Source organism: Acanthopagrus latus, chromosome 9 (assembly GCF_904848185.1).
Source record: "Acanthopagrus latus isolate v.2019 chromosome 9, fAcaLat1.1, whole genome shotgun sequence".
NCBI classification, from domain to species: domain Eukaryota; kingdom Metazoa; phylum Chordata; class Actinopteri; order Spariformes; family Sparidae; genus Acanthopagrus; species Acanthopagrus latus.
In genome coordinates, this window is record NC_051047.1 from 1,183,053 (window position 1) to 1,304,948 (window position 121,896).

Genomic DNA, 121,896 nt, shown 5'->3' on the forward strand with positions numbered 1-121,896 from the left:
CCAGTCAAAAAATGCGCAAATTATTAACAAACAAATTTCTGGAGCTAGCTATAAAAATGTAAACTGTTTGATATCTCGGTCAAACTAAATGCTATTAACACCAAATTTGAGATCCTTGGTTGCCATGACACTGGGAAGGGATGAGCCAGATTTGGCCACTAGGGGGCGCTAAAATATGGGAAGTTTATGTCTCTTGAATGGCTGCACCGATTTTTACAAATTTGGTCGGTATGATGTAGGGCCAGTCCTGAGGCCATATCTTGAAGGTGGTCATGACTGGTCAATGTGGGCGTGGCTTATTACAAGATAAACAACATTAATTTCAGCCAAACTGTTATGCTGAGAGCTTTGAAATTTATATGGTACATATAAAATAGGACTCAGTTCTTCCATACCATAAATTGCACATCTACTTCACTAGGTGGCGCTATAATGCTATAATCATGTTTTCTTCACTTCTGTGGCACATTTTGTTCACTAAATCGCCACATACAAAACCTACTTTTTCGAACTCCTCCTACAATTTAAGCCCCATCTGCCTGAACCTTTGCACATAGAATCTCCAGATGTTTCTGATGAAAAGTTGTCAAAAGAATTTTGGCACTCCAAAAAATCTGCTAGTTATAACCAAACAACCTTTTTGCTAGCTATAAAACACATATTGTTCCATATTTCGGTCAAACTAAATGCTTTCAACATCAAACTTCAACTGTTCCTGAAGTCATCCAGAGGCTCTGTGCTAAATTTGGTTCAAATTGGCCTATAATGGATGTAAATGTGTTTTTGCCTTTAACTTCCACATTTTAAAGAACACATTCATAACCATTATATTCATGTATTTATCAAATAGAGCTAGGTTTTCTGACATAGCCCTCACCCACTTCTGCTACACTTTTCCTTTGTTAAGTCACCACACACTAATCAACATAAATGCATTTTTGTCAATTTGTCATTTTTTTGCAATAATAGAAATGTAATGAAACAGTACTGATGTGGGGTCACTCTGGAGGCCAGCCATATAGTTAAGTAACAATTGGTCAAAGTGGGCATGATTTAGTACAACAAATCCACATCGGCACACATTCAGGCTTTTGCACTTCCGGTGCACTGCCCATTACAGCGAATACCATGGCTCAGACGTTGGCCAGTGTCCTCACTTTTGCCCCGAGCCCCAAGCCATGATCACATTCACACCTATTCACATCTTTAAACATTATGAAACATTACAGTCCATTTAGGAAAGGCTAAAATGACAGGGCATTATGAGCAGAATCAATTTGTAGCCTACATTATATAGGTGACTTACTTGTCTTGGATGCAGAATCATGATGCCGCGCAAAAGTGAAGATGTTGCATCGGCCATGTTTCAGTTCCTTTTCAGTTTTGAATATTGTAATGGACTGCCTCTTTCATTTGGAACCAGTGCTTTCTCAAAGTGATACTACCCCCAAAAGATACAGTCCAACACAGAGCTAGTTTAAATATGTGAGCACAACATACAGACAAGACTAACCATTCATATTTTGTGGGTTATAGTGAGCTAAATGTGCTATAATTCAGTATCTTTTTGTTATGTTTGTCTCATCTCATTGTCTCATCTCATCATCTCATTATCTGCTGCTTTATCCGTGAGGGTCGTAGGGATGTCACCACTTTATCACCCTTTTTCAAGGGTCGCGAGGGTTACTGGAGACAATCCCATTTGGTAAAGTTGCAAAGGCACGGTACACCCTGAACGAGTCACCAGCTCATCGCAGTTCCCTTACTGATGGCAGAGGCTGCCACGCAAGGTGCCAGCTGCACATCAGGAGCAATTTTGGGGTTCAGTATCTTGCTCAATGATACTTCGACATGCAGCTCAGCTCCGCCCCTCGGGAGCCGTGATTTGAACCAGTGACCTTCCGATCAAGTCAGTTGACTTTCTCTACCTGCTGAGCTACAGCCACCCCTGTTTGTTTGTTTGTTTCTCTTTTATTTTGACACCATGCCCTTCTGTGTCTCTTCCAGCTTTTCAGTGTCTCCTGCATGTTTCCCTTCTCAGTCAGTGCGTTTACATGCACAGCTTAGTCGGATTACAGCCATAGTTCCACTCTGCCACTCAATCAGACAACTGCAATTACAGTATATATGCCGGTGAGAAAATCAGATTATTGGGCATGTCATACTGGTATGCTAGATGGAGCTGTACCCATTTCAACTAGTGGTAACAGAAACACCTCCACCTGACCTCTTTACGTCACCAGCTGCCTCAGCATTCAAGGAAGATGGCATAGGAAGAGCGAGACGAACTTCGTATATGGTGTACATGATAATTACACAGACTAGATGCACAATGGTGCTCTTTCTTGTGGTGATTTCGGAGGAAAGACGCTGCCACCGCCGTCCGAAAAATCTTGCACCTGTGCAGAACGCAAAATCCGATCCGATCCGTTGGAACATATACATTCAAGAGTAATGCGACTATCAATTGAATAATCTGGGTGCTTTAATTCGACTATGAGAAATCCAATCTGGTCCGATTTTAGTCAGACTAAGGTGTATACATGCATCTTAAAGATCAGATCATAGTCGAACTAACCCAGTAATTCGGTTTTCTTAAGTGTCATGTAAACGCACTGAGTGTTTTTCTCTTCATTACCTCACCTGTCCTTTTCCCTCCTCACTCACTTAAGATGTTCTCGTCAGTGTACCTGTGTATATAGTCTTTGTTCTCCCTCATGTGTTTGTCAGTTTGTTTGGTGATGTTTGTCATCTGTCTGTTTTGTTCAGTGTTACCCTGTCTTGATCCATTGTTCCTCCCTTGCTTCCCTTGGTTTTTCTATTCATTCAGCTTTTTTTTATAATAAAGCTTGCTTTTTGTTTCCCTATTTCCTGCCTGCTGTGTGTGAATCTGTATTTGGGTCCTCCCCTTACTAAAACCGTGACACAACAAAATGCCAAAATTGCCAGCTAATTGCCTAATTAATGCATGTAGATAATTAAATAGACTTTGTAAACCCAAGAGGATGGGCTTAAAAAAAAACAATTATTAACAAAAATGATTCAATGTAATGAAGTACAATACCAGCAACTGTAGGTATTGTTTTCCTTCCTTGATACTGTCTCACCGTGGTGAGGGTTGTCTCGTTCTGGGTTTTTGCGTTGTGACTTCCTGTTTTATTTTGAAAAGTAACTCTCCTCTTGCTTCAGGTCACTTGCCCTTCCTCATGTGTCACTGGTTTGATTGTCTTCCCTGATTCCTGATCTTGTCCACCTGTTCCCCATTACCCTTGTGTGTTTTAGAGTGTGCATCTCCCCTTGTCCTGTACCAGAGTGTTTCTTTTCAGCCGTGCACCCAAGCTAGTCAAAAATTCTGATTTAGTCTTAGTCTTTCGAATAACACACCATTTAGTTTTAATCTCATAAGAGTTTTAGTCTTAGTCTAGTCTTAAGTCTTGTAGTCTTAGTCTAGCTTTGCTACACCGAATATTAGCAGATTTTAGTCGACTAAATGTTTCTCCAGAATTTCTGGTCATTAGACGTATCCATCAGTCTGTTATGGAATGGTATTAAGGTTTGAATATGCAATACAGACACAGATTTAATGATTGTAATACAAAGCATGTATTTTATTTTATTCTTAATGTCAAAAACATGACCGTGACTTTTTCGCAAAAGATAATCTCACATAAAATAAGCATAAGGCCTGCTCTCTCTGCAAAATATACATGCTCCTTGAAAAAGATATGCATTCTCCCTGAATGATATGCAAAGCATGACATTACTTCAAGATGAAGAACAATATTATTAAAATAGATAACCACCTAACTCTGAACTTACCGTCTTCTTTTTTTAAAACTTTTTTTTTTTGGCCTTTTATTAGCTTTATTTATAGAACAACTGAAGATGGGATAGGAAACAGGATGAGAGAGAGGGGGAGTGACATGCGGCAAGGAGGCGTAATATTCCTCCTTTTCCAAAAGCTGCCACTGAGGTATGCATAAACATGTGACATGTCCTGAAGCATGAAGTTGGGCAGTGAACAGTGACAACGAATTTGTCTTCAAAATAAGAGCTTTACATTGCACCCCATGGGAGTTTAGAACTGGGTTCTTAGCGGGGGCTTTTATTTTGAAAGTAGCGACCATTAGTAGCTTGCCGCTACAACAACAAGCGGACACAACCAAACAGCTACAGAGACCGAGGAGACGCTGCATCTCCTGGATCTCAGCGGCTGTCCAGTTGCTCATCTTGATGTCCGCGGATGAAGTGATGGACTGACTGCTGTGATCAGCTGTTTCCTGGTTTTAAAAATCCCAGGCTGTGGGTCGCACAATAGTGCAGGTCACCGACACCTCTGCCCATCTCACGCAATTGCTGGCACACTCGCACCCTTTGTCCAGTCATAATAGCACACATTTCATTCAATTTGAGGACACTGAACATTTATACTCATATTAATTCAGCAAGACAATTGTCTAATCAATACAGTTCAGAGGTGGTTTCCTTAAGCTACTATTTTATTCCAAGTTTAGCGTAAAAAAAAAGTTGGTTTATCTGATAAAATAACCTTATCGTGTATGATTCCCTTCACATGTATTTCTGGATAAGTCATCTATAGATGTTGCTTCAAGTTGGTGGTGTTTTTCCCAGCTATTTTTGTTGTCATATGTTAAGTGTGACCAGATGTCAATTCTTCATTTTCATTCAGGGTTAGGATCATTGGGTTATGGTTCATTGACGAATATTTTTTGTCATAGTCTTCGTCAACGAAATTAACACTGCTGTGGAGTGAAATTTTTTTTAGTCTTTTGCTCATAGTCTTGAGGTTTTTTTTCCCCCTTCGTGTTTGGAGTGTGTTTTTTGTTCTCAGTAGTATTTCTTTTGTCTAGATTAGATATTAGGTATTTTCTAAAGCCTATTATTTTGTCACTCTGTCTGAGAGGTTCTAGAATTTCAGAATAAAAGCCTGCCTTCACTGTCTCTACTGTGCATCTGAGTCCTCTTTAAAAGTCCAGGACTGACAGACACATGGCTGCTTATGGAGTTAAAAAAAAATATGAAGATGCAGGGATGTTGTCTGGTGATGTGCAGGGGACAACTTGGCTTAGGAATAAGCAAAATCAGGATATCCCATAAAATGTTATCTCTTACAACACACCCATCTAGCCAGTAGGGCAGTGTGTGTGTGTGTGTGTGTGTGTGTGTGTGTGTGTGTGTGTGTGTGTTTCAACTAGATATTCTCAGCTCCCTATCCTTTATTTTACCCCCTCACACTGCTACTCTTCTTCAACACGGATAATGGAGCACATTGCCCTTAATGGCCTTGTTGGTTGGCCACTTAAGTGGTGCTAAGTCCGATGCTAGGTCCGATGCATGAAACTTGTGTGTGTACACACAGAATGAAACATGCATGTACATCTCTTTACATGCCTATGTTCTTTTAAAGCTCAAGTTTGTTGTGCAGTGCTTCTATTATAAATTTGAAGTCAAAAGATCAAGTCAATATGAAAACCTTGATGACATAATCCTTACAGACTTTAGAAAAGTCTGCCAAAGCTGCAGATGACATTATACAGTTATTTTCTTATATTTCTTATCTTCCAGGCAGCACGAACACCAAAGTGCAAGGGGCCTGTTTTATTCTGTTTCTTGTATGTACTATACTGTACAAATATGAATTTACTATAACATTTACATTCTTTTTCTTTTTTTTTGCCTTGAACCTGCCTCTGGACAGAAGTTGGATCAACTGCCAAAAACACTGAAGGGACCAGGATGTGGGGCCAAGGGACTGCACAAGTCAGGGGGACGACTGGAAAGGGGCAGCTCCAATGAGCAGTAGGCCTGCAGCAAAACTAGAGGACCTTTTGACAAGTTCAATAAGTCCATCTACATTCCACGATATAAATCTAATTGGGCATATATTATCTGCATTTGTGTTTTTGTTGGTAGCCATAATAACTACCTGAGGGGAAATTTGCCAACACTCTGCCTGTAGACCTCTCTACACTTAAAGGGGACAGCAAGTGACAGTGATAACGGCACAGGAGAGCAAATGATCAACAAAAAACATGTAAACAAAGGCAAACAAACAGAAAAACACATATATTTAGAATATAAAAAAGAGCAACAGCCAGCCCACCCACCCATCCACTCAATGTCTGTTCCCTACAGGACAGACTGCAGGTAACATTATCCACTTTAACTTCCAGAGGAACACAACCAACAAACTCACCCATCTCAGCCTATTGTGGAGAGGGCTACCTATTGTCGTCAAGACTGGATCCTGCGGATGTTGTAGAGGGCAAATCTGCAGGATCGGGCCACAGCAGTGATGTTGGGGGGTGAAGGACAGTCTGTCGTCGAGGATTACACTCAGATGCGTGGGGCAGTCTGTCCTCGGGATGAAGAGGAGTTCACTTTTACTAAGGCTGAGTTTGAGGTGATGTGCAGATGTCCAAGCAGCGATGTCTGCCAAACATTCCAACATGCCCTTTTCAATGTGGCTGTTGGAGGAGGATGGGGGAAAAGACAGGAACAGATGATACAATACATATGTTTAAAGGCCATTTCTCAAAATGAGTTTTTTCTCATACTCTGAGACAAAAATCTCCACTTCAGTAGCACTTATATACACCAATCTTTCCAGTTTTATTCCTATCTATATTCTGAAGGTTTTAACAGAGGGGTTTGTTCACATATAATTCATAGCCTGGTTTATGTAAGATTTTATTCCTAAAAACAGGGTGAAAATAGTTTTTTTTTTTTTATGGCTGTTGGAAGTATTTTCTAATTTATGGAGTGTTAAAAAGAGATATCTAAAATTCCCTTTGTAAAAACCTTTGGCTATAATATGTCAACAGAATGAAACAGGAATTTTGAACCTGGCTTTATCCAATGTTTAGATTTATGTTCTGGAAATGTATTGAAATTAGCACATATTTAATTAGATAATGCCTCATTTGCATATTTAAACATACAATTCCAGAAAACTTAATATAAAAATAATTGTCTAAATGGAAGTAATTAAATGGGGAAGTTTCATGGTGATATACATTAGTTAAAAAAATCCCTATTCTTCACCTGTAGTGTCACCCCTTAATTAGTTAATAATGCTAATTACGCAAATTGCTCAACATGCAACTTTTAGCAACCAAGTTGAATTTCATCCACTAGGCCTATAGATTATGTTTCAATCTGGGTCATTTCTGTGTCAAAGAAATTTCCAGTAGACTATTTGCTGGGTTGCCATGGAGTGTTGCCTACGGAGGGCGCTCTGCTGCCGCAGAGGGACATAGAGGATTCTCGCTGCGAGCATTTTGTTTTTGCAGACTAACCTCGTCTCATAACGAGGCCATGACTCTTATTTGCTCGGAGCTATGTGTGCAAGTCCAGGTTTACATGATGCTGATAATGATGCCATTGACTTTTACGGTTTTCTCCTTCCTTGTTTAATGTCACTGTGACTTAAGTTTTTTTATTCATACCACTCTCATTTAATTGTTTTCCAGCCGCCTGTAAGACATTACGAGACAGTACGCAGGAGCTTCAGTTCCAAACAACCAGATCTCGCATCGCAGGTGGAAGCTGTGAATAGTTCAGCTCGGAGTTCAGCTTTGACCGAGAACAAAGAAGGTAAGACGTATTAGATTACATCTGTTTTTGGTCAATGTGACTATTTTTCAGGTGCATTAATAGATGTGTTGTGTTCATACGTAGTGCATCGCGCAGTACTGATTGTCTTTATTGATTGTTTTTACAGCTGCTGGAAGCGAGACAGAGGCCTTGTCCACATGAACCAAAACAATCTTTTTTTCCTCCATTTTCCTTGGCATCGTTTCAAGAATATTTGTGTCCACACGGATCCACTGAAAATGACTCAAAACGCTGCAGTTCACATTACAGGCCTCTAGTTGGCGACAGTATACAGTAGAAGGAGAATCTGAAAAGAAGAAGAAGAAGATGAAAATGGCTTGTGCAAGGAAATCAGAAGCGTTTGTGTAGATCGATAATGAGGTTGAACTGCTGCTGCGACTCACACTCGACTACAAGGCAAGTAAGTTGCAAAAGACACAAACACAAACAGTAGTCCGCTATTGTTGTTGTTGTTATGAGATGTCGCGGGGTTCAGAGGTCGGAGGCTAGAGGTCGAGGGGTGGGGTGATGGCGTCATCGTTTCTGAAAGTATATGGATTTGCCATCCAACAAAATTGGGAGGGCTGCATTTTCAGCTTTTTTCACCCTGAGACCAATTTTCAAAATAGTGCGTTTTCAGTCGCTGCGTTTTCTGACTGTGAAATATAGTAGCCCAAGTGGAAGTCATATTTTATCGTTTGATTGATACAAGCATGGAAGACTGTGAATAGCTACCTTAAGTATGGCAGCCCAAGTGGAAGTCATATTTTGTCGTTATTTTTATATTTTTGTATGTATTTTTTGGTCTCAAAGGTTTCTTGGGGATGGATTAAATATTTTCTATATAAATTAGGCACTCAGGTCTACAGGATATAGGTTGAATGAACTTGGTAAACTTAATACAAGTAATAGCAAACAGAATATGTTATGTGTTAGTGTATGAATATTAATTCATTTTATTTAATGTGAATGACCTGATCAAGCCAATTAAGAGGAGTAAAATGCTTGCACATATGAAGTCCCTAGGAGGAAACATTGTATTTATGCAGGACACACGTCTGTCCAAAATGGAACATGAGAAATTAGCCAAATTGTTTAAAGCCCACGTCTTTCATTCGTCATATCACACATCCAAAAGAGGTGTTATAACAATGATAAGGAACCATCTTCCATTTGAAGTAGAGAATACAGTATGTGATAAAGAGGGCAGATATGCTTTTGTGGTAGGGAAGATAGATGGAGAATATATTACATTATTAAACCTACACAACCCTCCCGAAGAAGGGACAAGTTTAATTGAGAAGATTATTGATTTAATTACAGTGCAAAGTTAAAGGGGGAGACTTTTACTTACTCATGAATGAAAAGATGGATTCACAAAATAGCAGAAAACATAAGGCCCAAAAAGACACTCATTTGGGGCCTGCTGTTCAACACATTTAATCTGGATCAAAATTATCTGGATTTGAACATTTCATTTTTTGCTATTCAGGATCAGGTAATCCGTCTTACTTTTATGCCGGTTTTTCAAAGCAACATTGGATTGGGTTGGAATTTTCTTAACTACTGTATGTCTTTAGAGAATAAAAAAAAAATTGTCAAGCCTTGAGTAATTTCCTGTAACTGGGGATTAATGTGTATAATCCCTTTGAGTTGGATTTAAGGTTCCCCATACATCAAGTAATCCCATGTCCTTGGAGAACTTTATCATAATGGGCCAGTTGTTCAAAGGTAATCTGATTGGATTTTGGTTATCGGATTGGATCAAATCTTGAAAATGGGTTGTTCAAAAGGGAAAGAAGGATTTTGAAATCGGATTAGATCACGGAATCCAATCCTAGTTTTGATCCGGATCAAACCTTCAGTTTGTGTTGTTCAAAACGTTTCAGTAGGATTTGGATAACTTTGATCCAAAAATGATCTTGTATCCATGAAATAATCCCAATCAGATTTTAATAACAAACAAAAATAATATATTAAATTTTTATGTCATTTATCACTGTATATTAATTTCAAAGAAACAATCGTCAGAGATGAACCTGTCAAAAATAATTTCTAACAATTGCATCCCTTACTACATGTCCAGTCAGTCCCTCATTCTGACAGAACGCCAGAGGTTGGTCTGGTTCTTCAACAGGCTCAGGTGCATCATAAACATCATCACAGAGAGGGACATTGCACGTGGTAGCAATGTTGTGCAGGACAATACACACAAGTATTATGTTGCATGCTCCCTGTGGTTCCACTCGCAAAAGGTTAAGGCATGCAAAGCATCTCTTCAGAACTCCATTTAAATGCCTATGGGCCGAACAGCAGTGCAGAGTACCCGGCCTTCTTGGAATCCCTGGGAGGGGTACTGGAGAGTGCTCCAACCGGGGAATCCGTCGTTCTACTGGGGGACTTCAACGCTCATGTGGGCAGTGACAGTGTTACTTGGAGGGGTGTGATTGGGAGGAACGGCCTCCCCGATCTGAAGCAGAGTGATGTTTTGTCACTGGACTTCTGTGCTAGTCACAGTTTGTCCATTACGAACACCATGTTCAAGCATAAGGGTGTCTATATGTGCTTGTGGTACCAGGACTCCCTAGGCCGGAGGTCGATGATCGACTTTGTGGTCATGTCATCTGGTCATGACCTCTGTATGTTTTGGATACTCAGGTGAAGGGAGGAGCTGAGCTGTCAACTGATCATGACCTGGTGGTGAGTTGGATCCGTTGGCAGGGGAGGAAGCTGGACAGACCTGGCAGACCCAAACATATTTTGAGGGTCTGCTGGGAACGTCTGGCAGAACCCTCTGTCAGGGAGGTCTTCAACTCCCACCTCCGGGAGAGCTTGGACCTGATCCCGAGGGAGACTGGGGACATTGAGTCCAAATGGACCATGTTCTCCACTTCTATTGTTGACACGGCTGTCCGGAGCTGTGGCCGTAAGGTCTCCGGTGCCTGTCGTGGCGGCAAACCATCCGGCGCCTCAGGAGGGGGAAGCAGTCCTCCACCAACACTGTTTACAGTGGAGGTGGGGAGCTGTTGACCTCGACTGGGGACATTGTCGGGCGGTGGAAGGAATACTTCGAGGATCTCCTCAATCCCACTGACATGTCTTCCATAGAGGAAGCAGAGGCTGAGGACAGAGGAAAAAGTCACCAGGAGGATGATTTGTTTGTGTGTTATAATAGTCCAACCACTTGCATTTCGTCATAGTTGGAACACACCCTCCAGTCCCCCTTTTTGAATAGAGGGACCACCACCCGGGTCTGCTAGTCCAGAGGCACTGTCCCCGACTGCTGCAGAGACATGTCAGCCAAGACAGCCCCACAACATCCAGAGACTTGAGGTACTCAGGGCGGATTTCATCCACCCCCAGTGCTTTGCCACTGAGGAGCTTCCCAACTACCTCTGTGACTTCGGCTTGGGTGATGAATCCACCTCTGAGTCCCCAGCCCCTGCTTTCTCTATGGAAGGTGTGTCAGTGGGATTAAGGGGATCCTTGAAGTATTCCTTCCACCACCCGACGATATCCCCAGTCAAGGTCAACAGCTCCCCACCTCCACTGTAATCAGTGTTGGTGGAGGGTTGGTGGAGGGCTGGGCTCATCCCTTCTGAACCCTCCTGTCGGTTGTGAACCTACTGGAGGGCAGGCCCACATCACTCTTTTGGGCTGAGCCCGGCCAGGTCCCACGGGCTAAGACTTTAATGTTCCACTTTTCCACCGTTATGACACTTTTCTTGGGCAAACCTGCAGTACTTAGCCAAATGGTTGTCTCCATTACATCTGTAACATGTCCCTGTGTCCTGCTGCGTCTTGGCACGGACATCTTTCACCTTGTGCACCGCCCTTGATGGTCGGGTCCATTTTGCATGCTCTCTGGCTCCCTGCAAATCCTGAATGTCTCTGTTTGCCACCTCCATTGCCTGCGCAAAGTTCAGTGCTTTGTCAAAAGATTACGTGTCCTCTGACAGCAGTCTCCACTGTTTGCCATCATCATTTATGCCGCAAACCAGCCGGTCTCTTTGCATCATCGTCAATGAACCTCCGAAATTACTGCCCTGCGCAAGCTTTCTCACCTCCACCACATAATCACTAACACTTTCATCAGGCTTCCTCTTCCAGGTATTAAATGTCCTCGTGGGTGCGGTCTCCTGGTTTAATCAGACGTAGCAGGTTCCTCATCAGGGCATAGGTCTGTGCTCCTACGTCGCTCAGTAACACAACTCTTTTTTGTTCTGCCTCCTTCATGTCATTTGCCAAAAAATGGTCCAAAACATCACAGTATTCTTCCCACATCTGTGAGTTGCTGTCAAATGGCACCACTGTGCCCACCATAGCAGCCACCATTGTCTTCACTATGTCTTTTTAGCTAGCCCTAGCAACGACTTTGCTTAACGTTACTTGCTAAGCAGAAGTCCAAAAGACTGAAGCCATCCAGCACTCAGTGAAGGAAATTAAGGAAAGAAGAGGAAGAAAGACATGAAGAAGATACAGGTACAGTAACGTCAATGTGATAAAGTGAATGAAATTAATAGTTTAATGCATTATAGTTACTGTTGTTGGAGCAGAGAGTTAGCTTGCTAGCTTACTTTGGACTATAACAGCATTGTTTGATAATCAATAAATAGCTGAGTCGATGTCTGTTTATTAAATTCATCAGGGACATTTGCCCATTGTGAAAATACATTGGTCTGTAGCGGCCATGTTTTTTGACCAATCTGGTTTATTTATAATAGACATTTGTCTTTTCAATGTGCTCTACAAAAAAGCCTCTTGGACCATAAATGTCCACCTGACTGAGATTTTTTGCTAATTTGCATAATGTGAAAAACAGTAAAATGAATAGAACTTTTGAAAGATTGACTCTATCAACACCAAATTTGGTATACAGCTTTGGGGGATGAAAAGATAATTTTCTATCATAAATGAGCCAGCTTGGTCAACAAACATGGCCGCCACGGACCAATGTATTTTTGTAATGGGCGGGGCTTAGAAAATATTGGCCATAACTCCCACACCCTTTGCCCTATCATCACAAACTTGGTTGGTTGGTTCACAATAGGACTGGGAATCTGTCTACCAAATCATGTTGAGCTCAACCTATAGGGGGCGCTATGAATGTTACACATGCATATCTCAAAGACCATTGGACAGAATTTCACCAAATTTGGTATGCATGCTCTAGGGGCAAATATCAGCTAATATTGCGAGTGCCATGTTGACAGGTGAAAGTGGGCGTGGCCTATTAATCATTAACCATCATTGTTTGTGTTTTATTAATTTATGGCGAGCTGGAAGGACCCAGAGACACACAATTTGGTAAGTTGAATACAAATGATGTGCAAATGCTGCTCCAAAAATTTGATCCAAATCCATCAGATGGGAGCACTATAACATAGTGTAACTTCAAAAGGCTCTCCCCACCAAGCCATAAGTGCTATTAACTTTCATACAAGTCCTCATCTACAAAAAGCCTCTTGCACCGTAAAAGCCGCTATTACAGATTTTTCCCAATTTGCATAATTACCTTCGCTTGTATCCCAAAATTATCACGATCATGGAACTGTGATTACTTAAACATTATAATACCTACTGAAACTTTTAAATACACATCAATAGGTAAAATTTGAATGTATGTTTTAATGTTTAAATAAAGTCTCTAAGTGAAAGTATAACACGAATGCCATTAGCATGTAGCTGAGAACCCAATTTGGAGAAATCTGGGGCTCATCATGGGTATGTGTTGCACAGATTTTTGAGGAACACAGCGGCTGATGTCATTAAGCGGGGGGTGAGGCTCAGAGTGGCTGGTTTGGAGCGAAAGAGGTTAGAACTCTAATAAACTGTCACAATTTCAGAAGGGTCCTACCCACTAGGGGTTAGAAACCTAATAATAATAATAATCCGGCACAATTTCAGAAGGGTTCTATCCCTTCGGGTTTAGAACCCTAACTAGCCTATATCACCCAGCTCTGTTTGTATGTACTTTAATGTATACTGTATGTTGATCTACATTATTTCGCAGAGGCTGTTGCTTAGCCACACTCTATGCAACTCCCTGCTCCCTCTCCCTCTCACTCCCCCTCTACCTTGCCTATTGTTCTCTCGCTTCCCCACCTTCCTCACCCCTTTATCTTATTTGCAATGTCTCTTTACCCCCCTCTGTCACCCCCTCTTTCCATTTTTGCTCCTCCATCTGCCTCCCTTATGATTTCTGTCAGTGCCAGCTTAGACCTGACATTTACTTCATGCTGCAAACAGGAGGGCAGATAGAAAGTCAGATAAAGGGAGCAATTTGTAGCACTTAGAAGAGCAAGAAGAGAAATATAGTAGTGCAAGTGATAACAAAGGAAGTGTTAATGAAGGCACAATGTAGAACAAGAGGAATGCATGGATGAATGGAGGGGAAGTCACTAGCAAAAGCCAGGCCAAAAGTAACTGAGGAATGATGAGATGGAAAGTGGGAGGGAGGGAGAAAAGTAGTTTCTATAGTAACCTGTAGTTGTGTAAGTCTGTGATGAGGTAGGAGGAGAAAGAGCGGATGAGAGAGAGAGAGAGAGAGAGAGAGAGAGAGAGAGAGAGAGAGAGAGATGGAGTTGTGTGGTAGTTTAATTACTGTTCTCCAGCCTATTCTCACGTAAACTCTCCAAATCCCTAACAGCCTCCTCTGTCCATGAACAAGGAAAGACTCTACATAAAAAGTCCATCACTGTGCTTAGCCTTTGTCTGAGGAAGGAGTTTATGAAGCATATAAGCATATGAGGTAGACCTAGGTAAACAAACTCCAATGTTCCAGATGTGTTAAAAGGGAAATCTACTGAGTTTACAAATTTACAGGTACCGGGAAGTGGGAGATAACTTGCCATGTGAGATGTCACTTTAGTTAGGGTTAGTTGGAGCTGAAAACTACATGTTGAAAAAAAAAAAAAAAACTCAAAATCAAAATAAAAAATACATTACCTTACTAGACCTCTGTAGCCCACTCCTCATTTATAATGGCTTGACACTGCATTACATGCTACTTGCATATCTCACCTAAATCTACAACTAAGCCCTCCTGTGGCTGTAGTAATTATGAAGTAAATTATAGATAGATTGGCTTCAGTTAGATTCCCATCTGAAATTGACAGAACAACATGGGTTTTTTTGACCAGGACCTCATAATAATCACATTATTAGGGTGTGATTGGGGTCCTGGCAAACAGGAGGGCAGATAGAAAGTCAGATAAAGGAAGCAATTTGTAGCACTTAGAAGAGCAAGAAGAGAAATATAGTAGTGCAAATGATAACAAAGGAAGTGTTAATGAAGGCACAATGTAGAACAAGAGGAATGCATGGTATGTATTGATAACCATGATAACCATCATGGTTATCAAACCATGATGGTGACTAAACCATAGCTAGAAAAATGACCTGAAACCATAAGGTGTCTTTAGCCTTAACCAAGTAGTTTATGTACCCAAACCTAAGACATAATAGTGTCATATGAGAAAACAGTTTTTTTCCTTTTTTTTTTTTTTTACCGTTATGGTTAGTAAAGCACAGACAAATGTTGTTGTCCTGATCATGCTGTCCAGATCAGAGTGTTCCATAACTTTAATAACTTCAAGGCTACAACTTTTGTTCACAGGATTAACTTTATTAAACACATCTCTTGAGTGTCTTGTCAAAGTGCTGTTTCATTCGATGCTCACCATCAGTCACCTTGCTGCTCTGTTAATGCCCTGCTGCTGGTGAAACAATGGCAGGTTGCTGCAGCTGATACAAGGGAAGCCCCTGCATATGCCCTATCATCAATTACTGTTCAATTTTGCAGTTCATCTACAGGGGAAGGCCATCCTCCATGCGTGTCTGGTGGCTGATGCATGGCTGAAGACCTGAAAGGTGACCGGGGCATGGATCACATCTGGGTCCAGGTCCAATGTGGGATTGACAGTGGCTGTAGAGAGCAAGCCTGCCTACATTTTCTCTGCTGGTTGGTGAAGTTGTCCCTTAGTTGTTGATGAAGATTCTCAGTCATCCAGATCATGGTAGGTTTTTAATATATTGAATGACAATAAAATGAACTAAATAAGAGTGACACTACGTATCACCCACCTACAATGCAGGAATGAGTTCACTCCTGTCCTTAACAACTCTGTAAGGAGACTCCCACACAGAGTTTAAAAGCCTGAAACTCCCCTCCAGTTAGTTAGAACTGAAGAAACCTTCTTGAATGAGAGGTGAAACATCTTCAAGAAACTGAAAAAATTCCAGTCGCCTGTGATATAGCACTTAGAATTAGTCCCTTAGTTGTTTGTGCACTGACCCAGTTTAAGGAAGCAGGGCTTTGAAGGCCTGGTGGTCTGTCTGCAATGCAAGACTGTTCAGTGCAGGAACTGGGATAGCATTGCTCTGACAGCTATACTGGAGGCATCACAGGTCAGGTTTGTCAGGCTCGTCAGGTCAGAAGCACAGGAGTCCATGTCTGGGTTGTCCTTTTTCAGAAACTCTCCAAGGTAGGGCGTTGGTTGAGTACTGGGGAGCAAAAGCAGGTAGGAGGCTGTCAGCCCAAGGAACAATGCCAGTTGTATGGATCACTGAGTTACTGCATGGCCTCCACATTAGAGTCAAGTGGGCTGAAGCTGTCAGTGGTCAAGTGGAAACCTAACAAATTCAATTGTGGGCACAGTGGAGATGATCACCTCTGTTTAGTGTGAGGTTGTGGCTGGAGAGGATATTGAGTACTCTAATCAGCTGCTCAGGGTGGAGGGGCATTGTTTCACCATGTACTCCTACGTTGTCTAAGTAGATGACTGCCCCAGCAAAGATGATGGCCATGATTTTCTGAATGTGGGTGTAGCGAAAAACCTGGTGGAATTTGGCAGTTAATTTCTCGGCTGTAGGCACTGAATACTTTTCTGGGATCACAGCCTTGTTCGCTGACTTGACATTGGTGCATGGATGCAGACCTCCTGACTTTTACTCGTCACCATTAAGTGAGAAATCCTATGGGATATGTCAGTCTTATCAGCCTCCAAGAGCTTTTGCAGTCTGACATTTACATCATTGTGCAGGTCTGGGGACAAGGGCGCAGGGGCTGACTGATGTGATGCACCTTAGTTTTTAGGAGTGGCTGGTGGTGAAAGACAGCAAGGGAGATTAAGCCACTGTGCAGAAAAGTGCTTAATTGTTGCCACGGCAAATAACAATCAAGATGGTAGTCCCAAAGTTGTCCAAGAGGGAGAAATCTAGGTCACAAAAATAGGTCCATGCTCATGATTTGGAAGGTAAACTGTCCAGTCGTCGATGGCCACTGTGAGTGTTTCAAATTATTTCCGTCAGAAACTCCATGTGACCGGCTGCCTAATCAGCAGGGAGGTAGATGGATAGGAACAGACACTCCATCCATTCTTGTCTCCAATATCGTGTTAAAAAAACTTGCAGTCCACAGTTTCTGTTCACACGCTCAACTTTACTGTGCGCTTAACATAAAAACTTGAATAGCTCTCCTGACTTTTTCTCAACACTTTTTTTGTAACAAACTGCTATGCCTGCTGCAGCAACTACAGCCAGTAGTATGGCTGTTACACAAAACAGATCATGGAAAGCAAGTGACTTATTTAATCCTTTATTTGGAGGATTTGAAAATGTAACATTTTCACCTTAACACTTCTGGAGCATTTTGCAGTCTACTGCAGAATCTATACTGTTATCAGCTACATGCTTAGAATAACTGACCGAGTGGTGTATTTTTGAGGCTTCATTCTTTCTGCCTCTACATGCATGGACCTTCTAAGCATGTAGTGGCATAAAGAATGCCGTGTCATAAATTTGTATTGGTTAGAAGTTAATGGCATGGAGCCCCTGTGGATTTTCACCCAGGGGGTATGTTAGGCCCAGTGAGCTCCCTTCAGATGTGCTGCACTCTTCATATTTTGGCAGTGGTGTGTGTGTTTATGTGTGCATGTGTGTGTGTATTTGTGTTTGTATGTGGGCGCATGTGTGTATGTGTGTGTGTGGGCGCATGTGTGTTTGTTTGTGTGTGTGCGTACATTAAATGATTGTGTATGAGTCCAGTATGCATGACTGTGTGTGCATGTATGTGTGTTTTTGAGCCTAATTCCCTTCCCTTCAGAGGGGGTAGGAAGTCAGTTGCCAAGACACTCCAGGAGATAAAGCACTCAGAGCCCTCTGAGATGGTTTTACTGTGACACACACCAACAGCACCCTAATCCAATCCTTACTTATTGCTTTCCTCCCCTTTGAAGCTCCTGCTCTGTTTTCACTGGTGACCTAAATCCCCAGTTGTTTATGTTTTCAGCTCTGTGATTGACCAGTATGCAAAATGGCAACTGTTGTGGTGTGCTTTTTTGTGTTTTTTCCGTTGACAAATGACTGTATGTGTACTGAGGATGCAAAAGACACAAAGACCAATTCAACATTTTAATTGTGGATTCATACTCAAAAGATTGAAATTATGTATGACATAAATGTGAAGATTGATACCAGTCTCATGTTTGACTGCTATATGAAACTACAACAAGGACATGTCAGCTCAGATCAGTAGTAAGACTGGTAACAGAGTAAAACAACAAAATCTCCCAACCAACCCCTAAATAACTAGAAAGGCACCCAATATAGCGAGCATACCTCCATCAAGGCTTAAAAGTAACAGCTAATCCAACCAAGTGTGGTCCCATATAGAAACTTGATAATCCTGTATCACTTCTGATCCACTTATGAACCATAATTTAAGATCACCAGATCTAATATCTGCATCAAATGTCCTCACTTGCACCTGCACTTAAATACTCCAATCAGCAGGCTCCCAATAAACACCTCCAGACTGGGGCTCCATTCAAGTAACATTTGTGTTTTTTTCTGGTGGACAGCCCATTGGTAGATTTATTGCTAGAGTAACTGCTCACTGGTTCTGAATGTCACTCCATTTAGCTATTTAGCTTTGTGAACAGTCATATTGCACATTCAGCTCTACAGTGCACCTGCAGCCTGGCAGAAAAAAATCACCATGGTACTATATTTCTGGTTTGATGAAAGGAAAAGAGATGGTGGAGAGTTGTAGGAGACACACCCATTTCCCAGATCACTGGGATGAAAGTGATGAGGTCATCTTAAGCTGCCCCCTTTGGAAGGTGTGCTGCTCAGGCTGTTGAGCTCAAGGTTCCCACTGGGCTAAAATGTGTTATCTCCATGGGCTGATGCTGGGTTTATAAAGATGTCACTGCCAATGAGGATCCTCTCTAGTGTTTATCATGATATACGTATAGGCCACAGACATCTTCCTTAAGGATACAATCAAGGGGCAGCCTATGGAGCTCAGAAATGAAGCTAGTGTAGATGTACAAAAAACTGTTGTTCCTCAAATAGCCACTTAGCACAGCTCAACTACACATAGCTCAACTGAACCACATACACTATTCCCAGACATGTCGATCCCAGAGTACGCCCAGGCTGCCATGACGACGGCTAGAGGAACAAGCTACATCTAACATGAGCTGCTCAAAAACTCTCATTTTAGTAAAATCTGTGTATACAAACAATGTTCTTAATGCTTGTGTTCATGTGTAGAGACCCTGGTGATACTACGAGCAAAGTTTCATGTTGTTCTGAGCCTTCTTAGTGTTTTAAAAAAGCGATGTTGATGCTAGCATAAAATGCCCCATGTACTCCCACTGAAAATGAGTTTGAGCCAAGAGTTGGCGAGTTTCACTTTAAGACTGGATCCAAAAACAATTCAAGACCCCATGTCTAAATGTCCAGCTTTACAGCAGAAATAAACATGTTTATATCTCAATTGTAGGTTTTGGTCACAATTGCTATTTTCCCAGTTAAGCTGTTTCTTTTAGCATAGTTTAGTCCCCTATGCTTCGCTGCAGCCAATTCAATTCGCTGACCTCGACTTCTCTGTCAATTTTGTGTTGTTGGTGCCTTTTGGAGAACTTGTAATGCAATAATCTGACAAATAATATATTTAAGTGCAGTGGACACAGGAAATGAAACAGTTTAAAAACCAGATTAGTGGTATCCAAAGCACGATTAGGTTGAAACGGAGTGAATACTCCATTGGAAGTTAAGTACATCAGACTTCCCTGAGAGAAAAAAAGCAACTTCACTACAGATACAGAATTTGCTTAACAAAGAACAAAAATTCTTGTGGTCTCAGAAGATAAGTAGCAGTTTCTAAACCACTTCTTAGCGAGGGAAACAAGGTCAAACACTTGACTTGACTTTCACAGTGGATGACTGCAACTAATTACTGATTAATATAAATTAAGTATGACATTCATGGCAGTAACAGAAGGATGTTGGAAGGAGACGAACAGGAGAAAGAATAAGACCACAATGTTTCAAACATTGAAACAGGGTAGTGCTTCAGATTATCTTAATAGGGAATTTGCAATTAAATCCGGCTATCAATAATAAGAAATGATTATCAGGGATCATTATTAATCATGATAAATAATAAGATCCAGTTTACATAGATCACCTCAGGGCACCACCCTTAAAGATGGGAAAAGACAGCCAATTCACAAAATCAGTCTCACATAAAGGTACTAAACTGTCAGTTTGTAACTCTGATTAATAATTATGCAATCCACTTTATTTATATAGCACGATTTTAACAAACACATGGTTTCCAAAGTGCTGCACAAAAGGATAAAACAGAGATGAAAATATGCATGTATACACATGAAAACAAATAAAATCACATAAAAACACATAAAATCAACACTCTACATGGTGTCAAATGCCAAAGAAAAGAGGTGGGTTTTAAGAAGAATTTTAAAATGAGACAGAGAGAAGGCCTGTGCAGTGGCAATCCATTCCTAATCTTTGGAGCTGCAACGACAAACGCTTGATCCCCTCTGAGCTTAGGCCTAGCTTTAGGCACTGTCACTTTTTTCCGCTGGTGTCAGAGTTTGTGATCCATAACCGATCACTCGCATTTTCCCACCCTGTTGTTGGTTGAGGATTGCACCAAGTCCTTTCTCCAATACATCGGTGTGTAGGACGAATGGTTCCTCGAAGTTGGGGTACATGAGAATTGGGGGGGTTGGTCAGCATACTGACTAGCCTTTCCAAGGTGCTTTGGTGATCCACCTTCCACTCACTGGGTGTTTTGGATGGGAGTTTGGGACCCTGGGACTTGCAGTGTTGTGGAGGGAGTTGTGGCATGGAGGACTTAACTTGGAGCAGCTCATACAGTGGTTTCGGTATTTTAGCAAAGTCCTGTACGTAGGACCGGTAGTAGCTCAGGAAATCGAGAACCTGATGGAGGTCGCCAACTGTTTGGGGTTTGGTAAGCTTTACCTTGGTCAAGTATGCTGAACATCGAATACCCACCCAGTGTGTCTGTCAAATCCTGTATTTGCAGAAGGGGATGTCTGGTAGTTCCAGTTTTTTGATTTAGGAGGCGATAATTTATACAGAGGTGCAGAGTGCCATCCTTGGGTTCTAGATTTGTAACAAACTTGGGCCTACATCCCACTGTCCAGATGACAGATTGTCTTCATCTGTTTCAAACAGCACTAATTGGGTAGAGGCATCCATGTTTGATGGGAGCCAGCACTTGACCTGCTGGGAATATGGTGTCCTTGGTCCCTGTTCTCACATGTCCCTGCTGCATGACTAACTTTGATGTCTGAATAAAGTTGACAAGAGCTTCAGCTGTTTGACTGGGGACAGATATGGCATTGCTAAGAAGACTAGCAAGTACTGGCATTAGCAAGGGTCTATCCATGGGATAGCTGCTGATGAGGAATGGGACACTAATGGACAGATTGGGGTCCAAATTCCCTGGCAAGTTCACTGTAATAGCTACCCACCCATCATATGGAATGAGACCGCCATTTGCTGCAATGACCCTCAGTTCCTCCACCCCTAAAATCTCAGAAACGGGGTGGATGCTAAGGTCAGGTAGGTATTCATCTTTCCAGGCATGGCTGATTATATTGACTTGTGACCCTGGTTCAAGCAATGAGGTGACCGCTAAGCCATTTAGGTAGCTCTGTACTAGGGCCTTTTTCCCAATCAGGCTAGCAACAGCTCTAGCTTTAGCTACACATGGTGGTTGAGGAGGGGCCTGAGCTTTTTGGGTGTGGCAACTTTGTGTGCTTGTCATTACTGGGGTCGAGGTTGTGAAAGGGCATATTTTGTCAACTTTGGCCTCACTTAACGGTTGGGACTTACTTCCAGACTCGGCCCCCCCGCCTCTTTGGCCACTGTAGACAGCCTGCTGCGCGATGTCCTTCCTTCATCCCCACATATGAAACAAGGTTTACAGTCTTGTCTGTCTTGTTACACACTTCTGGGGCAACCATAGGGTTTTCCATGGTTGGATTGTGTCCTCTTTTGACCATATTGGTGCCCATTGTGAGTTAGCTGTTGTTGGTTTTGTTTTTGCATTGTTGTAACCAGTCTGGTGAGTTCCTCTACTTTGGTCGTGAGGTCTCTCAGGGGAACCCGTTTCGTGTGATTTGAGTTGGACTCTACACTCTCTGACTTAAGGCTGGGTCCCTTTACCCCACCAGGCTCAAGCTGTGCGCTGTGTGCATTTGTTGCTGTTTGTCGGCGGGAGGAGCCAAGTCTTTTCCTTTTCTCATTCTCTTCACTGGTGCTTTTCATCACATGACGAAGGATCATCTCATCGGTGATCTCACTGCTTGACTACAAAGGTTTGAGTTCTCTGCATATATCAGTGTGTTTGTGTCCAAAGCGTTGGTATAGTGTATGCAGAAAAACATCTTGTACTGTAGCTGCAGAGTACTTAATGTCAGTGTCAGTGTGTTTTAAACACACTGACTGACACACTCACCCAGTAGAGAAATTGTTCTAGTGTCTCGTTCTCATCCTGTTTTGTGCACATCAACTCTTGGAATAACTCTGTGCTGTTTTTTTCTCTTAGGTGAGTTTGGAGGAACCCCTTGAGTTCAGTCATCATTATGTCATCTTTGTTGATCAACATCTCTTTGAAGATGCCTGGTCTTATAATTTTGACCACCCCACGAACAATCTCTGAGTCGGAAAATCCCTCCCTGATTCCATCATCAATTTGCTTGCAGACATTCTTGCAACTGATCTTGAACCTGATCACCTTGTACTTTGAACTCACTCCTAGGTAAGTAGTTGAGTTCCCTTAAGGACACCATCCCCTCACAAGCTGACTGAGAAGCAGGCTCACCTGGTGGACTGCTACCCAGCTGACTGGGCACATGTGTCTGTGGCGGTTTAACATGGGCTGGTATACAATGTATGTATGAATTTCTTGCTCAGCTCTTCATAGCTAGCGAGGGCTTTAAGCAAATCAGTGTTCGCTGTGTCAGGTGCATTTAACATTTAGTTTTAACTAAGCCTGAATCTGGTGCAGCAATATTATTAGATAATGCAGTACTGACTGAAATGGGTGTATGGTGACTCTGAATGTGAGTGTCTGTGGATATTTCAGGAGGTGTTTGGATAATGACGACACCATCAGACAAACCAACAAGGTCAACAAGCTTTTCACCACTCTGCACAGTACGCAACTCAGAACCACCCTTAACATTTAACAGTGATATATCATCTTCACGACATTTCACTACATCATCAATTGCGTCTTTTAACATCAGCAACTGGACCATTCCCCTGTCCTCTGTTTCAAGTAACTGCTTACTATACATGAATGAGTTGACGTGGTCGTAATATACCTCCTGATCTCCCTCCATAAGCTCTGACTGGTCCACATCCAACACTGGATCCACCGCTCTGGCAACCCGAAAGAGTTCTTCTGCTGACAAGGTGAGTAGGCCCTTCCTGATGTCCCACACCAGGCTCTTCCTCCCACCCTTCGACATGATGGCTCCTTTTTTCCCTCACAGCTGACAACACAGTTCAGTGATGGCACAGTCACAGACCTCCAAATGTCCACAGTCACAGTCCCCACAGCTGGACAGGGCCGTTGGTTGTTAGATGGATGATCAGCGGTGTCATCGTCATCCCTCAGCTTCCAATCCAATAGATGGCACTGAAGAATCCCGGACGAGCCCAAGCAATGGTATTAACCATTTTTAGATAACATTCACATTAAATGTCTATTTTTCCATATTTTCAAGAAATAAACTCATCAGAATTTGTATTAAACCAAAGATCAGCTTTTTCCCTTTTCATCATGTCACCTGTCTATCATCAATCATGTATACACTTCAGCCTTACACACATCATCTACATCCTCTCATAGAAAGAGTCTTTTCTTTATATAATGGTACATAAAGTATGTTAAGTACATTAAGTGCTCACTTAATATACCAGAATAAATCTCCCTTGCAGTCTAGCTATTTCACATCTACCCAATATGAACACAAACTGAAATAACAAACATGGCTGGCCCATAGCTTGCCGCTTTAACCCGTGAATTTGAACCATAGCATTGTTGACAGTTTATATGTGTACCCTCCACCAAGGCTGCAGCCGTAGCTGATCTTACACTGCACATTAGCATTAACGTCAACATTTCAAGCATTGCACTACACACACAAAACTGATTTCCACACATAACCCACAAATGCCCAGGAGCCGAAATAAATAAATAAAAGGAAACATTTGGTCACAGCACTGGCTGCCATTTTCTCCACAACAATCATCACGTACAGTGACACTTTACTTTATTAACACATTTAACAAGCTTTTAGCTTATGGACCACACATCACCGGGGATTCATATTAGGACTGTTGCTCATTCTCCGTTCATCTGGATTATGAGCCCCGCTTCAGCAATGCACTGCAACGAGTCCCAGTGGTGCTGCCAGTAAATGTTTCCACCCAGTGTCCATTTCATGCAACAGCACGTCGCTGTGTGTTTCTCTGTGTGACTTCTCATTTTGAATTAGACAGACTATAATAAAATAATACAACAGCAATAAACTAAAAAGTGACTCTCAGAGAGAAAATGAAACAATACAAATATCTCAACAAAACACTTATTTTGTGAGTATCACACACACACACACACACACACACACACACACACACACACACACACACATATATATATATATATATATATATATATATATACACACACACCAAGATACCAGGACTGATACATGAGACTACAGAACCCGTTTCCTACACTGTGCTGCTAGGAGATGGAAAGCTGGTCAGATGACATGTGGATCAGCTGTTTAGCAGACAGGAGTCGGAGCCGTCAGTTCTGAGTCTAGATCTGGTGACAGAGGAGGAGTGTGGGGCACCCACACCAATGTCAAAAACAACGGGACAAGATGCAGTTTCTATGGAAGAAGGGGACAGAGTCTTGCCTACGACAGAGCAGGAGAGCAGTGCACCTGTTGGTTCTCCAACAACAAACTTGTTCCATTCTCAAAGAAACAGGAAACCACCAGCATACATGAAGGACTTTGTTAAATGAGTGGATATTGCTAAACACGCAGACATTTAAAAAAAGAGAGTAAAAAGGGAGACTTTTTTTAAAAAAAAAAGAAAATGTATGTTCAGTGTTTGAGTGTTTGTTGAAATTATATGCATGTTATGCATAAAAGTTAAGGGTGGTGCCAGTGTAAACTGAAAATTGGAAAACTGTTGGTTTGGGTTTGTTTAGACCAGATTGTTGCGGTTATTATTGTGAATGTAAAATAGGAATAGTTTCAATTTAAGGGAGGGATGTTAGGGGAGGGATGTTGAGAAGTGACTTCTGGGGTGTCCCCACACCCCACACCAGCAGGGGGCGCAGGTGTGCTGGGGAATGTTGGATGACCCAGAGCGTTTCTATGTACGTGCCATGATAAAGTTGACCTCCGCCTTGACGGGTGGCATGTTACTTGTGCTAGTAGAAAAGTGGTTACTGAGAATAAAGTTTATTACTTTATTATGGTATATGAAGATACCACAACCTTCATTTAACTAAGGAGTCACATTGAGTTTAGAATTTATTTTACAAGGGAGATCTAGCAAAGAAGCCCTGCGATAGACTGGCGACCTGTCCAGGGTGTCCCCTGCCTTCGCCCTAAGTCAGCTGGGATAGGCTCCAGCCCCCCCGCGACCCTGCAGAGGATTAAGCGGCGTACATGTAATGTGTACAGATGATGGATGGATGGATGGATGGATCTAGCAAAGACAAGGTCAAAATAGCAACATGGAGGGCATTACAAGTACAATGCAAATGAATGGGAAGTTTCTTACATTGTCTTACATCTTACATATTGAGCTGTGTTTAGTTAGAACTGTTTACCAGATTAACTGGCATTGTAAAAACATGGTCAGTTAGTTTACACAACTTGGTTTGGGGTTCATATATTGATATTCATCCATATCAATTAATCATGCATGAAGTAGTCCCATACAATGGGAGAAAATGAAGATGGTGAGAAGAATTGGGGATCTGGGAGGGTTGGAGGGAGGCAAAAGACAAGAATATGAGTAGAAATTACATGCCCGAGACCCTTAAAATTATGATTTATTATTAAACAGTTAAGTAAGCAGTGATACATGCTGTTGGCTGATTAGGACAAATAAATAAGAAAGGTAAGCACAATAAATGATTCTCTGTGCAGCACTTTTTGAACGATATGGCGAGCCTCTAAGAAGTTGTGATTTATGATGGCATGCTATGAGCTGCATATGGGCAAAAAAAAACAAAAAAAAACTTTTGTGTCCCCCCAATCCTGACATCGGATCTGCACCCCTGGACCTAGAGAATGTGATACTCAGGGGGAAGAACTGAAATGTTTGCCACAGGCAGGATTTAAATCATTAGAAGCTTTATTGTGTATTTTGGTGGAAGGAGATTTTGACAGAATGTGCTCCTACTCCTGACCAGCTCATCATGGATCCTGGCCAAAAATGTGACTTTCTGATCAGTTTACTGACACTGTTAGCCTAAGCGACCTTTATCGTGCTGCCCCAGCATGCTACAGCAGACAGGGCAGCACTGACCTACGGAATCAGAAAACTTAAAACTTAGTCCAGTCCAGTTCACTATCTATGAAGACTCCTGGATGGAAGCAGGGGTCACTGGTGCCTTGCCTTCCTCAGATCCACAACCAGCGATTTAATCTTAGGACACTGTGTGATAGTTGAATTCTGTGTTGTAAAGGATGAAGCGGGAGACAGGACTTAAAATCCTGTGTTGCACCCTCTCTGACACATAGAGCACTATCTTATGCCCCCCACACACTGCCCAGACTTCCAACTGCCTTATCCGACCACTCTCCGACCACGCTGTTGCCTCTTGTCTGACCCGTTTGGCAGAAATTTTGCATTGAACACACTGCTTCAACGTGCTACCAGCTCCACTCCACAGATGCAGTAAGCGGCTGGCTCAAGTGTTAAAGACACTGGACGAGAGGTTTATGCATGCAACTGTCTTTACTTTACTGTCTTTTACTTTTCCAAACAAAACTTAGCTATTTCAGACAAAAACAGCTGCATACTAAACATGCAGCGAGGCATTACCAAACGAACATAGATTGCTCGTCCTGAATAGACATAATAACAACTAGTCTCGTGCCAGTACTGCAAAACATTGAAAACAAGAAATGACGGAGTGCGAAGAAAAACAAAGTGCACACACTATTCCACTGCTCCCACACACCTTTCATTCCTTCCATCTGCTCAGTTGCATCACTGCAACAGTTGAACTGGGTTTGAGACCTGTAACTGTGACTGCTCCTAGATCCTTAGATATAAAATGATTGCTAGCCTCCCAGCAGTGAGAGAGGGATAATGTTTGTGTGTGTGTTTGTGACTGTGAGAGATACAGTGATATAACAGAGGTTACAGGGCTTTTGGTTTTGGGCTGGTGATGTGGTAGTTCTGAATGCTTAGAGCTAAACCTCTGTTTAGAGACTACAAAGGATAAGTCAAATCAAATCTCATGAAAAGATAACACATTTCCTGTGTATTTTCCTTTGTCCTAAGCCTGATGTAACTTATTCTTTTGCACCATAGATCCCTACTAATGTTGTAAACATCGAGCCACACCATTGCGCAGTGCCACAGACAACACACAGCATGGCATAGCATAGACAAATAAATGGGTTTTTATTTACAATCTAAGTATTCACAAGTTATATCCATGATTAATATTAGTGGAATAAAGAAAATGAGAAGACTGGCTGGCAGGGTTTTGTAAGTTTAGAGGTGGGCTAAATAGATGACAACACATTTTTAATATAGCCATATCTGCCTGCAGGATATCATCGATACTGTCATTATGAGCTGCTGAAAAAACATTCATGTCAGTCTCTTAATTAGAATTGCAAGTCTAAGATTTAGTACATTTCTGACAGTCACAATATCTCCCTCAATTTATCTGGTTTGAGTACAAGGTTAGCACCAGGTTTAACCACCTTGGCAACAAGTTTTTTTTTTTTTTAACTCTTCTTTCCATTCTGCTGACATAGCATGAATGCAGCAATAGTCACTGCAGGTGAGGGGAGTTAGGGCCCTCACACATAGGGCTGACAGTCAGGCATCGGACAATGTTTAGGCCTTCGGTGAATTAATCTGCTAGGGAAACGAGGGAGGCTGTCTCCACTGCATTATCAACATCTGACGGTACAGTATAATTTAACCCGCCTCTCAAGTGTTTGTCCCTTCTGTAGATGCTTAAGGGGGCCAAACCTGCTCTGATGGATGCCGCAGTGGTTTATCTTTGCTGTGTGGGTTCAGACTAATGTAGCAATATAAATGACGTTCTTCATTTTTATTACATTTCTTATGATCTTGAATGCCAGTGGGAGATGAGATGTCCTGTTCAGTATATTTTGGATTATTGTCAATTCTCAAGTGTTTGTCCCTTCTGTAGATGCTTAAGGGGGCCAAACCTGCTCTGATGGATGCCGCAGTGGTTTATCTTTGCTGTGTGGGTTCAGACTAATGTAGCAATATAAATGACGTTCTTCATTTTTATTACATTTCTTATGATCTTGAATGCCAGTGGGAGATGAGATGTCCTGTTCAGTATATTTTGGATTATTGTAATGATTCCTCCCAGAGCATTACTCGGTGATCTTCAAAGTTTATCATCAGTGCTGCTCTTGTTCTGTTATAAACGGATGACTCTTCAGTCAGGGAGTCAGTGTCTCTGAGAGCTGCTATAAACTAGATACTGTATGTGGAAAACATACATTTGTTTATATTCACTCAACTGATTTCTAACACTTAAATTCAATTAACAATGTGATGGATGTATTCACCCTTTCACAGGTTCTGAATTAAAGCTTTGGTTTATAATTGAGTGAAAATTAGTCTGGTGGCCTCAGGAGGCTTCAGACACATCCCCAGGGGGCCTTCATTGTGTGTGTGTGTGTGTGCGTGTGTGTTTGTTTATGTCTGTGCTTGTTTGCTAGTGCATTTCACTTACTATGACACATTATGATTTTTAGACTGTTATTAGTAGCATTGTGAAAGAGTCAGGGTTTGTTTAGGTTTGGGCACAAAAAGTAGTTGGTTAGGTCTAGTAAAGCGTCGAGTAACATAATTACTTAAAAACAAATAATTTTTTGGCACTTTCTCACACACAGGACTCAAACCACATTCCCCTGGGGAGAGTCCTGAGTATGACCCATCCAACAATCATCCAACCGACTTTTCTAGATCTTTATTCTACAACACCACAGGAACAGAAATGCATGTAGAGGGGTAACTACAGCAGGGTAACCAGGCTGCTGTTTTATGTGACATGTGAGAACAATCTGGCTAAACTATGACATTTCCATAAGCCTCAGCTGATGTTTTGAGCGAATTGTGTTAATTAGCTTGAACACTATACTTTGTAATATATTCTGAAGTGAGGCAATGCTAACATTTCTGTTAAAATAAACTACCAAAAACACACCCATTTTCTTTTTTTGCAAAACAAGAAAACAAAAAACAAGCATAATTGTCAGAAACAGAGCTTGCCTCTGTAGTACTCTCAAATGGAGAACATGTAAGGTAAGTAGTATTTTAACTTTGTAGTGTTGTCAAAAATACCATAATATTGATACATACTTGTACTGAAACTTTGAAGGAGTCTCAACACTCATTTTACACAGTGTTGATATACTCATACTAGCTGCACTCTCACTCTCTACCTGTCTTGTAAGTGAGTTGACACACACTGGACTCTCTTCTTTTCTGGAGTTGCCTGCGGTGAGGGGCAGCGAGCTGGTGTGGGCTTGCTTATAGCTCCTCAGCTCAGCCGCCATGTGTTGGAGTTTACCCCAGTAAATGAGAGGGTCGTTTCCCTGCACCTTCGGGTCAGGGACAGGTCTCTCACTGTTGTCTCGGCTTATGAGCCGAACAGCAGCGCAGAGTACCTGGACTTCTTGGAGTCCCTGGGAAGGGTACTGGAGAGTGCTCCAACCGGGGACTCCGTCGTTCTACTGGGGCACTTCAATGCTCACGTGGGCAACGACAGTGTTAGCTGGAGGGGTGTGCTTGGGAGGAATGGCCTCCTCGATCTTAACCAGAGTGGTGTTTTGTTACTGGACTTCTGTGCTAGTCACAGTTTGTCCATAACGAACACCATGTTCAAGCATAAGGGTGTCCATATGTGCACGTGGCACCAGGACGCCCTAGGTGGTCGTGTCATCTGACCTCCGGCCATATGTCTTGGTCACTCGAGTGAAGAGAGGGGCTGAGCTATCAACTGATCACCACCTGGTGGTGAGTCAGATCCACTGGCAGGGGAGGAAGCTGGACAGACCTGGCAGGCCAAACATATTTTGAGGGTCTGCTGGGAAGGTCTGGCGGAACCAGGGAGGTCTTTAACTCCCACCTCCGGGAGAGCTTTGACCAGATCCCGAGGGAGGCTGGGGACATTGAGTCCGAATGGGCCATGTTCTCCACTTCTATTGTTGATGTGGCTGTCCGGAGCTGTGTTCGTAAGGTCTCCGGTGCCTGTTGTGGCGGTAATCCCCGAACCCGGTGGTGGACTCTGGATGTAAGGGATGCTGTCAAGCTGAAGAAGGGGTCCTATTGAGCATGGTTGGCTCAGGGGACTCCTGAGGCAGCTGACAGGTACCGGTTGGCCAAGTGCGTGGCAGCACAGGCAGTCGCGGAAGCAAAAACTCAGGTCTGGGAAAAGCTCGGGGAGGCCATGGAGGTTGTCCTCGAGGAAATTCTGGTAAACCATCCGGTGCCTCATGAGGGGGAAGCAGTCCTCCACCAACACTGTTTACAGTGGAGGTGGGGAGCTGTTGACCTCGACTGGGGACATTGTCGGGTGGTGGAAGGAATACTTCGAGGATCTCCTCAATCCCACTGACACGCCTTCCGTAGAGGAAGCAGAGGCTGGGGACTCAGAGGTTGACTCATTCATCACCCAAGTCACTGAGGCAGTCTGAAAGCTCCTCGGTGGCAAAGCACCGGGGGTGGATGAGATCCGCCCTGAGTACCACAAGTCTCTGGATGTTGTGGGTCTGTCTTGGTTGATACGTCTCTGTAGCATCGCATGGCAGTTGGGGACAGTGCCACTGGCAGACCGGGGTGGTGTGTTCCAACTACTGGGGGATCACACTCCTCAGCCTCCCTAGGAAAGCCTATTCCAGGGTATTGGAGAGGAGAATTCGGCCGATAGTTGAACCTCAGATTCAGGAGGAACAATGCGGTTTTCATCCAGGCCACGGAACACTGGACCAGCTCTATACCCTCTGCAGGGTACTCGAGGGTTCATGAGAGTTTGCCCAACCAGTCCACATATGTTTTGTGGACTTGGAGAAAGCATTCGACCGTGTCCCTCGTGGCATTCTGTAGGAGGTGCTCCAAGAGTACGGGGTCGGAGGCCCTCTGTTAAGGGCTGTACGGTCCCTCTATGACTGGAGCAGGAGTTTGGTTCGCATTGCCGGCAGTAAGTCAGACCTGTTCCTGGTGCATGTTGGACTCCAGCAGGGCCGTCTTTTGACACCGGTTCTGTTCATTATTTTTATGGACAGAATTTCTAGGCGCAGCCACGGGCTGAAGGGGGTCTGGTTCGGGAGCCACAGGATTTCATCTGTGCTTTTCGCGGATGATGTGGTTTTGTTGGCTCCTTCGGGCCAGGACTTCCAGCATGTCCTGGGGTGGTTTGCAGCCAAGTGTGAAGCGGCTGCTGAGAATCAGCACCTCCAAGTCCGAGTCCATGGTTCTCGACTGGAAAAAGGTGGCTTGCTCCCTCCAGGTTGGGGGAGAGTTACTGCCTCAAGTGGAGGAGTTTAAGTATCTTGGGGTCTTGTGAGGGAAGGGTGGAGCATGAGATTGACTGGCAGATTGGTGCAGCGGCCGTAGTAATGCAGTTGTTGTATCTGTCTGTCATGGAGAAGAGAAAGCTCAGTCAAAAGGCGAAGCTCTTGATTTACCTGTCAGTCTATGTTCCTACCCTCACCTATGGTCATGAACTTTGGGTCATGACCAAAAGAATAAGATCCCGGATACAAGTGGCTGAAATGAGTTTCCTCCGCAGGGTGGCGGGGCACTCCCTTAGAGATAGGGTGAGGATCTCTGTCACCCGGGAGGAGCGCGCAGACGTTCAATTCAGCATGCAAAGTCTGAGGAGGTGGGCCGTCGGATGTCTAAGCCATTGGATTCTTTGATTGGAGTGTGCTAGCGAATCAGCGCAATGTGTGGGAGGGTCGGAATACTGTGTGCACATTGGTTTTCTATGCACTCTGTTCCATCATTCCCCGTTGTCATGCTTTGCAGTACTGGCATGAGACAAGTTGTTATGTTATTAATTGTGTTCGTTTGGTAATGCCTCGCTGCATGTTTAGTATGCAGCTGTTTTTATCTGAAATAGTTAAGATTCATTTTGATCAAAACTAAAGAGAGTCGTGTGCATAAGCCTCTCGTTTACAACTCACAACACAAGCGCCACCCGCTTATTGCATCTTGTGAAAAGAAAAGGCAACAGAGCTGTCAGAGAGTGGTCGGATAAGGGAGTTGGGCATCTGAGCGGTGTGTGGGGGCCTTTAGTCAGCTGCCTTTGATTAGTGTTGTGTAAAACACCTGTGCCGGTGTTGGACTAGTGCTTTTTTTGATCTCCACACGGACCTGCGTGATTCAAAGACATAGACTGTAACTTTAGGACAAATACAACCGTAGCTGCTTACCTGTCACTGAAGATGCAGTTAAGTGGTGGGAGAATTGTCGCAAGGCTCTCTGCCTGGTGGTTGTATTCCAGTTATCCATTCTGGGGCAATTGGTCCCCACAGAAATAAAAAGAAAAAAGGGGGGGGCGAAGGAGCGATTCCCCGTACGGCGTATTACACATGGTAATGTGTTAACCCGACCCAGGGAGATTGGGCTACAGCTCATTTGCATATATTCCCCATACGGCGTATTACACATTTTGGCTGTTAACATGACCGAGGAGAGTGGGGGCCTGTCTGTGCCCCAAGCGAAAGCAAGTTGCATAAGTCTCACACAAGACCGAACCAGACCAATAGCTAACCTAGCCTATCCCGGTGGGGCTAACCCCTCTGAGGTAAACAAACCCTTGTGGCCAGCCGTTACGTAATCATGCAAAACCCACCTAGGCGATCTCACAAGACTGGTTGACTGAGGTTGTCGGCAGCAATGGCCAGTGCAACCATGCACCTATGCGTGGCCTGCACCATCACACTGCCTATGGAGGATGGGCATGACAAGTGCATAGCATGTCTGGGCTTCCAGCATGCAGAAGCTGCTGGGGGAAACCATGCATGAATTGCTTTATAAGGCCCTGGCGCACAAGGGAGGCTTGGGCCCATTTCTTTGCTGGTAAACAGCCCCACTCCCATTCCAACAATGACAGAGCAGCAAAACGCCAGCGCAATCCCCTGACAGGGAGCTCAGAAGTGGAAACAGAGGAGGATGCACTCTCCTTGTTTCAAGCCAAGGGCAGTTCCATGCACCTATGCGAGCCTGCTGGTGGTCCAGTGTTAGCAGGTGGCTAGCAGACGTTAGCAAAGCAGGGTGTATTGGTTGTGAACGCCCCTCTCCAATCGACCAGTCCCTGGCTGCTGCTGCACATCAAGAATCTGGGGCTGCATATAAACAAAAAAAAGAGCAAACTCGACCCATCACAGGTCACTCAGTTCCTGGGTATGACCCTGGACCCCACGACGGCATCAATTTCCCTGACCACACAGTGGAAAGAGGCCATAAGGGCCTGCCTCCACCACTTCTGCCTCAACACAAAGGTGAGCTGGAGGCTATGTCTCCGTCTGATGGGACTGATGGCAGTCACGGTCCACTCAGCCTTCTGCACATGCAACCGGCCTGGAGTTGAGCCCCCAGACTCCCCTGTCAACCAAAGTTTGGGTTACACGGTGTCTTTGCGCGGCACTTCATTGATGGAGGAGCCCACAGAACTTTGGGAGGGGCAACAGGCTGGGCCCTGTGACGCATCAACAACTCCTGGCAACAGATGCCTCACATCTAGGTTGGGGAGCTATACATGCAGGCCTAGGTGTCTGGGGTGCCTGGACCGGCAGACAGTCGAACCAACAAATCAATGCTCTCAAGCACCGGGCAATTCACCTTGCACTTCCTCCTACGCTTGCAAGACTGCCATGTACTAGTCAGGACCAACAGCACAGTGGCTGCAACCTATGTCAACAGGAAGTGCGGACTGGGCTCCCCCCGCCTCGGGCAGCTGGCCCACAAATTATGGACATGGGCGCACCCACGGTTCCTCTCACTGAGAGCTACCTACCTGCTGGGCCCCCTGAACACCGCTGTGGACTTGTTGTCCAGGGGAGGCCTGCAGCCAGGAGAGTGGAGGCTCTATCCAGAGGTTGTTGCACAGATCTGGCAACGCTTTGGGGGAGGCAGTAGCCGACCTGTCTGCCTCCAGGGAGACAGCCCATTGCCCTAGGTTCTTCTCCCTGGGGAGGGACAACCCGCCACTAGGGACAGATGCGCTGGTTCACCAGTGGCCCCAAGGTCTGCTGTATGCCTTTCTCCCTTTCAGCCTTCTCCACCCCCTCTTATGGAGGATATGCAGCTCGAGAATGCGGTGGTGATCCTGGTGGCTCCAAATTGGCCCCGCATCCCATGGTTCTCAGAGATCGCACCACTCCTGAACGGAACTCCCTGGGAGCTCCCCATCCACAGAGACCTGTTGGTGCAGGCACGAGGCACCCTTTTTCACCCCCTCCTACGCAGCCTGAAACTGTGGGCATGGCCCCTGAAAGGGCAGAGCTCAGGGCCCTTGGCTTGCCAGATCTGTCTATCTATCTATCTATCTATCTATCTATCTATCTATCTATCTATCTATCTATCGATCTATCGATCTATCGATCTATCGATCTATCTGCACTTTCTCGATACGTCTCGATACGATAGGGAACGTTTGGTTATATGTGCAACCTTTGTTCTCTGAGTGAAGAGACTATCTCTACACCAGAGGGCCGCTCGGAGAAATATTGCAATATATGTATACATACAATATTGTTATCTGTGCAAAAAATGTCCCCTGTTACATAGTATATTATTGGGTAATTATCACCTCTGCCAAGGAGGTTATGTTTTCCCCAATGTGCTTGTTTGGGGTTTGGATGGTTGGTTTGTGCCGCATGGATCTGCATGAAACTTGGATGCAGGATGGGACTACATCACAGTTACTTTCGGTGCAGATCTTGATAAAAGCACAGATACGACAATTCTTTTTCTGTCTTTCTTCAGCACTGACCAATTTAGGACACATTTTTGTTTACCTCTTGTTAACAATGCATCATACTTTACAAGATCAATTAATTTTGAATTTAAAGTCTTAATTTGTGAAGTAACTAGTCGACTGAGGAAGGTTATCACTGTGTCCCACATCTATACTGATTGTAAAAAGGTGCTTTATTATGTCATGTTTACAAGAGACATACATTGAATTAAAGTCAAATCAAGGTAGACAGAACGTATACAAAAAACGCTGAGTTTGGAATGTGATGCACAGCAATCTCCCACAAAGCGATACACATACATACAGAAGAGGTCACACCTAGCATTTGAATAAATTGTGGATGGCAGTAACACTGCTCCAAAAAGATAAACAAAACATTTAACATTTTGGAAAAAAAATATTTTTGTGTGTATTGTGGAGTTTAAAATTATATTGACATGTTGATTTTTTTAACTTAAACAGTACATTATGATGATGTATGATACATCATTCATACTATACAGAATAAGTATGTGGTATTTGGGGCACAGCTTGTTTTTTGTTTTGTCTTTTTGTCCAAATCATTCTCAGCCAGCATGTACAGGTATGTGCTATTTTTTTCTTTATAGAAGAGCTATGTTGGACTGCCTCTTTAAAACTGTCCCTAAATGACTTGCAAAGATAAACATTATTTTGCTGTAAACTTCCTTTCCTTTACTTACATTATTCAGTACAACTACAACCTCTTTGACATATTTCAATTTGGTGATAGCAAATCTACACAATTAACTTGAACCCTCATTCTTTTCTTTTGGTGGATTCTGGTGGATTTCTGGTGGAAGCATGATTCCCTCAGTGATGTAGGTGGTGCACATGGCTCTACAGGTGAGATTGTATTTAATAACTTTCTTGCATATTTGCACAATGATGCATTTGTATGTGTACCAACATAACACCAACTTCCATTGCAGAAGTAAGCACTCATGCCTTGTCTTCCATGAGGTGGAATAATTGAATAAACCTATCACAGTTAGCTTTCCAATATAATTAAGCCAGGTTGCCATTTGTGGAGACTAATTTAGAATGAGATGTGATTAGCTATTTCCACCCTCTAAGGCATTACGCACATAAATGGAACAGATTTTAACCAGCTGGGAATATGACGGTGGAAGCTGATTCCCTTAAGTGCACACTTGAGTGTTTATCACTACTTTACTGTAATGGACCATTTACCTACATGGGCAGGGGACAGGAGAGAAGAGTCATTATTCTACAGGGAGAGAAAATGAGGGTGAGTGTGGGAGAAAAAGACTATTTTGGGTTTCAGGGCTTGACTTGTAGTGTAGTCATCACTGGAGGGATTAAGACGCAGGGAATCTCCCTCAACTCTCCCTCCCTCATCTCCTCCTTACCACTGCAGCCTAGGGTGGATATACTATGTACCCCAGTTATTTATCATTGTAGAGCTGTGATGGAGAGGCCTGCGGACCTAGAGAGTGTGACACTGTGCCAGGACTGGAATAAAAAAAACTCTCAACCTTGTGTAATTTGATTTGATTGCTTTCTCATCCATCATCAAAGGAAGCCTTTTCTCTCTTTGTGGTTTGGCCATTCCTGCCCAGATCCATAAAGCTTGGATGTCTTGCAGGGCGGCGAGGAGCTCTCCATGTCATATGTTGATGTTAAGCCTCCTCTACTGCATTACCTTGCTCTACTCAAGTCAACTCACTATTGATACCAAGTACTTTTCCTGATTTTTTCATCCACTGCAGTTAATACCTGCTCAGTGTAGGTACAGTGCTAAGCTGATTTCCAAAGCAAGGTGGCACAGAACTGCTGTTACACAAAACAACATCATTGGATCCCAACTCCTGAGCATAGTGCTGGGCGGTATAGTGGTTCACACTGAATAACCGGTGTATATTTTTGTTATGATAAGAATTTCTAATATACCCGCATACTGGTGTATTTGATTACACAACGTTCAGTGTTGTGCTTTTAAACAGGCTAGGAGATGGCTAGGATAGACATTGCAGTTCATGACTTCATCCGCGGATGTCAAGATGAGCAACTGGAAAGCTGCCGAGATCCGGTCTTTGTAGCTGTCAGCTTGTTGTTGTAGCGGCAAGCTATTAAGGGTTGCTACTTTCAAATTAAATGCCCCCCGCTAGGAACCCAGTTCCAAACTCCAGTGGGGTGCAATGTAAAGCTCTTATTTTGAAGACAAATTCGACCTGCTTCCTGTTAGCTGTCTGTTGCTTGAGGCAGCTAATGTGAGGCGCGCCGCTGCACGCCTCCTTTAATAGCGGGGGTTTAACATCGGTGTTTGACTGAGGAGGAAAGAATATGGGCCACGGGTCTATAATTAAGTAAGTTAAAGTGCCGTCTTTTCTATATTAAAGGGGCTAGTAATTCCTCTCTCAACCAGTAGAAAATGCTGTGAACACCTGATTATGCATGAAAAACAAAATACTATGATATACCGTGAAACCGAATTTTGAAAAATACTGTGATATACATTTTTGGTCATATAGCCCAACACTACCTGAGCACCAGTGATATCTGTGGAAACCCACCGCAGCTGCAGTCAGTTGCCATCTGACAAAAGAAACAGAAGTGTCCACTGTCATACCACCAGACTATGGAGCAGCTTCTTTCTTCAGACTGTGAGACTCCTGAACTCATCCTCCCCACACTTAACCATAACATTCTTTTTTTCTTGTGTAGCATAAAGGGCCAACAATTTAGTCTTTGTTGTACAAACCCATGCTGTAAAATTACAATTAAATGAACCATGAACCAACCATTTGAACAAATACATACAGTATATCTAAGGGATAGCTGTTTTTGTCACAGTATTGAGACAGTCAATACCTCAGAAAAGGCTGGAGGCAGCAAGACAAAAGACTGCTCAAGAGTTTTTCATGCATGTTTCTTTTTTCCAAAGAGAGTTTGTTTAATCCTGCATCAAAAAGCAGATGAGGCATCTCTGCTTGCTAAGTGCTGTGCAAGTGAAGAATCTCTCCAACCAATCATTGATCTGTAGTGGTTTTACTCTGTTCATTATTGGCTCAGCAAGAACCTGTCTGAGGTGATAGCAAAGTTACTATCCACAAGTTTTGACAATAGAAAACCAAAAAAGCAAGAGTGAAGTCGTAATGAGTCCAACTTTACCATGCACTGGACGCAAAGAATTATACACTGGACATGAACAGCGAAGTCTTGTTCTTGATTGATCCATTCACCAATTTGAAACATCCTTTAGAAGCGACTAGTCCAATTAAAATAATTAAGGAAATTATCAGTGATCCTAGTAAGGACATTTTGGTCTTAAGATGAAGTTGGAATGTTGTCATAATGTTTTAATGTTTAAATATTTTAATGAAAAGTTACTGCGAAACATTTATAGATTTTTTTTTCAAAGCGTGTTATCCAACTCTGAAATAGTATCTTTCCAGGAACATTAAAAAACTTTCATCTAAAAATGTTTTAAGAACATTTGGGCATGATGTTCTAACAGGGCTTTTAGTAAACATTTTAAGGTTATGAAGTGGGAGACTACCTTCCTTATCCATTAAATTACTCCACTATGTGACCTTGGTAATCCGCTCAGAGTTAAAGTCCCAATCAGAGGAGAACCAGCTCTCAGTCTAAGTCCAAATCAGAGGTGAGAACGGCTCAGAGACTAAGTCCAAATCAAAGGCAAAAACAGCTCAGAGACTAAGTGCAAATCAGAGGCGAGGCAGCAAGTCTTCAGTCCAAAAAGTTGTTTATTCAAAGAGAAGAAGTTATAAATCCATGAGGTACCCCGGGGCAACTGAGAAATCTCCCCGGATCACCCACTTTTATAACTGGGGTCAACGCCCTCTTGGACCACCCCGCTTCGTCATGATCACTCGAGACTGTCATCTACTATTTTCATTTTTGAGTGCGTTATGTAAAAGCCTACAAAATGTCTCATCCGGGCCCTACCTGTGACCTTGGGTGAGCTGTGGCTGCACCTGTTGCTCATTCATTTTAATATTGTTATCATAAAGCGTGAATCAAACATTGGTCTTTTATCAGGCTCAAAACTCATTATTAGAGCATCATTTGGGACTGCATGGGATATTCCCAAATCTATTTATAGGCATGATCATGACCCAGATTTATTTGCCACTACAGTTATCACTAAATATTTTTGTAATGTTTTTAGAGAACATTATACTCGAACATGCTGGGAACTTAAAGAAAACTTCCTGCTGAGAACGTTTTTTTTTAGGGCATAACGTTCAAGCAATGTCATCACTGAACATTTTAAGGAGGTTATCACAAAACATTTTTCCTTTTTTTTTTTTTAATACTCTTTTTTTATTGGTTTTTCAGTTTTATAAGTACAAACAGGACACAACAAGAGAAAAAAAAAAAGAAAAAAGAAAACCCACCCCGAACCAACAGTGAGCGCTGCGCTGTACGTATGCATAAAGTGAATAAGTAAATAAATAAGTAAATTAAAAAAAAAAGAAAGAAAAAGAAAAAACAGGCAGTCCTCATCTTGCAGGGATAGATGCTGAGTTAAAGCTTCTGTAAGAAGGAGTGCAATGGTTCCCAGATCCTCCGAAACATGTCCGATTTGCGATTGAGGTCATGAGTCAGCTTCTCGAGAGGAATAAGAGCAGAAATCTGTGATGTCCACATGTCAACCGTGGGGACCTGGGGAGTTGACCACTGCAGCAAGATACATTTTTTAGCCAGGAACAAAAGAATTATCAACAGAGATTTGGTGTCTGTGTCCAAAGAATTGTCTGGAGCATCATGGTTAAGTAAAAAGAAAGAAGGAGTCAGCAAGAGCTGTTTACCAGTGACCTCCTGGATTACAGAGTGAACCCCCTTCCAGAAAGTCTGGATGTGGTCACATGACCAAAACACATGGATAAATGTACCTTTGTGTATCTTACATTTATAACAAAGGTTGGAAGTGTCAGGAAACATTCTCCGGAGGCGAACAGGAGTGTAGTAAGCTCTGTGAAAAAATGTAAAGTTCTGTTCATGTATAGAGATTGAGGTACATTTAGGAAAAATCCCGCTGCAGATCTTGTCCCAGTCTACAGGAGCAAACGTCACCTCCAGATCACGCTCCCACAACAACTTCAGAGAGTCACAACCAGAAGAATCAGAATATGCGTATCCCGCCTGTCTTCAAGAGAGATCCTATAAAATGACGAATTTGGAGATACTTATAAAAATCTTTGTGGGGAATATTAAAACCAGCCCTGATTTGCTCAAATGATTTAACCGAATCAGAATCCAGCAGGTCTGTAAAATTTGACAGGCCCTTAGACATCCAATCCATCAAACCAACACTCCTAATCTGTGCTGGCAAATCTGGATTCAGAGCTAGGGGAGAACAAAGAGAGATGGCAGGGGCAATATGAAGGTATTTCTTCGCATCTCGCCAAGCCAACAATGTGTTATAAATAATTATGTTATTCTGGAGATGATTTAACTGATCTATATTATTGATAAAAGGAAGGGAGTTAAGCCTACTGGGATAGCAAAATAAGGATTCAAGACCCAACTGGCTATTGGGTCTGAGTAGAAGGACTTAATTATATTAATGAAGTTAGAGCCCAGACCAAATTTTTCTAATACCGGAAACAAAAAAGACCATTTCACTCGGTCAAAGGCCTGGTCTGGGTTTATTATTTTCGGAAGGATGGTTTCCAATCTCCACGCCAGTACTTTTGCAATGATTTTGTAGTCCACGTTAAGGAGACTAATAGGCCTAAATGATGAACAATTCAATGGGTTTTTATCTTTTTTTAAATGTAGGCTAATAGAGGCATATCTCCAAGAGGAGGGGATGCCATCTTTTAAAATACCATTGATGGCCGGCATAAAGATCGGATGGATATCTGGCCAGAATTTCTTTAAAAATTCCAATGGAACCCCGTCTGGGCCTGGACACTTCCCATTAGGCATAGATTGGATTGCAGCCCAGACCTCCTCCGGCGTGAATGCAGCATCTAAGCCGGAGCGATCCTTCTCCGCAATAGTAGGCAAGGAAATATTATTTAAATATGAAGCAATAGTCATGGCGTCGACCTGCTCTGCGCTATACAAGGCTTTATAAAAGTCCCAGAATGTGCTATTGACAGTCACTGGATCACATGTGACAACCCTGTTCTGTGTTCATATCATGTTAATTGAGCGATCGTTATTCTGATTTTTCAATTGGTGGGCAAGCAGGCGACTGGATTTGTTACCAAATTCATAATATTTCTGTTTTGTGTAAAGTAGAAGTTTGTGGACGTGACGAGTATGATCCAAATTAAGTTCAGTCTTAACAGCCACTAGAGCCTTCAAGTTTGCTGCTGTTGGTGACAGCTTATGTATTTGCTCCAATCTAGTCACTTCCCTTTCAAGATTTTTTTCTGTTTTCTTCTAAGGTTTTCTTCTGATGAGAGCAATAAGAAATAAGGTGTCCACGTAAAGTGGCCTTAGCTGCATCCCAGATTGTAGCAGAGGACACCGGAGAGCTTTTATTTTCAAGCCAAAATTGTGATAGGCTGTTCCGTACAAAGGTGCAAAAAGAATCGTTATTCAAAAATGATGTATTGAATCTCCAATTGGGGGTTTTAGGAATGTTAAACACCGGGTTAATGTACAGATGTACCAGAGCATGATCCAATAAAACAATGGACTCTATACAACAGGTTTGAACAGAATGTAAAAAGTTTTTGGGAATAAAAAAATAATCTAGTCTCGAATACGAATTGTGGGGATATGAATAAAACGAGTAGTCCCTCACTTTAGGATTTAGGTGTCGCCATATATCTATCAATCCGGTGTCGGTGCATACATTTTTAAGGACGGCAGATGACCTTAGATATGTTTGCAGAGGAGGATTTATCCAGAGAGGCATTCATTATACAATTAAAATCGCCGGCTAAGAAGAAGATGGTTAAACATCAAAATCATTTGTGACATAAACTGAGGTGAATCATTGTTTGGGGCGTAAACATTGAGAATAGTTATGTGATGTTCAAGAATTGAACCTTTAATCAAAATAAATCTGCCTTCTGCATCTTTTTCTTCATGTTCCAAAATGAAAGGAAGGTTCTTATTTATACGAATAGCTGTGCCTTTTTTGTTCTGTGAATGGGAGGAAAAGTAAACCTGGCCTACCCAGTCCCTCTTAAGTTTCAGATGTTCTGTATCAGATTGCTTTGTTTCCTGGAGTAATGCTATATCAGATTTTTTTTTTTTTCAAATATGTTAAAATTTTCTTCCTTTTAATTACATGGGCCAATCCCTGGACATTCCAAGTGGTGAGTTTAAATGAACCAGACATGAGAGCTACAGAGCACGAAAGTAACTGAGTAACAGGTACTGAGTGAAGAGGAATTAGTCAAGGTGCAAACAGTTATATGAAAGAATGAACCTAGGCTCCAGACATTTAACAGTAGGAAAATAAAACACAAAAAATCTGAACAGCAGCGCTTACCCTCCCCTATCCTGTCCCCAAACGACAGGAAGAAAAATCCCCAGAAGAAGTCACTGGGCATTTTAAGCATAGTCCAAATCCTAACTTAACAGTTAGATCAGTAACAACTAAGACACCTGAAACAGTGTCCAATACTCCAGGCTAAGTGATGAACACCACTGAGAAACACCCCAGAATGATGGGTTTCCAAATTATTGCTTGGACCACAACATTTGTGCAAGGTGTACATGGACTACACAAAAGGGCATAGCTATTAAGACTAGCTTCAAAATGTAAGTGCTGTATTTGTAAAAAAAAAAAAAAAAAGTAAATAAAAAATAAAAATCATGTAAAAGAAAAAGCATCAAACTGAGGGATCAAACTGAGTACAATGCAACATCAACAGTTTTTAAGTATTCTGTTATAAAGAGTAAAAAAGACAAAAAACTAAATTCACCTTATTTCTAAGGGGAAGAACTACAAATTAAATCAGCACCGTTGAGTACATTATTCTCTCAGTCCATGTGGTGGTCACAGCACAGTGTTCAGTGAGGGCTCAGTGTACATGTAACGTCCGTCTTTCTCCATCATGAGCAATAACGTTGGAAATGAAGAAAATACCTCACTTAAAGGTATCCAGAAATGCAGCCGCAGACTCGGGGGTGTCAAAAAGGCGAATTTGCCCTTCGTGGAGACACCGGAGGTGCGCTGGGTAGGCAAAGCCACGGTATTTGTTATGGCGGGCCAGCGTTTTCCCCACAGTGACAAACTCTCGCCGCCTCCGCAGGACCTCCGCGGGCAGGTCAGGGTAGAACCGTAGCTGGGAGCCACTGTGGTGGATGTCGCGTTTCTTCATCGCTGCTCTGAGCACAGCTTCTCTCTGGGAGTACCGCAGAAACCGGACCAAGACGCTTCTCGGGGGCTTGTCTGGAGCCGGGGCGGGAGCCAGGGTTCGGTGGGCGCGCTCGATCTCCAGCGGAGGGTAGTCAGCAGGCAAGCCGACTAAAGTCGGTAATGATGTCAGGAGAAAGTCCGCAAGGGGGGTATTGCCCTCCGTTTTCTCTGGAAGGTTGACAATTTTCAGGTTTTTGCTCAGCCACCGTTTTCTAGATCGTCAGTTTTAAGTCGAAGCTGCTCCACTGTTTTTTCCAGGGTGGCAATGCAGGTGCCGTGAGCACCTGTACTGTCCTCTGCGGTGGAGACCCTCTCTTCAGCCTCTTCCATGCACTTTTCCAGGTCCGTCACTCGGTTAGAAAGAGCCGACAACGAGCTCTCCACCGATGTGACGGATACTTTTATTTCGTTTAGTGCACCGTCAATTATATCCAGGTGAGCGCCGACTGATTGATCCATGTCGTTCACCCGGGAGGCCACAGACTTCATTTCAGCTAAAATCTGCTCCATAGCTGTTTGGTCAGTTAGCGTCAGCTCCGAAGTATTAGCATCACTTTGATTAGCCTCGCTCGAGACACGTGCGGCCGCTTGTACTTCGGCAATTTTCTTCTGAATGGCGGAAGTCGACGGTGAAAAAATAGGATAGTCGTTGCCACGCTGCTTTCTAGGCATTTCTTCAGTACGGTTTGGCTGATGATAGTGAGTGTACTTGGAGAAAGTAACGGATTTAACTGAAGCTCGGAGCGGAGAAAAGTCTCAAGTGTCCATCTTGATCCGGATCACCACAAAACATTTTTCTAATGTTTTTAGAGAACGCTATCCTCGAACATTCTGGGAACTTCGATATTTGAGGCGGCTGTAGCTCAGCCAGCAGGTAGAGCAGGTCGTCTGGTTGCTGGTTCGAATCTCGGCTCTCCCGTGCTGGGTTGAGCTGCATGTCAAAGTCTCCTTAAGCAAGATATGGAACCCCAAATTGCTCTTGATGTGCAGTTGGCACCTTGCATGGCAGCTTCCGCCATCAGTGTATAATGTGTGTGTGTGAATGGGTGAATGTGGCAAGTACTGTGAAGTGCTCTGAGTACTGGAATGCAAGTCCATTGAAAGGCCAAAGAAAACTTCCCACTGAGAACGTTTTCAAGAACATTAGGGCCTAACGTTCAAGTTGTCACTGAACATTTTAAGGAGGTTATCACGAAACGTATTTGGAATGGTTTTAGAGAACGTTACCCTCGAACATTCTGGGAACTTAACGAAAGCTTCCCGCTGAAAACATTACAAGAACATTCCATTCTCAGTAACATTCTCAGATCATTTTTGGAACAATAAATTGCTAGCTGGAAATAAGCTGCTTTACAGTCAACCTACAGTATATGGTCATTTTTCTGATGAACCTAATAAAAGTGCCTACCAGCAACATTATCAATATTTAGTCTAATTAAAACATCTAGTTTGTTAACTTCATAAAACATGTGGTTTAAACTACAAAGTGGTATTATAGGGGATTATGCTCCTGGCTAAACTAAGCTACCCACTGCTAGCTGTTGCTTTATATTTATCATAGAAATATGTGAGTGGTATCAATCTTCTCATCAAGCTCTCAACAAAAAGAAACATAGAGGTGTAGTTCACTAAATGTCTACTATTATTTCAACTAGCTTCAGAAACATATGGAAACAGCTAGCCTGACTTTCCATAAACAGTGATGGTGGACAACTGGAGTGCTTACTTCCCCTCATCTGTCCAAAGTGAAATGTCTAACGAGAAGATGCTGTAATCTGTTGAGGATCTTGCAGTAAATCAGAGCGGTCCCACCAGCTCAGAACAATAAGTTAGAAAGCCTATAGCACCGTGAGATGTGGGAAGTGCTGAGCACTGCAGGCTTAGGTAGCTTCATCCTGGCCCACTGATTCATAGCAAGCCTGCTTTTAGTGAGCAAGTCAAAGTCAGGTGGGATAAGAAGTAACAATGATTGTATTACCTGCAATAGACTGCCTATGACAGTGGAGTCACAGTTCTAATAGGATGATGACATGCACTGTGTCATGTTTCAGTTTGTGTTACTATGATTTCCTGTTACATCCTGCCCACATATGTCATGTGTTGCTATTTACTATTGTCCTTTTGCATAATTTCCTGCCCTTTCTCTGTGTTCACTTGTGTCTTGTTTGTTAATTAGCCCTTGTGTGTGTGTGTGTGTGTGTGTGTACATAGTCTGTGTGCTACCTGATGTCTCTCTTCAGTTTGTCCTGTGTCATTCCCCTGAGCATGTTTCCATGTCTGTCTGTGTCCCTCTGTGGTATGTTTTTTAGATGCAAGGTTTTTGAATTATATAATTTTTATATTTTTCTTTGTATTAAGGCTTGCTGCCTGCCTGCCTCCTGTTTGTTTCTGCATTTGGGTCCTCACCTTTTTGCCACAATAAATGCTGTAAAATGCCTTTTTAGTGTTTATGAAGCATCTATTAAAGCTTGTTAGATCTGTTATAAGCAAGCAACTTAAAAACAACTTTTGGGCTGCCACATTATGTAATAACGTAGTCAAAGATTTGGTAGGCCCTAAAGAGATTTTTCACAATGTTATGTCAAAAGATAGTTGCATATAAGTTTAGTATTTTTATGATTATTGCTGGTGTCCTTACATGACTTGATTATGATTTTAAGCATGATTATTGTGCCAACATCAACAAACCACTTTGTCCCCAGTTAAAATCCTGCTGGGACTTTTGTTGCATGTCATTCCCTCTCTCTGTCCTCATTTTCATCTCTGTCATCTTGAAATGGTCAGCTTGATAATAAAAGCATGAATAGCCACAAAAATCTTGTTAAAAGTATCATTTCTATGAATAGTAATTGGATAACCTATTCTCAGAAATAAATTTTTTTTCTTGAGCTTTGCTGTTGAAATTCGCCTCAGCTCCCAGGGGAGAGATTCTGAGCGCCTGATACATGTGGACGAGGTAAAAATCTAACTCTAATCTGTGAGTGGGACCGATGTATGATATATTGCAGATGATTTAACTGTTGAGGGAACTTGTGGTACGGTTGTGGGTGGAGGGCCGTTGCCTTGGCCACAGCTCCAAGCCCCCTAGTCTCAAAACACCGCCATCTGAATCCAATCCACAGTCTGATGGACTGGGAGGCAAATTGACAGTGTCAGATTTCATATCACCTTAAACTGCAGTGGGGCCAGAAGCAGTGCTGTACTCTAATAAAGAGAGGACAATGTGTCTAAAGTTGGTGGAGTAGCATGTGTTTGCATGTGCGTGTGCTCGTCCCTGTGTGTGCACCTGCATGCAGATGTATTGACACCTATATGAAACAAAGAAAAACAGCACCCGACCACCATCAGGCCCATGCAGCTGCTCTTGTACTGTAGTTTCACAATCTTTCTGCAGACTGGGAAGCATATGCTGTCAGAGCCTTGTATAATGATATTGGAAAGTGGTTGCAGTGCAAAAGCCCGGTATGTCAATCTCGGATTGTATAAGCCTCTGGCTATCACAGCTCAGATGAGAGTGATGAGAGCAAAATAAATGCCATATGTCAACCAGCAAAACCAGCCCAGAGTCAACATGACTTACCCAGGCTGCGCAGGATTAATGTGACAGCAAAGCCATCCTACAAGCCTTTATGTGTGTTTGTGTGCATGTAAACAATTCTTACAGCAATTAGAGCAACAAATGAGGGGGTCAGGAGACAGAAACAATGTTATTTGCATGGATAGTGTTATTTTGTTTTTTGAATGGCAGTCTGTTTTTAACTTTGAGTGTCACACGACCTCTGGTGGCCATCCACATGACTGCAGGCAAAAATCTGCTTTAGAAAGCATTTCATTATCAGACTCTTGTTGGCCAAAACATAAAACAAACAAAAAAGAACAGTTGGAACACAGCCTCACTGACATCCTTATATGATATTAATAACTTTAATAAAAATAACTTTATTCATATAGCACCTTTCAAAAACAAGTAACAAAGTGCTTCACAATAAAACAGATAATATGAGCTAAAACCCAAACAAAAATATGATATATAAAATAATTTAAATAATTACAACAATTACCATCAACTAAGAAAAAGCGATAGGGTAAAAGTGAGTCTTAAATCTAGGGTCTACAATCCTGGAGAGCTAGCAAGACAGCTAGCAAGATTTGAAAGTGGCATCTCCTCTAAGTTCCACCCCTCCCCCCATCCCGTCAGTGCTCCGTCCAAAGCCACGCCCCCACAAACTTGAACGCCTATCTGGCAGTGGGACTCAGCAGGGAGAAGAAGATGCCGGAGCATGACGAAGCAATTCAGCTGAATTTAACACGGAGCGGGCATATTATTTTTCAAAATAAAACACTCCGTGTTGATGCCAGCACACGTCGTGAGGCCAGCTGTCTACCGTACTGCGCCGTGGCGGACTCAGACCGCAACTGGTGGGGACTGCCGGAAGGCGGAGCAAAACCGGATTGGAGCCGCAACACAGCGGACCATATTCAGTGGAAACTGGGCCGACTCATTAGCCATTCTCTTGGCTAAAAACAACACACAAAGAAGCTAACGTTAGCATTGGGCTAATACAAGCTACAAACGTAGCCAAGTTAGCAAACCTTACATATTTAATGAAAATAAGAATCCCCCCTGAAATAAAACAAATCTTTACCTGTCCAACAGAAAGAGAGCAACCTCTGCATCACTTTTCAGGTCTTTCACATGCCCCAGTTGTCTCCACCACTCAAAAACTGCACCAATGTTGACTCGGGTCTGACTTCTTTCTTTATCCAGAGCCTTTTTCACTGCAGCAATTTCTGCCTCAGGCTTTCTTTTCCTTGCCTTTTTAGTGGGGCGAGCTGTTACATTTTGCATTTTCAGGACTGCACCACTTTAGTCACCTGAGCCTCTTTTTGAACATAGTTAGATAAAGCGCCCGGACTAGAGGAGAGATTGTTAATGCTACTAGAACTGGGGAAAGAAGGGGTCATTATAACAATGTCTGATTTGGAGTAATTCAACTGCAGAACATTTTCAGACATCCAATTTTTGATCTTAGCAAGGCAGGACATAATACAAGAAACATCAGTTTTACCAGGCTGTAGTGGGACATACAACTGCATATCATCTGCATAGCAATGGAAATCTGGAAATATGTTCTGTCTATGCATGATTGTCCCAGGGGTAGTATGGAAACAGTGAATAGGAGGGGACCCATAATAGACCCCTGAGGGACCCCACAGAAGAGAGGAGTACAAGAAGAGAAGGCTTCTCCAAGCCTTACAGAGAATGACCTGTTGGACAGATAGGAGATGAACCAATCCAGAGCCACATCACTGATACCAACATAATTCTTCAGATGACTAATTAAGACATTATGGTCCACTGCATCAAAAGCTGAGCTGAGGTCAAGGAGAATTAGGCCTGTGTTGGCTGCAAGCAGTGGGTCATTGGACCTTGACCAGTGCAGTCTCAGTGCTATGAAGGGAGCAGAAACCAGATTTACATTTTTTTGAAAATATGATTGTTGTCCATAAAAGAAATCATTGAATGCAGACAATTTTTTCTAAAAACGTGGATAAAAAAAGGCAGCTTTCAGATTGGTCTAAAATTGCTTAAAAGTGAGAAATCTAGAGAGGGTTTCTTTAAAAGAGGGAAAAGAGTGGCATGTTTAAAATAGGAGGTGAAAATACCTGTAGACAAACAGCAGTTAATAACATGTCTGGACCAGCCATCTGAAATACAGCTTTTTAAAACCAAGTGCAATGCAGTCTGAAAGGCAGGTGGATGATTGATGATTGATGAATTTCTGTGATTGGTCCTGCAGTGAGGAGCTTAACGTGGAGATTAAATTAGATAAAAGAGATGAAAGAGGACAGCATCTTATGTCTGAAGAAGTCTTAGCATGATGCTACACACATACATACACACACACAAACAGAAGACTAGAAAGGTGATTTTGCCAGACATCTTAAGGTGCAAATGAGTGAGTATGGTCTCATTGCTGCTAGAGGGCTATTTTGACATTTACACTAAATGTGAGCCTAATGTGAATCACTTATCACTTATCAGTCTGGCTTAGTAACCTTTTACTGCAGCTTTTAACTACGACCTACTTTTCTAGAAATGTTCCAGCTAAATAGGTTTTTGTCCTCTGTGCTGTAAATGACATAACACTGATTATACTAAGTACGATGCACTCACTAAGAACTCAACTCACAACAGCAAGATGGCGCCGCTGGAGTGGCAGCCTGTCACAGTAGCTCTAACAAATTTCCCCGTCTGCGGGACATTAAAGTAATTCTGAATCAGAACTGCCATACTTTCATGCACACTAGCAGCATGGCTTCTGGGATGGCAATGTCCGTCCATCAGTTGGACTGACATTGCCATAAGTGGATTACCTTGAAAACTGGTCTAGATATTTATGTCTATTTAAGGAACAATTAGGCCTGTCACGATAATCAATAAATCAATTGATCGTATGATAAATAAATTGATCATTTTGTCGGCCTCGATAATTTCCATTTGCATGCTTGTTTGTTTTCCTCGTATCTCTCACGTGAACCCTCTTGTCAGTCACTCTCGTCTCTGTGTGGAGAGGCAGGACCCTGTTCCTGACATAACACAGAGTGCAGCACGAGAGCCTGTGAGGAGTAGCAAGCCAGAGGAAACGCTAGTTGAGATTTGACGGAATAAAAACAAAGATGGAACAAAGCCGAAAGCAACAGCTGCAGTGTGGGAGCACTTCGTATTCAAACCGAATGACGGCGGTGAACAACTTAACATGGACGAGCCGGTATGTTGCATTTGTTGTAAAACAGTAGCAACTAAAATTGGCAATACAACAAACATGCATCTGCACCTAAAGCATAATCATCCGATGCAGTTTTCCTAGCTGGAAAAATACAAAATACAACTAAAGCTACAGAGGGGATATCTCCATCTTCCCAACAGTCCACAATCACTGGGGCGTTTAGTCGATAAACAAAATACAAACAGGACAGTGAAAAATGGTGCGCACTCACAGACAGTGTAGTTCACTACATTGCTAAAGAGATGCAGCCCTTCAATACAGCCAAAAAGCCAGCATTTGACAAATGCTGCAAACATTTGACAGCCAGTACGAATTGCCTGGGAGAACATACATGTCACAAACGGCACTTCCACACACACTCCACTGTGCGGTGTGAAAGACGACATACTAAAGGGTTAGTGGTTATTATTGTGGGTTATTGTTTTTGGTTGTGTGTAATTCAAGTGCAATTTTTGCTAACCGAGACTGAGAGTCCTTTTTATTTATTGTTTCTGGTTGTTTTGTTTATTTATTTTGGATATTTAAAATGTCTTCTTCACATTCCAGTTCTATAGAAATAAAAGTTTATTGATCTTTGAAAGGATATACTTGCATTGTTATGCCATTATCATTATATTGTTTGAAAAATGGTCTTAAAACAACAGTATTATCGTTTATCGCAATAATTTCTGGGACAATTTATCGTCCAGCAACATTTGTTTTCGTGACAGGCCTAGGAACATTCAAAGAAACTTTGGTTATCCCTTTACTGTATTTATGACACAGACCTGCAAAACTAATGGCATTCTCATCAGTCTCCACTGCACTTTTAAGTGTGAATTAGTTAATGCTAGTATGTTAACATGCTTAAGATGCTCAACATCATCATGTTAGTGTCACTGTGTAGAGGCCATGATGCTGAAATTAACATTTAACTTAAAGCACCACTGTGACAGCGTAACAATTGATATAAATAAAACCTCACTAGTGACTAAACACTTTCTGTGCACCATCCTCTTACAAATAAATGTTGTAATACTGCCAATTGCATCATTTTATACTTTACATCATGCACATGCTTTATTCTGATGCTGCTTACATTTACTTAATCACAGCTGCTCAAGATAAAAGCTACAAAGTCAAATTTTTAAACAGTCTTGCCCGGTCTTGTCTTGGCCTTTTTACCATTTAAGGGAGGGCCTCTCAGACATAACATGCATTAATTGCAGCTTCATGCCCTGCACAGTGTCTGTTACCGTGGTACAAAGAAGGGTAATGCTCTCTCCCAACAGTGCTTGTCCCATTAGATTGTGCATGCAATCGCTTTTGTGTACAGCACATTATATCATATGGGGTTGATAGAAGGGGGTGTCAATATCAGGAGTGTCTCTACATCATGGACAATCTTAAGAAAGTTGCCTTCGGATGACATATGTGTCCTCATGGGCATCTTAGAGCACATTTTTCAGATACTACAGACTGTGGCGCCACTCCTAACCCATTGGATTTTGTTTTGGTTTTGGCTGAGTTCCTCTTCTTCAGCCTTGTGAAGTAGGTGCTTTGGGTATCAAACCTCTGTTGTCAAAAGTCATCCAGTGAGAAGCTTTGCCTCTGGCCTGCAGGAAGGTTGCACAGGTTATGAAGGTTACAGATATAAACACAGTTCTACGAACGCTGGATGACTGTCACAGTTCTCAGTCAGTCAGAATCTTGTGAGCTGAGATGACATGGGTAGTAACCTGGTTGGTGGTTATCTGATGTCACATATGACTTTGTTGACATAAATACTCAACCTGCGTGTGTGCATCCATAACTTTGGTTTTCTTTACCACAAACATCACAGAATCACTGAGTGTGGATTTGTTGGGGTTCTCAAACTTTATGGCCTAGTGTAGCCCCATAAGCACATAGTTAAAGTACTCCTTAATTGACACCACCTATATAGTTAATGAAATCAATCCAAATCAAATCAATATAATTTGTATAGCCCAAAATCACAATCACATGATTTTTCTGGTGCAGTTGCCACAGACACCTGGTCAGTGATGGACTGGTCATCTGGAATTTGGGCAGATGCCAGAGGGGCTGCTGGACCTCGTGGGCCAACCATCAAATCACAGAGTGGCATGATTGTCGCAGCCTTGCAGCCCCAAGATTCTTTCTCTCAGCCTCATTACAAGCGTCAGTAACGTTCTTTGGAGAAATGACAGCCAAATTTCTCCAATTCCCTCGCACTAGATAGTATGGTAATCTGATCAGTATTTAAATACCACATACAACTCTCTCCATCACAGTCATGGTTACCTTCTACAGTCACAAACTTTTATGTCAGTCTGCATAGTTTTGTAGCAAAATGTCTTATTCAGATGTTGAAAAATGTGCATGGTTTGAAATATAACAAAACTACATGCATTTTTTAAATGTGATTCTTTGTTTGCAAAAGTTAAAATGAAGCAATACCTTCTGAGAATTTCAAGACCGAATCAAGTGGACCACGTCTGCATGGTTGTTGGAAGTTGGAGATTGGAAGTTGGTAGTTACCTGAGATTAAGCTAGCAAAAAAATGAGGCGTGGGATCAAGCGACACAAGGGGAGAGCGGAGAAAAAGAGAGCGAAATCTAAGAGTGCACTGTTGGCTGATGGTAAAAAATGCTTCAAACTGACTGATCCGTTTTTAAAATCAAGCGCAGCTTCAGCTAGCGCTAGCGCTAATACTGCTAGCACTAATGTTAGCAACACAACTGAGCTAGCACATCAGGGAGAAAGACAAGACAGTGAGAAATATGAGCAAGAGCAGGAACAAAACGAGCAAGAGCAGGATGAAGCGGTAGACATGGATAACGAATGGTAAGACATGTTTATATTATGGAGAGCCTGGCTCTGACGATTTATTAATTTTTTTTATGCCACTGGGGTTGTGCATTGATATGTCCATGTTCTGGTGGAGTTGTTATAGCATGGGAGTTTACGTTCACCATCACTGGGGCATCAAAAGTGCCTTCTCTTTCCGTGCATCAAAAGTTGCGTGACACCCCCCTGCTGGTGGGTGGAAATGCCAGGGCCGTTTTTGGTTCCCAGTCCGTCACTGCACCTGGTTGAGTCCTGCTTTAGATTTTTCACTGGTCAGACTCCAGTGGTGCCAAGTTGAAGTCTGGTACTTAAACAAGAGGTTTAAGTCCTGTTTTTCACTGATCTTCTGCGTTTGACAGTGTGGGAACAATGCTGTAAGCTAATCATCACCCAGCTTACCGTATACCCAGTGACCTCACCAGGCCCAAATCTGGACGGCATGCCTTCACTTACCCCAGCGGAGTCTGAGTTGCCCATCCTGAGATCCAAGCTACACTCAATTGAGAGCTTCCTGGATGATGTCCTCCAGCAGCAGGCGATTCTCCTTTCCTGGCTTGACGTGCTGCAACAGGGTGCTCCCTGCAGCTCTGAATGTCCACCGGCTGCAGATATTCCTGGGCCATTTGGACCTCACTCTCCCTCTTGGGCGCCGTTGTTAGGATGGGAAAACGTGTCTTTCTCCCTCTGTTTACTCCAGAGGATGATGAACTCAACCCTGTCCTACTGTACAATGTCTTCACCCCTCTTGGGTGTCTATACCCCCACTTTTTCCTAAGGCATTAAACTGTTTGCCCGCCCTCGCGGTGTACCAGCGCACTGAAATGGAGCGCACCTCAGTGTCTGGGCTGGAGCAGCTGTCTGCTTCTCCAAACTGAGGCTGTGCTGATCGGTGAATATGGTAGGGAACAGATCGACTATAGATATGTACTTTATATGACCCCATTTCAAAAAACACTAATTATCCCTTTAATGCAAGCCAGGTAAAACTGAGGGATAGTTTTCTAGAGACATCCAATGATTTTGATATTATTAAACATTATCATTATTCTTTTTATCAGGCATGCCAAAAAGGACGAGACACAGAAATTGGAGAGAAAAGCTTGCTCTCAATTGACCTTCCCTGAATAAATAAAGGATTCAGTCAAAACATTGCCTCAGTAGGCTACAATCTGTACTACCACATGGAGTGCAGTTGTTAGATGTTTCAGTCCTTCATCAATTGCCTTAACCATTCTGTTCCTTTCTTTTCTTTAAAAAAGTATTGTATTTGCTACACAGGGAGATATGGGACGATACAGGTTAAAGTGGAAATCTTGGCAAAATGCAACCTAGGGTCTTTTTGTGAATGTACCCAAGTCAAATGTTCATTTACAAGCATAATTACGACAAATGCGCCACTTTTAAGATTGACCGTAATTTAATTTTCGGGTTAAAATCATTTTTAATGGAGTGCTAGAGGTAAATACTATGTTAGCAAATAAAAATACGTAAAATAGCTATTTTTTAAACACTAGGAAGGCTCGACACAACATGAAACTTTGCTCGTGGTATCACCAGGGTCTCTACACATGAACTCGAGCATTGAGAACATTGTTTGTGTACACAGAGTTTACTAAAAAAGAAAGTTTTTGAACAACTCGTGTTAGCAGTTGCTTTTTTCATTCACCACCATCCTGCCAGTCCTGCCAGAGAAATGTCGATCTCTGACTACAACGTAACAGTGTAGAGACCCTGGTGATACTACGAGCAAAGTTTCAAGTTGTGTTGAGTTAGTTAATGAATAAATAAAGTTGAGTGTGTTTGTGTCAATGTCTTGTCTCTTTTATGTCCATCTTTAAAGAGTAAATGTGTTTACAATAGTGAGTCTATAATCTCATTCGTGTTTATAAATGTATATGAATGTTATTTAAGTTTGTTGTTGCCACTGGGAACTCAAGTGATTAAGAGATTTATGAAGTCTTGAATACTTTTGTTAAATTATTGCAACAGTTTTTCTTATATATTCTGCTAAGAGATTTAACCACTGTTAGATGCTGTGTTGCTTCTGCTTTTCCAGAGTAGAATAGTTTTCTTGACAATAGTCAGAATCACAATCTGAAATTCCTTTCGTAGTCCTGCAAATGGAGTTCAATAGAACAATAAACAATAATAATAGTAAAAAAAAAAAAAAAAAAAAATTAAAAGGTAAGAAGAAGATCTAGGGCATAAATAGAAATATCATTGTATATACAAAATATGTACGAATGTAAACAGTGTAATTATAAACAATGTTGGTAGTGCATTGTTATCAATAAATAATAAACATGATTATCAAAATTGCCAAGTGAGTGCAAACCAAAATGACAAATGAGTTATGTATACAGTTTGTAATACGTAGTGCAGAATGAAGTCTACTGGGAGCAGAGCTGGTTGTACAGTCTGACAGCAGCAGGAAGGAAGGACCTGTGATACCTCTCCTTCACTCACTCGGGGGATAGGGCTGGGCCTATTAGCAGAGATGGTATGTCGAGTGGGATCAGGTCTCCTAGTATGCACAGTGACAGGGAAAGTGGAATATTGCTTCTGAAGAAGAGTGATAGTTTAATAGTTATTGCTTTTAGGAAGTGTTATACAGGAGGGCGGAGCCAGAATGCATGGAACTGGTGGTCAGGCTTGTGTTGTGTCATATGTTTTCTGTAATTGAATTTGCATGTTCATGGACATGATGAATATATTTTTGCATATCAGAATCCAGAAATCATTATTGGTGCTGATGTTCAGATATTTTCACATTCATTTATTGGAAAAGAGTGTTCCTCCACAATACCATATTTTTGGAGGGTGAATAAAGAATGATTTTCATTGATGTGCCTGTCTTGATGCAAGAAACAAGCACAAGTGCCTAAGTAATAATTGATACATTTTCCACCAGGCTCACAGGGTTTTGGCATTTGCTTTATTCATGTGCCCATGTGTTTAAAGAAGTTTTTTTCAACAGTGTTGCTAAGGTATGGTAGGTCCTTGATTGGTATTTATTTGCATTTGGTTTCTTCTATGTCTAGCCATAAGTAATTGTGTTGGTATTGTGAATGCTTTGAAGATCCAGTTGGTTGGTAGTAACAGTTCTGCAAGTGAGGTGCTTCTGGTTTCCCTTGAGTTTTTGATTTTGTAACATATTTTTTCTAACTGAATTTAGTTTTTGGTTATATCAATTCATTTATTCAATAATATTAATTCATTTTAGATTGTTGAGATGCAATAATTTGGACAGGCTTGGAGATATTTTTAAGCCTAGTAGGGATACGGCTCAACTTACCCCGCTCCAGTGTAAGTTGTGCCACAAGACCACTTTTTTTGGACATGCTATATTATTGAAACAGTTATGTTTACACTCATTTTGTTTGCACAACATCCGGAAATATATGCAGATATGTTAGTTAACGACAAAACTATGATTGCCTTGATGTTGTGATCCTAAATATGAAAAATGTCTCATCTTACCCCAGTCTCCCTGCTGAGATAAACAGGGACGTGCACATGATTATAGAGGGGCGGGTGCTCAAAGTCAGAAAAGGGCAGTATGTGAGCATGCATAGCACATGCCACAACATTTTTTCAGACCTTAATAATATAATAAGCCAGCATATAAAATGGTACAGGATCATCACTGCTTGGTCTCTCTCTCTCTATAACTCACAAAGGTTCAAGTTGCTCCACTGTCACATCTCATCTATGTGTGTGGTGGAGTTCTAGATGAGGCAGTGAATTCTCTCTCTCTCTCTCTCTCTCTCTCTCTCTCTCTCTCTCTCTCTCTCTCTCTCTCTCTAGCTATACATACATTTACATATATATACACATACATATATACACATACATATATACACATACATATATACATATAAATATATTAATATAATATTAATATATATTAATTCGAGGCAGAAAAGGCAAGGGCTCAAGCACCCCTTGGGCCCTATGTGTGCACGTGCCTGGAGATGAGTACTGTATTCATGTGGTGTAGAATACATTTTGATCTTTTAATGTTATCTGCTATATCCCATTCATGCCTGGTGTTTGTTGTTGGTAGTATTATTTTGCCCGAAGATGTATCTATTTCTGCTGAGTTTTTTTTTCTTACTTCTATTTTTAATGGTTTGGGGCTCCTGGTGGATATTCCCAGCTAAGTCTTTAATTCTGGATATAATTGTTTTTTCTTTGTTGTGTTTGAGTTGTTTTTTGCCAGGTGTCTTGCTTGATCTATCATTATGTTCTACATGATTAGTGAAGTTTTAGATGTTAAACGTTATGTTTCAACTTTTCTGATCAGTTAATTGTTTTCATGTATTCTCAGTCCTCAGATACAAATTTGTTGATTCTGTCTCACATATTTGTTTTTGTCTCATCATGTTTTTTTTTACTTTGTAATAAGCTATTTTTTTCAAAAAATCCTGGCAACTGATGCAGTGCAACCTGAGGTCCAATTACCCCTAGATGGGAACCACTGCTTTAAGTGGACCAAACGCACATAGCTGCATCCACTAACCCTGAAATACACAAAATAATAACACAAGAAGAGTTGAGGATGAGTAAAAGATTTATTTCACATTTTTTGTCTTTCAATATCACCAGCTTTATTTAAGGGATCAAACACATCAAATAACTGGTATACTAATTGATATAATAATGGTCACAGGAATAATCAAGGAGGCTCAAATGCACAGGAGGACAAGAGGGACCGAGAAGCAGTCAAAGGTCTCCAGAAACCAGAGGATCAGATAAATAACTATATCATACATTATGTCTGCTGATGGTGCTAGTACTGTGGTTTTGAAAGGCAGACAGAGTGTGTTGGCTGTGTTTGTTCATTGTCCTATCATTACTTGTAGATATAGCCTGGTCGAGCACAAAACCAGTGCATGTGCTGGGGTGAAACAGGGGTAGGTCAAGGGAGTAAGGGCTGGAGGGTCAAAGGTCAGTTTACACAAGATGAGTAAAGCATTCAGAGACATGAGGGCACCACAACAAGGGGAGACAGATCACAGTGAGGCACTGCAATCACAATACAAAACACACACAGACTTGATATCACCGGAGATAAGCAGCTTGATCAACCTAATGGTCAGAGCTCTATTGTTCACAGCTGATGCTGTGTTTATACACCCAGCTTTACCTGAGTCAAGTTTGTACTGAGTTTAGACCTCAGGTTATACATAGAATGTCCAAAATGAAACAGGATTTGGACATGGTAAGAGGGACACAGTTGTTTTGCGGGTCCCTATACACTGATGGATATTGATGACACATTAAACCAATGGCCTGGTCCATCTGACATCTCACCTCCAGTGCAGATCGGGGAGGAGCAGAATAAGGGCAGAGAGTGTCAAGAATCACACAGGCACTTAAGAGAAATGACAAAAACACCACGACTTCCATTAAGGCACAACAGACAACTACACTCACGCACACATACAAGAACAGCATGATTCTCTCAGCGAGCATACCGAGCTGCACGCACATTACAGTGCACCTCAAAAGAGATGTTCTAACAGAGAAACTTCAGAGTCACTCATGTGTTGGTTTTCTTCAAATCTGACCCCTACTCTGACAAATGATTGCTGTCATCAAAGTGTAAATCATCATGGATTGCTGTCAAAGTGCTTGAAGTGTGGCACACCCTTAACAATTTGACAACTTGTTTCTCCAAATGTCTGTATAATCTTTCTAAGAGTGATCCTTCATTTGTTCAACTGTTTTTCTTGAATCTATTTTAAGAAAAAGGTGATTCCTTCAAAACTTTTCTTAAAAAACAAAAACTACATCTTATTTGATTTGAACTCATTTGATTGAGTAAATAATACAATATAAGTAATTAACACAATAAAGCATCAGATAAGTGCAATAATGTAAATCAATTTATTCTAATACTCTAATGTCAGAGGCCTTTACAGAGAAACTGCACACTGGCCACATCTTTTCATGTTGAATGACAAATGGCCTCTTATAATAATGCACATATCAGGTTTGGGTTTCCTTGAAAAAAAAGGTATGTGGTTTGCTTGGTTAGCTACAGTACTACCCTTTGTGTTAATCTAAATCATGAATGAGAGAAAGTAAAAGTACATACGTCAAAATTCTGATCATAATACAACAACAAATAGATTGTGTTATCTATTCTGAAGAAAATATATTCAGATTATTCCATAACACTTACCAAAAGATAACCGTAAAGAGCAGCTTAGATGCAGTTAATTACCCCGAATAATAAGTTTGAATTTTCTTACTGTCACCAAATCCTTTATCAACCAACAGTTAACTATTCTGTCACTTAAGTAAAACAGATAGGCTGCGTCACTGTTAGCATTTTTACTCAAAATAAAATCTTCTTGGTTACTTGAAAATAAAAGTAAACTTGTGTCTGTAAAAGAAATAGAATTGTTTTTCTTAAATTTCAACTGCATTTGGAGGTGTGGTTTAAATTGGTGTTAAACAACTTAAAAATTACTGAATAAAAAAATAATTTTGAGGGCTAGATTACTATCTAGTTTCACATATGGCTGAGGGAAGGGATGTTTAAGACCCCTGCCTTTATACAAGCAGGATGGTGAATGTGGAGTTGACTCAACATAAACAACAGTGCTCCTGTTCATAATGAATGAGGGAAGATGTCACCCATTGCAACAGTGAGGCTTACTTAATAATGGAACCCTATGGCACAGAGTTACATGATTTATCAGCCTTAAGCTACACAGACAGTACTTGAATAAAGGATCAGTTCATAGTCTTGCTTTACTTTTGTCTTTTCATGGGATTTGTTGACAATGAGAAAAACAGCAAATATCACAACCCTAATCTCTAAAATTCCCCTGTGGATTTGTCATGGGCAATGGCACAACTCTGTTCTATTCTGATGTTGCTGGATCTCATCAAACATCTACAGCTGCTTGGCCAGAATAAATCAGCACCTAAAATCAGCAGAAGTAATTACACCACATGCATTAACATACACATACTTTGCACAACTGACCAACACATACTCACAAATGCATGATCACCAAAGCATGTGTGATGCACACAAACAAAGCTCATAGACACACAGAAAGCATGATACATTAATAAACTAATATGTGTTTAAGAATGTGAATGTCATTGGCAATGTTATGGAATATTAACAGTGACATATATTTTTTTTTCTTTTAAGAATTGATTCTGTATTTTTCCTTCATTGGTTTCACAATCTGAATCTCAGGTTTAGATTTTCTAGATTTAAACTGAAGCTAGTTCTCCTTCACTCTAAAAGTATCAATGAACTATCAATCAGTCCTTTACTGTGTTGTGTGTTTCACTCTCTCTTTCTTTTGTGACCAGACAGTGCACACAGAGTGATGGTGCATTAGTGATTTGTGTGAGCTGAACAGTCTGTCTTACAGCAGGGTGTTTCTCAAAAACATCCTATAGCCTATAATTTACTACTTTGTAGTCTGGGCCATAAAGTAGTGCACTAGAAGGATAACAGTACGGTGTCTATTGAGGCATGCCCCCTTGAGATACAGAGGAGTGAGATGATTGGTGTGACCCGTTTAACTCCTGGGAAGGGGAAGGAGGCCCTTCTTGTAGGCCAGCAGGCCAGCTGCAGTGGCAGCAGACAGGAAGGTGGAGACTCCCATGAACTTGAGGAGACCACCGACTGAAGGCATGTTTCTCTCCCAGAAGGTGGTGACAAATGGCAATGCTGGAACCTCCTATTGGAGGGGCAGAAGGCACAGGGGGGTTTAGGTTAAATGTATTTATCTTCCGACTTTCATTTAGTTAGAACTCTTAAAGTTCTAACTAAAAGTTCTAAGTTTCGATTCTCTGCTTATCCTGTACATGCTGCAGAATTGACAATAAAGATGACTTTGACTTTGACTTTGACTTTGACTAAAGAGAGGTTTAGCTCACCAAACACTGAGGTTCCGTCTGCCAGATCTGACTCTGGTGGATTTTACCCAGTACACACATAACCTGCAACAGAGTACATCATTTGTTCAGTCAGTACACTCATGTCAAGATTTAAGCCTTTATTTCAAGATAACATGCATTTCAGTTTGGCAGTGTGAATATATTTAGCTCACTCACTCCCCCAAACTCTCCTGAAACCACATTTAATGTTATTCCTGGAGGAGGCTGGGGATGTCTAAGGAGTAAAATGGAAGCCTGTAGATGTTCATAATTTGAATGCAGATATATTTTGACCCTGCAGATTTGGTAAAAAATTGATTGCTGAACCAAACTTCATGATTGTTATTTGTGACAAAGTAGTATGTGTCCCACTCATTCAATTGCAGAAAAATGACAGCTGCAGAAACAACTGGAACTGAAGACTGCTATGACATACATTTTCTTCACAACTGTACCTATGTAAAGTTTTGACCATGACTGTATCTATGAATCTCCTGGTTTCTGAAAGAGCAGTGTTTTGAGGTTGTCTGTGCTCTGACCTCTCTGGCAGCTCTCTCTCCAGCCTGTACAGCCCCCTCCATGTAGCCACTCCATTCTGTGGCTGTCTCTGTGCCTGCAAAGTACAACCTGCCAACCGGCTCCCTTAGCACCCTGGGGAAAGGAAAAGAGAGAGTTAGAGCTGATCTATAAGGTTTAAAGGTGGCCCTTAATTAAACACACTGCCATTGCCATTGCTACTCATTGTTTTGTCTGAATTAAGCCTTCAAGTGAAGGGACGATGGATCAGCACATTTAAAACACTTGATTTATTTCATTGCATTGGGTTTTGTCTTTTCATCATATAAGCCCTTCAGCTGTCAACTTCTAAAGACAGAAAGGCAGCTTCATTTTCAAGTTGAATGAAAAATACAGCTTTGCTGTGCGTGTGTGCATGCATGTGTGTGTGCACTTGAGTGACTCACTTGCCATACTGGGTGAGGATTCCTGGAGGGAAATATGCTGTGTAGCAGCCTCCAGAGTACTCTTCTTCACACCAGTTCTTCTCCTCGTAGTGCACCGGCTGACAGAGACACAAGTGGACACATGAATGGTTTAACTAGTGATGCAATTCCACTGCAGCTGTGTAACTACATTTTAGCCTGTATAAACTCACATGCAGGGCCTCTTCCGTGCCCAGCACTCTGGAGTAGATCTCACAGATCCTCTTCAACCTAAATACAGAGAGACAACAATTTGGATTAAACTGATTTCACAGCTTATGAGAGTTTATTGCTAACGCACTGTCTCCACCATAGTTTTACCTCTCCTCTTTGGTCAGTTCTGATAGCTTTCTGCACTTGCGGGCAAGGATGAATCTGGGGAGAGAAAAGAAAAATATTATCTACTATATAGAAAATATATCATGAGTAGAGCCTGAGTAGAGTCACATTCAATATTTTCCTGACTGCCATCAAATCTCGTGAAACAACCCAAACAAACAATGAACTGATTGTACTAAAAAGGACTGTGTTACAGAATTGGTCAGGATCTATCATTAATGAATGTTCTTTGTCCTTTTGTACACCTGTTCAATGCTGTTTGAGTCATATTTTTTGCTGTGCTATTTTAGGAAATTACTGAGGCCTATTTAGTAATTATATATTTTGTAGTCATTTTTTAATTTGTGAGTCTTCAGTAGGAGCCAAAGGGGTATTAGGGCTGAGAGCCAATGATATTACAAAGACAACCAGAAAACAGTATGAGATGGACAAACAAACACAGTGTTGGTTTTGATCTTTTCTTGGGACTTGTTGACAAAGCCCTTGGTTTTAAAATGAGATAATCACACATGGGGGCATGTGTACACTTAATATGACTTTGGGTCATCATACTATCTAACTTTATCAAATTTTGCAGAGTGCTGCATTCACCCCATAATGGCAGGTACAGCCCCATCAGGCTTGGTGTCATCCAGTGTCAGGCTAATAGGAGCGCCCTCCTCCTCAATTACCATACTGCCACAGTAACCTGTTGACACACACCATGAGCACTATTGTAAAAAAAGAATAGTGTACAAGTAAAAAAGGACATAAACAACAGCATTCCCTCTCTGTCTCTCTCCACTTCCACTGTACCCTTTTTCCTCCAGAAGTTCTCTTTGTAGTAGACCATGCACTTGATGACAGAACCCATGGGGACGCGGTGGATCAGCTGGTTCCTCAGTGGTGGAAGCTCAGGGTTAAAATGCATCTTCAGATTCAGACCAGGCGGGGTGGCCACAATCACATACTTGGCCTAAGACAAGGGCACACATAAAAAAGCAAACACAAATGAGACAGGACATTGTGAGCTGCATCTCATCACACATGCAGCAGCTTGCCAAGAAACCAGTGGATGGCAGCAAAGAGCAATAATGCAAGCTGCAATTCATGATTCAGGCTGTGTTAATAAAATTTTCTGTCAGTAACATCTATTTCTCATCCCTGAGGGCATGTTCTATTATGACTACATGTTGCATTAAGCAGCATGCATGCAATAACATGCATGTAGTTTTTTTCTATGTATAAATAATTCCAAAAATATAACAATGATAACTATTATGTGTAATATCAACTATGGCTGTAGTGCTGGAAGAAGTACCCAGATTATCTGCACCAAAGGTGTACTAATACAGCAATATAAACATACTCCATTATAAATAAAAGCCCTTCATTCAACAATAAAAAGTTTTGTCAGGAACTGTATTATTATTATTATTATTATTATTATTATTATTATTATTATTATTGTTGTTATTATTATTATTAATTATATTAGGTATCAGGAAAAGTGTCAGAAGTAAAAATACTCTAGTTACTGTTATTAAACACTGTTACATCATTATTATTATTATTCATAAGATGGGTAAATAGTCAATACTAATGCAACCATGCAGGGTTAATGTTTTCAGTACATTACATACAGTTTTGTAGATAGTTCAGTGGTCAAACCCCTCAAAAGGAGTCACCCTTTTTTTTTTTTTTCTCCAAGTAAAAGCTGTCTTTGTTATTTATGGGGTAATTTAACATATTTGGACCTCAAACTGTTATCTAAATAAACGAAATCTGATAAGTTTAGAGGGAAATGCAACAAGAGACCCAAACATATTCTTTTGTGGGGAGTCACAAGACCAGAGACTTCTAACTACAGCTTTCATCTGACAGCGTTCATTAGCATTTGTTAGCATTTGTCTAAATGTAATGGAGTAGAAATTATAATATTTACTGCTGGCATTTAGTTTAGTAGAAGTATAAAATTTAGAAACATCAAATGAAAATAATAAAAAGTTAGGTAAAAGTACTTCAAAACTATGCTGATGTACATACAGTACTTGAGTAATTGTACCTAGTTACTTTCCATCACAGTATGGCATACTAATGTGATCTGCTTACTGTGTAGGTCTGTTTGTCCACTGTCTCCACCACCACCATGTCTCCACTTTGGTCAATCCTGTAGACTGGAGACTGCAGCTTCACTCTGTCTCCCAGCTCCTTGGCCATGCACTCACTGATCTGACCAGAGCCGCCTACAAACTTCCTCTCCTGCAGAGGAGGAGGGGGAAATCAGGGGTCAGTCACCACCACCACCACCACCACAACAACAACAAACACAGAGCACAGATGCAGAGAGACTACACTGATCTAGTCCAGCTTTTTAAGTATCTCCCTGCAATACAGACTACTACTCTGCCAGGGTAATAAAACTAGGAGACATATCTGTTGATTTATCTGGGTGTCACATACCAATTATTCTCAGTCAACTCTCTTTCCTTCACTAAGAAATTTCTACATCTTAAACCAAAGGGAGACTGTTTGTAAAGCTCAGGCGAGAAACTGCTGAATAATGGAGAATATTGTGAAGGTGAAGAGGCAATGAGTGCTGCCAAAGCTCTGATACACAAAATTAAATCAACAGTGACCTCTTCCATATGGTTAGTGTCAATGTCTCTCTATTTTTCCTGTTCACAAATGCACTGTGTGTATTCCACTGTGGCAGTTTGGATGAATTTGCCTGCCAGCTGCCACAGAATTCTGAGCTAAAACTAAACCACTCCTGGTGTTGAAATGGAGTGAGTCTGTGTTTGTCTTGTTTGGTAAAAGACACGCACATTTCAGTTTCTGTGGGAATTCCACTAAAAGTAAGATATATCACATGTGCCTTTATATATAATACTTCAAAACTTACATAACCCCCTCCTTTAAACAAAATATCATTTCAAATGACTGTTCAGATGTTTATATTGTACATATTGTATTGTATTGTACATGCATGCAACCGTAACAAGTTTGCATGTTTTAAATTGGAAGGTCCAGCATATTGGAAGATGACAACAGAGCTGGTTACAGCATAGTCTGTTTACCTAAATACAATCCCATTCCTCAGTGGCTATGGCAACAGGGCCGCTTGGCTTTGGGGAGTACTGAGGCACAATGTTTTCCCCAAGCACTCCAAGAAACAGCTTTTGTAAGGCTCATAATTATGCTACACTCATCAGAAGCAGACTAAGGTAAAAATAGTATGGCTGAAAGAGGAGAGTGAGGGATCTCTTACTGATGCTTAGCCTCCTGTTTTGCATAAGTGAGTGCCTCTCTGCTAGCTCCAGTGAGCTTAAGTTTACACCTCTTCTTGGCAAGCCTCATCTGCACTGGCCTCACTACCTCGAGCTTCTTTTCACAGCAAGCTTATACGTGATACTGTGGTATTCTGTTTGTATTTAAATGGGTATTAATTAAGAATAATTATCACCTCCACCTAGTTCCATTTTGTAATGTTTGTTTGTTGGTTAGTGGGTTGGTTTGTCTGCAGGGTTACACAAAAACTGCTGAATAGATTTGTTGTGTAACCCTGGATGAAGGATGGGTCTTGGCTCACAATAGACCTCTGGTGGGAATCCAGGTTAAAGGGCATTTTTCAGGGCAGTCTTAAAATTTTCTCAGGGAATAATGCATGGATCAGAATTTAAGAAAGAAACTGTGTATTAAGATCACTGATATCTATGAGAGAGTACAATTATGATTAAATAGTTATGGGTGGTCAAAATTTAGAGTGATCCAGGGCTATCAAGTTTGATATTGGACAAGGTTTGATTAGAGAATTTAAGGGGACAGTTGGGCCTTTGTTAGGGTATGCATTGGACTGAGTGTCATTCTTGTTGCGTTATGTTTTTTTTGTTTTTTTTCAAAAAATGTATCTCACATTAATCTCTGATCTAGATTGGACTGATAAACCTGGACTTTGCCCACTTAAACAAACAAGAAAACTCACAGTGATCACATTGTAGTTATTGATTCGAAATGTCATGTTGTTACCTAGGTGGCATAATTTAACCCTTTAAGCAGTTTTAACCCTAACCCTAACCCCCCCCTTTTTCTCCTCCTATTCCTTTATTTTTGGATTTTTTGAATTAATGTGACCTTTATGATTTCAGGTCTTCAATAAGAGAATGAAAGAGAGACCTGCGCCAATGCCATATTGGACTTTAAGGAGTCCTTATACACTTCTATTCCTAACCCTTAAGACCTGCAGAACAACCACAGAGCCACTACTGCACTAATTATCAAAGAATATAGTCATATTCTATATCAAATTAAACAGCAGAAGCTACAGTGTGTAAAAAACATGTTTATATTACCCAAACACAGCCCAAACACTACTCAAATAAACAACTAAACATCAAACTTCATGAATCACCCTAACCCTAACCCCTAACCCTAGAAAATTGGCTTGGGGCTTAAAGGGTTAACTGTGTAATGGCTGGACAAAAAAAAAAAAAAATTACCAAACTTGCCTTTACATGCACACTCACATCTCCTGACCACTCCTGATATCAATAAAAACTCAATACAGCAATGCTGCCAAGTACAGCCCTGGAGAAGCTTTTGAGCCTCGGCAGCCTTTGAACAGCCTTGGAACAGACAATTTGAGAGACTAGTTTGTGAGCAATCAACTCATCTGACTGTGTCTAGCCTGGTACGTGCAGTCCATATGCTATCTGAAGAGCATAAAAGAAAGCTCTTGTGTAGATCCACCATAAAAGGATTGGACTGATGTATGGGCATATGTAATGTTTAACTTTTTATTCTTAACTGGCAACTACATGACAATGCATCTCAGACAACATTAACACTACTGTAATGTAATGGGTCGTGTAACAAAAAAGGGACAAAAAGTGAAATAACACATAACATTTTAAAAAGAGATGACAAGTTATATGTAATACATTACTTTTTTGAATAACGACTCTAACACTTACTGGTAGAAATACTGATACTGCATACACAAACATTCAGGTTCACCTACCTGTCCTCCATTTGTGGTGGAGAAGATCCTCATGGTTCCTCCACACTGCTTCACATACCAGAGGAACCACAGAGCCGACACCTCATGGGGCTCAGAGGTCACATTCACATTGACAAACAGCGTGGCAAACTGCCGGACAGTGCTTGAAGTAAGGGAGAGAGATAAAACAGTTAGGACTAAATACTTAAAAAAAACATAATGCAGCTTTGTTTGTGTTAGTGTACTGTATCTGTGTCTGTAATTATACACAACCAGTCAAAAGTTTGGACACACCTTCTCATTTAGTGTTTTTTCTTTATTCTCACGACTATTTACATTGTAGATTCTCACTGAAGGCATCAAAACTATGAATGAACACAAATGGAATTATGTAGTCAACAAAAAATTGAGAAATAACTCTAAATATCTTTCATATTTTAGATTCCTTAAAGTAGCCACCCTTTGCTTTGTTGACAGCGTTGCAAACCCTTGGCCTTTTCTCAGCGAGCTTCATGATGTAGTCACCTGAAATTGTTTTCACTTCACAGGTGTGCCTTGTCAGGGTTCATTTGTGGAATTTCTTGCCTTCTTAATGGGGTTGGGACCATCAGTTGTGTTGTGCAAAAGTCAGGTTGGTACACAGCTGACAGTCCTATTTGACAACGGTTAGAATTCATATTATGGCAAGAACCAATCAGCTAAGTAAAGAGAAACGACTGTCCATCATTACTTTAAGAACTGTCAGGTCAGCCAGTCCGGAAAATTGCAAAAACTTTGAATGTGTCCCCAAGTGCAGTCGCAAAAACCATCAAGCACTACGATGAAACTGGTTCACATGAGGACCGCCTCGGGAAAGGAAGACCAAGAGTCACCTCTGCTGCTGAGGATAAGTTCATCCAAGTCACCAGCCTCAGAAACCTCAAGTTAACAGTACCTCAGATGCCTTTATGGTCGATTGGCAGCTAAAAAAAACACTGCTAAGGAAAAGCAACATGCAGAAGAGATTTGTTTGGGCCAAGAACCACAAGGAATGGACATTAGACCAGTGGAAATCTGAGCTTTGGTCTAATGAGTCCAAAGATAAGATCTTTAGTTCCAGGTTGCATGCATGGTTCCCACCGTGAAGCATAGAGGAGGAGGTGTGATGGTGTGGGGGTGCTTTGCTGGTGACACTGTTGGGGATTTAATCAAAATTGAAGGCACACTGAACCAGCATGGCTACCACAGCATCCTGCAGCAAGATGTCATCCCATCTGGTTTGCATTTAGTTGGTCCATCATTTATTTTTCAACAGGACAATGACCCCAAACACACCTCCAGGCTGTATAAGGGCTATCTGACCAAGAAGGAGAGTGATGGAGTGCTGCGCCAGTAGCCAGGGCCCGTATTCACAAAGACTCTTAAGGCTAAAAGTAGCTCCTAACAGGCAAATTTAGGAGCAGCTCCTAAAAATAATGGGTGTGTCAGTCATAACTTTAGGACTCCGAATTTTTTAAAATAAGAGTTATTCACAAAAGATTTTAAGCTTAAAAGTAGCACCTAAGTCTGGGAGACCTTAGAAGTAGTCCAGAGGACTCCTAACTCGCAAAGATTTAATCACAACCGAATGTTTTGGAGACGCATATGACAGGGAATTATTAAAACGATGTCAGATGGACCGCAAAGGGATTGAAGTTGTGGTTGAGTTGGTGAGGGATGCAATAACGTCCCCAACCAACCGAAACGATTCAATAATGCTGGAGTTAAAATGTTTGGCAACACTTCGGTACTTGGCTACGGGGAAAATGCAGCTCTTCGCACAGGAATAGTATTACCTGGGGACCTCAAGTGATAAGCGCATGAGATAAGCGAAGTCTGTGTTTTAACTTTTAGTGACATTATGCCCCGGGTCAATCGCACCGGAGTTAATGGTTAGAGATAGATATTTTTAATATTATAACTGGAGCCTGTTGAAAGATGGAAAAATGTTCCTTACCGCATGCTGCCACGCATGTAATCCATCTAATCATCTTTCGAGATTTCGCCCTTCTAATGAGTCTCCTGAATTTGCACCCAAAATGCTGTCAAAACCTCCATTTATAATTCCCAATGCAGCCTCCATAATTCTCAACTGGGAAAAAGGCAGAAAAAAGGTGTGACAAACACAAAAAACCTTAAGAAAAAAAAATGACCCCAAATCACAGAGATGCCGATTCGCACAGGACTAATATTATCACATGACCTCTGTGTTTGGTGAAATATGGTAGGTAATTTGAGGTGAAATTTTTACTTTACAAATTACGTTCATGGCAGATTCGCATGGGATTAAGATCACAGACAACCTCCGCAATTGTTACAAATTACTGGAGGTCCCCAAGTTATGCTAGTCCCATTTGTCATCAGAAAAAACTTGCATTCCATCAATACACATATTGTCTTTGACGCATGTTACAATATACTGGACATTCTTGCGAAATGGCCCAGATCAACACACAATTCCTGAATTTTAATGGAGAGTGATTTGATGCAGCTTTTCAAGTAAATGCCGCTTTTATTGGCAATTCAAGTTTTTCATCGCAATCTTCTAATTTTCATTTGGCCAAAGCGCTTTTGATTGGAGTGGGGGTGGGGGTGCACTTAATTCTCCTCATAAATACATTTCTTTATCCAATATCTTTTCACAGGCTTTGTCATGGGCTTGTAGGCAACTTCCTTATTTTCACTTCATGCATTGCGCAGCCTAAATGACTTTTCAATGGGCTGCCCTGTCACTCAACAACCAATCATTGTTGTTACCGCTTCTAAGTGCGTCCTTATAAAATGACGTCATCCATAGCAACAAAGACTTACTTCTAGTTTAGGAGTTCAGTGTTTTCATAACTAAAAGTAGGTCTCAGCAGCTTTGTGAATTACTTTTAAGAAATGACTCCTACATAAAAACTTTTAGTCCGATTTAGGAGTATTCCTGACATTAAAAGTCTTTGTGAATACGGGCCCTGGCCTCTAATAAAGGTGAAAATGGCAGAAAAAAAAAATCACTTCAAAAGAAATACATGATTGGGCTGAATTAAATCTAGGGTTTTCCTAGTATTATTCATTTGTATTTCCTAAAACTAACCAAGTAGTCTTGTTGCCTAAAGTTGGACACAGTAAGTGATGACAACTATGTGCTGAGCTCATACCATATAGCCTCTGAGCCAAAGGACAGACTGGCTGTGGCAGCAACAGATTTATTCGGAAGCTAATCCTGTTAGCACAAAGCATACATCTACAGCAGCAATGAGTACGCTAACTGTGCAAAGGCTAGCCTTTTTTAGCCTGAGGTACACTTAGTGATAGCTATTTTGCTTGAGTTTATTTGATTGTGGAGTTGCTGATTTAGGCATTTATCAGACAAACCATACTAAGAAAGCAATTTAAATGTAACAAACTAGCCAGCTACACATCTTTCAGCTGGCCAGTGAGAGGAACAGGACAGCCACTGTCGCTGTAGCCAGGAGGAGAAGTTTTTCAGTTGGACAAATTTAGCTTGCTCTTGATGGTTTCCATCATCTTACTAACCCAGCTTCAGGAGACATAAGAAAAACGTGCACAATTGTTCTTAATCTTAAGGAGGAAATGTAATATACTATCCACTTTTCTCTGCTACCTGGTCCAGCAGATTTTTTCAAAGAGCTCCCTCATGGACATCTTGTCCCACTCCTCAGCATGGGGAGCTTTCCAGGGAGCCTCTCTGGGAATCTGAAATACAGACGGAGGATGAGCAAGTCACTGTTTGGCAAAGATGAGATACAAAGAGTGTAAAGTAAAAGCAAACAACAGGGTTATTCTTGCTTTACCTCCTTGCCCATGTCGTCCATTGTCCTCCACAGGTTGTTGAAGTCCAACAGGACAAAGGGGTTCCACATGGGTGGAAAGGAGCCTTTGAATGGGTAAGACTTTCCCTGTTGGACATACAATCATCATCATCATCATCAACAACAACAACAAAACAACAAAATCTTCTGTGATTGTCAGTTGCCAATATATAGAAATGTTACTTTTCATACGTGGTTGCAGTGTGTACGTTCCCTTGTTCACTTTGTATTCATCTGGTGGTGTGTCTCATTTTACAAAACAAACATTAGGTTTTAGATAAGTCTGTCCACTCAGTAACACATTGTTGGAAAAACACCTGTTGATTGCAGAGTTTGGCTGCCATGGTACTGGTTAATCCTCAGTTCCTTACTGGTTGCAAAGCAGTTTGTAAGGCAGGTTTCTAGGTATGTAACATGGCCAACTTAGCCATACAGAGTTGTTTATTCTGAAAATTAATATATTCTGTGTACTTTTGTGTTCTAAATATCTAAAAGCCATTCAAAGATGTTCACAGCATGCTAATGACAAATTTAGAGGCAAGCTCAAACTTTGATAAACTTTAAGATGCTTAAAAGTGTCTCAAAGTGAGAAATTTCTCTTTGAAAACCCACATTACTGAACCTCTAGCTGACCTCCAGTATGCTTAGCCAGAGTCTACACAGCAAATTTACAAAGCGTAAATTGATATATTGCCAGTTGCTCAACATTTTATAACTGATTAAAAGATTCAGAGTCATCAAGTGATAAGAGTGTCCACATTCCATTTGTTGGACTATTGCTCCAATTCTCAACCACACAAGCAGTCAATCAAGTCTCATTGTCTTAAAAAAACAAAAACATTTAATAATTTTCATAACCCTCTTTTTCACATGGTCTCTATGTGTCACTCCATGCACCCTTGTGGGGTGGGACTCAGATGCAAGGAAAAAATGCAAATGAGGCTAATGTAGGTACACTTCAAGAGAGGGATGTATGTGAGTCCCTCTCTGTCCGGCATTAATATGTCAGCCAGGTAAGAAACATTCTCATCTTACAGCTAAAGATTACACTAATATATGGATATATGGTACATTTCAAGCCACAATAGGTCGTGCAGTAACAGAACCGTGATTCATTTTTGGTCAGGCCTGCCTGATTTTACAGTTTGATTTTAGTTTCATGAGCAGTGTCTCTATAGATTCTCTTTCCAACACATTTGTTTTGGTTTGAGAAACTAGCGCTGTAGTACAATATCTTTTGGCTGTGGTGTATCTTTAACCTACACGTCTTGAATTATAGTCACAGAACTCATTCTGATACTACATGTGTTTCATGTTTCAAGCTTGTCATTGTTTTTATTGTTAAAATCACTTCAAGGTTGAGGCTGCACAATTTTTGTAGGTCATAGAAGATTAGGTGTTTCCAATCATACAGTATCACTGCTGTGCAGAGAACTATCCGTCGCCATGTAACAACAGGTCTGTCACCATGGTGACGCCGGCCAAGTGAATACATAAAGAGCAGTGCAGAGGAGGGGAGGGGCAGAGAATGTACAGCAGCATCTGTTTTCACATCAGTGAGCAGTGAGTCAGCCTCACTCAAAGGAGAAAGTGTAAACCGAATGCTACATGGAGACACAGGTCCTGTATTGCAGAAAGGAGGGTATTATACAGTAGAGTCTCTAAAATAAACATATCTCTTCTCTTCCCTTGCAGTACCACTACAACCACTGGTCCTTTTTTGACTTGTAAACAAACATCTATTTTCTACATTTTCACTTTAACTCCTGATCATATACTGTGTTGACCTTAAGGGTCCAGTGTAGGATTAAGCAGCATCTCACAGAGAGGTTGCAGACTGAAACCAACCGAACACTCCTACCCTATGGTGGCTGCTAAAAAAAATGAAAGGCCCTCTCTAGAACCAGTGTTTGGCTCGTCCACTGTAGAAACATGGCTGTGCGACTCTGAAAAAAGGCCCTGCTTCCTCTGTAGATACTAAAGGCTCTTTTAGGTAAAGGTAGACACAACGATTCCTAGTTACAGGTGATTATACACTAATGAAAACATAAAATCAATAATATTACATTGCATTTTTGCAAACAGAGTTAGCATACAAGCTAACAAGCTAGATTTACTCTGGTGTTTAGCTCTGTCTTTATGGCTACTGGTTAGCAAAAGTGTATTTCAAGTGACCGGGCTGTTATAATGTTAGTAAGTGGTTGTATTGGTTTTAGAGAAATAACATTACTCGTGCTTCAGAGAGGCAGCATGGCATTGCACCAGGTAATATGGTACAGTTATATAGTACTGTTGCTATGGCGCCATACTAGGTGGCAGCCTGTTGCAGCAGCTCCTGTGGGTTTTCCAAGTTTTTGTAGTTTGTTTTGTTGCTCTGTTTTGATTTTGGTTGTGAATTTTTGGTAATTTTTGGCAACTCTTCTCCAGAGTCCAAGAGAAGACGGACACTTTACTTTTTTTTACTTTTTTAAAAAAACTTTTGTGGCATTAGGCATTTTGTATGATGTTTCTGCTAACCCTAGCAAAGGAGGGTCAGGAGCACATTATTGAGCGCATTGTTTACACACGCAACCAGCTGATTGTGCTGTGTAAACCTGCACTGCTGTGTGAACCTGCACTGCTGCCCGGAGCCAGGCCTGAGGTCATGAATGAGCTGAGGAGGAGACACTGGGGCTGCACAGCCAGAGTGAAACGGAGGGCGAAGAAGAGGAGACAAGGACCGGCTGTACCAAAGCTCGCAGTGCTGATAGAGACTCAGAGGAAATATCATGACTGCAGTGTGTTGTGTTTCACAGAGACTTGGCTTCACTCACACATCCCGGACCACAGCGTGGCGGTACCTGGCTTCAGCACTGTTCACAGGGACGTGATAAGCAGCGGAAAGAAGAAAGGAGGGGGGATTGCACTGTATGTGAGTGAGAGGTGGTGTAATCCTGGACATGTTCACGTAAAGGAACGTCTCTGTATCCCGGACATTGAACTGCTGACTGTGGGGATGTGACCGTATTATTTACCCCGGGAATTCACATATGCCAAACACAACTGACCACAACTTGGTCCTGCTGACCCCTAGGTATGTCCCTCTTGTTCAGCAGCAGCCTGTTCATACTAGGAGCATGGGACTCAGGAGGCTGCTGATGCACTACAGGACTGCTTTGAGTCGACAGACTGGGATGTACTTGTTAAGCCACATGGAGAGGATCTCAACAGCATGACTGACTGCATCAAAGAATATGTCAGGTTCTGTGAACACACCACCATGCCAACCCGGACTGTATGCTGCTTCCCTAGTAATAAGCCGTGGGTCACCAATGACCTGAAAGCCCTTCTGAACAAGAAGAAGAGGGCGTTCAGGTCTGGAGACAGGGAAGAACTGAGGAGAGTGCAGCATGAACTCAGGGATATGCTGAGGGCCTGTAATGACACCTACAGGAGGAAGCTGGAGGCCAAACTCCAGCAGAACAATGTGAGGGAGGTGTGGACTGGAATGAAGTAGATCATTGGGTGTAAGGTGAGCGGCAGACAGTCATCAGACAGCCTGGAGAGGGTCAGCCTTCTGTCATCTCCCCGACACCTCCAGACCCCCACACACCTCCACTGCCCTAAATGCTTCCTCCCCTCCCCCCTCACTCCCCTGATGTAAGCTCTCCTGTGCAGCACCTCTCCTCCTCCTCCTCCTCCTCCTCCACTCCACCAGCACCCTCCCCCACATGACTGTGACTGCAGGCCAGGTTACAAGACAGCTGGAGAGACTCCACCAGCGGAAGGCTGCAGGCCCTGACGGTATCAGCCCCAGCATCCTGAGGACATGTGTCAGCCAGCTGTCTCCTGTCCTACAACACCTGTACAACCTGAGCCTGGGTCAGGAGAGAATACCAGTGCTCTGGAGGACGTCCTGCCTGGTTCCTGTTCCAAAGAAGTCAACACCATCAGACCTCAATGACTACCGACCAGTGGGCTTCACATCTTACGTGATGAAGGTGCTGGAGAGGCTGGTCTTGGCCAACCTGAGGCTGCAGGTGAGAGCCCTGCTAGACCCTCTGCAATTTGCTTACCAGCCCCACTTGGGAGTTGATGATACTGTCATTTACCTGCTGCAACGAGCCCATTCGCATCTGGATGGTGGAGGAGGTACTGTGAGAATCACAGAATCTGATGCAGTGATTGGTGATACAGGAGCTCCACAGGGGACTGCACTGTCTCCTTTCCTGTTAACCTTATACACCACTGACTTTCAGTACAACACCGGGTCGTGTCACCTGCAGAAGTTTTCTGACGACTTGGCTGTTGTTGTGTGTATAAATGAGGAACAGGAGGGGGAGCACAGGTAGACAACTTCGTGGAGTGAACTAGACTGAATCACCTGTGGCTGAACATCAGCAAGACCAGAGAGATGGTGATAGATTTTAAGGGGAAGAGGAGGTCAGCTTTCCAACCACTGCGCATTCTTGGAAGGGATGTGGAGGCGGTGGAGGATTATAAGTACCTGGGCGTTACCATCAACCTCAGACTGGACTGGAGATCTAACACTGAAGCTGTTTACAAGAAGGGGATGAGCAGACTTTGCTTCCTGAGGAAGGTGAGATCCTTCAACGTGTGCAGCAAGATGTTGGAGATTTTTTATCATGTCTGTGGTGGCCAGTGTACTTTTCTTTGCTGCGGTTTGTTGGGGGAGCAGCATCGGAGCCAGCAACACCAACAGACTCAACAAACTTATCGGGAAGACTGGCTCTGTGATGTAAACAGGACACTCTGGAGGCTGTGGTGGAGAGGAGGACACTGAAAAATAATTTAAAAAATAATTCTGTCCACCCTCTCCACCTCACATTGGTCAGACAGCAAAGCACCTTCTCCTGCTGCTTCAGCTTCGCTATCACAGCCATAGATACAGGAAATCTTTCCTGCTACAAGCCATTTCATTACACAACAACTCTTTCACTTCTGCCTGAAAGAGTAATCTGATCTATCTATTGTTTTTACTCATGTTACATTACATGTTTACATCTACATATTCTATGTTCTTTTCAGACTATTTATCTATTCATTTTACCTGTGGTTCTGCTGTTGCACATTCATAGGAATTGTCTATTTCTTGTATAGCTGTGTAAAGTATTATTGTTCATAGTATAGATTGCACTGTATATATACAGTGTGTATATCTTGCTTTGTATTTATGTTATGTACAGAGTGTTTTTTGCGGACCCGCTGCTGCTGTAACAAAATAATTTCCCAGTCTGGGATCAATAAAGTAATTGTATTGTATTGTATTGTATTGTATTGTATTGTATTGTATTGTATTCTATTCTATTCTATTAATGATTAGCTGGTAACTACGTCTACCGCGATGTCAGGAATATTGTTTGTTACTCTGGATATCTGCAGTGATCTGCATGAGGCACTCGTCACTGTAATTTAGTTGTATTGGTTAGAAAGAGAACAATCAGGGCTTATGTTGTCGTTATTTTGAACATGCCATCTTGGTTATCTGGCATCCTCTGTTACCGTGGTTACAAGCCTAGGCTCCTCTGTGGGGAGGGGCTTTGAAGGCAGGGCTGCAGCCAGCAGAGAGGAAGAAGGAGGGAGCTGGGAGCTGTATCATTAAAATATCCTGACTGAATCCACTTTTTTTCTCAAAACTCCAGACTGCAGCTTTAAAGTAAATTACCTCAAAATTGTACTTCAGTTCAGTAATTGAGTAAATTGTGCTTTTTAATTTTTTACTACCAGTTAGTTAGTCTTTCAGCAGGTCTAAATGAGTGCTAATGTTGCTTTGTCTGTTCACCATATCAAATTGTACCATCATAAGATGACAGTAGTTGCGCCCATTTATAGAGTCTATATTAACAGTAGATCAGAGGACTTTGTTCATTTCAAGCAAGCTGATAGTGACACATTAACAGTGAATTATCACCCAACTGTGTTAGTGGTGACACAATATTAAAGAACTGGAAAATTTGAAAAATGGAAAAGTGACAACTACAACAACTACATAATTATTTCTTTATCAGGGAGGATCATTAAAATGTTACAAATGAATGTAGCTAAGACACTTACATGATCATCAGCCATTTCTCTCAGTGGTTCTATGAACATGAACATATGCACAATATCCACACTGCTGGAGGAGCAATGGGACATCCTATGTTCTTTTTCAATCTCCGATAACCAGAGAGCATATCAAATCAAAGTCTGTTTTCCCATTTCTGATAGTGATACCTCATTAATAAGTCCAGTGCTGAGAGCTGCAGCTGCGTGTAAGGCAATAGTTTGCTGATAAGGGAAACCATCACCGGCCTTTTGGATTACAATCGGCCATAGAAAAGCTGATTAGCTACGCGGCTTGCTTGAAAGCTAGCCCTAATTACACAATGGCTTGGCACACATGCTGATTTACTATTACTCTTCTTCTGTCCTGTGAAGTAAAGGAGACACTGTCATACAGGTTAGATTAAAGCAAATGTCACCCTGCATGCATTCCTCTGTTGGTAAGTTCAGACTTGTACAGTGATCAGAAAACTATGACATGTTGAGTCTGTTTAGAGTGTATTCACTGGAATAACTTCTTGGCTAATCCAAAGCTATTTACATTCAAAACATAGTGTAGGGATACTCACAACAGCAACATACTTAAATGTTTGAACGTCCACGTAGTGATTTTTTCTTTGTTGTTGATGAGGCCAAAATTACTGTGACAAAAGTTGTGAATGGAGGCTTCAAAAAATCATTGTTACTATCCAGTAGGTTTTCATCAGAAAACGTAACAAAGGACATGGAAAAAGCACGAAACTGACTGCATCCTGCTAATGTTGTACAGTATAGCACAGATTCTATCTACCCAGCCCAGTAGCCAGGATAAAAATGTTTGCACCTAAACGTTTCTGCAAATCACTGATACTATCACATTTGTTAGTGTCATAAATCATGTACCATATTGACATTTCTACATTACGTGTCATATCATCCTCACATTGCATGTTCATGACCTGACTGTCACAACATCCTTTTGACGAGACTGGAACAATTTCCAGCCATGTTTGGTAACCATAACAGATATTTTAAGCCAAAACATGTTTTTTTTTTTTTTTAAATTGAACCTCGAGAACCTTCTGTTACTGCATCCCGTGTCCTTATCATGATGGGTATTTGTTTGATGAAAATCCACTGGGGTAAAAATGTAAAATTTCTTCAGCTCATTTAAGTCCCAAACTTAAATCCAAGGCAAAATATTCTCCATTTTTCCTTTTTAACAATAATGTAATACTCAACTGATCCTGGGTGGCACAAGTCACTGTGCTTCAGCACTGTTTCAAGGAGGTCAAAGGTAGAAGTCAGAGGACATTCAGTGAATAAACAGCTGAGGTTTGAACTGTATGGATAAAAAGGTGAGGAACCACTTTGTGGTGTTCTTGTAAGGGCCCCCTGAATATGTGTTTCTGCACCGCACTCATGGTAAATTTATCTGCAATGTTAATGCCATTGTTAATCGCCCACTATTTGATGATTATCATGCTACTTAATCATTTCAATGCCATGACAGATGGAGCCACATCTCTGACAGTTTCAGATGCCCTGATGAATAACTGAAGCCTTGTGTCCCATAATGCACTAACATAGACAAATATACTGTCTGACACTGATAGGAGTAAGCAGCTTTTGATGAGGCATGCTGCCATGGAAACCAGCCAGGAAGCTACGAGTGGCACATGTGTGTGAGTCTGGGTCTTGGAGTGGATCTTACAGAGATAGTAGCTAAGGAGACACAGTCATAGAAGCTTTCTTGCAGAGCCCATATAATGCTTGACAACACCAGGGCTCCCAGTCAAGTCCTTTACTAAACCAAAGAATCATTTTCCAACCACTATTGGTGCCAAACATCATGCTGGTGACATTTCACAGCACTGTTAAAGTAGGTCATGTCAATAGGGCATCAGTGCTAGGGACACATTGGTGAGACAAGAAGCACTATGAAACCATTTGAACATATTAGTCTATATCCAGTATATTTAATGCAAATGAAAAAACACAAAAACTGTCACCTGTGTGATCTGAATGAGACAGAATGACCACCTTCCATTGTATCAAGACCTTCAAGTCAAGCTTGTCCTTAAAATGTCTGTTGCACATCCCAGTCTGTTTGACATGACAGATGAATGAACATGCAGATTTACTTACAAGCACAATAGTTTCATTATTTTGCCCAAGGATTTAATAGTTGTCATCATCTGTGCTAGTCATTCACTGTCTATATACATTCAACAAAAATATGAACAAAAACAATGCATTTTTGTTTTTGCCGAAGTCAAATAAAAGATTTTAAGACTTTAATTATGTACACAAAACTCTTACTTCTATCAAAATTAGAGCAGATGTCCCATGGTAAAACCCAACTTATTGAGCACTTCTACTTTGCCAAGATTATCAGTCCACCCAACAGTTGTGGCATATCGAGATGCTAATTAAACATCAAGATCAGTGTATGGATGTGCTTTGGACTGGTCATGCAAAAACACAATCAGAACTAGAACTGCAAGCAGTTATGAACAGGGGCCAAGCTCCCCCCGCACGATTCGGACCCCGCGCACTGCAGAGCCCACTGAAGTTGGCCCCAAAGGATGACGAGCTCGGGGCAAAAGTGAGGTCATAGGCCAATGTCTGAGCTGTGGTATTCACTGTTATGGGAAGCTCACTGGAAGTGCAAAAGGCTGAATGTGTACCGATTTGGATTTGTTGTACTATATCACTTCCACTTTGACCAATCATTATAACTAGATGGCTGGCTTCAGGAGTGACCCCACATCAGTACTTTTTCATTACATTTCTATTATTTGCAACAAAAAATGAGAGTGACAAGGAAAAATGCATTTATGTTGATTAGTGTGTAGGCCTACATTTTCTAAACGCACTGTTATCCATTTGTCTTGCATATGTGAGAAGTGAACTAATGTTACAGAACCTGTGGAGCAGAAAGAACTATTTGTGAGGAGCTACAGAGTTGATGTGTTAGCATGTTGGACGTGGCACAGTAACGTTGAGGTTTTTTTAAATGTCACCTGTATAAACGGCAAAAATGCATTTACATCCGTTATAGTGCCACCTACAGGCCAGTTTGCACCAAATTTGGCAGAGAGCGTCTGGATGACTTCAGGAACAATTGACTTAAGTTTGATGTTCCAAGATGCTTGCATACGTGTTCTCTCGGTCCCTTGGGCTTGGCCCCCTAAAAATCCTTACCATTACAATAGGGTTCAATAGGGTAGGATGATGACCATGCAGATAAGCTTCCCGGAGACACTGACAGTTTTGCATCTGCTGTCTGGGTGGCCAGGCTCAGACAATCATGCACGTGAGGAAGCCAGATGAGGAGGTTCTGGGCTGGCGTTGTTACAAATAGTTGTGAGGTTGGGTGGATGTACTTCTGACTTCTCAGAAAACGACATTGAAGACAATTTATGATAGTGAAATGAACATTCCTGCAGATCATATGCTGACTGCAGGAAACCGATTGACATCTATGGTATTTTAGAGTGCTCTTATGTTGCGACTAGTCTAAGGCACACTTGTGCAATAATCATGCTGTTTAATCAGTCATGAGAAATGCCATTTATTTATCGCAGATTATAATATTTCATTTTCAGCACTTTTCAGCAGATCGCTTTTATTTTATGCATTATAAGTTCTACTTATTGGAAACACATTAGGTGCACAAATGATAACTCTGCCGCTACAGTGGAAAAGCAGGAGGGCAGTCGTCAGAGGCAGGTCTCTGTATAGTGCAGTGAAAGTGCATTTGTGTGTGCAAGTTTGTGTCCACACCCCAGAGCCATAAGTTTAAGGTCCATCTCTGAAGGTATGATGACTAAATCTCTTGAAACAACCCATGTTGAGATAAGCAGTCTGCATTTCAACTGCAAGCAAAGCAAGCAAGCACAGACACACACACACACACACACACACACACACACACACACACACACACACACACACACACACACACTTGGAAAACCTGCCAGCCACAGTAGGCAGTCCAGTGATTTACAGCAGGGGAAGTTAGACCAGAATACATGGCAGCAATGGCAAAATCAAATCAGGTAGAATAAACCAACTATGCAAGGGACAGCACAGCACCCACACTAATGAGATATGGAAGAAAGAATAATGGGAACAAAGAAAGTAGTGTCTCTTTCTTCCTTCTTTCTTTATTTGCGTTTCAACCACTCAGAGAAAAGAGAGAGAGAACTGCATTATAGAAATCCCTCCAGCAAAGATTAACATCTCCAGTCACCAATTCTAGCGAAGAAAGGAGTGGCTGGCTGCTCGGGAGGCATGTAGAAAGTCATAGGAAGGACACAATGTTTACTTTTCTTGCTCTACACTTCAATCTTCTCTGAGTACCATGGGACCAAATGTCTGGGGGGCAAAGCAAGTGTAGCTGATGATCAGAGGGTTAGAGATGTTAGTGGCCCATCAGTGGCTGAAGTTTAGACCCCATTTCCATCACAGATTGTAGAGCTCATCTATCATGCCTTCCAGTTACTGCAATTAAACTCAATTGCCACTTCTCATCATCATCAGTCAGTTAGAGCAAGAGCTTTGAGCACATATATTTGATTTGTTTAATGACAAAGAAAGCAACTATGATCACCGGCTATGATCACCCTTGTTTAACATTATTTCATCATCACTGGATGAGCACAGACCAGTCTGAACACCAACTGCAAATAGGCTACAGCATTTTTCCAAAAAAAGGAAAAGATAATGGTTAACTAGTAATGTGGGAGTACTATATATACAGTATATAGTATCTACCTACCTATCTATCTATATACAGTATATATATATATATATATATATATATATATATATATATATATATATATATATATATATATATATATATATATATATATATGATTTGGTGATAATTAATTTCTAACAAGGGGGATGGCCCAATGGGAGCACTACCCTAACCTAACCACAGCGCTGCCCTGACACACCGATTTACACCTCTCACCTTAACCATAACTGTGACATTTCTAATTCTACAATTATATATCCAGTTATCTTCCTTCTCTCCCTACTACAACTGTCTTTTTATAACTGTATTAAAGTAATGAGTAATTAAATTGCATGCAGTGGACTGAGTTTATTCAGGCAGGATTTACTCATGCTTCTCACAATGCACTGCAGGCAGGGTTATTTTAAGTTACATGACCCACATGACCCCTCAGAATTGTTTCACCATCTGAATTCCTTGAAGGACACACAGTGAACACTGTGCAAAATAGCAGAGCCAGACTGATTCATTGGTATTTGGCTTTATCGATTTACTATATATATGTATATGTATATATATATATATATATTATATATATATATATATACATACACATACATACACACACACACACACACACACACACACACACACACACACACACCACACTGACCCATTTTTAACATGTATGTATCTGTCGTATGTGTCGGTCTGCACAGATATGACACGATTTACCATCCTAAACAACACACACAGACACTGGGACACACTCACATTGACATAATGCACCAGACTCTCCTGCTCGTTGACTTTGTAGGTCTTTATGCCATACTCGTTTGCCAGACGGAAGATGCGGTTCTGAGTTGGTCCGACATAAGCCCCACCCAGATCAACCCACTTGGTCTCCTTATTCTGAAAAAAAAAGAAACACACCCTGAAACATAAAAAGACAAATGTACAAAAAATATTCATAGATTATGCTGAAAAAGTTAAATACAATTTATTCTTGAGTAGCGACGTTGCTAGTTTAACTACATTTCTCAATGGCGTGGTGGTAGCATCGCTGTTTTCTGAATGAAATAGCTTTTCAGTAGCTTAGCTCTTTTATTGACCAAGTAGCGCGGTAGCGTCCACACAAGCTACATTTTTATGAACACCTCTGAAGCTCAGCGCAGCGGAGCTTTCTGCTACGGTCTGAAATAAAAGGATCAGTCAGTGACAACACCGCCATACACGGTCGTGTTCGTGGAACCGACAGAAGCATTTCTGTATGACAGGACATCACGGACCGGTCCTTACCTACAAGGTCTCTGCGGCAGGGGAATACAGACAGGTTAACTTGAGTGAGTTACGTTACTTGATGGAAAGATGGCACAGGGTGAGGAGGACGGACACAAATTGAAAAGACAAACTTAAATAATAAACAAATACAGTAAAGTTACATATAGGTGGTAAAAGGTGGGGAAATGAGGGAACAGAGAAAGTTTTGAAAAGTTTACATTACTCTGAATTGTTACTTTTGCAATTTTCAACGAGCACAGGGTTCAACAAAAGCGCAATTTCTACAAAACCAAAGTATGCTGGTTAGTCATAATTATTAGCTTAAAATGTATGTAGATATAGCTACTAGTACAGAGTGGGCCTAATAAAAATATCACTTTTGAAACTGCCAGTTATTTGGGATACTGGTAGATGGATAGAGTACTGGATTAATCTCATAGGGAAATTAAAGTGTTACAGCCATTTGACATGAATCAAAATACAAAAACAATGAGGTAGGTAAAAGAAACAAATACAATTAAAGACTGTATTATATACAAAACTAAATGGACTAACTCATATATCAAATATAAATAAAAAGGCTGAAACTAGAATACAGACTAGAGAACCTTAACAAAAACTAAAACTATAACATACTATTTGCTGAGTATACACTGTTTAATTATGTTAACATGCTACAGTGTAGGACACTGCATTAGTGCAAGTCAGGTGGATGTTGCTATGGTAGCAAGGTGCATGATTGTCCATGGATGTAGAATTAAGTGTGCATTGATCTGAGTTGAATAATACAATATACAAAAAAGGGCACAGTTTATTGTTTAATAAACAACTGAATATAACACTTTTGCCTGCTTATCTGTCTGAGTGACAGATTTATTGATCACTGAGGTAGCTTTGACTTGGAATGAAGTTGTTCCAATATAAAAAGACAACACTTTGATGTAGTTAAGCTACTTTTGCCATATCTATGTAGCTTAGCTTGCTACATTTCTCTGGGGGGTAGCTTTAGTGTAGTAAAGCTAAATTTAATCTAGAGTAACTTGTAGCTTAGCTCACTACACCAAGTAGCTTGTCCAACACTGCCAATTTGAGCTGCGTTTTGTGAAATACAGTGATTAAATTTTGTTTTGCATTATTTTTTCAATTATTATTATTCATAATTGAACAACTGAATTCAGCTGCATTAACAGAAGCATCTGCATTAGTTTCAGCTCTCCTGTTCTTACCCGCACAGTGAAGGTGCGACCACCGACCCGATCTCTGGCCTCCAGGACCACAGGGTTCAGTCCACTGGCTTTCAACAGCTTTGCTGCACTCAAACCTGCAAATGAAAGGAGAGATAGAGCGGTGAGTAGAGACACGTATAATACACTTTCTGAGCTACAGCAAAATCGCACTCATTTACTGCTTGTGCATGGTTGTCATATGCTGGCATTGTTTGTTTTGCATGAAAAAATATGTGTGACTTTGGGTGAGTTGTTATTCCTTTCTTTAGTTTCAATTTGTAGTGTGTTCACACTAAAACCACACAAACTTGACAGAATGGCTTAGGGCCGCATCCTTTTTGAAAGCAGTACTTCATCATGTGAGGCTTACCCTCAGAGTTACCCTTCTTGCTCAGGTAACTTCAGAACAGTTGGATGAAGGGGATTATCAGTGTGATTATGGAGATTTCATTGTGTATAGGAATCAATCCTGTTTCTCTTCTATGAGTCAGCACACTATTGTACAATTTCTAACAATGTCTGTCTGAATTGTTTTCCTTTATGCTGTGTATGTTTATGAATAGATTATTTATGTATGCAGGTCTCTTTTGAAAAAAGATTAAGTGAAGGGTTTATGACTAACATTTGCCTTTTGGATGATTTGGCTGTATTGTGAGAGAGCTATAGGAAGAGAAGAGGGGGTGGGAAAGAGAGAAACTTCCACATTACATCTCAAGCCAGCTGACCTGCTGATCATGTGAGGGAGAAGAAGGTAGAGCAAAGAGTAAGGTAGGACTTTCATATATGCTGTCTTTCTGACTGACACATTGACCACCCATAAATTCTGGCACACAGGCTAAGGCAAAAGCTTTTACACACTGACCTAAGGCAAGCCCTGTCATAACTGTAATTGAATAAGACATAACATAAATGCATTTAGGCATGAACACACATATGCAGGAGAATTAGTGTGAGCATATGCCCCAGCAGCACTGGACTATGTCAGTGTAGCAGATGTTTAAAAGCCTGCTGTAGAGCACAGAAATCAGCCATAGACAGATGGTGATTTATTTATGAGAGAGATTAATGCATACTTACAAAATACCACAAAAAGTATGTGGGCACCAAAACATCATACCCATATTTATGATATGATGCAACAGCAGCCTTCACTCTTCAATAAAAGGTTTCCACAGGATTTAGGATCCTGACTTCAACCATTTGTGTTCAAACAGAAGTGCCGAGTAAGAAGAACTGTTCGGTTCAGAAATGTTTATTTTCTATTTCAATCGTTTTTTTAAAAAATACTGTACATCTTTAATGTAGCTTCATCTATGACACAAGAGTCTCCTGACAACCCCATAGCATTATGTTATAGCCACCACTTATTGTGCCTGTCAGTTTGGCATGGCAAACGACAATACTTATATGCCTCAGCCATTGTTGATTAGAAGAAGAAGCCAGTCAGAGTTGTGATTCAAACTGCAGATTGTATTTTAAATTTTCTTAACAGTGCAATATTTAACTCTATATTATACTATAATATTTAACACACTCATTAGGAATGCCAGGGAGCTTATATGTTAATCTGTGTCCATGTGTTGGTTGGTTTGTAACACAAAAACTACTGAACAGATTTCCATTAAAACTTGGATGTGGGATAGACCCCATTAAGCATGGATCTTGATGAAAATTCAGGTGTATAAATGTGGCTGGTATCTATGAGTGATTATAAAAGGGAACTGTTGGGCCTTGGCAAAGGTAAGTGCTCTACTGAGTGCCATGCTACTTTTAAGCTCTGTGATTGGAAATTAACATTGGGAGTCATAACCTGCTTGTTGCATATGTTTTCATGTACACAGATTTTTAAAAATAAAAACAAATGTTTTACAGTTGTCACAGTTTTTTCTAACACAATTTTGCAAACTAGGCTGTTTTTTTCAAAATACTTAACACAATTCACAAAACCACACACCCAAACTGCAAAATACCTCATATATCCTGCAAAATAAAGCACTGCAACCAAAACTACATAAGTAGTTTAAGACACACGTGTGATTTATGAAACATTCGTATCTGACCAATTCCAGCGTACAAATGATCGGGTCTTGATAAATGCGGCGGCTGAATTCGATCATCATTAACATGTTACGCCCTTAAATATTCCGGGTTCGGAGGCCTCGCCCACTGAGGTCAAACATGGAGAGAAGAAACACTGGCAAGAAGAGAAACTTTTCTGAGATGGAGATCGGCATCCTGGCAGCGCCGGCATATCAAAGGCACTCCATTCACTAATGCAATGTTGTGCAAAACTGAACAGGCCAAAATACAGTTTTTGCCCATTGCTTGAACAAGTTTTGCAAAACTTGGCTTATTGTGTCAACAACACTGGGAAATAAACCATTCACATCTACGTCAAATTGAAACTCCTTCCATCCATCCATCCATCTATTTTCTTCCGCTTATCCGGGGCCAGGTCGTGGGGGCAGCTGCCTGAGCAGGAACACCCAGACTTCCCTCACCATTGACACTTCCTCTAGCTCCTCCAGGGGGACCCCAAGGCGTTCCCAGGCCAGCCGAGTGACATAGTCACTCCAGCATGTCCTGGGTCTTCCTCGGGGTCTCCTCCCGGTGGGGCATGCCAGGAACACCTCCCGAGGAAGGCATCCGGGGGCATCCGATATAGATGCCCGAGCAACCTCAGCTGGCTCCTCTCGATGTGGAGAAGCAGCGGCTCTACTCTGAGCTCCTTCTGGGTGACAGAGCTCCTCACCCTATCTCTAAGGGAGCGCCCCGCAACCCTGCGGAGGAAACTCATTTCGGCCGCTTGTATCCGGGTTCTTATTCTTTTGGTCATGACACAAAGTTCATGACCATAGGTGAGGGTAGGAACGTAGATTGACCGCTAAATTGAGAGCTTCGCCTTTCGGCTCAGCTCTCTCTTCACCACGACAGACCGATACAACGACCGCATTACTGCGGCCGCTGCACTGATCCACCTGTCAATCTCACACTCCATCCTTCCCTCACTCGTGAACAAGACCCCAAGATACTTGAACTCCTCCACTTGAGGCAAGAACTCTACCCCAACCCGGAGGGAGCCACCATGGCCTCGGACTTGGAGGTGCTGGTTTTCATCCCAGCTGCTTCACACTCGGCTGCAAACCACCCCAGAACATGAAGGTCCTGGCTCGACAGAGCCAACAAGACAACATCGTCCGCAAAAAGCAGAGATGAAATCCAGTTGCTCCTGAACCAGACCCCCTCCGGGCCCCGACTGCACCTAGAAATTCCAGTGAATTCCAAAAACCGATGACAAAGGGCAGCCCTGCCAGAGTCCAACATGCACCGGGAACAGGTCTGATTTACTGCCGGCAATGTGAACAAGGCTCCTGCTCCGGTCGTACAGGGACCGTATAGCCCTTAGCAGAAGGCCTCCGACCCCGTACTCCCAGAGCACCTCCCACAGAATGCCACGAGGGACACGGTCAAATGCTTTCTCCAAGTCCACAAAATACATGCGGACTGGTTGGGCAAATTCCCATGAACCCTCGAGCACCCTGTGGAGGGTATAGAGCTGGTCCAGTGTTCCACGGCCAGGATGAAAACCGCATTGTTCCTCCTGAATCTGAGGTTCGACTTTCGGCCAAATTCTCCTCTCCAGTACCCTGGACTAGACTTTCCCAGGGTGGCTGAGGAGTGTGATCCCCCGATAATTGGAGCACACCCTCCGGTCCCCCTTTCTGAATAGAGGGCCCACCACCCCGGTCTGCGAGTCCAGAGGCACTGTCCCCGACTGCCACACGATGCTGCAGACACGTGTCAACCAAGACAGCCCCACAACATCCAGAGACTTGAGGTACTCAGGGTGGATCTCATCCATTCCTGGTGCCTTTCCACTGAGGAGCTTCCCAACTACCTCAGTGACTTCGGTTTGGGTGATGAATGTATCCACCTCTGAGTCCCCAGTCCCTGCTTCCTCTATGGAAGACCTGTCAGTAGGATTGAGGAGATCCTCAAAGTATTCCTTCCACTGCATGACGATAGCCTCAGTCGAGGTCAACAGCTCCCCACCTCCACCGTAAACACTGTTGGTGGAGGGCTGCTTCCCTCTCCTGAGGCGCCGGATGGTTTGCCAGAATTTCCTCGAGGCTGACCGGTAGTCCTCCTCCATGGCCTCCCCGAACTTTTCCCAGACCCGAGTTTTTGCTTCCACGACTGCCCGTGCTGCCGCTCGCTTGGCCTGCCGGTACCCATCAGCTGCCTCAGGAGTCCCCCGAGCCAACCAGGTTCGATAGGACTCCTTCTTCAGCTTGACAGCATCCCTTACTTCCGGTGTCCACCACTGGGTTCGAGGATTGCTACCACGACAGGTACCGGAGACCTTACGGCCACAGTGCCGAACAGCCACATCAACAATGGAAGTGGAGAACATGGTCCATTCGGACTCAATGTCCCAAGCCTCCCTCGGGATCTGGACAAAGCTCTTCCGGAGGTGGGAGTTAAAGACCTCCCTGACAGAGGGTCCCACCAGACGTTCCCAGCAGACCCTCACAATACGTTTGGGTCTGCCAAGTCTGTCCAGCTTCCTCCCTTGCCAGCGGATCCAACTCACCACCAGGTGGTGATCAGTTGACAGCTCAGCCCCTCTCTTCACCCGAGTGTCCAAGACATACGGCCGGAGGTCAGATGACACGACCACAAAGTCGATCATTGACCTCCGGCCTAGGGTGTCCTGGTGCCACATGCACTGATGGACACCTTGCTTGAACATGGTGTTATGGAGAAACTGTGACTAGCACAGAAGTCAAGTAACAAAACACCACTCGGGTTCAGATCGGGGAGGCTGTTCCTCCCAGTCACACCACTCCAGGTAACACTGTCGCTGCCCACGTGAGCGTTGAAGTCCCCCAGTAGAATGACGGAGTCCCCGGTTGGAGCACTCTCCAGTACCCCTCCCAGGTCCTCCAAGAAGGCTGGGTACTCTGCACTGTTGTTTCGGCTTACAGGCCAAACAACAGTGCAGAGTACCCGTAGTACCAGTAGCAGACCTATCCCCGGCCTGAAGGCACAGGGAAACGACCCTCTCGTTCACCCCAACCCCAGGCCTGGCTCCAGGATGAGGCCCCGGTAATGCCATTCCAGGCAACGTGAACGTCCTTGTTTTTATACTTGCCATCAGGGGCATTGGAACCACTCTTAGTCTGACCCGTCACCTAGCACCTGTTTGCCTTGGGAGATCCTACCAGGGGCATTAAGCCCCAGACAACATAGCTCCTAGGATCATTCGGGTACTCAAACCCCTCCACCACGATAACATGGTAGTTCAGAGAAGGAGTCAAATTGAAACTCTGCTATCAACACCTAACAATCCTTTGTCAAAATGTCACTCTAATGACAAAATGATACCCACTTGCATCATATGAATACACTTTCAGATCAGCAGCAACACACTAGTCTACTTCATGTAAAACACTGCCGTCTTTCGTTTTCAATGTTTTGATTCCGTTCCACAGAAGGCACATTTTCGCAACAACCAAAAAATGAAATACTCAATTCAAAATCATGTCATTACAGTAGTGTATTTTACAGTACAGTAAATTCAGTTAAAGCAAAGTGAGCTTGTGGATCATGCCATCTGTAGGGGTCTGGCCACAGGATCTCATCAACATCACAAGCAATGTGTTCTCTTGCTAAGCATCAGGGAAAATATGGCATGCAGGCATGTGGTGGCGGTCATATATGCGCCATCTCCAAGCAGAAAAAAATGACTCTACAGGATTTAGAAATGGGGAGTAAGGGGGCAAGTACACAACTTCAAATTGATCATAGTTAGTGAACCAGTTCTGGACCAGAGCAGCCTGATGGAAACTAAAATTATCCCGGACTACAACAAACTTAGGCTGCTCTGGACTATCCTGTACAGCAAAGTTCTCAAAATGGCTTAACTGAGGCCTTTTTGTAGCTGGCTAATAGGTGTTCTAAGTTTTCTAAGTAAGTATTTTCAGGTGTGTGTCTAAGTATTTCCAATTAACCAATGCGTGTTGTATTTTGAATAGAAGTGTGTTCCTAGTGGTACCCTGAGATTTCACTTTTTGAAGTGTCTTATGTATGAAATAGTGTGTAATGTGCAGGAGCAAGTGTGTTGCAGAAAGGAGCAAGTGTGCAAGTGTTACAGAATTGCAACTGAAGCGCAAAGCAGTGCTTTTGTTTAAGGTATGGTTACATTTTGTTTAAGGTATAGTAACAACAGCTCCAAGTTATGTTACTTTGGTTCAAGCATGTGTCTATAGTGTTCAAACAATGGGTAAAAACTGTAATATTGCACACTTTGTCTGGGGTATACAGCAGTGTTCCCCCTGCCAGTCCGAGATGGAGCCACCTGCCCTGAAGCTGCGCTCCACTGTGACACGTGTGTGCACTATTGAATCTACGATCATATTTTATTTTACAAAAATGTGGTGTCAGTTTTCTGCCGTACGTTTGTCTGATAAATGAGGGCCACATGCTGTTGAAGCATGTCAGTGCAACATATGCACAGCAGATATATAAATCTACATTAGAATGAACACAAATATGCTCACAAAACAGTAAACTGAAAAAGAAAATTACAGAAAAAAAAATGCAACAATGCGGGAGGCTGCACTCTCTGTCCATCCTCTTGCAGTGTCAGCCCATGGTTGATGACATGATCAGCTAAGGTTGCTCTGATTTCATTTGAAAGCTGTTATCTTCTTTGGCCATGAGCTCCTCTACCAGCTCTCCCCCTCACTCTTCCTCCCCCTCTCATTCTCACCCTCCCTCTTCCTCTTGCTCTCTCTGCAACGTCTTCCATTGTTGTTGGAAGAAAAGGTGCTCACCTGTGGTCTTTTAGTGCTTACTTCCTGATTGAAGTGGTAACAATTACAGTAACAATTATTTGGCCAGGTGGCACATATAGTGGCCATTTAGCTCATGCAGTGTAATTTTGAATGGCAGTGTACTGAAATGGCAAACATGTGACTTTATGTAAGATTGTTGTGTCTTATGCAGAGAACCGTGTTCAGTGCATTTAAAAAGTGCTAATTGGAATGGCAAAATGTGTGTAAGGCAGAAAATGTGTTTAAAGTTTTGGAGACTTGAAAAAAGGTTTTCCCTCTGTGTCAGTTTAAATATTTGGGCTATGCATGTCATTTTAGTGTGTTAGCAATTGGAAAAAAAATGTAATATTTAATACTGACGTTCAACTGGGAGAGTTTTAATGCCGATCTAAGCAGTAGATGCGCTCCAGTTGTGAGTCACCTAAAATTGTCTCCAACAAGTTAAACCAGAGCCCCCTGACTTATCCCCTTCCATTTTGTAACTCTTTCTATCCCAACATTATTAGATCAGGGCTCTGTGCAGGTCAGTCAAGTTTTTCCACACCACATTGGGAAGAACCTTGTAATATTAAGGCAGTGGCAGTTATGAAACCTTGCCGCAGAGTTGAAAGCACACTATTGTCTAAGATGTCACTGTACAGGGACAAGGTTTATTGATTCATCATTTTACAACATAGGGCTGTGCAATTAACATAGTAGATTGTACCAGTGATGTTCTGGACAGTTTTAATCACCCACTGTAGAGACTTCCTGTCCTGGGCAATGCACAAACCAATGCTTTCTATTGCTTCTCTTTAAAAGTTCACACAAACTTGACATGCCAGTGTGGAAATGTATGAAGGTTTTAAGTAATGTCACCTAAACCATTAAAAACACCCCATACTGCCATGAGCACACAAACATATATGTATGTCCATATAATTTTAGCATGTGCCGGACCAAGTTTGATAAATGCAGAACACGACAGCAGGAGCTAGCTTAGAACAGACAGCAGAGAATGAAACAGCTCAGAGCTGAACTCTCAGCAGGTAGCACCATCTGTGCAAATATTTCCTCAACTTCACCCTAAATTCCGTTCTAACCGCACACTAATTTCCTTCCCACTTTCTCCTTCCAAATCTTGGTGAGGCTATGTTGAAACTAGCCCTGTTTATATTAGCTAAACCATAGTTTGTTCTGTATTACCCAACTTTAGCCTTTCACCATTGTACAAACACACCCACTCCACAAGGCTTTGAAGAAAGCATTAGCCTTGACCAGAGGAGGCTCACAAATCTTCCCCCGTTAATTTGATGCCATTACCTTCACTCAGCTCAAAAGGTCAGTGTCTGTCTTCGAGAAACAAAGAGCATCTGTGTGCACCTCTAGTTTATGCCTACAGCTATCACTGCAAAAAGTAGCATCCTGTTGGGATATTGCTTTGATCAGAAGGCTTGTTTGTCTTAATTGAGACATCATCTTCTATAATAAAAAACCCTTGCTTAAATTGGACCTACAGATTAGTGAAAAGCTACCATAACTTCAAAGGATTCAGGCTAAAAACTTTCCCCTGCTGTTTGCTTCCATTACCCCACCACGAAATGAAGACGCGCATAAGCTAAAATCGATCAAAAATCAACATCAGCTGTGAGGAAAAACAAAGGGGCAGAAAATGAAAGAAATTTAACTCGTGCAGCAAGGACCAAAAGAAAGAAAGAAAATGTGAGATTTTTGCTGTGGAAATATAAAAGTGTGTACAGGAAAGAATGAAACAATTAAAGGATACACAATTTATACTGATCTTTTTTTTTTCTTGGGATTACAGAGAGAAGAGAGAAAGATTTCCACACTGGAAAAAACATCTGCAGTCCGAGAGTTGTTTCTTTTTTTGCTGCACTCTGACACATCTGAAAGACAACCTGCATACCACACACTCACAACCAGTCACAAAACATTGTTGCCTGGTGCAATGGGTGTGTCTGCAATGTTTAAGACCTGGACAAAGATTTAAAGGGGCATTTGCCAGGTTGAGATACTGCACTGTGCATTAGGGTAACATTTAAGGATAGATTCAAATTTATTGAAGTCTGTCTTGAAATTATAGGAAGCTGCCTATATGAAAAATGAAACCCTTTTTAATCACTGTCATCATTCCTCCTTCTCATACTGACTTTGAACAGATCCCCCTCTCAAGCAGTTTCAATGTTCCGTAAGTGATGGGGAACAGAATATGCAAAAACATCAGTTTGACTCTTCTTTGCATTACTATCTGTACACATTGCAACACATGAAGGAGAAATACAAAGAGGGAATGTTATTCTAAAACATCTGTCAAAGCTATTTGATTTGAAATACTCAAGACTGCTAAAGCCTCATATTAACTTAAGGTAATCTTTGGAATGCACTTTTACACAGAACAAGGATGCTGTCTTCTATTTTTAAGACTACTGTTTTAGGGGGCTTGTTTTGGCCTTATTGTATAGAGACAGTGAAGAGGCAGATAGCAATCTGTGGCTGGCAAGGTTAGTAGAATATCAGGGAGACTGTGGTTTGTATCCTGTTTGGAACATATTGTTTTGCTAACCCATTCTCACTTCATCCTATCAAACACAGGTGCATGGTCACTGACCTTACGCTTCTATGTTTGCGCACCAGTTACCCCTCTGGCATCACTTCTGCATGTGCCCTTCCATTGCAGTAGTATACAGAGCAAGAGAGATCCATGATGGGGGATGGTCAGGGTGGCTGAATGGGTCATACACCGAGACTGGGCTTTATTTCCAGCTTACACGGTTTAAGAGTACGTTTTTAAGTTGTGCCGGGTAAAAAAGTCAACATACAGAAACAATGTAACATTATGTAATTGATGTAATTACGTGATTTGCATACTTTATGTTACTATATGGTAGGAGACTGAAAGTAGTTATTCTAACCCAGGGCATCCTCTTTTCCTAAACCTGAAGTAGTTTTGGTGCCTAGACCTAACTAGGTTTTTCAAGTCTGTGAGGACATTGAATAGCATGTATTATTTCTGACTTTACCACAGAGACTTTCATGTCCTAATATTATGTAAGAGCATTAGGTAGAGTGACATATCTTGAAGCTTAAGGCCACTGATTGGTTAGGTTTAGAAAAACAAAGTTTGGGTTAAAATAGTCTCTTTTACAACATAACAGGAGGAACATTCCTCCTCATTTGATCAGCCATGACCCTGCCTGCACATTTGGGGTGCTGTGTCACGTAAGCACTGACTGTGCTGAAAGTAGGGGGGTACATCTCAGGTCAGGAGGTAGGTCATACGTTTTCCATTGTTCCATTTCGAGGTCTGAGCCTTCAGATGCATAATTTAGAAAACAGAGAGAAGAGGCGGAGGAAAATAAATCCCACTGCAGAGGTATGCTTTTATATCATTAAAACAATACCATGTTTTATAAAGATGTTGCATTTGTACTAGCCAGCTTAAATTAAAATAAAGCAAATCAACAAAAAAGCTAATTATGCTATGAAGCTGAATGTTAGCTGCTAAGGATGTTTATGAATCATCTGAATGTAAAGTCTGTTAGTTTATTTGATTATCTGTTGCTGCTGTTCAGTGTCCTCCTACTTTGACACTGTGCTGAAATTCTCTTACCAATAAGGACAAATAATGACCTATATTGTTGGGCATGTGTAACTACTTAAGTGTACTGCAACCTCTTTTATCTTACTAATGCATAATCATAAGTAGTAACACTGTATTATGTTGAACCACCGGTGCCAGTAATAGCGTGCTTAGTAGTAAAAGTAGTTGCTTGTCCTTCTCTGTCTGCTGCAGCTACATGTTTTTGCGTGAACAGTAATAATCAGGATGATCTACTCTTTAACCAGAATAAGGAAGAACCATGTTTCAACAAAATAAAAAACGATTAAGGAATGCAGCTACTTTCTTAATGCAGCTGTATTATCCAGGAAAATATTAGTTAAGGCTAAGTATCGGATCGGGACTCGCTATCGGCAGATACTGACTATTAAAGGACTTGGATCAGATCAGGGTAAAAAAAACCTGATCGAGACATCCCTAGTTACAGTTAAACCTTATTACTAATTGAATGCAGGTCTTAGGCTCCAAATCCTAATCTTGCCTTAAAACTGGTTTTAAAGATTACAACAAGCTTGAAAAAAAAAAGGTTAACTTTTCCTTTAAATATCCTTAGGTTTTTCCATTCTACCCCCAGCCATGAAAAATTTGCCTAAAGGGATAACAAATGGAGGAAAAAGGTTAGCCAGTCTTTGGTGGAAACCATGGAGAATCAAAAAGAGAGAGCACAGATTTCTCATCCTCCTCTCCTCACTCTGAGACAGATTTAATATCATTTCTGCACCTAAAGACATGCCTCATATATATCAAACAAATGCCTTTGAGCGTAGTCGTCCTGTCATTTGAAATGCAGCTGGTTTGAAGTGCATCTCCCTCCTTTGTGCATTTGCATTTGCACAGAATTCAAGACTCATCTTTAAAAAGGAGGTGCAAATTTGAGCAGATATTAGATATAAAGAAGTTCTGAGGAGTTGAACTAACCTTGGTTGTGGACAGACTGAAGTGAAGCGCAGCAACACAGAAAATGTGACAGTCTTATGGCACTACACAGGAAGCAGAGTTATGGCTTTGTGCTCACTGAATAGAAGTTCACTGAGCTGCTAATAATGCACCTTTTGTTTTGTTTGTTTATATCATTTCATCGCTTTTTCATTTCCGTGCAAGTTTGTTTGATGAATTTTCAGCATTCATTTTACAAACGTCTCTGCAATAAACAGACACCAAGCAATGTTTCTTTCAGGAAGGAGTTTAGGGCACTTTAAGCACAAATCCCCAGTGCAGTGAAAGCTGTTATACATAATATGCGCGCACATACACACACACACATGCGCGCACACACACACACACACACACACACACACACACACACACACACACACACGCACACACACACACACACGCACACACACAGATATTCCAAAGGCATTTGTGCACAAAGCTCATGACTGTCTGACCCCTATTTACAAATATGAACATTTCTGTGATTGCTTCAGGTATATCAAATAGTGTTGAAGATTTAATTTATTTCAGTAAAGTTGAAATGATTTTCATCAAATTGAATTTAAAATTAGTGTAAGTAGTATTTCATGTTTTAACTAGACAAATTGCATTTCCTGCGAAAATACAGTGTGAATGCTGAAGGCCGAAGGGAAATCTGCTGAATGTACTGCTGAAAAGCTGAAAAAGCTGAAAAGGTAGAGGCAGAAAGAGCATAAAAAGCTGAACACGCTGATAGCTGAACAGTTTCTGTAGCTCAACATGAAGCTGAATGTATAAAGAAGCTCAAAAGGCAGAGAGATGAATATTTTCAAAAGATGGAAAGACAGAAAAGCTGAAGAGGGCTGAAAGAGTTTAAAAAGTTGAACATTTTCAAAGCTGAACATGAAGCGGAATGTTTAAAGGAGTTGAAAAGGCAGAAAGATGAACATCTGAAAAGGCTAAAAAGGTGTAGAGCAAGAGGGCCGAAAGAGCTTCAAAAGGAGAAAAAAGACAGAAAAGGCCCAAAAGTTGTAGAATAAGAGGGCAGAAAGATCTTAAAAAGGTGAAAAAGACTGAAAAAGTGGAAAGTTAAAGGCAGAAAGAGCTTTAAAAGTTGAACATATTGATAGTTGAACAGTTTCTGTAGCGGAACATGAAGCAAAATGTATAAAAAAGTGGCAAAGGTACAAAGTTGAATATTTTTAAAAGATGAAAAGGCAGATAAGCTGAGGAGGGCTGAAAGAGTTTAAAAAGTTGAACATTTTCATATCTGAACATGAAGCAGAATGTTTGAAGGAGCTGAAAAGGCAGAAAGATGAATATCTGAAAAGGCTAAAAAGGTCTAGAGCAAGAGGGCAGAAAGAGGTTAAAAACATGAAAAAACACTGGAACGGTGGACAGTTAAAAGCAGAAAGAACTTAAAAAGGTGAAAAAAACACTGAATCGGTTGAAAGTTAAAGGCAGAAAGAGCTTAAAATGGCTGCATCTTCTATGTAAAGGAAAAGATGTTGGATTCAAATCCAGCTGAAGAGAATTCTCTCTCCAGTGTTCCAGCTGCTCTCCAATCAAGTCATTGTGTCACTCACTCTAGCCAACGCAATACACACACATTCTACAGATACACACGCTGTCCCCATAAGAATGAATGGGAAAATGCCTCCCAAACCCCTGCGATTTTACAAAAAACGTTAATAGTTAGGGTCAAAACATCTATATGGTGTGTGAGAGGAGATATTGCTGATCTCTGATCTGGTTTTTATTTCTGGAAAGTGAGAAATGAGGGCACAAACGCGAGAGACAACGTACCGTCTGCTGTCCTCTAGAACTTTAGGCTCAAAATTAACATTGGGGCTTATGGGGCGGCTACTTCACTTCTTGTCGCTCCAGGGCTTCCACATCCAAAACTGTAACTCGTACATCTAAAATAAGACCACCATCTGAAAGCCAACAAGATTTCCTACATTTCTATGTATACATTGTCCATGTTGAGTGAAAGGTTTTGGATCTAAATCAAGCTGAAGAGAATTTATTTCTCACTTTTGGAGCTGCTCTACACTCTGGGGTGCAGCAGTTGATGATGTCACGCACTCTAGCTCACACAATACACACCCATTATAAAGTCAGAAGACGGGCTAAAAGTTCTTCAAACTAAAACTGTGATTAGTCCAAAACCATACCATATCTTTAAAAACTGAATACAAGCCCAGTAGTTCAAGGTTTTGTGACTCTTTGAGGGAGAAGAAGAGGTTGAAAGTCGAGGATTTGAAGCTTTTCCCATTTGCTGCAATATTAAATTTTTTTCATAAAAAGCTGAATTTATGAAAAGGTTGAAAAGCTGAAAAGCAGAAGGCTGAAAGAGCTTAAAAAGCTGAACGTTTTAATAGCTGAATGGTTTCAATAGCTGAACGTATGCTGAAGTTATAGCTGAATGAAATTTGAAAAAATCCCCATAAGGATGAATGGGCAAAATTTTGCATAAAAAGCTTAATATTTCCAAAATTATGAAAGGTAGAAGAAAGAAAAATAGAAGCTCACATGTCCTGCACATTTTGATACTTGAATGGTTTCAATAGCTCAAGAACTGTAGGAGAAGAAGAATAAAAACTTTAATAAATTCCAGAAGAACAATAATGCCTTCAGCATTCACACTAAATATGCAATAGAAGTCAAATTACATAAAAAATCAGATATGTCACACAATAAACAATCAAGTGAAAGACCCAATATCCCCAATTTTTTGGAGTTTTGTATTTCAGAACAGTGGAGCATAGTTCTTTCCACATCTGTTACAGACCATTAACAAAATAAAATGTGATCAGTGTCAGGAGGTGATACATGTTTTCTTGTGTTTCGGGAGTTTTCTGTTGAATATTTGTAGTAATTTTGTGATTAAGTGACAACATGTCCAGGTTTTTGTCCGCCTCTTACCCAGCATGCTGAGAAACTGGACAGACTGCAGCACCCTGCAACCATGAACTGGCAAACAAGTGGTTCAGGGGATTGGATGTATGGATGGTTGAATCATGGTTGTGCTCAGTGCTTGCAGACACAGCAGCTAGGTTGTAGTTAAAAATTGAGCCTGATGTTGAGTGTTCCTAGTTTCTTGTTCTCTTAATTTAAGTCTAAATATTTTCTCACACAATAAATGGCTAATAAATGAGGCTGACAATGATGACTCTTTTAGAGCTAATGTGAATCCTATTGTAGATGTCTTACCTAAACCATTTCCTGAGCTACTTAACTTGTGGTCTTGACCATATGGCATGCTGTTTGTCAGTAATGGTTGTTTGGATATATGAACTGCATTTACATTTACAACACAGCTGTCAGCAAAAGTCCACTGGCCAGTTCCTGTCTCTGCCCTTATCTCTCTGCTGTCACTAGCCTTTCGATGTTCTCCCTCATCTGACTAATTGTTCCATCTCTGGCTTAACACCTGTTGTTATATTTTCTCATCCAATTGCTCTTGCTACCTGCTGTTCCCCAGTGTTGACCATTTGTAATAGTCTAAATCACATTAGCAGGCTTCACTGACAGCAGATGAGTTGCCAGACACATTCTGCTCTAAGTCTAACATCAATTCAACAATGACATGTCTTCTTCATATCTATACACACTATTATGCATTAATGTGTTTCCATGAATTTTTGTACAAAACAAAATACCTTTGACCAACCTTAAATTTGCTATGATGACGGCAGAACATGCGAATGCAGCAGCCAGCTTTAATCCTCACTACATTTTTGATGTATTTCTTTATTTCACATCTCTATGCCCCCTTCTACTGAAGCCTTTTTACATTAGATTACATAAACTTGTCAAAATCAGAAAAGGGAGTATGGGGTTTGGATTGAGTGCAGCAGACAGAGAATTTCCAACAATGGCATCTCTCAAGTGGCCAGCCAGACCAGTGTCATCGTCCACCGCCACCCCCTGCCCCATAAAAAAAGAAAGGGGCACCGTTTAACTCAGTTGGTAGAGCGGGCATCCCATGTGCAGAGGCTTCGTCCTTGCTGCAGCAGACCCGGGTTTGACTCCCGGCCCGGGGACCATTTGCTGCATGTCATTCCCTCTCTCTCTCCCTGTTTCCTCTCTCCCTCTTCAGCTGAACTATCAAATAAAGCCAAAAAAATACTTAAAAAAAGAAAGGCACAAAGCATGCTTACACATACAGCAAATATAGGGATCTGGTTTGACTGACAGTAACCCAAGCTGAAGACGAACATCCAGTGCAACACTTCAACCAAAATGACCGAACGTCGGCCCCAGAGAGAAAACCAGGCAAAGAAACTGATGTTTCTCAATCGTATCACAACTCCAAATGCCGTCAACCAACCTACTGCTCCATAACCTGAACCTGGAACCAGTGGCGAGGATGCTTGTAGCTCCTCTACAGGGGGGAGGAAAACTAGCCCTGCCCTGTGCACTGACACAGTTCAACACGGCATGCACAGGAAGACAGGCTTTGACCCAGCTGTCAGAGATGAAATACTCCATATACCTCAATATAGGTAAGGTACATTTAATTATCAAACCATATATGTTGAAGCACGCAGACCACAATTAAAGTCAAGGCAATGGCTACATATTGGTGAAGCGAGATGCCTGCCCTAGCCACAGTCTGTTCACCCTGCTGCCATCTGAAAAAAAGATACAGACCATCTTCATTCCCAAGGCTGTGAGACTGTTCAATTCATCATCAACACACATTATCTTATATACATATAGAAAAAAGGACTCAAACATAGTCTGTTTTTTAAAACCCTTGTGTTTTAAAAAATCACAGTATGTCACAATATATGTCATTTCTTCTGCTATGGGTCTTTCTATCAAAACAAAACTGTGCTGTGTGTTGAGGGTTTGGTGGAGGCTGAGCCACTGCTAGGCTGACCAGATCTAGCCAGCCCTGAGGGCGAGAGTCAGGTGCAAAGCCATACCTCCTTCAGGAACAAACACCTGTAGCCATGTAATGGGTGGATAGAGCAGCATGTATATTTTAAAATTCAGGGATTAAAAAGGGAATTTATCCTCACACCTGTTTATCAACCTGACTGCAACAGTGGTCCACAGAGGAGACTTAAATTGTTGGGTGTGTTGTTATGTAGTTCTGACTACTGATTGGAGCTGTAGGGGAAATGTACTCTATTTCAAGGCAACATTACAGAGTGGAGAAAGAAGAGAGAGACCTGGAGTCTCTGTTGGGTGCAAGAATTCTCAACAAACCATTTGACAAATGAAGTCTTCCCAAATGATTCTGCATGATGCCAAGATGCTAAATGTTGTCAACATGCAACATCTTATCTACTTGAAAAGTTACTCAGATGTGTGTTCAGTCTGCACCTCAGCTAATGTTCTTTTCACAGGAACACAAACAAAAAATCCAATACTAGCTGAGTGACAGGTGAGCCACTTGAATCAGGCCCCTGAAAGGCTCCATATTGATCCATACTGGGAGACTAACAAGACACACTGCAATCACATTTTCCTTGTCTCGTATTCTAAGCACGGAGACACTGATTGGCTGTTTGTGGGCAACAAACAATTACATGAGCTTGAAATTCAGACAGCAAGGTGTGAGAGAGACCAGACAGGATTGATATGAGCAACTGTTGTTATCTATGTAGGCAAGAACAATGTGTGATGAATTACCTTTGAGTTTGCAATGAATGTTTTATACAGATGAAAACTGCTTTGTACATCATGTACAATATTCCAGTCTGGCTCCTGGTAGATGCCTATGTTTAGGTCTCTAGGTTCAGGACATGGCAGTCCACTCTATGGACTCTCTCTCATCCCATATTCTAAATGCATGTTGTATTTCAATAATTTGACCTCACATCTATGTGGAAAATAATCACAAGTTTGTGTGTAGTACTATTCTTGGCTGGACTCAAGGAAGAAAAAAAGACCCCTCCACAAAACAGTTAATTGTCATTTTACATTCCAGTCTTTGAACTGCAGTGTGACTGTACTGAATCATGTAAATGTCACAATTTACCTTCATGCAAACACTGAATACAGCTCACAATAAGGGCAAAGCCCTCTGACAGCAGCTGAGAAATAATTAACAAACACTGTAACAAACACTGAAGAGAAATGGAAAATGGGGACATTTCCCACAGAACACCTGTGTCAAATCCCTTGCTTAGAATATCACAGATAATGATGAGGACATTTTCTTGTGTAAACATCCATCCTCTACATGTGCCTTTTTCATAATCAACGTCATTTAAAAGACTGATACAGCTGAGATTACGGCTGCACAGTTATCATTGCTTTAGTTCACACACAAGACAAACACAGAGGTGCAGGCGTGCAGAAAATTATATATGGAAACACATGGAGCTGTCCATCTAATGATTATATCTAGCAGCTCAGCCAACTGGTTCTCTTGTTTGCACAGCTGGACAAAGTGGTGTTCTAGGATTGCATCTATGCTGATGGTTATTAGACAAGCTGTCAGAGAGGCTAAGGGTTTGTGCTGCCATAATCGATCTTTAGGATATGATGTAGATTCAGCTTCACCTGAAGACCAACTGTGTATAGTGCAGACTAAACAGTTGAAGGTGTCTGTGAGTGTCTTTTAAAGGCAGCAAGGGATTGAGCAAATTGTGCCCATTAATAATCAATAGTTTGATCAGTGATCTGTATAACGGTCGACCAGAGAAACACACAAGACTTCTTGTCTATGTGCCACTAAAATTCCATAGTGTACCGCAGTGCTAAAGATATATCCCGTCTTGCGGCCATTAGCGATTACAGATTATGTTGTGGGGACAAACGCACTGTCACTGAGCAAAAGACACAACTGAACTAACTACCACTCAACACACAGACTACCACAGAGAGCTTCTTCCACTATCACTGACTGGCTACTCAGCATGAGACCTGTAAGAATATGAAGATTCTTAAATGTGACTCTCCATCTCAGTATCAAATATTTTTATTATTGTTGCTGATTAAAGAGTGCACTGTAAATCTGTTTTGAATCTGGCAGGACAACACAAACTGAGTTAATAGCTTACACGGGGCGCTAAACCCACGCAGAATTGAGAGTTTCAGTTTACAGGAGCATGAGGTGTAAAACAATGAACTGCAGTTTAATTGACAGAACAAGTGTACAGTACATTAATGTACTAAAGAACTACACTTCTGATTACGTTTTGGATGTAAAAGTACTTTGAGTTTGGAGTTCCAGACATTATTTCATCAGAGTACTACAGTACATTTCACCAAACTTCTGTCGTACATGAAAGTTATCAGAGACATTCAGTGACCAGGTAGTGGAGTAGTGGCCCTCAATACATATTATTTTGACAGTTTAGTGTTATGTAACTAATAGCTAACAAGAAAAGTAAAGGAACGACTTTTTGATTGATGATCAGAATCTGCTGATACTGCTTCTAGCAATCAGTGATAGGCCCCAAAATTCCTGATAATCCTCCAAAAAATCACAGTTTGTGAAGATGGGAGACAACAGAACTGCAAGCATGTGACGGACATTGTTTAAGAATCAAGAGGCGACGGTGTCATCTGAGAAAGTGAACTTTTCAGTTTACTGTGTGCAAATGGGCCATTCCAAAATTGGAGGACATTTTACGTCCCACCTATGAAATTTCAAGTAATAAATTTAAAAATTACAAAATCATGCAGTTGTTGTGTAACTTTTGCTTGTCCAGAGACCAACTCTAAATAAACTGGGAGAAAAAATGATATGAAAATATTTTTTAAAATACCAAATAAGTCTGGAGTACCCTCTAATATGATATTTTCCTCTTGTCCCACACCCTTGGTGACCACATTGAACTCCAATAAAAACTGTCAAAATGACATTTAAATCTACTTTATTTTGTTCTTCATATATGTGCTCCCTGGACAAGTCACCAGTTCATCGCAGGGCCCTCACTGATGAGCAATGTGGGGTTCAGTATCTCGCTCAAGGACACTTCGACATGCAGCTTAATTTGAACCAGCGACCTTCCGATCACTAGTCAACCTGCTCTACCCACTGAGCTACAGCCACCCACACCCTCGCTCATATTTTTCATGTTTTTATAACATTGTCAGCCTTGCTTGAACGTCTTACTTTACCTCACGCAACCCTGTTATGCATATTTCCAGAATAATGTAAATACAAAAACTTTTTTTTTTACTTATTAAATTAGTATAAGTTTGTCATCTTGGAAAATGCTGACAGCTAGCGAAACAGCTAGCATAGATTTGTGAGAAAAAAGGTAAAATTAGCATTTGCAACCCTTCTGTTAACAGGCTTGCAATTACCAAGCAAAAATCAAATGAAACATGTTATAAAAAATACTTTTATGCCTGAGATGAGCCAATAAAGCTTTTTTTATACAGTTTAATGCCTATTATTGATGAATATGTAACAGAAATTTGTCAAATAGAAGGTTGATTTTTTGAAAATTCCAAAGCCCAAATGTCCTCTAATTCTGGAATGACCCAAAATACCTGTTCAAATAGTAGAAAAGATTCACAATACAAATCCTGTTCTTGGCAAGTTACTTAAGCATGCTAAATAAAGTAAACATTTTGCAGAGGAAAACGGACTGTGCAAATTTCAAGTGCAAAAAACACAACTGTGCATATTAGTCCTTCCCAGTATTTGGTGCTTTCAGTAATATGTCAATGCATACATGGTAAACTTAGCCATGATTTCTATTAAGCATGTTGTAAATTTATACTCATTTAACTTAGCTGCTGACTTCTCTGGGGAACGGTCTGTGGAGAAGAGGAATCTTGCAGTGTTTAGGCTCACAGCCCAGGGATTGCAGCCGTGTCCCCTATATCACCTACTGCACAGTTTGTTTGGGGACAGCTGCATCTAACTGCATGGCAACGCTGAGTCAAGTGAGGAGCGATGGGTCCTATTAAACAATTATTCCTGCAGTCTGTGTGTTTCAATGCATCCTACCTCTCCTCATTTTCACCACAACATCAAGTTCCTGATTTTCTCTCCTTGCAACATTCATTTATCTTTCTTCCTTCCTTAATTCTCACATGTTCTTCATTCGGTCTCCTTTCTTGTTTCCCAGTTTTGCCTCATTTGATTTCTCACATTCACAGCTGCTTAGACCAAACAGGAGGAAGCGGTTCGCTCCTTCTCTTCCCCATTATTTGTGTCTTTCACTCCTCTGTCTCTCCTCCCCCCTCTTGCTCAGCATCCTCTTGGCTGCTGGTTTGATAACAGCCTGTCACAAGTGTTTAACGTTTGCACAGAAAGTGCCGGCTGCCCCTCGAGAGCCGAAGACCTGCCGGTGGCTGGAAGGCAGGAGCATGCCATGACAATTGCATTTGCAGGCAAATGGAGAAACACACAGAGATAGCAGCAAAGAGAGAAAGCAGTACTTCCTTGTTTCATCTCTCCTTCGATTGGACAGTGATTGTTATGTGTGGACCTCATTGTAACCCAGGAAAGGGCAGGGGTATAAATAAATGGTGTAATTACAAGAAGGTAATGTGACACAAGGGAAGAGAGGCAGGGCAGGAGACAGCCGGCGGGGGGCTGTCTGACAATGTTATTAGATTGACTTTTTTCTCTAGAATTTGTTGTGGCAGTTTGACTGGTATTAGAACTGACACTGACCTAAATTCTTCTCTGTCTGACATACAGACAGACAGACGTGCAGGCAGGCAAGCGGTCGATTGACCTGTCACTCTGACAGAGAGTGGAGGAGGTTAGGCAGGGGGGACAGAAAGGACAGGTTTGGTCACTGTCAGGCAAAACAACATCAGTCGACAGAACAACTTGACGGACATTTAAATCCTCCTGCTGCACTTAGCACCAAAAACACTGTTCAAGGCACACTTCATGGTAGTATGACTGTTGTAAAATGTATGTAGCTGCAGAAATGCTAATGCGTCAAAATCAAGTCATGAAACACCATAGTACAACTTTGTCGTCCAGCACATAGATACTTCAAGTAGTTTGTCCAATGCTTTAATCTAATTATTCTATTACAGCCACAGAATTGTTTTAATCAACAGGAAATCCTGCTCAGATTATTTTCTCCACCTCTCATGAGAAAGATGGGTTTAATATGGCTCTTTTGGAGTGGTGTGGGTGGCTGTGGCTCAGGAGTAGAGCCAGCACCTTGTTACTGGAAGGTGGCTGGTTCATTTCCCCTGGTCTGCATGCCGAAGTGTCCTAGGGAAAGATACTGAACCCGAAACTGCTCCTGATGTGCTGGTCTGCACCTTGCATGGCACCAGTGTATGTGTGAATTACTGTAAGTCGCGTTGGACAAAAGCCCTGCCAAATGCCCTAAATGTAAATGGTGTTTTTCCTGGAGCGTCATTGTTGGTCCAGTTCCATCAACTCACATTCTGAAATAGTGTCTGCTTCAGACCAAACTGTCAAGGTCAAATGGGTTAGTACAGGACTCCTACCTATGAGACTGGGGTGTAGCTGGGTTGAAACCTGCTGTTGTACTGGTCACTTCATAAGTACTGTTTGTATTATCATTATTTTCTTTTATTTTCCCTCATATTTCAGTCATAGCTGCTTTGTTACGGTTAGGCACAAAAAAATATTTGGTTAGATAGTAAGACATAGTTTCACAACATCAATCACAATCACAAAGGCGGACAGTCTCCTATGTGCATGTCTTTGCAGTCTTCTTGCAAAGCTAAAACACATCATTTTTGTTCGACTGGATAAGTGCATGCTGAAGGCATACTCATGATGCATTTTTTTTCCCAGTGTAAGATTTTGAGCGAAACGTGTGCAGGGCTTTTTGGTAACTCTTGGACTAACTTTAATGAAATAACAGCGGTGTGTGATATGGTGAATTATAAACAAAGGTCACAGACAGTCTGTACTCAAGAAGATTGGCCAGCAAAGCACATGCTTGGAAAAATTCCCATAGCAGGAACTCTACAGCCCCCCTTCTCCCCACAGGAAATAACTTGTTACTTAACAGCCCTGTTTGCTTACAGAGATAGCAGCAGAACTGCTTGTATTTCAATCAGACACCACAAAGAACAAGTCCCTTTCCGCTGATCAACTAAACCTGTTGTTGTTGTTGGTCAAGCGTGCAGCATCCGAATAATTAGCTTGTAATTAACTTTCAACAATGCAACATTACACAAAGAGGTGTATCAGCAGCAATGTATGCAACCTTAGCTCATGCAAACAGTTGCCAGATGCAGTTGATCCTCAGCAGCACTATACCTCGCGTCTAATTGGCTCACACACGCATTAAAAAACAAGTAGTGAGTTTTAATGAAGGGCTGATTCAACTCAAACAAGTCACACGTCAGCCTTACAGACGGACCACTAATGAACATAAGGAGCCCACCACCACCTCTTGGGTAATACAAAGTATGCTCTGGCTGATTAGCTGTTACTTAACAGGCACTGCTGTGATGATACAGCGGTTGACAGGGGGAGAGGGAGCCTCACGGAAGAGACGTGAACGCGGAGAAAATGGATGGCACCTTGTGAAGAAGGAAACCGGCACTCTGCCAAACAAAAGTCTCCACAATCATCAGATGACAGGAGAATCATTTCCGGACAGCGGCTGTGCCACTTCTTGACAACAACAACAACAACACACGGGTAGCTTGTGTGCAACAGTTGTCGGGCCACCTTACACAAAGCGCAGCAGTCCTGCAGAGGAGGGGCGCGATGCTTCGATCAGCCGCTGGATGTACAGTTTGTCCGCGAACCCTGCACGGCAAAGTAAAGTTTAATGCTGTGGCTCCTACCTGATATTCCTCCGCCGACCACTATAACATCGTATGTGTTGCTGGGCGCAGTCATGGTGCTGTCAGTTGTGTTTCTCCCCGCTCCGCCGTTGAACGCAGGGCGCATGGAGGAGCGCATCTGTATTAAAAGCGCCGGGCAGGCCCACTCCCTCCAAGCTCCGCCCACCGATAGTAGAGTCTGGGAGGATTTTGTCTTCATGTAGCTGCAGAGACATCACTTTTCACCTCGTTTATGTGCTACATTTAATAGTTAGTGTGTCCGATGGGGCACGACCTTCGCTCCTGATCCGATTGCTTTGCGCAATGTTTACTGTTATCAGCAGTCTCAAAGGACCAAACCTTGAACACTTGCTGTAAATCTTGTATCATTAAAACTTGGCAGCAGATGGATTAATTCTCTATCCAGTGAATCTATTAAGAAAAAAACAACTTGATCCCAGTTTAGTCTGTGTCAAGAAACGCCTTTTTGCCTCCAAGCTCAAGCTCCCAGTAACCAGGCCTGTTGAAGAAAGATGAAGGTGAGAAATCACCCTGTAATACGAAGACCGTCAACATGTCTGATATCTCAACAGAATCAAATGAATGTCTGTCACCTGACGGTTACAGCCATAGTCAGACATGCAGGTCACCTCTCCTTTAACCCAGACAGTCAACTCTCTACCATCTGATATACATGATGATGGAAGCAATTCTAGACAACTCTCAAATGTAGTCTTAAAGTCCTGGGTCTGCAGACAGTAACTCGAGACCTTTGGACTTGGCATGTTAATTTATAGTGTTATATGTAGTGCAGAAGTATCCTCCTGGGTATGGACTAGCTTCACATTTGTGTACTTTAGTTTCTGTTGCCCTCTTGTGGCTGATTACGTCCAGCCAAGAGCTGATCTTGATCTTGCCTATGCCATATCCTGTGCTGTCACTTGGCCAATGGGAGGTTTTTGGCTAAGTACTGGTACATTCAAGTATATACAGGTAGAGCTCAGTTTGTCAGATATTATGAGCATGATTAGGTGCTCTGCTTCTAGATTAAAACAGGGTCCAAAGCCAAAGTTTATGCATGTAAAAACATTGCAACATTGCTGACATTTTTACTGAGAAATAATAAAAAGGGCCACAGGTCCTTCAGACATGTTGAGGGCCTACACAGTCTGCATGCTATTGACTTGGTTGCTTTTTTAGGATTATAGGTTTTGTCTCAGTTTTTGTAAAATTATCTGTCTGACTCCACGATTCATCAGCCCATTGGATGACCTTGAGCCACAGACGGTGCACTGTAAGATGTGATTTACAAACAGCTTTCCAGTACAAATTTTCTGGTGGGTTGACATTAAATCAAGGGCCCTCTAGTGGGTTAATCTGCCCACAATTGTGGTTAATCCTAATCCTCATTTGATCTAATTTATGGAATAAGCTACTCATGTCCACGTTAGCACATCCCTGTCCTTACAGGGACTAGGGCAGTGTGGAAGAGACTGGGGAAGAAGGGGGAAGGTAAAGCAACTACATTCAGTTGACAACTCTACAGTCTAATATAGTGAAATAAAGCCTGTTTTTGTCAAACTAGCTACATTAGCTCTTATTGTCAGAGAGATGTCAATTAATTGCAATGGTAAGTATCAAGGCTGTATTTGTTTTGTATTCCAAGCCTAATTAGAAATATATTTCAGTAAAATACATCCAATCATAAATTAAACAAGGCTTCTTTTATTTGAAGAAATCCTGGTGTGTGTAATGTGTAATGTACTGTCAGTGCTACATTGATATTCTGCAGACATTGTGATGGAATGTGCTAAAGGACCAATGTGTAGGATTTAGTGGCATGGAGTGGTGTGGTTGCATATTGAACCCTCTGAACACCCGTTGTCCCCTATAGTGGCTGCTTAAACTTGAAAAACCCCAGAGGCCCTCTCTGGAGTCATTGTTGGGTTTGTTCACTCTGGGCAACTGTCTAAACATTCTCTGTGTAGATATAAAAGATTTTATAAGGCCTTACAAATGATGTTGTATCTTTTCCAATTCTTTTCCTGGTTTCAGTAGGTGAGGATTATGGATGTGCATTTCAAATAATCAAAGCAACAAGTACACAATTTAGCTCTTCATTGGTTAACCATTTCCACTCTCCATGTATTACTGTTACATTTAAATGCAACCAGGTGCATGACTTGAAAATGTGTCAGTGGATCTGAAAACAATAACACTAAACAATCACCAATAAGTCAGTGTTCAACAAGTATTTTAGATTTAGATGTGAGGTGACCCAGAAATACCATCATTACTCACTTTGTGGCATTCTCTCATAGCAAAGAGCACGTGTCCCTGGCCAACACTAGCTAATTAGTGTGTGTCAACCACCTTGAGTCTGTGCACTGTGAGCTGCAGCTTTCCATGACCTGGATTGATGCTGTCCATATTTATCTAGTGAATACCTGGGCTGGCCACGAAGCCCTTTGGAGCTGTGGGTACAGTGTAGAGCAGGGGTACTCAAATACAAATCTTAAAGAGCCACAAAAGTCCGCTCAATGACTCAAGGGTCCATGTATAGAGGTCGGTCAAGCCACATGCAATAATACTGTAATATTCAAAACAAAATGTCCCTCTCATTCAAAACGACAACAAAAACAAACTAAAATAAAATGTCATTTCCATTTTGACATAAATTAAAACATACATACATACATACATACATAGTTGAATATTTCCTCTTTTTGTTTGCCTTCAAACATGTGTCCATCACTTTAGTCATGCATTCTTTTATTATTTCTGCATCTGAGAGTGGCTTCTTGTGCTTACCCAAAATCCACACCACTCTAAGTGAGCACTCTGTTGCGTTTTGTTGGTGTGTCATAGATATGACAAGAATCCTGCTTGCAGCTTATTACGACGATTTCAGTGCATTTATTTTTGTTGTTCTTACCTCTGAATTTTGAGGAAATGTCTCTTCAAAATTCCTATGCTTCGTGTCATAATGTCATTTCAAATTGGAAATCTTCATCACAGCTATAGTCTCCTGGCATGTTAAGCACATGGGTCTTGTGCTGGTTGGACGGAGAATCAATGCAATTTTTTTCAGTTCATTCTTCTTTCAGTTGCCAATTTTAACTGTCCATTTTTCTTTTAGCAGTGAACTTGGAACACTCCATTTTCATGCAATATAGACTCCGACAGCTGGCAACATGTCAATATGTGAACAGCTCCAAAAACGAAAGTGAAAGTTAAAAATTGTGCTTGCAGCAGTGAGTGACCCAGCTGTCTGTGTATCGTTGGCATGGAGACAAGTCCCGGTATACACGTGCTGACCCAACCAAAGCACATAGTGAAGGAATAACAGTTCGGGGGCCACAAATAGGAGGCCGGCGGGCCGCCTATTGAGGACCACTGGTGTAGAAGTGCTATTAGTGCAGTGTGAAGACTGTTCTCCGTTCTCAGAGTACAACTCTGAGAGGATTTTTAAAATCCATTTCAACTCTTAGTCTCAAACCCCACCAAAACTGGATGCAGTCAAAGGATTAAATCTAAATGTAATGTTGTTCATGTGTTCATGGTTGTTCCTTCATTGATCTGAAAACCCTCTGAAGTTCATGATTTCCTTCTGTGAACTTGGTTCCATTGTCACAGGGCATTTTAAACAGATTTCCATGTCAGCTGTTCACATGTCTTTGTGACTTCAAAAAGCATTTGTGTCAAGGCTCTCAAGTAGGTCCAGGCGTAGGCCACTGATTGTTGGGCACTTGTGACATTTCCCATCTTTTTTCATTTCTGTGGCCAGTTTGTATGTTGAATGGCCCAAAACAATCTGATGAGCAATTGTTCACCGATTGCATTCAGGCACAACACTGCACTGATGCCATGCCTCCATTACATGGAAAAAAGAAAGTGGCCTGAGAATCTTAACATTCTCATTCATGTAACATAAATAGGGAGTTTTGGGTTAAAATTGGCTATTAACAATTATAATTAAAGGGATATTCCAGTGTAAATTTAATCCATGCACACGTGACACAGACACAGAATGACAAGACATGGCCGTCCACCTAAACTGACAGGCTGGGCAAGGACAGCATTGATCAGAGAAGCAGCCAAGAGGCCCATGATAACTCTGGAGGAGCTGCAGAGATCCACAGCTCAGGTGGGAGAATCTGTCCACAGGGCAACTATTAGTCAGTCCACAAATCCGGCCTTTATGGAAGAGTGGCTAGAAGAAATCCATTGTTAAAACATACAGTTTGCCACAAGCCATGTGGGGGCACAACAAACATGTGGAGGAAGGTGCTCTGGTCAGATGAGACCAAAATTGAAGTTTTTGGCCTAAATGCAAAACATTATGTGTGGTAGAAAACTAACACTGCACATCACCCTGAATACACCATTCCCACCATGAAACCTGGTGGTGGCAGCATCATGCTGTGGGGATGCTTTTCTTCAGCAGGGACAGGGAAGCTGGTCTCAGTTGATGGGAAGATGGATGGAGCCAAATACAGGACAATCTTGGAAGAAAACCTGTTAGAGTCTGCAAAGGACTTGAAACTGGGGCGGAAATTCACCTTCCAGCCTGACAACGAGCCTAAATATACAGCCAGAGCTACATTGGAATCTGCTGTTCACAGACACTCTCCATCCAATCAGACTAAGCTTGAGCTATTTTGCAAGGAAGAATGGGCAAATATATCAGTCTCTATATGTGCATCGCTGGTCAGGATTTACCCCGAAAGACTTGCAGCTGTCATTGCAGTAAAAGGTGGTTCTACAAAGTACTGACTCAGGGGGGTGAATACTTTTGCACACCACACTTTAAAAAAATTAAAACCATGTATCATTCTCCTTCCACTTCACAATTATGCACCACTTTGTGTTGGTCTATCACAAAGAAAGTCCCAAGAAAATACATTTACATTTGTTTTTAAAACGTGAAAGATTTGGAAAAGTTCAAGGGGGGTGAATACTGTTGCAAGCCACTGTAGTTCGAGGCATCAAACTTCCACTAACTAAGCCAGATTGCTATTGTAAAGTCAACATAACTCACCACTCTCCTGCAACATTTTCCTGTTGTGGGTAGTGATGGGAACGGCAGTTCTTTTTACTGAACTGAATCTCCGTTCAGTAAAACGATACATTCAAAAGATTTGTTCACCGAATCATTCAGTGCTCTCCAACTCCCTGAACTGATAAGCAGCCAAATGATCCGTCATTCAGTTAATAATTCAGCCCTGAGGTTCATGTTCACTTACTGAGGGACGGTGCGCAATCATTCACGGGAGACGCAGTGCTGCTCTGAGTGGTATACATGCACTAAAATTATTACATGGGTTAGTAAAATCACTTAACATGATGCTACATGGATGTTAGCAATACAGCGCTAATTTTAGCAGTACAGTTACTGAATGTGAATCATCTCCTCTGCCCTGGCTGAGTGAGAGACACAGCGCCACTTTCAGTACAGTACGTGAACGAGAATCACGTCCTCAGCGTCAGTTCTCTGCCTGCAGTAGGTTCGCGAATCATGAATGAATCACAGCACGAACGTGATTCACGTCCTGGCGTCCATTGTTCGCGAACGACCTGCTGAGGACGATTCATGTTTGTGCTGTCACTAAATCAGTGTGAACGTGAATCACATTCGCAAACTTGTGTGACGGCAGCTGCTGAGAATCACGTTCGCGAACATGAGTGACTTTTACTGTGCAGTAAAATCACTTAAGATGATGCTACACGGATGTTAGCAACACAGCGCTAATTTTAGCAGTACAGTTACTGAATGTGAATCATCTCCTCTGCCCTGGGTGAGTGACACAGCGCCATTTTCAGCACAGTACCTGAACGAGAATCACGTCCTCAGCGTCAGTTCTCTGCCTGCAGTAGGTTCGTGAATCATGAACGAATCACAGCGCAAATGAGAATCACGTCCTGACAGTTCTCTGAGTGAGTCGCGGCAGTTCCACTCCTGGCCGGCATGATCAAGGCTGAGCTCAACTGAACTGAGAGAGGAACGAATCAGTCCATGAAGTGATCCTGTTCACTTCGTTCACTGAAAATATCTGTTCGTTCAAACAACACGTTCGTGACCGACACAACGCTAGTTGTGGGGAAGCCCTGCGAGTCGAGTACCGAGTGCTGTAGAGTTCTGCAGCTCAAGGATGAAAATCTGTGATTATTACTCCATGGAAATGCAATCAAAGTTCATATGTGTCTTGCCTACCAGTTTATAACAGTTATTATCTAGAGCTAACAGGGAAAAGAACGGAATTGAGCATTTCTGACCGTACTCAGTAAACGACTCACAGGGCTTCCCCACAACAGGAAGCTGCGGCAGGAGAATGGTGAGCTGTGTTCACTTTACAATAGCAACCCGGCTAAGTTAGCGGAGGTTTGATGCCTATGTGCTGGGACCCTATTTGTACTGTTGCTGAAGTTTGGTGCTGTTCTGAGCATAATTTGTGGCTTTTTGATGGCAGTTTCTTGTTGGAGGCACATACTGCAATGTATTGTTATCATGCGGTCATTTCTGAGGTTGCTAAAACTACGTAAACTAGCGGTTTTAAGGGTTTCAGCAATCACTCTTATATAATATTATATAGATAGCATGAAGGTTCATAAGTCTAAGTCTGTAAGTCATAAGTCTGTATTTATAACAAAATGAAAAACACACAGACTAACATGTACTAATTACGTGTGTGTGTGTGTGTGTGTGTAAGAACAAAAACAAAGTAATGGCAAGGGGCCAAAGTACTGTGTCACATGGTATGGACAAAGGAAGAATACAAACAAAATGGTTGACTTCTCAATGGCTGACTAATGGTCGGACTCAGGTCCAAGATGGTAGATCGCCACTTTTTTCTCTGATAGGGGAGCACAAAGAAACAATGGTAGTGCTCATGTCATGTGATCACTGATATCACTTGCAGGCGTGATATGCTCCAGGCTGAAGGAGTGTGTGTGCGTGTGATGTGATGCCAAGATATAGAAGATGGTTAGTTGCATGCAAAGACCCTGAGTCTGTGTTAAGCATAATCTTACTAATGTTAATTTAGCTGTGTAGCAAAGCAAACTACCAATAACCTGACGTGTAATCACAATAACACCAAAACAGTGAACAAACACATCCATGAACACACTGAACACATCAACCAGGGTTAAAAGTCCTCTGTATAGCCGTGCTATGTGATGCTGTGTGCTATCTAGTAGGGGTGTCACGATTCTACAAATCCTCGATTTGATTACATTTTCGATTCTAAGGTCACTGTTTGATTCGATTCTCGATTTTTACATTTGTTTTTTTTAAAGCACAGGTTGCTATGCCATTTTTAGACTAGACTTTTATGCCATATAATATCTGACCTTTGTTCACAATGTACCACACTACATTGTCAGATTTAAAACATTTATTAACAACTTCAGTGAAAGGGGAGGGGGTTCAAGTTCTGTCAATGGGTCTTCTGCATCTGCATTTGCCATTGTTGTAAGAGTGGCGTAGCCCCTTTCAGGAATAGGGCAGCGTGTAACATGTGAGTGGGCGAACGAGAGTGAGGGAGCATGCGTACGTGCGGACAGTGAATGAATGGGAGAGGAAGGAGAAGCGAAAGGAGAAGCGAAAGGAGAAGCGAAAGGAGTAGCAGTCGTAGCGACAGCAGTGCAGTGTATAACATAGGCTGCAGTTTGGCTGTGAATAAAGGCAATGGCCCCTCAATATACAGCAAAGCTCCCTGGTATTATTTCCCAACCAGCTTAACACATGAAAGGGGGTTCATCCCGTAGGTAAACATAAACTTCGGCCCGGAGGAAATCATCTCCCCTGTGCTTCCCGACCATGGTCCAGGAGCCGAACAGGAATGGTGTAACACCATGCTATCATTTGGCTGGCTGTAGCTAATAGCTACTGGCTTATTATTAACAACATTAGTTAGAGGAAGTTAGAGGAAGCTGAGTCGTAGCACTTCAACACACATGTTTTTTCCGCTTGGAAAGCCGACCGGATCGACGATTCCATTATTTAATTCGAAGTTCAAGATTGTGACTTAATTTTGGTCGATTTCGATTTAAAATCGAAATCGTGACACTCAGTGCGTTTACATGCCACTTAAGAAAACCAAATTACTGGGTTAGTCTGACTATGATCGGATCTTTAAGATGCATGTATACACTGACTAAAATCAGACCAGATCGGATTTCTCATGATCAAATTAAATCACCCAGATTATTTCATTGATAGTCGCATTACTCCTGCATGTATATGTTCCAGCAGATCGGATTGGATTTTTGCATTCTGCACAGGCGCGAGATTTTTCCCCGGGGCCGTGAGCCGGAAGTAGACGGAAGGCGGCGGTGGCGTCTTTCCTCCGAAATCACCGCAAGAAAGAGCACCATTGTGCATCTAGTTTGTGTAATTGTCATGTACACCATATACAAAGTGTACAAAGATGTAGCTTTGTCTTGCTCTTCATACGCCATCTTTCTTGAATGCCGAGGCAGCTGGTGACATAAGAGGTCAGCCGGAGGTGTTTTGAAATGGGTACAGTGCCACCCAGCGTACCGGGGTATGACATGCTCCAGCCCAATAATCCGATTTTCTCACTGGCATGTATACTCGGATAATTGCAGGTGTCTGATTGAGTGGCATAGTGGAACTATGGCTGTAATCTGACTAAGCTGTGCATGTAAACGCACTGACTCTTACTATCTAGGCCCAGTTCTTGCTATGCAAGGTCTGATGAAAGACAGCAGGTGGAGAAAACTGGTCATTCCTTCCCTTTGCAAGGATAGCAGCTTGGTGCTAACTCGCTTCAGGTTTCTTGGATTGTGGAGTTAGCTGGTAAGCTTTGCATTGCAGCTGCTGGAGCTAACTAAGCTGGAATACATGCAGGACCTTGCGTCACTGCTGTGAGGAAAAGTTCTCTCAGCAACTGTTAGGCCCAGAATAATCCAGAAGAAGAAAACGTGAGAACAGGCAGCCCCGTGGGAAGAGAGGTGGACAAGGGAGAGAAAAAAGGAAGGAGCTGGAGTTTTGACTATTTGGTCATCCTGGTCAGTTGTAACTTAAAGCTGAATTTGCACCTAGGTGTAAAGACTGGGGAATTCTGGGAAACTGAGTTCAGTCAATTCTGAAAACCTCAATGAACTGACTTCATCTGTTGGTCCCCACAGCTGCCTAATTGAGGCCACAGTTGGGTATCCAGCAAGTGACCTGTACGACATTCGCTGATTAGAGTCCAGGGGCCCATGAATCAGCTTATTTCTATGCATAGTCTGTTTATTAGATAAAGTAATTTTTCAAGAAGAATATGAAAATGGAACGGCTGATAACTAATTCCATAATATATTACTTGCTTATGCCGCTCAATGAAAAAGGACAAAATGCCAAAGAAAAATTACTGATTAAAGGAAACAGATATAGGAATATAGCCAATCAGCCTGGATTGTGGCACAAAATCTATTATTGACCCACACTGAAAAAAATTATGCAGTAATATATTTCATAGATGTAATAGAAAATTACAATTAATTAATTTAATCAATTTCATACACACTATTTAACAAAATTAATTCAAATTAATTTAAAAGAATTAAAATGTATTTGACCACCTTGAGACTGTTGCATGAACGAACATCTTTTGCATACATTTCGTGAACCACATGTTACAGATCAGGTTTTACAAGTTACTTAAGGGCTGATGCTGATACTACCTCATAAATGCTGAGGTCCCAGAGGTGCTATTTATAAGAAAACTTTTTTTTTGAGTCTCATTTCCATATATATACAGTATATATATATAGATATAGATATAGATATAGATATAGATATAGATATATAGATATATATATATATAATTTGATATTTCTAAACTTTGGTGTTTGTCATATTAGAATATATAATAACCCTGCTGCCGTCTGGTAAAGATGCAGATGTATCCTCTGTCATACCACCTTACCATAGAGCAGTTTAATTCCCCATGCTGAAACATAACAATTTATCATCAACACAAGAAGGGCTCAAACATTGTTTTATTATTAAACCCCTGCCATTTAAAAGAATGACAACACATTTCCCCTTTAAATTTGCAATATTTCATCTGATTTCTATGCTGTTTGTTTCTATCATCTGTATCAAGCTGTTTCTGTTTATTGTGCTGTTTTAAGACTTAAACCTTGTGGATAGCTATGACGTCTGATAGAAAGTCACCCTGGCTGATGAGATAATGATGCAGCAGTGACTAGTGGACAGATGAGGGTATATAACAAACATGCACAAAGACTGAAGATAGAGACAGATGGTGCAGACGTCGCCATGACAGTGTGTGTGTGTGTGTGTGGGAGGTGAAGATTAGAAACAATTTATAATAACTACAAAGCAACACAAAAACACACGCTGTTACTGGCACTGTCTTTTTCCTCTGCCAGGTGTCTGTATTATGATTTATCCAAGACTCAGCGGGAGACAAAACACACAACAGAATACAAATTCTGTACAGAGAGAGTCATATGGTACATTGTCCTGCTTTTTTTTTTTAATCAGTACAGGTTGTACCATCCTCCTTCTGTGTTCCACCATAATGTGTGATGAAGGGAGCACAATGGAGATAATCAGGTTACATTGAGCTCAGCTACAGGTGTGCACAGTGTTGTTGTCAGCAGAGGGCAGCAGCAGCCTGACGAAGACAGACACAGCACAGAGCCGGACTTCAGAAAAAGTATTCTGTTTCCTAACATGAATGACTTTTTTCTGGTGTGTTTATTTAACACTTGTAACATCATAATGTGCTTCATGTTACAGTTTTGTATTTGTTTGTAATTTATAAAATGTATGCAGTATATGTCTTATACTGTATACACATATAGTATATATGCATATTATAGTGTAAATACAACATTTTTTGGCACAAATAACCTGCCCTTTGTCTCTCTTTGTTAAACTTACTGTATATCAGACAGTTTTAGAGCAAAATTAAGACGGCCTAACTACAGGTCTGTCAGATGCCTATTGCACTCAGAAAGTGTGGGGTGCACCGGGGGTGTCACTAGTTTTTAAGGACAGGGGAGGCTTAGCCCCCAAGAGATGCACAGGATGTGAGCATGTGTAGCGCACGAGCACAAAATGTCACAAACAGCTAACAAAGACTGAGAAATTATTTATTATTATTATTTCTGTCTGTATCAGTGAGGGCCCTGCGATGAGCTGGCGACTTGTCCAGGGAGTACCCTGCCCTCGCCCTGAGACAAGGCTGGGATTGGCTCCAGCAGCAACATCCCGCGACCCCATGGAAAAGGGATAAGCGGCTACGGACAATGACATGACATAAAATAGTATTGACGTATATACATATTTACATGATATATTGCAAAAATGAGCAACACATTTTTATATAAAGATTTTGAATATAGATAATAAATATGGATGTTGAAAAGAGTTTGTAATTCTTATTGCACAGTGCAGAGTACAGGGTGAGGTCTATATGGAGCAGTACTGGTTGTACAGTCTGACAGCAGCAGAGAGGAAGGACCTGCGGTACCTCTCCTTCACACACTTAGGGTGTATCAGTCTGTCGCTGAAGGAGCTGCCCAGTGCTGAGATAGTGTCCTGCAGGGGGTGGGACTTCTGCTGCAGCAGTGATGACAGCTACTCCCATCCCAGGATGGAGCTGGCCTTCTTGATAAGTTTATCAAGTCTCCTCCTGTCTGCTGCCAAGGTGCTGATGCTCCAGCAGACTACTCCATAGAAAATGATGTCACCACAGAGTCATAGAAAGAGGTCAGGTCTAGTCTACTTCTATTCTATTCTATCGTTTATTGTTCAGGTGAACTCCCAGATACTTGTAAGACGCAACCATCTCAATGTCGGTTCCCTGGATGTTCACCTGCGTGCCGTGTTGTCTGTGCCTGCGTAGATGGCAGTGAGGGGATTGGTGGTAGAAGTCTGCGATGTACAGGGTGAACAGGAAAGGGGCCAGGACTGTTCCCTGTGGGACCTTGTGAAGATTTGTGTGTGACACATAGTCCCGTAGTCCATAAAAGGACCCACACCAGTTTGTCCATAAAAGGACCCACCAGAGGGCGGAGATGGACGAGGACCAGCCACTCCAGGGTCTTCATCAGGTGTAAAGTGAGAGCAACTGGTCTGTAGCTGTTAAAGTCTTTTGGGTGCAGGATCTTTGGTACTGGTACCACGCAGTGGGTTTTCTACAACAGTGGCACTTTTCCCAGCTTCAAGCTAAGGTTGAAGATGTACTCCACAATCCTGCACAGCTGGTCTGCACAGGACTTGAGGAGCCTGAAGCTGATCCCATCTGGACCTGTAGCCTTCTTCACCTTCATCTTCCTCAAATCATTTCTCACCTGGAGAGACAAAAGGGACAGAGTGGAGCAGGGGGTCTGAGTGTCGGATGGGGGTGAGGTCGGGGGGGCAGTGGGGGGAGTCTGTGACATGAAAGCTGTGGAAAAGGAGGTAGAGGTGAGAATGGGGCAGTAAACTGGGGGATGGAAGAGGTGGTGGGGGCAACAGAGCTGACTGGGCAGGGGAGGGGTGGGTGTCTGGTCAAACCTAATGAAAAACAGGTCCATGTCGTTCACCCACTTCTGATCCCCTGCAGCCTGGGAGTCTGGAGTCCTGAGATTGTTTTAAGGCTTTTCCAGACTCCACTGATTTTTCTCTGCTGTAGCTGGTCCTCCATCTTCCTCCTGTAGCTGTTCTTCCCCTCTCTGATCTTCTTCCTCGGCTCCTTCTGCACAGCCTTCAGCTCCTCCTTGTTTCCTGACCTAAAGGCCCTCTTTTTCTCCTTAAGCCCCCCACACACTGCCCAGACATCCAACTGCCTTATCTTACCACAAAAAGTTGCATTGAAAAACACTGCTTCGACTTGCTGCCTACTGCACAGTGGCGTGTACATTCTGTGCTCGCACGAGATGCTGTCGATGTCCTCCCCATGAGAAACACACAGTTGGTCCCACACAGTTGAGTCCAAGCAGTCCCTCAGAGCCTCCTCAGACTCCTTGCATTAACTGTGCAGCTTTCCACTGGTTGCCTGTTAACAAGGGGCTTGTAAACAGGCAGGAGATGCACCAGATTGTGGTCAGGGGAGGGAGTGGGGTGAATTGTATGCCTCCTTGCTGTTGGCATAAAATAAGTCCAGTGTTTTATTGTCTCTGGTGTGGCGTTACCCTCTTGTTGTTAATTGTCAGCAGGTGTCTTTTGTATCAGCTGTCAATTGTTACCATAGGAAAAGCTTTCACTGTGACTGTGTACATCCAGCATTATTCAGAACCCACTAAAAGAGTTCATATTTTTGTGAAAATAACTGTGAACTGTTATCAACCAATGGATGTGAATGTGAGTGTTAAGTGAGTTGTTAATTCCGGCCAGAATTAGCAATGCTCATAAGTCCAACAAGGCATCCTAAATTGGAAAAGCTGAATGATGCATGTATAGCAACCAATGCACCAAAGCATGATTGCAATTCATTACCAATCCAGTGGTAGGTTATACTGTATGGCCCAGAGCCCTTAAGGCTCTCAGTTAGAGCTCCTGATTGGTCAACAGATGCAGCCCAAGGCATCATGGTACATTCAGTGTTGGATTTATCATGAGGATTTAGGTCTCCAGAAAGAGACTGCAGTTTAATGCTGAAGACAAAGCTGCTGAAAGGGATAGGATCCCACCAACCCCCAATCAGCCCAATGATATGGCTAAAGAAGTATGTCTGTAACATGAATCTTTCCAGAGATATTAAGCAAGTTGTATATTACATATTTGATGGTAATGCGTTAATACTAAGTTACTTTTTCACTGCTAAAAGTGACACATTGCTGTAATGACTCTCCCCAACACTATTTGGGGCTGCAGATGGACGGGCAAGCAGTTGTATTAAAGAAGGATCACAAGGAGAAGAAACTGAAGAAATGAGCATTAACTACTTAATTGTAATTTGTGTGCTCTGAACTTAGAACCCATTCTTGGAAAGTGTGAACTTGCGCAACAGTGGGTCTGTCTTCATTCAGCTCTACAACTCAACCACACCTCACACCTCAACTTCAAGTCTGTTGGCTGGAGGCCATCAGGGGCACAACGCTGTTAAATTCTAGATATAATAAGTGACTCAATTGTTCTGAACTGTCTGAAAAGTATATAGAAGTATATGGCTAATAGCTAAGGCTACACCTCCAAGCCTCCATGCTTTATACTATATTATATTTGTTCCAAAAATATATTTTACGGGACAAATTCAGTTATCTCTGATATTGCTTGTGCACCACAAACTGAAACAAGTTTATCCTCTGTCATTTTTCAGCAGATGCCATCAACTA

The 121,896-nt window shown here is 41.8% G+C and overlaps 1 protein-coding gene across 1 annotated transcript; it reads right to left on the bottom strand.

The window, feature by feature from the left end:
* Nucleotides 1–57,734: 57,734 nt before the first annotated feature.
* mao (monoamine oxidase) lies at nt 57,735–107,763 on the bottom strand. Its single transcript, XM_037110262.1, has 15 exons — nt 107,611–107,763; nt 84,511–84,605; nt 82,778–82,915; nt 71,212–71,316; nt 71,022–71,113; nt 67,415–67,556; nt 64,507–64,656; nt 63,211–63,370; nt 63,007–63,103; nt 62,398–62,451; nt 62,250–62,307; nt 62,059–62,156; nt 61,636–61,747; nt 61,097–61,159; nt 57,735–60,897 (listed from the first exon to the last, which is right to left on the bottom strand). Exons 1-15 carry the CDS (start codon nt 107,726–107,728, stop codon nt 60,736–60,738), a joined length of 1,644 nt encoding a protein of 547 aa, XP_036966157.1. The 5' UTR covers nt 107,729–107,763; the 3' UTR covers nt 57,735–60,735.
* Between the last annotated feature and the right edge of the window lie 14,133 nt (nt 107,764–121,896).

What these genes read in the sequence shown, in the direction of transcription:
- mao (XM_037110262.1), bottom strand. Translation starts at nt 107,728, where the DNA reads ATGCGCTCCTCCATGCGCCCTGCGTTCAACGGCGGAGCGGGGAGAAAC. An exon ending in TGGACGACATGGGCAAGGAG is followed by an intron (nt 71,114 to 71,211) that starts GTAAAGCAAGAA and finishes TCTGTATTTCAG; the next exon opens with ATTCCCAGAGAGGCTCCCTG. An exon ending in GCACGGAAGAGGCCCTGCAT is followed by an intron (nt 62,157 to 62,249) that starts GTGAGTTTATAC and finishes TGTCTCTGTCAG; the next exon opens with CCGGTGCACTACGAGGAGAA.